Here is a 144179-nt window from a genome sequence, read left to right on the forward strand (position 1 = left end):
ATGAAATCCAGCATGCACGAAGCTGGTCTTTCCTAACAGAGGTGTACAAGCAGCAGGTGATAACTGCCCAGTGATCTCCTGAGTGAAAAGCCCTCCTTATTCTCAAATCCAGAACAAAACCAAAACCTGTTGGATCTCCTGCACAGTGAACCTGTTCTTGCTTACACAGAGAGCAAGACTAACTAGAAAGCAACTTGATGGGAGGGCACTGATCTTTTGTTCAGATAAACAGTTTTTTCTGAGTATAGGACTAAGCATGAAAGAGCTGCATGATTATCTTGCCATCTGATAAGTGCCTAAAAAGTGAAGCTATTTTTATTCTCACAGAAGCTATTGGTAGTGGACATCATCAGCCTGGTAACTGGAAATCTGGAATTCTATACTTGAGTTAAAAGTGCTTGCCAAGGCACCCAAGCAACAGCTTTCCTGGTCTATTAGAATAGACCACCTTACTTTATTTTGGGAGGCCTCCACTGATAGAAATAGGATTTGATGCTTGAACAGGAAATGTCAGTTTACTGTCTCATACACAGTAAAGATTTTCAATCCTATGAAAACTATAGTTGGAGGGTTGCAAGAACGCTTGCTTCTTAAATTTCCTAAAGAACAAGGATGGAGACAGGTACTCTACTGAGGTATCCATTTACAGTGGGTCAAATATGGAGCTGTTGCCATTTGTTTGTTGTTGCTTGACCATGAAACCAGAGGTCTTAATCATGTGGAACACTTGTGGATAAAGTCATCAATTCTCAGAAACAAAGGAGGATACCTGATGGATGGATGAATCAGTGAGACAGAAAATGTATGTGCCTCATAATCAGAAACAGTCTTTAAATCCAGGACCTGTACCAGAAACTAAAATGACAGCCCCTAAGGTAGGTGACAACTGAACTTTTATGCAGATGCAGCCTGCTAGCAAGTATGAATTAGTGTTGCTCAACCAAGAGTAGGAACTATGTGGTGAAAAGATTGCAAAACTCACAGGACATGAACCAGGCCAGAACTGCCACAGGAATTAGGTCTGTGCAGTTTGGAAATATTTCAGAAATGCTTTGCAAAAACTTGCACAAACACAGCCCTTCTCTGCTATTCAAAAGCACTCATGTCACACAAGCCTAAAGCTGTGGCTGTTTTAGGAATTGTTTTAACAATCTACCTACTTCACTGAATCAACTCATTAAAGCAGCTGTATCTTCTTCTGGGCTAATGTGTAAACCTGGCTGTTTTAATGAATAGCATAAGTATTGTGTTATCACAAGTCACAGAACAGTTCTTCCAATATTTTTAAAGTATGTTCAGCCTGAATAGGACTCATAGTGATGATACTGAGTTTATAGCAGCCAACTGTATCATCTTCAGTCTGGCAGGGAGCAGGAATGAAAGTATTGAGAAGAATGCCATTCCTCTGTACACTACTAATCAGTGATTGGAAGGCTAGAATCATGTGAAGCTAAGACAGTCCCGTAACATTGCATTGAGAGAAATGCAAGTAACAGCATTAGGATAAGTTGCAATGAATTACAAGGCAGACTTGGGGTCACTGGTCTAGCCCTGTCAACCCTGGTCATACATACCTTCTGGTCAGCCTCTGTGGCTCCAGTGGTTATGAAGCTGAATGTTGTTATATAGCTTCTTCCCATAATGTCCCAAATGGTCTTGTCTTGGGAGCACTTTGACTTGTGCTCTTTAGACACTGGCGCTGGAGTGAAAGTGATACCAGAAGTCAGTGGCTTTGTAGTTAAGGTGGCAAATGGTTAACTGTGAAACTGATACTGTACCTACCTCAATCTATGAAGTCTGGCATCAAGTGTTTTGTGACGCACAATGAAGGCTACACCGATATCAGATAGAGTTGAGAGTCTTTTGAAGCCAAACATTATCAATTCCAATGCAACTATAGCAGGAAGTTTTGGCTATGGGCACATGAGCCCATTCAATGCCCTTTGCCTAAGCAAAAGACACACTTAGGATATCTGTGGGAGAGATTTTGATCACACCACTGGAGCAATTTAAGAAAATTTGCTATAGTTCAGTGGCTATAGGCTTGTGAAATATGAGCACTTGTAGCAAAAGCATTAAGAGAAGCCCTTCAACTGGAGAAAAGCTTACAGAAAAACACTCTATATTTGCTGTACATCAGTAGAAGAGGAACTGAGAAACTGATGAGCTAAAACTATGTAAGTTGGAGTGGGAAGGGCTTCTAGTAGTCCAGGTCAGCTAAGGAAAGGTTCTAGAGTAGTGAACTGTGAAAATCCATACCATCCTTCCCAAACAGTGTGATGCACAGAGACCAGAAAGAATAGCCAACCAAACCAAGAGAATTGGAAAATATAAAGGAAGAAGGGGAAGCAAGACACATATGAAAAAAAGTGTTTGCAGAGCTTAGAGTAAATATGGAAAAGATAACAAAAAAAAAAAAGCCAGTGATGATTGATAAGGAAAAGGTAAGGAATGAGCCAATTCCATTGTAAGGATCTGTTTTTAGAGCAGAGGTAAATGATTTGAACACAGAAGATGCTGTTGCCCTCTCTCATCAAATACTTGAGAAATCATTCAATAGATTACTACCTAAGAGGTTATTATCCTTCTGAATCAATGGGAGGTAACGCTTCCATTGTTTTGTTTAACTGAGGTTGGATGACTCAAAATCTAAATACCTGTGAATAATCAGCTGTTGGGTCAAAGGATAAGACCTTTAAGGGAAAATTTGATGGAAGTCCCTTAAGTAAGCCCCCTCAACTAGCTGGACATATGATCCTATCTTCTTTACTATGTGCAGTCTTGTGGGATAAAATGTTAATGTTAATTATATTACAAATTCCATTGATAGTTCTGACATGTGCTTTCTTTATTGATGGACTGCCATCATGAGATCCTAATAAGGCAAATGAGAGATTTAAAAAATCAGCCTTCATTGCTGCAAGCTGCATTTTTTTTTTTATGATTACATTCCTCGAAGTCACAGGACAGAATCTGTTATCAAGCTCATGAAATAATTAAGTATAGAATGTATTTTAAAAAATAAATGCAAAAGGTTTTTTTTAACCTTAGGATCATTTTTACTCATGACAATATTTGTTAAAAATATTACATCTGCCTTTGAGAAGACAGAGTATCAATTTTTTATATTATGGAAAAATAAACTCTACAGACATCTCAAATTGGCACACAGCATTTGAAAATAATATCCTTTCCCAATCATCTTTCTAAAAGTCTCCTTTACCACCTCCCTTTTCCCAATTATTCTTAACACACTGGGCTGTATGAATGGGTATAAGACAAGAATACCTAAAAACAGTAAAATGTTTATTTTCTTAAAAAAAAAGAGAGAGAGAGAGAGGGATTCAAACTGATTGTGATCACAATTTCCATCTGCGGTCAGCAAAGCCAATACTGCAAGTATATTCCTTGATTGAAATGGTTAATAAAATAAACTGTTGGTTTTTTTTTAAAAAAAAAATACAGATTTCTGCTCCTGTATCACCATATCCAGTATTTGTATGACAACATGCTTTTTAATTGATAACTTCTTCCTAGCAGAAAACAAGGTTGATCATGGCAAAGCATCCCATTTCCAAAGCTCTATACTGTCAGTATTAACAAGAACTCCATGCCCCACTTGGGTGTGGGCTGATGCAATACGGTGAACTGGAAGATTTAACTGCTTAGTTATGGAAGATTTTGTACACCACCACCTCAGCCAATAGAAAACAGGCTAACAGCCCAAGTGAAATCTACCGTGTCTTTTAGATGTTTAGGTCAAAAGTCTGTGGTGTTCCTGGACACAAGGAAATGAAAACTCGCAACAGGTTTCAGTTAGCAGCAGCAAAGGCAGTTCCATAGAAGCTGTTCTTCTTTCTTTTAACAACGTTCATTGTATGGTCATTAAGAAAACACTGTAACTGAATGGAGCATACAATGTGGAAATAACTGTTTGTTATGTAGTGCTGTTCACTTGAGAAGACTCCCCCAAAAGATCTGGATTGAACTGTAATCTATTTACACAGGAGCATTCCTGTTTCGATTGGCAGAACTGGCACTATGTGATATCCTCCTCTTCTGAACAGTAATCACGGCCCTTTAGAAGAAAATAAAGAGATTTTTTTAAAAAAAATTACACTAAAATCATACAAGAAGACTATACACAGAGAGAATATCAAAGACATAGAGTGACAGCCCCCACTATCGTTTTGATGTATAGACATTTGATTAATACTTTGTTTTAGAATACTTCACAAAATTCAAGGCAGGAAACATTAGCCACCTCCCACTTCTACAAAAACATTGTAAACTGGGTACTTCTTGCTGTGAATCCCTCTATAATCTTTCAGTAATAGGCAATCATCTCCTGTTGTTCAAGAAAACTGAATGGTCAGGTACCACTTATCATGCTAATACTGCACTCCCTAATGAGGAAATAATTAAAAAATGCAGTATGTAACTTTTACTTGCAGCAACTTAGAAATGCAACAGTATGTTTCTTTGTACTTGCAGTAATACATCAAGGGACATACTGCATCAGCATGTCTTCCAATGTCTTATAGTGTAATGCCCTGCTGATGTGCTGGTTCCCAAATAAAGGAAAAGCCCAACATCACAGAACAGGACAGAAGTTGCTGGAGGGCCATCACTTTGTACATCCCTTGTCTGGACCTCAGTTCTTTTGCAAATTAAAAATGAAGCTTTGGAAAAATACAAAGTGTCATAGAATAGATAAATGTTTTCTACAATGTGTGTGTGTGTGTTGGGTGTACATGCAGACATAGTATTCCAGTATCTTATCCTATTATATGCATGTACATATCTATGTATACTTAGTATTTCTTAACTGCATATACAGTAGTGTTGTAAATAAATAGGCTGATAAATAAAAGCCACCCTGTAGACTGGTTTACCTTCTGGATTTTTGCTCCTTATGTTTGTGTTTTCAGCTATCCCATTTACGTCTCATAATGCCAATTTGTAAAAGTGGATATGTGCTATGTGCTGAATTTAGACACCATATATTACATATGTATGCCTTTTGATAAACCAGATTGTTGCACATCAGACTGAACTCTATATGATTGCATAAACTTCTTTGGAAAGCTCTTATTTCCTACTTAATCCAAGCTTAACTTCATAAACTTAATGGGTTCAAAATTACTGTAAATTTGCATGACAGCTCCTGTAACTTAAAGGTTAGGAGTATATAATTACAGTACTTACATAATTGTTATCTCACAACCCCATCCCACATTTGATTATATGAGGATAATATAAGAGAATTTGAGTAATCTTCTAAAGCAATTCCATAGGCAATGTGTTACAAGAATCTATGTGTAAGTAACCATGGCATAACGATCTCATGTTAAAGCGGGATCACAGCAGGATCATCCAAACTGGAAGAAGGTAAACAGTTGGGTCTCCATAATCGCAAGATTTATGTTGGTGGATTTGTGTTTTCATGGTGGCGGTTGTGAAAGTTGTTATACTAAAAATATGGCTGCTGCTTGCTGCATTCACTCTGAGTGATGGTGGGACACACACATCTTTAGTCTCACATTAAGTGTCATCTGAGTAGGATGGTTTGTGACCTTTGTGTGATGTTTGTGTATGTCTTAGGTTACTCCAACTTGATTTTAGGCATATGTGTAAGTGTTTATGCATATGTAGAAAACATCTGGGGCTATTTGGATGAGAGTACATATTTTCATGGAATTTCACATTTTCAAAGTATTGACATGTAATCCCCATAAATATGGACCTTCAACTGTAATCTGTTCTGGAAAATTTTTTAAAATTTATTTTTATCCCTTTATTATTTTTGTAAATAACTCAAGGTGGCAAACATACCTAATACTCCTCCCTCCTCCTCTTTTCCCCACAACAACAACCCTGTGAAGTGAGTTGGGCTGAGAGAGAGTGACTGGCCCAAGGTCACCCAGCTGGCTTTCATGCCTAAGGCAGGACTAGAATTCTCAGTCTCCTGGTTTCTAGCCCAGCACCTTAACCGCAAGACCAAACTGGTTCTATTTAGATCTCCAAAGAGAAAGTAAGATATAAGAGCACCCTTCAAGCAGAAAACACAATCTACTCTAACCAGAAAACTCTAACATTACCTCCTAAGTCAGTCACGGTACTCATCATCAACATGTTTTGCTTTGTCCAGATTAAACTGCAATTTATATGCTTGAGCCAACCATTTCTGGTTTCATCAGACTCACATGAAAAGCAGAAATTGAGTACGTTATTAATTTATTGATGACTCATTTCAAATTTTCATGACTTTACTTGGTTGCCTGTATGCATTAAGAAAAATGGCAGTGGGGATAAGATAGAGCTCTATTGCACAACATAGTATAAGATATAGAGCAATAGTCCCATGTTACTGGAAACATTCACTGAAGTAGCTCCTTTCCTATCAAAGGCTAACTAATCCAGAAAGGATTAATTAGGACAGTGGGCATGGCCCAGAAGACTTATTTAGATACCTTCTTCTTGCTTATCCTCAGCCTAGATCACCCTTCAAGGCACCAAAGCTATTTTGGTGTCAATCCCAAACTGAAATTACTGATGCATATATGGTTAAGAAACATCATATACTTATTTCCTTCAAGGATTAGAGAAATAAATATTCTCAAACTTTCCCAAAGGACTATTACATTTCATTATTTCATTAAAGTCCATTATTCCTAACTAAGATGGCAACTAGGACATCTATGTTGAGGTTTTCCTACTAACAGATTAAGCTACTTTTATACCTAATCATTTGGCCAGGTGAAGGGGTTGCATTTGATTGTCTCCTCTCACGTGCTTCATGCAAAATAGCCTGGGGGGAGGACCTGCCCGGACTTGTTTTCTCACTTCCTTTTTTTTCTCACTGCCGATATGTAGCGAGTAAGGCTTGCTCCAAAGGGGGTTAAGTCCTTTAAATGTTTTGCTTTTGTTTTTGCTTTCTGTAAATACATTATTTTTATAGAAATGCTTGGTGTGTGACTTTTTTGACCTCTCCTGGGCTAAAGGCTTTCCCAGCATCTGCAACAATCTAGACAACATCATTTGGAATGGAAATCTGCAGGAAAAGGAAGCAATATCCAGATCCCACTGGCTTTAGGGCCAGGATGTTAGTAGAGCCCAGACTGTGTGTTTTGCTCTGAGCTGTTATTATTGGAGTTGATTATTTGTGTATGTGTGTGTTTATGCACTGTTAGCTGCCCAGAATTATTTGATTAAGATGGGTGGCCATATGCAATTGCTAAATCAATCAATCAATCAATCAATCCTATGAGCTAGCAGCTCAGGTGGGAGGATGAGAACCCTGCCTTCTTCAGCCAATCACTAAAGGGTTTTTGCACCTTAGATAATAGTTAACTTGAAATTCAGCTCAACCTCTTGCTCTAGTTTTTAAGCATCTTGTCAGCTTTCTGATGACTCTGTGTAGGCAGCAACAGACTTGAAAAAGGGAAAGGAATGAAAGAGAACATGCAAACATTGGTTAAGAAACCAGGGATACAGCCCACGTCTTCCTGAAGAATGGCAGGCAGCTCTTCAGCACAGCTCCTTTCTCAAAGCAATGAGAAAAAGAGATCATGATTGAACAAATTAACTCAAGTAAAAAGCCTGCATTTGAATATAGGTCACTGCCATATAGGCTTTAATACTGGTGTGTTTAAATTACACATTATCCATGTGGCAATTTGAATTCAGTCTTAGCCTTTAATTCACAGTATAAGCAAGAGAATAAAAAAATATTTTAATCAAATTGCCAGACAGGGAGAAGAGGAAAAAAAATCTGGACAGCAAATTACCATTCTATGTGGATAGGTTTGCACTTTGAAATAAGTAAAATCACTATTCCTTGCACTTTGAAGCAAGTAAAATCTTCCTTTGGAGAATGCAGAAATTGGGGGTAGGAGGGAGGGGAGATAAGGACATTTGTGAGAAAATCTATCTAGGTCTAGGCAAAAAGGTTTCTACTTCTATAAGATATGAACAGGGAATACAGAACCTAATACTGTTGTATGCCATGTGAATAATCATCCCTGCTAAAACTCAGTACTTCTTTTAGCTTCAAAATTCAGCTTAAGTTCATGCTGTGTGTTTTAATCAACTTGATGATTTTTACTTCGGCAGGGTAGCATTATATTCCTTAGTGTTAGAACCCTAACTATAATTGCAAGAGGAAAAGATGTAATCAACACAAGAGAATGAAATGATGGTGGCAGAAGTGGTGGAGATTCTTATTAATAACAGGAAAACAATGCAGTATGTGGCCAAATGCAACTCATTTCATGCTTCTTTCTTTGAAATAAAGACTATTTAAGGATTGGGGCTTCTTTGTCATTGAATCACATTAGGATAGGAACATTGTAGACTAAATTATAGATGAGTCATGAAATATTTCTAAATTCTGGCCAGGTCTATGGAAGTGATGTGCACATTCTGTCAATTGTTTTAGACTGAAATGCAAATTAGATTAAGCTTTGTAGTTGGAGGCAAGTCATGGTATATTTTCTAAGTGGCGTGACTAATATGGTGGAACTCACAGTATTAGACACCTTTGAGACTACTGCTCTGTTGAGTTTTATATATATAAACTCCTATAATAACAGTGAATAAATACTATCTATTTAATATTTCAACATTAGTCCAACCTTTAATACTTGATTCTCCCTGTTGACTTATTGACTATCTCTCAGCTTAACCTATCTTATACCGCTGATACAAAAATAAAATGGAAGAGAATACTATGTGTATGCAACCTGAACTCTTTCAAAGATGGGTATAACTAACTTTATTTATTTGTTATTTTATACAAATAAATCAAGTAAGTAAATCCAAATTCTTCTGAACCAGTGGTTCTCAAAGTTGGTCCAGAGACCCCTGGAGGTCCCCAAGACCTTTTCAGGGGGTCTGCGAAGTCAAATATTTTAAAATTTCTTAGTTTTAATTTCTAATATAGTAAATATTGATAGATATAACTCACATAGACCAAAGCTCTTTGGGGTCCTTAATAATTTTTAAGAATGTAAAGGGTTCTAAACCATCAGAATTTAGAGATTCTAATGCTTCCCTCCCTGTTGCTTGAGGCACTAAATATATATTTTAAAATTATTTTTAAAGAACCGAAAATCCAGGCAATTTCTGACACAGATATTCTGATTCCCGTCATCTTTAACCATTTCTATTTCTGAATTATGCCTCTTAAAATACAAATAAACAAAGGTTATGTGCATGTAAACAGAAGCATGATTACACCAAATATGTCCCCACAACAGAATACAGAGAAGGATGAATTTGAGTTTAACCCAGCATGCTGCCTGTTTTGCTTCCGCTCTTCTTTCTCATTTTTAACGATTAATGATGATCATGCTCATATTCCGGCAACATTCTGTCTGTTCTGCACAATATCCTTTTATTAGCTGCTTTATTGTTTTAAAATGATGCATTCATAAACAAACTGACACCACAGGAATACAGAAAATTTGTAAGATAAATTATTCTCCTACATGGCTGTATCATAGCTCCGCAGGGTGAAGTTCAGACAGCAGAAAAGCACAGTGCCTTCTGCTGCTCCAGCCTTTAACAATGTGATTCCTTTTTCTGACTGCCATTCAAAGGAAGCAACCGAAGAGGCTCGGTGGCCTGGTGTGGTGAAACTAATTGTGTCAAACATTTTCACTTTAATAATAGCAAAGGGAACTGCAAAGACACAGTAGCTTTTTTGATGAACGGTTACCCAAGGGATTAAAGTGGCTCCCTACCACAGAAACTCTTGACTTCAGTTGGTCTTCTGTTTTCATGATGCCCTTTAGAAGAATGTAGGTGAAAGCATATGCAAGCACATACTCAGACGATCAATTTTCATTTCTTGAAAAGAAATGAACAGAGACATGAAGAGTCCACCCACATGAGTAAAAATGGCTTTGCAGCCTACCGGAACTAAGCCCCGGCATCACAAAGAAAGCCATGGGGGAAGGGCAAAAAATTATTCCAAGCCCCCATCTCCACAAAATGCTGTTTTAATCTCCCAAACTCCATTCTTTATAGGTGATCAGTAGAATCCAGGAGGGTTGTACCACTTTCACATCCAGTTACACAATCATTTGGAGTCATGATTAACACCTGGAAGTTTTGGAGCCAACTCTGCCCCCAGATCTTCCTCCCAGGATACCCCTCCACCATACTTATTATACCTCACACCAGGATTTTCTCTGAAACGGAGATACAAGGAGTGGCTGCTAATGCTGTCTTCTGCAGTGTAACTGGGTTAGGCTTTGACAAAATCTCCTCATCACGTGCTTCAGCAGATCATTGTTGTCCTGACATTTTAGCCCTCAGGAAGCCTGGGAATTGTAGTTCTAATGCAGCTAGGTGACACCTGAAGAAAACTGGGCTCAACAGCTCTGCCAAACCCTCTTCCACTATTCATACAAGGGAAAATACAGAGGCTTTGTTCTGTCATTCAGCTCTGGGTGGGTATACAGGAGTCAATCTGGCCCTTCTGCTAAACCTAAAATGTGACTCCCCCAACATTTGAATTGGATTTCAAACATCCCACTATTCAACTTATATCTTTTCTGAAATATTTTAATGGAATATGGAGATGGAAAATCCATGTATCGTCTTCATGATTAACATGGAGTACAATTGACTTGAAGTTTATTAATTTAAACTGGAAGGAGGATTCCTGACAATCAGGTTTGCTTCCTACTTTGCTCCCCTTAGTAGCACTCAACTTTTATTATCTGACTTTGCCACACAGTGGAGTAGCCTGTCTTCTGTATCAAACCGCAAGCTACAATGTTGCTTTTTGGGGATCTAATTTATTCACTTTAGGGAATTATTGCCTATGGTGACTCTCCAAGGATCCTCAATATTTTTGTCTCTTTGTTTGCATGTATCTCATATCCATTGTTTAAGATAATACTCATGCATTGATTTCTAAGGTCAAGCTAATTACTTGCCTGTCTGCCACATGTCCCTTAATTTTCTCCCAGGACTTATTCCTTAGCCCTGGTTGATGTCATGATAAATTCTCAATTCTCTACCACAAATCTGCTTTTATAAATTTGGGCATGCTTGATACGTCCTATTTAAATAAACCTTTAAGCTTGGAAAATGTTCCCTAATACCTTACCAATTTCCTTGATTATTGTGGCTTCTCTCATTTCCTTCTTAACTATTTAGCCCATTACTTAGTTTATATATTACCAGAAGGATCACATGAAAGTTCAGGATGCCAATATTCTGCCACAATACTGTGTCCCACTTCCTTTGCCACAGAAAAGGGAAAAGCAAAGGAATCTGAAGAATTAACTAAATCTGACAGGAGCCAAACGCAATAAAAAAAAAGTTAATGAACTGAGTAGTGAAATTAGAGACAGACCGTGTAAGCCTGAGACTTGTAAAGTGCATGCTGTCACCGCCCTTGCACATTGATTCCCTTCATCATACTCTGGTTAGGCAGTTCTCACAAGCAGCACTGTATCTCATATGCCTGCTTCTTTTCCATACACATACATTGTTTTCAAGCCTAATATGACATATCACCTATCAGGATGTTAACAAGTATCTCCAGCTAGGCATTGAAATCTGAATTCAGATCATTCAAAAGCAGCTAGTCTGTTTAAGTGTAGGACTGGAGAAGTTTATTATATTTTTATGGAAGCTAACTCAATGCCATTTTGTCTGAGCATATGAAACACAGTGCCAGCTGTGCCTATATTCTTATAGCATGAGAAACAAAAGTTACAACATTAAGCTGCATCGCAAGATAGTGTTGATTTATAGTAGAACAAACCCATAGCACCTTCTGTGGCTTATTCAGGAATTAAGTGCTCCAAATATTTTGAACATGCTTTGACTTCATCAGGAGCAGGATCTAAACAATCTCTCATAATATTTTATTGAAGAGACATTCCACAGGAGCTATAGAACCCTTTTTACAAAAGCAACTAAGTTGGCTAAATAGGCTTTGTCTGAATAGTGTTCACTGACACCAGCATGACTTTCCTCATTGCAAAACCTCATTATGTGGTTCTGAAGAAGCATTAGCAATAACCAATATTAAGCCAACATTTTAACATTCCTGTCTTACAGTTCCAATTGTGAATCAGCTCTTCAGGCGAAGAAGCCCAATTTTGTGGCTCTATCCTACACACATTATTGCTACTTCAAATTCTTAAGGAACTCCAACTACTCTGTTCTATTGACAGATTTTAGGAAAATGAAAGAATTGTGGACAAAAACAAGCACCACCTTTGAACTAAGATTGAAGGGTCTGGCGCTTTTCTAAGGAAACAAACAACAGAATGGAGTCAGTTACAAATTGTCCTCTACTAATCTCTTCGGGTCAGCACAATTTGAAATGTAGGAGACAGGTATCCTGGTTTGTGGCAGATTAAATGGAAAAATCATGCCTTGAGAAGTGAATTCTTAACCCTGGGGAGGAAATAATTTTAAATGTACTAGAAATGACCAGCATGGTTATATTCGGCCAAGAAGTGAAAGCAAAAGGTTGGGCTCCTTCTATGATTCCTCTGCTAATAAACTACTTCTTTGAAACAATTCAAGGAAATGGATAGCACTCTCATTTACTTTGTTAATATAAAGGATGGTTTATATACTGTGCCAAGAAAAAGTCACTCCCTGCTTTCAATAGGTACATATATACTGATACAGAGACTCACAGTAAAGTCTAGAAATTCCAGTAGCACATGCATTTTATTGTTCAAGCAAGGGCAATTTTAATTTATATAGGGAATTTTTATTAGTAGTTATTAATTTGTGTGCATGCACAAAGAAAATTATAATTTGATCCTGATACATTAGAGTAACAGGGAATGAAAGAGAAAGTATTTACCATGGACCTTTTCTCCTAATGGAGAGTAAACAGCTTTTCTCATTCTCATTCCTCCTTTAACATACTGAAAAAACAGAGGAAGTTGATTCCTACATTTTTTTGCCATTTGCATTACAGTTTTTGAAAATGTAAGGAGGGCAGCTATAATCAGCTAAACATCGTAATCTCAACCTAACAGGATTAGGTCATTTAAGACTACTGAAATCAGAGACCATACACAAAGACCGATGTGCTGTTCCTATGTAGCCAATGCCTTTCAAAAAATGTTATATCAAATATTAACTTGAACATGCTTGCTTATTCCATTTGTATCCCATCCTCCCTAATAATATACTGGAGCACATGATGCAATTTACTGCAGATTTGCCACCAATAGAGGTCTAGAGCAAAAGGTTGGCAGCTTTTTTTTTTTTTTAAAGTGTGCATCTTCAAGCTAGGTAAAAACCTTTCGTTTTCCCACATCAATTTTCCTGCATTTTTTTCAAGCCCTCGTACTCCTCTTCCCCCGTCCAGGCTGTGTGCCTGACTACTACTGATACAGTTCACCAAATTCTTTCCACCGTCTATTCTTCTTGTGTTGTCTAGACAAGTTAAGCAATCACTGCTTGGGGAATCACTACCATTACAAAAACCTTCAATGTATTACAGTTCAAATGTTACAGTTACAATATACGCGAAATAAAAGCAGTGTGTCCAGATGTTTCATTTAACCAATGTGTTTATTAATAGTACAGGCATCTGCAATAAAATTGTTTGGGTTAATAGAAGGATCCACTGAAATCTGTGACTAGTTATTCAGTGTTGACATAAACCTATAGAAACTCTGCTTTTAACTGCATACATTTTATTCCTCCGTTAGAAGACTCTTGGTGTTGAATTTTGCTACTATTTATTCCAAAGCAGGGAGAAAAAAAGCTGAAATTTGTCTTCATTAACTACAGCCAGGATATACCTCAACTGAGGAGTCAAACTATATGTTAAAATATACTTAATCTAAAAAGAGAAACATGTTCCCAAACTCCTTGTGCAGTTTTGCTGGAGGAAGGATCATGCAGAAACCTACATTTAAATTCAAAGAGCTGAACTATGATTTATTCATATGACTGAATATATCGACTGTGTTAATGGAGAAACATATAACATCTATAAAGAGTGCTTCCTTAAGTTTCTTGAATGACCAAATTTCCCACCTCCCCCTTGTGCATTTAATCAAACATTTCAGTTTTGAAGATAAAAGTTAATTTGTACCTGCTGATGTCAAAGAATAATTTTCAGTTATTTTCTTATGGAGAGCAGTAATTTTGTTACCTAAGGTAAGGATAATACTTCTATCTGGGATGAAGGTTAAGTGTTCTCAGACTTTTTTTTTTAAAAAAATACTCATTTCAGTTAAAAACCAAAAATCATCAAAAGGAAAAAAAGAGACAAAACTGCACTTGCTGAGCCATTTGGCAGGACTCTGACCAAAAGAGATAACTACAAGATGAACTATCACAGCAATCAAAAAAGCTTCTATACACCATTATGTCAAGGCAGGGTAAATAATAATTCTTAAAATTCCTGTAAAAGCTCTTGGGTCATCAGACTAGCTTACTGTTCTAGGCCATGGGTTTTCAAACTTTTTCAGGCAGTGGAATTTGTTTAAAAAAAAAAATCCAGAACACCTGATCAAGAGGGTGGGGCTTCTGAATGTCATTTGACAAGCCCCACTCTTTCTGCTGTACCTTAGTAACTAAGGGGAAAAAACCCACTCTGCAAGGGACTAGGCCTCCCTCCCTCCACTCAGTCCTTTGCAGAGTTCTTTTCCCCCTTAGGAAATCCATTTAAGTCCTTGCGTAACCCAGTCTGAAAAACCCCATTCTTGACACCTGAGAAATCTGTCCATGCTACCTACAGATTGCCTTTGTATTGTCTTGGCTTTCAGAGTTGCCTCTAGTCAATATGGACAGTCTCCTCAAAGGAAGTTTTTTTAAGGTTAAGTTTTCACATTCCATTTATATGACAGCCACTGATAGAAGATTGATTCAGCAGCCATACATTTGTTCTCCTTGCAACAAACTACTAAGACTGATCTAACTTCAGTGAGTGAAACTATAGAACCTACAGTATTACAAAATGGAAACTTGCTAGATCAGTGATAAATCCCAGATGGATCCTCAACTTTTAACAGATTCCACAGTTGTTACATTTATATATTTTATATATTTTGATGTCACCACCATTCTATTTTGCACTTCAGGATGATATACAAACAACTGTATTACAGTCCAAGTACAATAATATATTAACTATTTTCTTAGTTCCTCTTACCTTTTCAATTTTCTCATCCAGCATTCTGAAGAATTCTTGTTGGCTTTCAGAAATGTGCATGCTGAAAACAGAAAGAACCATTTCAGAGGGGTTTTCAAGTGATGTAGTTTACTGGGACAGTGTGGCTCCTGTCTCAATCTCTAACCTGCCATTTTCAGAAAAAGAGCAGACATCATCAGCTCTGATCAAACATCATTTCTGTATCAAAGCTTCCAAAAGATTGGGAAGAGGGAAAATTATTTGAGTGGGGATGCCTTTGTATGTTTCAGCATATGCAAAAAGCTGCAATATGCAGACCTGGAAACAGAGTATGCATCTCACTAACATGACAAGAACGGGGGAATGACCCCCAATAGAAAAGTGCCCAATATTTGAATTATAGGAGGTCAGAGGTAGTTTTGTTTCTTGACCTGCTTTTTAGAAAGCAAGCAATCAGGAAAGTCTTAATTTCAATGAATCAAGAGCTGGGAACTATGGATTTCAGTAAGAACTGCCTCTCCCAATTCAGAATAATTTAGTCATTATAAGTGCCTGTGCTGAAAACAAAATTTTCACAAAGTAAGGCACAGAACCAACTGCAGGTATGCAGAGCAAAGTTGGCATGATTTAGTTTTACCCTCAAAGGTCCTTCTATGGAGTTAGATGTAGCACAATAACTCTTTACATTAAACTCATCAGAAGCCTCTAATTTATACTCTAATATATACTGACATTTCCAGACCAAGGTTCTTTGCCACCACCCACAGTTCTCTCCAGACAAAGTCAAATAATACGCTTCCACTAACAACCCAGTGCTGAAAGGCCCAAATTGGTGAGACTTTGTTTCACAGAAGTAGGCAGGGCTGGAAATCTAGCATTAATAGTCTGTAAAGAATTTTACTGTTATAGTGTTGTCAGTGCATTTGAAAGGTTCAGGACGTAAGACATCATAAAAATGGAACATACAGAATAAGGCCAGATAATTTTACAAAGCCAGGATCCACAGGAGACTCAGAGGCTGTGTTCTGAACATCGCGTGTATACATACATTGTTAAATTACAGAAACTTTTAGATGTGTTTTTTTAAAATAGAATATTGGGATCTGGGAAAAAATGAACTCTAGATTAAAATATTCAAATGTAGATTGCAGAGGACCACTCAGAAAGTAGAAGTGGCCTACTTCTATTTTGCGTCTGTTTCCCCCCCACCCGCTTTTTTTTTGCCTCTAATATTTCTTATTCCTCTGTGGCTTTCATTTTTACTACAATTCTGTTGGCATGCATCAACTGAGATTGCTAATGGAAATACTAGTAATACAGAATAAAATAATAGAAAACTTGGTAATTCTTTATCTCCAGAACCCATTTCCTAAAGGTGTCTTCTCTTGATGTACAAGCATTCAGAGTGAGATTGTGTACTGTCAAAATACAGAATGGGAATACCAAGGTTTTTTAAACAGGGAAACCTCATGTTAAATACATTGGAAATCAAGCTTTTTTAAAACCAGGGAATTACATGTTTAAAAAAACGTAAGTGGGAAACAACTATTGCCAGCTATGTAGAAAAGAGTGAAGGATGCTTTTTTAAAAAAAATAGGGGAAAAAACTATATGTGATGCCAAGGCTTGCTTGCCTATTTTTACTTATTCTTGTTTTTTTAATCAAAAGTTAGAACTACACATTTCAGAATTTTATGTAGTGGCATGGTAGAGAACACATTTCAAAAGCAAAAGACAAGACTTCATTTTCAAGACCATCCAGGAAGAAAGGTGGTTGATCACAGAAGTTAAACCAACTTGAGCTTCCTTCTCAAAATATAATGTACATCTGTAATGATTTCTATGGAGAACAGTTAGTGTAAATGAGGCCATTAGCCAGTTACACAAAGGGTGGAATACAGAGGTGGTGGTGGTGTTGGGAGTGGGAAAGTAAAGAAATATGGAAGTTCAGACAACACCGAGGAAGAGGCATCCACAAGAATGATCAAAAAGGGGAGAGGGTGTGAAATGCCTCTTCAAACATTCACAGGGATTAAGAGGAGCTCTATCTTTCACCAAAAATCTCAGCTAGAAAACATTCTGAATTATCATTTTTTTGAGTAATGCAGAGAGATCACAATGGAGTACTGTGAATGAGGCTGACAGCCAGCAGCTTTTCTGTCATCTCCACAGTATCTCTGCCATTTGCTTTCCAGGTTTCTCCATGTGGGATCAATGCAAAAAAGTTCAGCAGTATTTTGAATTAGTTCTGAGGTTATTTATCTTTTTCAAGAAGCAGACATGTTTCAGGAACATAACAACTTAGGTAACCAATTCAGTCATGCAGACACATGCCCTAACTTCTCTCCTTGTATGTCTGATAAAGCCACATACAAATGTGGAGAAATGATTATGTTATGCCATTTATAAAAGGGGATGTGGCAATTTCAACAGCTGATGCCCTGTTTGACATACCGAGTATGAGAGATGCAGCCAGAATGCTGATGAGACAGCTTGCTCATCCTCCGTTGTCATTCGAGGCAACATCAACCTAGCATTTGAAATTCAAAACTGCTGCTGAACACTCTAGGTGCCAATCCCAATCAAGATTTCTATACAAAGCAAAGGCTTTAATTTAGGAAGATTAATTATGTAATCACTAACAAGGGTTATATGTCTAAAAAAGTTAAGCAATAAATTTATGATGCTAAATATTTACTCAATGCTGCTACTAGGAGTTCATTATATTTTCACCATTAAATAATTCCATTTTACAATTTGAAGGGAAAAGTTATATGAAGAAATAAATAAAATAAATATTAAAAATAAAATTCTGAAATAACAAAGGCTATACAGAAATAACATTTCACCACTTACAGACTGAAGTTCTATTTGTGGCTGGCTTTTTTTAGATAAGGCTGAGTGGGTCAGAGAAGATGTTGTCACTTCCAGGCACATGGATTGCTAGGATGAAGATGGAATGAGAGATATACCAACGCCAAATCTATAACAGTACAAAAGAGGGGCAGACTTCATGCCACCTTCTTCATGTACTAGACTACTGTAGAACTGCCCCATATAACCTGAACAGGCTATGAAGACAACCTTGGTAGGCTGTGCGTGCCTTCCAAATTGTGAAGAGTTCATGAATGTTTCATGATGCTTCATACCAGACCAAACACCTTGGATGAAAAGGGACTATCTAGACACAGAGGAACTGGTAGTAAGGGCATGCACATGCATTGGGAAAGAAGGCATAAATGGAGCACCTCCAATGAGTTTGTCTGAAATCAGTTTCCAGTGGATGAATTGATACAGGGTGGAATTTTGTAGGAGGAGGTCACTAGGGAAAGTAGTGCAGAGGCACCATCCTGTTGGGGACACCTCCAAAGAAAGACAAAGCAAACAACTGAAGTTGCAGCCACTGCATGGAGAATGATGAAGGCTCTGAGTTTTGCTATGAAGGAAATTTTGCATACAAAGCCCTGAAGCACATACAGCCATTGCAAGAATAGCAAAGTGACTCCACTGATCAAAAGGACTTAAGCTATGTGGTAAGATAGCTCAGAACACAAGTACATAACTAGGAATCAGTTGTTTAGGTAAAGGAACAAAATGGTACTTTGAAGCCAGAAGAATGCAACAAGAAATGTTATCAATTTAGACAAAAAATAAACTCTTGGGATTGTAGAGAGGCCAAATGGAACACATAGTATAATGAAAGGAGAGATGATAGGAGATTATGGATACGTGAAAATATACACACCTCTTTCCTTTTTGCAAGAGAGGAAGAAATAGTATTATCTTAAAAAAACATGAAAAGGCAAAAGTCTAAGCCTGTCATCCTCCTCAGGTACACTACAGTACTTAAGAAAAGCAGCAAGAAAGTAGTCCACTGGAGATACTGGTGTTTGGTTGAACCAAGATCAGTAATGGGAGGGGAAGAAGTAGGGTTGATGCTGCCTGCATCTGTGGGATAGTTTACAGAGCTTTGGCACTGCATTCAGGGTCTTGTAAATCTGGTTACTGAATATTCTATTTTTATTGAAGGGAAGACCCACAGTGTAAGACTTAGCCTCCAGTGTCAGTCCAGTGGAGATGAGCCAGTTATGGCAATGCTGAATGATGAATACAGTGTAACTAAGGCTGCCAAGTGTTTAATTCCTGCTTTGCAAAATGTGCTGCTTCTGTTTGAAAAAAATGGAAGTGTCTACCTCTGGTCCTCTGGCAAATGAGATAGGAATGTGTTACCTTTGGCCACAAAAAATGAGACATTGTCATGCAAGGTTGAAAGTTGGCAACATGGAGGGAAAGTGTCCTCACAGAGAATAACCTGTGCCCATGACAATCCAATTTTCTGCCTCATCTGTGGGTACAGAATATTGTTGATCATGGGAGCCTGACTGTGATGCCTCCACTATTACAGAACTAGGCAGAGGATGTTAAAATAAGAAATGGAATCTTTCCTTCTCTATCTATAAATATCCTCAATGTGGTAAGTTGAAGGCATAGGAGCTGGCTTGACTCAGGAGAACTTGCTGTCTCAAACATTTCAATACCTGAGGAGCAGTAGTATTTTGAAGTAACCGATATACTTAGTCCTCTACTGCCTGTGAAAACTGTTGAAGTCAAGAGCAGGACTCTCTGCTATCCTATAAATCTGCTCACTGTAGGAATGGATGTCTTCTAAAGGAGAAATTGTACATGGACTCCAACCTAGGCATCATATGGTAATGTCAAACATACCGAGGAAGCATCATGGGCATAACCATCAGGTTCAGAGAATTATTACAAGCTCCAGCAAAATGACGGAGCAGCTCCTGTAGCAAAGCAGAAGTGGAAAAAGTCTGAATGTAAATGGTCTCAACTGAGAGGGGATGATGGTCACGGCAGGCTGGAACTTGAATGTGACATTTGCCTTGAAGAAACTTCTTGGAGAATGAATTAATCCAGAGGACAAGAAAACCATGTTTGCAAAGGTTTTCTGCCACGTGGCATGATTAAGCAGCAGAATTCAAGAACAATATGGAGTGGAAGGCCAATGCATGTAATACTTTGCCTCAATATTATCTTGGGGTGTTCCAAGGAGGGGTACAGATCTTGTTCTTTGGACCATGATCCATCCTTGAAGAACAGGATGGCACAGAAGTAACCAAAATCAGGAAAGACGGGTCCTTCAAAAACAGAATGGGTAGGACTTCCGGTGGGAACATGGCCAACTGAGCAGCTGTGTCCACAGGCTCCGCGGGCAGAACTGACAACGCGCACTTTTTTGGCGGGCTCGGTCAGGCTTTTTCCTGGAGCCCAGAGCTTTTTGATGAGTAAAGAAAAAGCTCGGAATCACCCCATCTGCTCTCCTGAACGCCATCTTGCAGCCAGAGAATTGCAAACAGTTCGCAATGATCTGGTAAGACACAATGGGAGGCAGGGACGTCACCGTTTCCAAGCCACGTTTGTAGCCTTAAAGGAACATTAGGTTGACCCACCCCATTTCTAAACCACCCAATTTATATTTTTTTTAAGTACCCCAAGAAAGGCTTTCTACAGTAAGAAGAAGCAGAGTCTCTTGGTGCTTATCGTTATTTCTGGATTTAATTTCTAAATTTTTTCAAAGTTTTGGCTTGTTTTCCCATTTAAAGATTAAGGAGAACTGAGAATAAATAATTGCCTTCCTGCTATCATTTTTGTACTGAATTTGAAAGATTGAATATTTCTCTACATGTTGGATTTGCCATTTTGAATCTTCACCTTTCTGTTCACTTTCTCTGGGACCTGCTTGTGAGTGCACTTTCTCTTGTGCCAATTTCATTTGCAACTTTTCGATTAACTAATTAACTCCTATCTGTGGTAGTCAAGTATCTAGTGGGCGCCATAATCGACTGCCTGAAATATGGAGGATTTCACAGAAGATTTACATAGTTTCGTTGTGAGCTTAACCAGACTTTCAAAGAGATCTTTTCAGAGTGCTGTCAAGCTATCCTGCAGAATATTTGGGACACTGGGGAAGATATCTCTAAAGTGCGTCATCTGGCTGAAGATGTTACGGAGGAAGATGAAGATTTTGGCAAAGATGGAGCTGTTTCAACTGTCAGTGAGATTGAAATAATGTCAGGTGAAGACTACATTTTGGTGCTGAAGGGGTTAAAGCGACAGTCTGAGCTGCAGATTACAGATAGAGTTGTTTTTCCTGGGGGATTGTTATGGCTTTCTGAAGGAATGTTATGGGAGAGAAGAGAATTTGTTTTGTGGGAGGTTTTTTGCTGAGAAGTCTGAGTTGTTAAGGGGGGCAGTTGGGCTGTTTGATTTTTGCAAGAAAAATGCCTTATGTGTAATAGGGAGATATGTTAATACCTTGCTATACTTTGAAGTGGGGTAAAAAATTAAGAATCTGTAATTGGATTGATAATGTTGATAATGAGGTTATTATGATTTCATTTCTGTTTAATGATTTGGATTAAAATTTACTGGACTTCTTTTAAGGTTTGTTTGATTTGCAAGATTTATAAGGTATCTATAAGGTATAATAATAAATTGCTTGGTTTTTAGGTTTAATAGGGTTAAGACTGTAGTAGTCTTATTAATTATAAAAGTAGACAATTTATATGTTTTTGTAACTTGATTTTTATTAGAGTGGACAGAAATATATAGAATAGTGGTAGGAAGGAGACAAATGTTTTTTGGGGGAGGGAAGTTGATACACACACACACACACACATCCATTCTTTTTTTATATAAGGGGAAGGAGCAATTACATTAGTGATTTGTATATGTGCTAATGGAAGGATTTATAGAAATAATGTGATTTTTGTTTGATATAGAGTAAGGGATTGATTATGGAAATTGCTGTATATTCTTGTTGAAAGTTAGAAGTCACTTCTTTAAGTAATCCACAAAACTCTTTTTTCTTGTGTTTCACACTTTTTAAAGTTTTTTTAGTTTTTAGTTTTTTTGTAGTTCTTATCTTTGTTTCAAACGTAATAAAATTCTTTATAAAAAAAACAGAATGGGCAGGATGTACCTGACTGTGATTTCAGAAAACTCAAGGGAGTTGAAAGGAAGGTCTCTGTTTTGACTACTGCTTTGGATAACAGGGCAGTTCACATGAATAGGTCTGAAGGGGAATCTTCCAAATCTTGACAAAAACTTTTCTGAAATGCATTGGGTTTTTATGCAATAAAAGTTTTTCTCACTGGCACTTGAGACGTTCTCCCCCATTTTTGTTCCTCCTGTCTTTCTACAAGAGTTTTCTCTTATATAATCATGTTTTGAATCAGAGATAAGCACACCTAAGAAAATCCATTCAGGTGCAGACAAAAACTATAAATTTGGAGTGTACAAAAATCACCAAATCAAACTGCTAAGGGCAAAAGCTCCAAACTTTTTCGAAGTGATGGAACTAAACAAGGATTCTATATAGTACAAACACCTTTAAAAAGGATAAACACACTTTTTCAGTCTAGGGGCTTCACTATAACTTCCTGCCCTATAAAACCAATCTCATTGGGACTTCAGGGTGGGCAGTACTGATATTTCTGGCTTAAGACACCAATTTTGCCCCTTAATTCCCTTAAAAGCTAGGAATATTGGCCTAGTTTTGTTTTAATTTTTGAGGAGGTGGGATTTTTAAAGGGTTTGGTGATATTCTTCACTCACCCCCACCTTTCTCAAAATGCAAAACAAGAAGTCTACAAATTTCACCCCTACTCATTTTGGTCTGCAGCAAGGATGCATGAGTTTTTAAAACATATATTTTATCATCCACCTGTTAAAGTGAAGGACTAATTGGTTCAGATTAGCTTTTCTCCCAATCAGGTCTTCTGACATCTATTTGCAGGCATAAAGACTACACAGGGCCCCCATGTCCCAAACAAATTATATATAGATTATTAAACATGCAACAACTTTTTCCTTTATACGCTCCTCTGAGTCACTGGGAGTAGAGTGCCCTAGAAATTTTAGCAACAAATAAATATATAAATTGTGATCTGAATTGAAGCATGCTGGAAGCTTATGCATGGAAGCAAAATACAAGCATCATATACCAATGCAAATGTCTGGCAGTCCCCAAAGCAGGATAGATATATCTAGTGATACATCTACCATTGTCTGTATTTATACATACTTGTAACTAGCTATGCTATTCTGTTCTTTTCTTTAAAGAACAAAATCTGAGAAGGAGAAAGGGTATATGCTGATTTTTCAGCTCATTTTATTCTTCTTTAGGACTGGAGATCATCCAAAATAATCCTCCCAAAATTTAAGATCAGTGAATTTTAATAATATACTTTGCACACAGAAAATCTGAATATCCTAAAGTCACAAATCATAAGCAAAGCAAGCTTCTTAGAAAGTTACACCAACTGTCCAGTTACAGTTTAAGTATTAAGTGTTGGCCCCTCTAAAACCTTTGACTTCTACTGTAATAGAAAGCATGCCTTAGATATGGTGGTGACCATCGGCACCATTACAAGTAATAGTAACAGGCGATATAAACACCTGATTGAGGTAGAGGTTTTTTAAACATTAATTAATTTAAAGAGAGTCTAAAGACTGCTGACTTGAGTCATCTTCATAGATAAAACTTTTCTCATGAAATACAGCCTTCTCCAAATTAGTATTTTGCAAATGTGTGAAATCTGAATTCCCATAATTCCCAGGCTTTGGTCATGTAGACTATAAATTATGGAAGTCCAATATATCCATATGGACAATAGTCAAGATTATCTTTCTGATGACAGCCTAGGAACTTCATTATCTAGGGCCTAGTCTTTTATAAGTATGTAAACCAGTATCTGAGCAGAGCAGTAGGATTTGCTGGAAATGTGAACACACGTAAGAGGTAGAACACCTCTCTAATCATCCTAAAAACACTGGAATGTCCTTTGAGGTTTCTAGAAGCTGTGACAAATTATTTAATCCACCAAGCTTCTGACCCTGATACTATATTTAATACCTAGAATTTGAAAAGCCACCTTTTCAAGCAGATTGTAAGTCCTAACACTATGGTTTAACTCAGCTTTAGCATGAACTATTATGAATCATAGTTTAGAATACAAACCATGGTCTAAGCTTACTAACATAAACCTGGATTTAGAGCTGATTCCATCATGTTTTCCACCTCTTCTGCACCTCTAGTTATAATATCTTCTAAAGCTGAATCAATGAAAATAAGCATCACTTATTAAATACAGTTCACCGTATCTCTATCCAGGTTAATTTTCCCCCTTTCCCTTACTTTTCTGGCACAGTAACACATTCCCCTTTTCTCAGTGCCATCCTATTTATTATTTTTCTTCATCTTCTTTGCTCTTTTTCATGGAGTATGTGTGTACTTGCATGTGTGAGAGTGTGAGTTGTGTGAGAGAGAGAATGGTAAAGATAATTGGAGTAATCAATTTTATAAACAGGGCATCTTATTTTACAGCCATTTTAAACTTAAGTAGATATTAATTCAATTAACCTACATTTATTTTTTGTCATGGCCTACCCTTTTTTGAAGTGTGGCTTCTGCAGGTTTGTATATCAATTCACCTACCTACATACCTATCCATATCCATATACAAGTATGTCACCTTCACAGATTTGGTTTTTTTTAGGGGGGAATCTCCAGGATTAGTTTCAGCTGGAACTGGCAATCCTAGATTCATATGGTAAGGAAGCTGAATATTACATAAGATGTTTGGTAGTGCATATATATACACATACACATAACACACATTCATTGATTCATTCCTTTCTTCATCCTCTACTCCTTTTTTGTAAGGATCATCTTACATACAGAGTAATCTTCCTTTTGGATAAGTACAATGTTCCCAATCCACAGTGACCAGAAACCACAATTTATATCCATTTTAAACCATGGCTTTGGGTTTGCCAATTATGGATCTCAAATACTATTTTTTGTTTTTGTCTTTTAACTTTTTATAAAAGTGGCCACTATAAATTATAGAATGACAATAAAACAAAATAATCATTCCAAGCATCGAAAGGCCAACCTTAAAATAATATAAAATAATTTGGTTAGCAGGCATAACATTCTACTATTAAAGCCAATAATCAAGAATATAAAAAAATAGCTCATATTTAGGAAAAGGGCCAAGGAAAGGAAATTAAATTTAACAAAACAGAAGAGGACTTACTTTGCTCTAGGTTGATGTACTAATCCGGGAAGCTCTTTATTAGCCTTAAGTTTTACATGCGAACTGGCACTTTTTTCCTGGGGAAAAAAACAGACACATATTCACAAATCGATGAGTTTTCTTTTCCAATAAGGTATCTTTATTTGCCATCAGATGTCAACTGAATAATGAAGAGTTCATGTGTAAATATAACAGTTTAAAAATGAAAGAGTGCACGTTTTACAATGCTAAGCTGTGACAAACCAGTCACAGATCAACATACTGTTTGAACACCCTTTTCAAAGTATTGTGTTAAGCTTATTCTCTCTTTCACAGAATCTAAAAAAAGTTTGAATAGTACATGCTTGTACAATAACACACCTATCACACATATACACAGTGGTGTGAACCCTTAAAAGTTTGTGAACCCTTTTGAATTTTCAATATTCCTGCATAAATATGCAGAAAAACAAGATCTGTTCTCCACACAAATCCTAAAACTAGATAAAAGAGAACCCAATTCAACAAATGATTCAAAAACATTATATTGGTTCATTTATTTATTGAGGAACATGATCCAAAACTACACAGGAGCTTGAATAATGGAGTGCTCCCTCATGAAGACAAAAGCACAGTATTGCATAAAAAGACCTAGGGTATCTAGAAGCCATGTTGACTGGAACTCTTACTTCCATAATTTAATGTTTTAATATCAAGACACATCTGTCCTTTCTGCTGTGGCATCGAGTCAATGAATCTCTACCATACTAATGATTTACCACTCAGTGAGAACCAGCTGGAATCTCAACCATTTGGATCACTTAAGTTCTTACTACTTTTCATCCCACAAACACTCTCCACCCCCAAAGCTTCTTGACTACCTGGAGTTAGAAGCTGAATAGGGAAGCCATAAAGGAATAATTCTGCAGCCAGTGAGATAATTCTAATGGTAAGCTCTCTGTTAATGCCTGACATTTCTTAGGGCTGCAAAATCATATGTTGCAAATAAGAGACTAAGGGACAGATAAGCAACAATATGAATGGACTTTCATTCAAAGCTATCAGTCTTGCCAGACCTTTCCACTCATTCTTCAGCAGCACAATATAAAGCCTCAGAATAAATGGTGCCAAGTGCAACCCATCTGTTAGGTTCTCTTGATCCCAGGGCACTTGGGATAGTCCTTTCTGGGCTTTTTTTTTTGCCTGCAAACATGAGAAGTAGACAGTATTGTCAAGTGAACAGAGGTGGGAAGTGAGTGGTAATGATATTGAAAGAGGCACTATGACAGGAATCTGCAAAGCGAGCGTTTTAAAATCAGCATCTAGTTCCACACAGCCATAATACTTGTTTTGTTCTTTGTTATCTCCTTTGATCCATACCATCTCTCTGAAATGCATACTCCACCATTCTCATGTGGACTTACAGTTGTTGGGAACAAACAAAAGGGAAAAGTATGTGTAAATTTGGCCGTGATTTTATTGGCATTGTTCCCCAACTGGGAGAGCACTGCTAGACTGATACTAAAGAACTAAGGATGGAGGATGCAATTTCCCACCCGCAGCCAATAACTGGGACAGTAAATGCTTGTAAGAATTTACTCCTTTAAAATTAGACCATGATTTCAAATCTTGAGTTAAACAGAAAATCTGGTTAGATCTAACCACATTTAATATCAGTGCAGCTACAAATCATGATTAGATCCAGGAGGCAGAAAATCTAGCTGTATACAGTTCACTTGTCTTGCATTCCACTCAAGCCAAACCATGGTTAATAATAATCAACAACAATGACATTGTTTGTCACTAATTCAGAAATCTGAATCGGAACAAAAATCTAGTTTCAAAAGAGACTGCAATGCATGGGTTCTGCCGTGAATTCATGCAACGTCTGAATTGACATACAATTTCTTCTCAGGTGCTTTTATGAGACAGAAATTCATGGTTTACATTCTAAACTATGATTAGCATGGTCTAGTGTGATGTTTGAATTAAATCTTTGTGTTTATAACTACCACATGCAGTCACTTATTCAGAGGATTCGACAGACAGGCTTAACAAAAGTACATTAGTAACTAAGTGGAACTAAATTTAAACTGCGGGCTTAGCAGCAAACAGCCAAGACTTTATTTTCCATCTTGAATTCAGTAGGATTAATAATAATCAGGAAAGAACAGCATGAATAAAAATGAGTCCACAAGTGGGTGCTCCCCAGACACACTGTAAATCCAGGAGTTACAAAATCAACCGATCTGGAGTCTGACAGTCTAGAAAAGGCTTAAACGGTTTATTGTACCTTTACAAAAGAGAGAGAAGAGAATGTGAATGTATAGGACCGTACCAAAGTTTCTGGATGAGGCCAGGTCAGTGAGGTTCAGAACTGGCATCTTAACAGATATGAGCCCCACTGGCCTGACTTGACCTGATCAGCTTAATTTGATAACTCTAAGCCACATTTGAAATACTGGGTATGCTAGGCACGTATGCATTAAGTGTACTCCTCTCAGTACTGAGGGCTTTTCCTTTCTGAACAGACTTAATGAACTAACAGAGATTGACACTACAGGGTTTTTCTCTCAAGCCATAATAACATATCCTTTCCTGATCTGACTTTTTAAGTTCTTTCTTTGCAGGCTCACTGGGTTTTTGCCAACTATCTATTGTTCTACACTACCACAGGAATAACAACCTTTGGCCAATATTTTCTGGAAAAAAAATCATGGGACTTGAGTTTTCAAGCAAGTTCATTTTCCTCTTTTCCTAGTAAAAGACTTTTCCTGATACTTTGGTAAAGTACACAGATTGCCTGGAACCAGCCCAGAGGTCAGGTAATCTGCAACATATTCTATAATATATTTTGAAATCCTCTAAAATGGCTTGAAACAAGTGATTCTTTGAACAACTCCAACTTCTGCCTTGAGGCTTTGCTTACAGCTAGCATAGCTAACCTTCGCTTTTCTTTAACAACCAAAGCATTGGACAATCTGAATAAAAAGAAATAGAAGAAGTTTCTGATTTTCTCTGCAGCAAATACAAGTATGATTACAAAATTATCTCTTACTCTATGAGTACAAAAAAAAAAGCTCAGTTTGTTCTATTATCCATTTTTTTTCTAATCATCGAAACCACAAGTCATAAGTGCATTTTTTTCCTCATGCAAAAAGTCCATAAGGGGTCTACAGTAGTATATCTATCCTATCTACAAGGCATAAAAGCCAATGTTGTGTTAACTAGGGGGACAAAATGTCTTTTCAAGCTGCCTGGTTGTCATGTTCACTGTTTCAATGTGCACTGTACATCGTAACATTTCACATGCCATGGCGCTGACGCGCATTTCTGTTTGGGAGGGAGCTGCTGTGAAACCTTGTGCCAAGCTCTGTATCTATGTTCATTTCAATGGAATGTGTTTGGGTTAGGTGCTTTGTTCAAGGACTTTTCCCGTGGACCATCAGAAGCCGTTAGGAGCACCTGGGATTGTGAGCTTGGGAAGATTCTACGGGGTGAGGGATCTCATTGTACCGAGGGTTTTTAGTTTGCATTTGGCGTGCTTTTTTCATTCTCAGCTTTCTTTGTGATCCTGCATACTATTCTTTAATAAATCAGATATCTTTGTGATCCTGCTCATGAGTCTGATGGTGTTCTAGAATAGGCAATCATTACATAAAGCTGAGAATCACCAAAGTTGTACCGTTAGCTCCTACCAAGATTGGTTTCTTGTGAGGGAAAAGAGTTAACGATGGCCGAGTCCAAGCTCACGACCAGGGGACTTGAGGAACCGACTGGCTTGATGCCTGAGTCAACGGTCAAGAGCGGGGAACTGAGCCTCACCCCAGAACCTTCAGGTTTCTGGCAGGATTTGAGTTCCAGCCCTGAGGTGGAGGAATCTGACGATGAGAGAGAACCAGAGCAACCAGCACACAGTGAATCGCCCGCAGAGTTGATCACCTGGGATGAAATGGGAGAACCCCAGCCAGGGACGTCCCAGGCGTCCTGGAAGTATCGGTTCCCGCTGACCCCAAACGTAGAATCTACCACGGTATCAACAGGGAGACAGCCTAACACGCGAGGGAGGGAGGAATCTCAAACCCCTGAAAGGCTAAGAGTGGTGGAGGCCAAAATAGAATCGACCGAGTACATATTAAGAAACCTGTCTCTATCATGGGGGGGGGGGCAGCCGAGGCGCGAAGGAGATTCCAGCTCCACGCAATCATCCCCCATCCCCCCACCTGGACCGCCAGTGAAGCGGGGCCGGAGACAGCGCCGGGATGAATCTCCACCCCGCAGAGTTCGACCACGAGTGTCCTCACCCCGAGGAGGGAGAACTACTGTAACCTGGGGCCCAACCACTCAAGCAGCCGCTGATTCAGCTCCAACAGGAGTGGGGGTGAAAGACTTTTCTGTCAAGTTTGATGGGGATCCAACCAAGTTATCTTTCTTTCTAACCAATGCTAAAAGTTACATGAGGCAGTTTGGAGCATACTTCCCTTCTGAAGATGCTAAAATAACTGCCATTGCCACCAAGTTGAAGGGATGAGCGGCTGACTGGTATGTTCAATTAAGTGATGCTGACTCCCCTGCACTTGATTATTTCAATGAATTCATGTGGGTGTTAAAGCTGCATTATGAGGATCCTCTGGCCAAGGCAAGAGCTAAAAAGGCGCTGAAGGATCTTACCCAGGACCAACTGTCTGTAGCTGATTACGCCCTGGAGTTTAAGGCTTTAGCTGGGAAAATCCTGGACTGGTCTCAGTCAACCTTAATAGAACGGTTTAAAGAGGGACTCAACCGGGACGTCCTGCGGTGGGCGTTGTGTAGCGATGACCCAGAGACATTGTACGAATGGATCTGTCTGGCAGGCAAGGCTGAGCACGCCCAGCATACCTTCATGCAAACCAAACGACCTGAAAAACAACCAACCACCATGAGGGGACGCCGAAGTGCTGCAACTGCTGCCCGGCCAAGCTATAGAGCCTGGGAAGAGGAGAGAGATCGGCGCTATCCGAGGGGTCAGTGTCTACAATGTGGAAAGGAAGGGCATCGAGCAGCTGATTGCCCAAAAGCCAAGGCTGGAGATCGAGCGGGCAAGCTGCCGGCCAAATCGCCGCCCCCCTCGCGGCAGATGACAGCAGCCAAGGGGGCAGCCGATGCTGAGGAAGTATTCTACTTCTCAGGAGAGGCTGAAGATGACCCTAAGGAGCCAGTGGGAAATGCCAGCCACCTGCCATGAAGAGCGCCTGCGGGCAGGTGGAGGAGGATGGGCGCGAAGATGCTATGGTGAGTGCTGACTGTCCCACTTTAGCAGTAAAAGTGAAATTGGGCTCCCGCACAAAGACTACAGAGGTCTGGGCTTTAGTTGACTCTGGGTGTTCCAGGTGTCTGATTCACCCTGATCTGGTTGCTGCTTTGGATCTGCCTAGCTTCCCCCTCCAGCAGCCTTTGATCTTCACACAGTTGGATGGTTCAATGGTGGGGCGGGGGGCGGTGGCAACCCATTTCACTGGAACTGTTGCAATGCAAATGGGCAGCCACCGTGAGACTTTGAAATTTGTAGTGGCACCTGTTGGCAACCCCTTGGTCATTCTGGGGATTCCCTGGTTGACCTATCGAAGCCCACATATAAATTGGGAACACAGAACTTTGACTTTTAAGGATGGGTTTTACCAAGCCCCTACCGCGAAGAGAGCTTCAAGTGCGGGGGTTGGAAGGGCTGCAATTGCCATGCCACGCCCTAGTTTGGCACGTTTAGAAGGCTTGCCCAATCGATACCAAGACTTTGCAGACGTCTTTGGGGAAATGGAAGATCAGCTACCCCCCCATCGGAAAACTGATTGTGCCATAGAGTTGGTTCCCAAGGCTCAATTGCCCAAGCCAAAAATTTATCCAATGACTCAGAAGGAGCTTGAGGCATTACGGGACTTTATTGACAAAAATCTGTCAAGGGGGTTTATTGAACCTGCAAATTCCCCAGTTGGGGCACCTGTGCTCTTCCGGGAAAAGAAAGATGGCACGCTTCGACTCTGTACAGACTATCAGGGGTTAAATTCCATCTCAATTCGCAACAAATACCCTCTGCCACTCATGAAGGACATGTTAGCTCACTTGTCTAAGGGCAAGATTTTCTCCAAGCTCGATCTTTGTGAAGCCTATTTCCACATCCGCATACGAGCTGGAGATGAGTGGAAAACCGCTTTTAATTGTCCACTGGGTTCATTTCAGTACAAAGTCCTCCCTTTTGGGTTAGCAGGGGCGCCCGAAGTTTTCATGCAATTGATTAATGAAGTATTACATGATCATTTGTTTAAAGGGGTCCTGGTTTATTTGGACGATGTGCTCATTTACACTGAAACCAAGGAGGAACACGAAAGCCTTCTCAAACAGGTGTTAAGTAAGCTTAGAGGTGCCAAGCTTTATGCCAAGCTTTCCAAATGTGAGTTTCACAAGACCCAACTTGACTATCTAGGCTATAGGGTATCTGACAAGGGCATTGAAATGGACCCTGCAAAAATTCAGGCGATTTTAAGTTGGGAACATCCCCGCACCCGGAGGCAATTGCAAAGTTTCCTCAGGTTCAGTAATTACTATCGCCAATTTATCCAGGGGTTCTCTGAGATTGCTTTGCCCCTTACTGATTTACTCCGTACCAAGGGTTTGGGGGAGACACACAAAGTAAAAAACCCTGGGGCAGTGCTGAATTGGACGCCTGACTGCCAGGCAGCATTCGAGAAGTTAAAAACCCTCTTCACTGCTGAGCCTATTTTACAGCACCCCGATCCTGAACGCCCCTTTGTGGTCCAAGTTGATGCTTCTGACTCCTCAGTTGGGGCTATATTGTTACAGAGAGATTCTGAAAATCACTTGAAACCCTGTGCTTATTTGTCCAGAAAATTTTCTGAAACTGAATGCCGGTGGCATGTTTGGGAAAAAGAGGCTTTTGCTGTAAAAGCCGCTTTGGAAGCCTGGCGTCACCTCCTGGAAGGCGCTAAATACCCTTTTGAGGTTTGGACCGATCACAGGAATTTGGAAGCCCTCCGCACCCCCCGGCGTCTCAGTCCTAAACAAATTCACTGGGCTCAATTTTTCAGTCGCTTTAACTTCCAGTTAAAATTTATTCTGGGAAAGAAAAACTTTCTGGGTGATGCTTTGTCATGTTTGCCCCAGGACTCTGACCACGTAGCAGAAGTTGGGACTGTTCTCACTGAACCACAACTGGGCTTGGTTGCCATCACTCGGAGCCAGACCCGTGCGCAGGCAACCCTGCCCCCAGCCCAGTCTGGGAAGCGGAAAGTGCAAGTTCCTTGTCAGTTACAGAAGGACTTTCTCCAGGCACTGAAATCTGACACTTGGTTGCTAGCTAATAAAGACAATGTTTCTTTTGAAAACGTTCTGGCATGGGTGGAACACCGCCTTTATGTACCTGAAACTTTAAGAGCTGATGTTTTGCAGGGTTCCCATGATGATAAACTTGCTGGACACTTTGGTTTTGTCAAAACCTTGCATTTGGTTCGCTGTCAATTTTGGTGGCCAACCTTAAGGCGTGATGTGAAAGACTATGTTGCTTTGTGTCCTGTTTGTGCCATGTCAAAGCGAAAAGGAGGGAAACCACAGGGGCTTCTACAGCCAGTGGCCAGCCCGTCCCGTCCCTGGGATGAGATTTCTATGGATTTTATTGTGGACCTACCTCCCAGTCAGAAAAAAACTGTCATTTGGGTTGTAAAAGATTTTTTCTCCAAACAAGCCCATTTCATTCCATGTGCGTCCATCCCGTCGGCCCTGCAATTGGCCCGCCTATTTCTCATTCACATCTACCGTCTCCACGGTAGCCCCTCCTGTTTGGTCAGCGACCGCGGGACACAGTTTACTTCCCAATTTTGGAAATCATTTTTAAAATTGATTGTCACCAAACAGGCGCTGTCCACGTTGTCCCATCCTGAGACTGACGGATCTACTGAGATTTTGAACTCCGCCCTTGAACAATTCCTCAGAGCATACATTAACTACCATCAGGACAATTGGGTGGACTTGCTGCCTTTTGCTGAAGTGGCTTACAACAATGCTGTCCATCAGAGTACCGGGCAAACCCCTTTTCGTGTGGTTTCTGGTCACAATTTTGTTCCCATCCCTGAGCTGCCACAACCCCCTCCACAATCTTGTTCTGCCTCTGACTGGGCTGTTAAGCTTGCTGATTCCTGGCCGGTGATTCAACAGGCTTTGGCTGATGCCCAGGCTGCTTACAAGTTTCAAGCCGATAAACATCGTTCTTTGCAACACGATTTCAAAATTGGGGATCAAGTATATCTATCTACCAAATTCATCAAGTCCCCACAACCCTCTAAAAAACTTGCTCCCAAGTTCATTGGTCCTTTCCCTATTGTTGATCTTATCAATCCAGTTACTGTTAAGTTGGACCTGCCTCACAATTTGAAATGTTTGCACCCTGTTTTCCATTGCAGCCTGCTCAAGCCCGTCCATCACTCTTCTCGCTGGCATCCCCAACCTCCTCCTCCTGCCCCGATCATGATTGATGGCCAACAGCACTTTGAAGTCAAGGAGGTCGTTGATTCTTGCAAGCTTCGAGGTACCCTCCAGTATCTGATCCGCTGGAAACACTTTCCTCATCCTGAATGGGTGCCTGCTCGCCACGTTAATGCTCCTGATTTCCACTTGGCTTACCCTTTGAAGTCTGCTGCTTAGTGTTTTCTTTCTTTTGGGGGGCACTATGTCATGTTCACTGTTTCAATATGCACTGTACATCGTAACGTTTCACATGCCATGGTGCTGACGCGCGTTTCTGTTTGGGAGGGAGCTGCTGTGAAACCTTGTGCCAAGCTCTGTATCTATGTTCATTTCAATGGAATGTGTTTGGGTTATGTGCTTTGTTCAAGGAATTTTCCCATGGACCATCAGAAGCTGTTAGGAGCACCTAGGATTGTGAGCTTGGGAAGATTCTACGGGGCGAGGGATCTCATTTGTACTGAGGGTTTTTAGTTTGCATTTGGCACGCTTTTTTCATTCTCAGCTTTGTGATCCTGCATACTATTCTTTAATACATCAGATATCTTTGTGATCGTGCTCATGAGTCTGATGGTAAAGATGGGAAGGTATACTTCAACTCCCAGAATTCCCCACCCAGGGGAAGGGTTAAGGTTAGCAAGTCTGGCTGGGGAATTCTCAGAGTTGAAGTCTACACATCTTAAAGTTGCCAAGGTTGAGAAACACTGTTCTAAAATAATGTCATTTTCCTTTTAATTACAATATTATTACAATACTGCAGAGTGGGATTCATTGATCAGTTTCTCCATTCCTTTCCTTTGTGCCTGTGAGCAGATGTTATGGATCCTCCTCCATAATGACTGTGGGATGGCTTTCTCATTCACCAAGGGAAGCCATGAGGAACACAACTAGTTATAAATAATGGACTTCACAGAATGCTTTTTATCATCTTCTCGAGCTCCCCACCCTCTCCTTACCCTTGTTCTTTTTCTGAACAGGTAGGTATATTTGCAAACAAAGCAGTATGTTGTAGCTACCAATTATTTTTATTTTCTGAGAAACGATTATGAGCCCGATGTGGGTCCCAAAGGCAGCCTTGGAAATAAAGATAATGCAGAAGGCTGCCACTTTGCTTCAACATTTTTTTAAAAAATTCAAACCAGGAGCAGGGAGGTTCTGCAAGGATAGTGGTGTCCCTGGGTATCATGTTGGGGAGTCTAGTTCTTAAGACTGCTTATGCTATAGTGGATGGAGGAATAATCTTATAGGGGAATTAAGAAAGAAGGTACCTTTACTCTGAGAGGCAGTTTGGTGTAGTGGTTAAGGCACTGGGCTAGAAACTGGGAGACTGTGAGTTCTTGTCCTGCCTTAAGCACAATCCAGCTGGGTGGCCTTGGGCCAGTCATTTTCTCTCAGCCCTAGGAAGGAGGTGATGGCAAGCCACTTCTGAAAAACCTTGCCAAGAAAACTGCAGGGCCTTGTCCAGGCAGTCTCTGAGAACTGGACATGACTGAACAGATTAAAAAAAACACTTTACTCTGGAGAAGTTCCCTTTCTGCTCTGACACAAGCTGCCCCATCACACATCCCAGACATTCCACAAGATTCTTGTACTCTAAGTCTACTCTACATAATTATTGAAACAAAAGAGATAATTCAATTTGAAGAAATTGAGGCATCAAAGTTGATGTCCACACAAATCTAGTGGAGGCAATAAAACTTGCAGTTTTGTAGAGTTTTGAATGTTGTAGGGGAACTGCTGAGGAATAACATAGGCTATTTAAAAAAAAAAAATCAACCTTGTTTAGCCTCAGGCCTTACTCTATGGTAACTCCCAACAATAAAATGTCTAAAATTTAAGGTAAGTGTATGTGTTTTGCAAATATCCCCTAGCCATTTTTCCAGCTTGGCACAGACTACTGTATATTATGTGCTGACTTCAGCCCTAAATAACTGTCTTGCATTGGTTGCAATAAATTGTGTAGTTTATTAGTAATGGACACAAGAGACCCAAGATAAACTCTTGTTCCAGTTAAAGATTATTAGATGGCACTAGACAAGTTGCAATTTCTCATCCCAATGTACTTCACAGATTATGAAGTGATATCAATTTATGTTCTTTAAGTAGATGGGGAGCGGTGGGGAGGACAGAAGAAAATGGGTACAGCTAATCACCAAGGATAATATCCAGTTTTCAGCAGCCAGGATACCATCTTGTTCTGCACTGTTAGTTTTAAAACAGCAAAAACTGTCTACAAGAAAGACGTATCATATGATGAATAAGAGTGGCATTTTGCCTGCAATTCTATTTCACTGAAACATGTGTGTGTGTATGTGTGTAATGATTATGTGCCATCAAATCGGTGTTAACTCTTAGCAACCACATAGATACTCTTTCAAGGATGATCTGTCTCCAGCCTGGCCTTTTATTCTCTCAGTGGTGCATTCATTGCTGTTGTTACTGAATCCATCCACCTTGCTGTTGGTTGTCCTCTTCCTCTCTTTCCTTCCATTTTTCCAAGCATTATGGACTTCTCAAAGGAGCTAGGTCTTTGCATAATGTGTCCAAAATACTATAATTTGAGACTGGTTATTTGTGTCTTCATTGAGAACTCTGTACTGATTTGTTCTATGGTCCATTTGTTTTCTTGGTTATTCATGGTATTCTCAGGAGTCTTCTCCAACACCAAAATTAAAAAACATCAATATTATTTCTATCCTCCTTCTTCAAAATCCAACTTTTGCTTCCATAGAATTTTGTAGGGAAAGTCATTGCCCACGTGATTCTGACCTCTGTAGATATAGATACATCCTGGAATCTTAATACCATTTCCAAGGCCTTCATTGCTACTCTACCAAGTGTTACTCCAGGGTGTATTTCTTGACTGCTGGTTTCTTTACTATTGATAGTCAATCCTAAAAGACAGAAGTTATCTACCATGCCAATATCCTCCATTTAGTTCTAAGGCTTGTTGCTGTATCTGCTGAATGCATGAGCAGCCTTTCTCAACTTTTTGACCCTGGAGGAAGCCTTGAAATATTTTTCAGGTCTCAGGGAACCCCTGCACATTCAGGCTCAAATTTAGGCCAGAAGTTACAAAATTATTATATTTGTTTCATGTGTAGGTCTGTATATATGAATTAACAGTGTTCTTAAACTAAAAATAAATAATGAAACTAACCTCTTTAATGTAAAATTGCCCAAATTTGAAATAATTTCTAAAATAAATTGTGATCTCCCAGGGAACTCCTAGTGACCTCTCACGGAACCCTAGCTGAGAAACCCTGATCCACAGACTGCAATTATTCAGAGTCTCCCATAAAACATAACAGCAAAGGTTCAAGGACTACTTAACCTGTTGGATATATCCTGGGGACTTCTTGATTATCTTCTTTTGAAGAGCTGTTCAACGTCTCCCTAGATATTCCAGCAACTGCATTTGAGATGGTAGCTTTAAACAGATGAATTAGAATTCCACATGGTTTACTTTAAAAAACATGTATAAATGTAAAAAAACTGAATTTTGAAAAAGTGTAGAAGAACGTTGAACATGGCAGGTTCTTCCATCACTAACTGTGAAATGGTAGCTTAATTCTCAAAAAGTATAGGTTTAAACTAACGAAGTATTTGGCTTGTGACATTTGAAAAGTGACACTGGATAGAATGAGAACAAAAATATTTTCCAGAACAACTCAAATCCCAGAATCCCAAAAATGACGTCTTCTGCTGCAGTTTCTGTATTTTTATTTTGTTACTGTATCTTTTTTTTTCTGACCTGGAGTTACCAACAAAGACCCCAATAAAATCAGGCATCACAATGAACTGGAAGATATCACAGTTTGATACAGTCATCAACATTCGCTATAAGAATTGCCCCCCCAGACCGCCCCCCCCCCCAGCAACAATTGAAGCAAAGCCAGTATTTCTTACCTGTCCCACTGAGAAGATGATTTCAAGATCACATTGTCTGGGCAACTATTCAGAAGCTGTTTGCCATGACCTTATTTTCTGGGATGTTTTTCCCATTTCAGCTCACAACTGGTGATCTACAATCCAAGTACTAGCCCTCCTTAATTTTTCAAGATCAGCCAGGGTCAGTTAGGTGAGGTCATCTGTTCCAGGATATCACATAAATAACCAGAGCCCCAAACTGCAACCACCCAGTAAGAACACTGATGTAAGATACCATACAGTCAACCAGATTTAGCTACATTCCAATATCCCTGAAAGCAACTGAAATCTGTTTGGAGCGGGTAGAATGCTTGCTACAGAAGGGAGCATTTTTAAAACAAGCACTGATTAATTGCTAAACTGACATTTGACACTGCTGAAAATATATGTAAAAAAGAGGAGGCTGGGTTCAGTCCCACTACTGATGGAATAATAGTTCCATAATAAACCATAGTGCTGAATTTCATAAACTGATAGCCTGTTCTTATCCCACCAACAATCAACTTCACATGATAATGCAAGATTCTTCAGAGCAAGTATCTCTGATTTCTCCTAATAAAGGCGGGATAGAAAATAAATAAATAAATAAGTAAGTAAGTAAGTAAGTAAGTAAGTAAGTAAGTAAGTTGACAGTGCAATTTAAAAAAACTTAGATAAATTCAGATAGCATGCCTTATTCCTGTAGCCATTATCAAAGCTAAACTAATTAATAGATGTATTTTTTGTTATATTAGGGCAGCTTTACCATGTGAAAGTTTCAGGAATATCAGGACACAGCAGCAACTGGGCAGCCAGATGCTATTAGCAGAACGATTTCCTTAACATTACTGTAATTAAGTGCCTCCTAATGTTTTTACTTTTTAAAAAAATGTATCATTTATGCTTTGAGCAACTCTTTCTCTAGCTACCTCGGAATTTGCATTATCTTATTTTTCTCTGCTCTGACTTCACCACAGTGGATCCATTCATTCTTAATAGCATTGTCTGAATGAACCATACTCACTTCACCAGTTTTCTACAATAGTAAGAGTTTTCTTAATATTAGAGGAAGCTCTTCTTTAAATTGTCAGCTTTTAAATGCCGCACAGAGTCCCCCGATGGGAGGAGATGGGTGGGGATGGATAAATAAAATAAAATAAAATAAATAAATAAAATGATACTATGGGAGCTCTTCAGTTGTATGGTATATCTTTCCAGCTTTTGTTATGCTGGCTGGGGAGAAACAGAAGTTGAAGACCAACCCATATGGAGGGGGCCAAAACTGGACAAACAGATATATTGTAAAAACCAGAGTGAAATGTCATCATATCTCACATTATACATGGGAAGTTCACGTGCAAAGCATTCCTAGGTTTCCTTTATTGCATCCAAAACTAGCCCTAGGAAGTCTGAGGAAAGTGAAGCTACTTCCTACACATCTCTTCCTTATGTCCCAACAATTATATTGACACTGGATACATTTTAGATATCTGACAAATCTGGATCACAATGCCAAGACTCAACCCAATACATCAGACTCACTTATATTCCCACTAGTCTTCTCACAAGAGTGATGATCTGTCAAATGTCTTATAAATATTTCAACAGCTATACAATTATTGTTAGTAACTTACACATATACTGCAGAAGGATTCTTCAAACAAACATTACACTAGGGGATGCTAAGCCATACAGAGAACACAGCATTGTTTAGCAATTTGAGTTAATTCTCTTCACATTTCATTTGCAAAGGTCAGCTACTGGTTGAAAGGTATTGCCATGCTCCCCGATCAAATGTTCACAGAATATCTCATCGTACACACATTCATTTTGCTGTGACACATGTCAACCTGTGAGTCGACCAGCAGGGAGGGGGAGCATGGTTGGAGTGTGAATTATCTTGTTTGGACTATCTTTCAGCACCAAGGTCATCCACAGAGAACCATGACAACCATCTGCTGGCACGAGGAGGAGGGGTCACATACATAAGGGAGCAGTGGGGGGAATTTGACTTTGCTGATACTTTCTATTGTAGAAATGCATGGGAATTTTCATTCGCAACTTCTTCCCTGTATTGGTGGCTTTGCACCATTAAAATAGTTTTCTAAGCAAAAGCTTATGAATTGTAATTAATGGGAAGATGAGTGTTCCAGTCATCACAGGCATACAAAGTCATCTTATACTGAGTCAGTTGTTTACCCTGCTCAGTACAGTCTGCATCAACTAAGATCAGCTCTCTCAATGCTCAAGCAAGGTTTGTTCCCTCTGAAGACTGGAGACTAAGTTGGTATCCTTCTGCTGATAAAGCTCATGCTACTTTGTTGAATCCTTTCACTCACACAGAATAGAAAAATTATTCTCAAACTCCAGTCTTATAGTCTTTTTCTTTGCAACTTTGTTCTTACATAAAAACTTGTGATAACAGGATGATCTAAATATAAATCTGTACTCTTATTAGATTCCATTCCTACTTCCTTCTCTTAGTGTTTACATGAGCAATTATTTTGCTCTAGTAATTAAGGTGTCAGCCTGCCAGAAACATATTCATGTTATACAGGGCCACATCCTTCATTTCCTACAATCACAGGCAGCTCAAAACAGCTGGAGGGCATTATGTTGTAAGGCTACAACAAAGTGGTATTTAGAGCCTTATGGGGAGTGGGAGAATATATTTGGGTTATCACATGGTGCCATAGTTTAGTACCAGAATTACACATCATTTCCGAAATTGGCAGGCAAAGCACAGAGATGCCCAGGATCATAAACGGAACCAAGATTTAAAATATTTGAATGTCCTTTTGTCAACAAAGCCACTGAAAAACTCCAGCATTCTAGAAAGAGACCATTAGTTGTTTCCCATGCAATCAACCCAAGTAATGATTATTTTATGGTACAGATGGCGTCATGTCGACGCCTGTATACACAACCATGACATGAGTTGATAGACCCTGGCATAGTTCCATTATTGATGTACATTTTGCCTTGGGCTCTTAGAAAATACGCTTCACAATCTGCTGTTACACTGAGTCTTTATTTAAAGAAAAAAGGATACCTCATAACTGAGGCACTTCAGGCAAAAATGAAGTCTCTTCATTTTACAGTAGTAGATTTTGTACAGCTATTGCCAGGAGCATCTCAGCCCAGCAACACAAAAAGCACTTTAAAATATAGTTTATGGTTCCCTTTTATACTTTGGAGAAACAAATAATCCCCCAGCTCCCCTTCCCTTTGCACCAGACTAAGTGTTCCATTACAAGCCAAACAAAGAGCTGCTTATAGATTTCAAAAACAGGAAACAGATTGGTAATCTGTGCAACTGGAGTCTTGTGCCTCTATTACGCACCTAAAACATCAGAATGCCTGAAAGTATGAAAGGGAAACCATAGCAAAAATAGAAATGTGTCTAAAAATTTGGAAAAACCCTGGAATATCCTCCCCCCCTTTTTAAAAAGAAAAGGGATACTTGCTATTGTTTGCAGCTTGCAACGCTTTATTTAAAACTTACATCTTCCATATGCACTTTTAAAGCCACTTAAGATTTATTAGAAACTTTGGATAAATAATAGATGATAGAAGGCCAAGGTATTTGTACTCTTGGATCAGGGGGTCAAATCATTTGTTTCCTTGGATCATTTTTTCCTTCAGGGGAAAAAATATCTGAAAAAATGATGAGAGTCTCCACAGGGCATTCCCTTGAACAAGAAATGAACTGTTTGTGTTCCACAACACTTATGCAGCACATTTCATTACCACATGTTCTTTCAGTAGTCTCAGAGGAATTTACGAACAGTAATGAATTAAGCTTTTAAATTGGAGAAAGGTTTAAGTTCTAATTATTCATCAGTGAGAGTGAACACTAATGGAAATTCTGAGCTGTTTGTAAGTTCAGAACCATCTTCTGTAATAGCACAGTAGGAATCTAGCAAATTGTGATATTTCTGAGATACAAGAAAGAGCTAGAATACCAAGCAATATATCCTACTTAGATTCTCTTTGCTATGGATTTATTGCAACAAGATCTCTTGGGGTATTTCATACATTCTTTTATTCCTAAAATTTTATAATTTGTGATGCTTTATAATGTACATCTGGAAGCATAACCAAACTTGTGACTCATGAATGCCATAGTTGGGTTTGTACCTCACACTACGCCACGCCGAAGCCATAACGGTCTGATTCATGCTTAATATTAGATCAGCAACTGGGTTTTACAAACCCAATAGCTTGGTTCTCATGTTATGCAAAATCAAAACCAAATAAACCACATTGAGAGCTGAATTGGCTGTGGCTCCTTGCTTCATTTTTCACACTCCCAAAAAATGCAAAACAAGTATTTCCTCTTTCACATCCTGACTGGACGATTAAGAGAGAATCAGACGTCTTTTCATGGATCTGCCCCAAACTTAAAAGGCAGTTGGAATTTGTTAGCTTCTTGAGGACAACAGGCAGGCATGACAGACAAACAGAGATAGATCCTATATAAGAAGATAGAAAAAACGGAGAGAACTCCAGTAAATGTTTATTTTGTGTATCTGCTCTTGGCACTGAACGTTAAAATGAATTCCTAAGGGTTACATTTGCATCATGTTTTAATTTCCAACCTTGCCATGTGGATATACCTATGCGTATATATCATTAGATGACATACAAGCCTTTCCTTTCCAAACTGCAGTTCACATTTAATACATTTTGTTTCTTATTTATAAATCTTAATAAGCTGCCATCTCAACAGATCACATGCAAACTGTTGAGCACAGGTTTGAGATCTTTTCATTAGCAGGACACCCTTTATACCTACCAACATTTCACAGCTGAACATAGGCAGATATGAATGCAAAACAGTCTCACACCAAGGATCATTCATTACCTGGAGAATTTCTTCTGGAGAGTTCAGAAAAATTAGCCATCCAATGTCTATGCCCACAAATTTGGTGGAAAATTTTTGACAGGCATTTGCCAGCTCTAGTTTGAACGCTGTGCTAATTCAAATTTCCTGATTCAAAGTGACTGGAGGAAACCACTAAAACACAAGTTTAAACTAACAGCATATTTACGAGCTTTTAAATTATGCCTTAGAAGACTTCTGCAATTAAACAACTATAAAAAGACATATTAGCAGATGTAAGATTCATAAAAATAAGAAAAATAGTTTTGTACAACCTAAAATAATATTAAACATTGGAAAAATGGCTTACAAACAGTTTAAATAAATAAATACAATTCACAACACGATGTAGCAGAAGGCAGTAAAAAGGAATTTACAAATTCATGGCACATCTCTTGGGGGAGATGGGCGGTAATTAAATTTGAATAAACAAACAAACAAACAAATATAGGTTCAACTCTTCACCCAGGCCTTTGGTGAAGATGACAAGCCTCCTTTTAACCTTGATTTTTTTGTTTGTTTGTTTCCATCTAGTCTGTTACCCTGCCATCTCTATCTTTTTGTTCCTTGTCATTTTATTGCCTTGTTTTTCATTTTTTAAAATCATTTGTAAACTGCTCAGAGTTGCTAGGAGTGGCATATAAATTGTCATCATCATCATCATCATCATCATCAAAATGATAAAATGGCATACAACAAGATATTAAGAATAACAGAAATAATAGCTTTCACTTTCTTCACACCTGCTTGTATATGCAGACTACAATCAGATTGCCTAACTGTACATAAAAATTTCATTTTACTGTTTATCCTAATAAATTCTCCCCCCTCCCCCAATTATAGTTCTAAGAATAAACAAAGAAAACATTTTAAAGACTCACATATGGAACAATGTAGAGTGTAAAAAAAAAAAGAGGGAGGGAACATAAGGAAATGTCAATATTTTAAGTAGAGGCACTGGTAAATAAATTAAGTCCAATGTAGAAAGATCCATCCATCCATCCATCCATCCATCCATCCGATTTTTATAACCGCCCATCTCCCCCACATGGGGGATCCTGGGCAGTTCACAATAAAAACAGTTTAAAATTCAGTAAAACCATAAATAATACCAATAAGCAATAAATACCAATATAAAATACAATAAAATCTGAGTGACGGCAGATCTAATTCAACCCATAGGGGGATAAGACTGGTCCCGGCAGGACTAGGGAACCAACCAACCCCAGGAATGGCTCTTCCTCTCCCCACTCCAAGCATGGTGACAAAACCAGGTTTTCAGCTGTTTTCTGAAGTCCAGAAGAGAGGAGGCTAACCGCACTTCCGGGGGAAGGATGTTCCAAAGGGCAGGAGCTGCTGCAGAGAAGGCCCACCTCCTGGACCCCGCCAGATGGAATTCTCTTGCAGACGGGGTCCGTAGCATGCCCTCTCTGCATGACCGGGTAGGGCGGGCTGATGTAACAGGGATGAGATGGTCCTTTAGGTAACCTGGACCCATGCCATGTAGGGCTTTAAAGGTGATAACCAACACCTCTTGACTTGGACCTGGAAGCAAACTGGCACCCAGTTTGGGGTACCTGAGTGGGGGCCTGTCTTACCTCCAGGGGTAAGCTGTTCCACAGGGAGGCTGCCACAGCACAGAAGGCCCTCCTCTTGGACCCTGCCAACTGGCAATCCCTCATGGACAGGGTCTGTAGCATGCCATCTCTACCTGACCGGGTGGGACGGGTCAATGTAGTGGGGTGAGGCAGTTCCTCAGGTAGCCTGGCCCCATGCCATGTAGGGATTTAAAGGTGATAACCAACACCTTGACTTGGACCTGGAAGCAAACTGGCACCCAATGCAGCTTGCGCAGCAAGGGTGTTATATGTGCCCTCCTTGGGGCTCCCAAGACTGCCCGCGCAGCCGCATTCTGGATCAGCTGCAGCTTCCAGATACTCTTCAAAGGTAGCCCCATGTAGAGTGCATTACAGTAGTCTATATGGGAGATGACAAGGACATGAGTGACTGTTCGGAGGGCCTCTTGCTCCAGAAAGAAAGAATTACCTCTTTTCAAGATAAGTATGCCTTTCTTTGCATCCCATTTTTCTTTACTCTCTTTGGTTAGAGTCTGCCTTGGTGCAACGTGAAGGAATACTGCTAGAGGAAAACAGATCTAAACACCACTGGAGCTCATTGCTGAAAGGCTGAATTATTAGCAGAAAGCTACCATTATTACTGAGGCATACCTTACAGTAGTAAAAATAAATGTACAATCTAACAACAACAACAAAGATTCTGTGTTGAATAAATGGAAATCACAACTGCATCTCATTCTTACTCAGCTGAAATATTTATACCCTTTGTTTTGGTTCATAAGACATCCCTTCCTGTGTTTTGCCAAGCAGCCCAAGAGGGATACCGTGCCTCTCTTCTGAAAATGGTAACTGCTAATTCAAAAGAAGCAATTATCTTTTGCCCTGAGGATGTTTGGAAAGATTGCTAGGTGTTCAGTCAGGTTTTTTTTTTTAAGTACAAAAATGAGCCTGTCCTTCTGCTTTGGATCTTGGTTTCCTAGTTCTTGAGGTCCCAATCCCTATGAGTAACTCCAGATGACTTCCGACCTGGAGGGTGCCTGGAAAAAAGGCAGCTACATAAATGAAGCACATGGATTTAGAAATGTCATACCGAATATAGATCAAAGCACAGCTGCTATTATGAGTTTTGCTTGAGAAAAACATAACCATAAAAGGGACAGAGACAGTCTGAAGAAGCTGACTGTGTTTTATACATAAGCATAAATTCAGTTAGGCTCCTAAAGGTTTGGGTTGTTAAATACTGGCGGCCTAAAAATCAAATGTGCTAAATCAATGGCATTAACATAATGATGCAAGAAAGATCCAAGCAGGACATGCTATTCCAAGCTGAGAATTATCTCAAATATGTCATGGTTCTAAAATATTTTATCCATGAGAATTTTTTTTCAACAAGTAGAATGTAATTCCCTAACAGTCATTTCCTCTTTACTCATTTTTCCAACTAGTAGCAAAATGGAGAAATATTTATCAAAGCACCACAGTGGCTATTTAGGAATAGCTTTACTTTAGATTACTTTTCCCTAGTTTGGTTCCCACTAGTTATGTTGGACCACCACTCCAAGAATTTCAAGGCAGTACCCAGCATCTAGTGATTTTAGCTTTAGGAAGCCTGATCTAGATTAGTCTAGATTAGTCTTTAAATTCACATTAGGCTTCAGCTACCTAAATTCAATTCTGTTTCATCCATCTTCCAAAGGTGATACCACTGAGGTTATAGAAATGAACACAGTTTACAGAGATGAATGGTTTCTTCTCCCAAGTGCAAATACTGCTATTGGTAGCTAATGGATATAGGAAATGAAGGACCTATATATTACTGGAACTTTGACACTAATGTTCAGGAAATGTGTGGGACAAGTTTTTGCTCTCTTTATAGTTATGACCAGATTGTACTTTCTTACTTCCATTTAATACAATGCAAGTCACTGAAAACTGATCTCAATACAGTATTCTAATTCTTGGTCTTGCTACAGTTTGATAAAACGAATGAATTTAGAAAATTACTGTCTAGAATCATGTTCATTTGATGTTAACACTTGCTGGTTTATGTTTAGACTTTTGCATAGTTAGACAGAAAGTGACTGAGTGCAATGTAGGAAACTATTACAAGCATGCAATTAAGTGTATAGTGAAGATATGTAAGATTCCAAGATGGAAAAAAAAAAGAACTTTGTCCATCATACCTCAACTATATAGTGGGAGTGATATTCAATGATCCAATGCCATTTTTTAAAAAAGCATATTTTAAGATATAAAATATAAAAATATAAAGATTCTGATTTTTCCCATTTTTCACAGACCATTCTAAATATCAGAAACACACACACACAGAACGTAAGATTATGAAGTAATTCCTAATATTTTATTTTACAAATATATGTAATAGTTAAGGTATTAAAGAGAATGGTCTCAAAAAATATCCACACCAAACCAATAAATATATTTTGGTTTTATTTATAGCAAGGATTTGGTTTCAAAAAAGATAGTATCAGTAAGTGGACAAGGAAAGTTACTGAAGTTATACAATTAGTGCTCAGTATAACCTTAATAAAAAATAAATTATACCAAAGTACATCAACTTGTTTTTATGTTATGAAAAAGTATAAATCTTTAAGCTTCATGCCAAAATGCCACTATATTATTTATGAATACTAAAAAAAGAAAAAGAAAAATAGTACAGATAAGTATTTAATTTCTGATGTTCTCCTTTGTGTTCCAACCAATTTATAGTATTTTTAACATACACTAGAAATACGTTAAATTGTAAAATAAAAACTTTTCTCAGCATACACAGAGCTTTGGTTTCCAGATTTTCGTGGAAACGATGAAATTATAAAAAGAAAGGATTAGAAGAAGCAGAAATTGTTGAGAGTAATGAAATTAATAATAAAATGCTCATGTGACAAAAGCCTTCTTTTTTTCCCTGCAATTTAGTGATTTGGGTATCTGTCCAGAATATATAATTTTCTTTCTTCTAATACAGTATAGATGGTTTCTTCTGTTTTCACAGTTAACTTTTTGTCACTCTGCATTTCCTAAAGAGGCAAAAATGAAGAGATGCTAAAGTTCACCAGCTTGTAGCTCCATTTATAATGAAGATAATCATTTAAAATAAATTCAAACAAGGCATTTATTGTTGTGTAAATAAGCTATACATTTCAATTTTATACTTTAAGCATGTTTTTATAAGAACATAAGGTATAAATAATACGTTTGTAAAAATAAAAATGATTATGTATTTATTCATATGTATATTTGCAAATCTTCAGCAAAGGATCATTACCTTGTTGTGGTGCTGGAGCTTGAGCACCTCAATGATGCCATGAGCTAAACCGTGAAGGGGCACCCAAGACGGGAAGGTCATGACAGAGAGGTCAGACTAAATGCGATCCCTGGGGAAGGTAATGGCAACCCACCCCAGTATTCTTGCCGTGAAAACTAAATGGATCAGTACAACCAGAGATATGTCGGTATACCATGGGAAGATGAGACCCCCAGGTCGGAAGATGGTCAAAATGCTACTGGGGAGGAACAGAGGATGAGTTCAACTAGCCCCAGACGTGATGACGCAGCTAGCTCAAAGCCGAAAGGACGGCTAGCAGCCGACGGTGCTGGTGGTGAACGGCGAATCCGATGTTCTAAGGATCAACGAACCATTGGAACCTGGAATGTAAGATCTATGAGCCAGGGCAAATTGGATGTGGTTATTGGTGAGATGTCAAGATTAAAGATAGACATTTTGGGCATCAGTGAACTGAAATGGACTGGAATGGGCCACTTCACATCAAATGACCACCAGATCTACTACTGTGGACAAGAGGACCACAGAAGAAATGGAGTAGCCTTCATAATTAATAGTCAAGTGGCTAAAGCAGTGCTTGGATACAATCCCAAAAAACGATAGAATGATCTCAATTCAAATTCAGGGCAAGCCATCTAACATCACAGTGATCCAAATATACGCCCCAACCACAGATGCCGAAGAAGCTGAAGTAGAGCGGTTCTATGAGGATCTGCAGCACCCACTGGACAACACGCCTAAAAGAGATGTTATTTTCATCACAGGAGACTGGAATGCTAAGGTGGGCAATCAAATGACACCTGGAATTACAGGTAAGCATGGTCTGGGAGAACAAAACGAAGCAGGACATAGGCTGATAGAATTTTGCCAAGACAACTCACTCTGCATAACGAACACTCTCTTCCAACAACCTAAGAGACGGCTTTATACATGGACTTCACCAGATGGACAACATCGAAATCAGTTTGACTACATCCTTTGCAGCCAAAGGTGGCGGACATCTATACAGTCGGTAAAAACAAGACCTGGAGCTGACTGTAGTTCCAATCACGAACTTCTTCTTACACAATTTAGGATCAGACTCAAGAGATTAGGGAAGACCCACAGATCAGCTAGATATGAGCTCACGAATATTCCTAAGGAATATGCAGTGGAGGTGAAGAATAGATTTAAGGGACTGGACTTAGTAGATAGGGTCCCGGAAGAACTATGGACAGAAGTCCGCAACATTGTTCAGGAGGCGGCAACAAAATACATCCCAAAGAAAGAGAAAACCAAGAAGGCAAAATGGCTGTCTGCTGAGACACTAGAAGTAGCCCAAGAAAGAAGGAAAGCAAAAGGCAACAGTGATAGGGGGAGATATGACCGATTAAATGCAAAATTCAGAGGTTAGCCAGAAGAGATAAGGAATTATTTTTAAACAAGCAATGTGCGGCAGTGGAAGGAGACAATAGAATAGGAAGGACAAGAGACCTCTTCCAGAAAATTAGAAACATCGGAGGTAAATTCCAGGCCAAAATGGGTATGATCAAAAACAAAGATGGCAAGGACCTAACAGAAGAAGAAGAGATCAAGAAAAGGTGGCAAGAATATACAGAAGACCAGTATAGCAAGGATAAGAATATTGGGGATAGCTTTGACGGTGTGGTCAATGAGCTAGAGCCAGACATCCTGAAGAGTGAGGTTGAATGAGCCTTAAGAAGCATTGCCAATAACAAGGCAGTAGGAGATGATGGCATCCCAGCTGAACTGTTCAAAATCTTGCAACATGATGCTGTCAAGGTAATGCATGCTATATGCCAGCAAATTTGGAAAACACAAGAATGGCCATCAAGACTGGAAAAAATCAACTTATATCCCCATACCAAAAAAGGGAAACACTAAAGAAAGTTCCAGCTATCGAACAGAGGTACTCATTTCACATGCCAGTAAGGTAATGCTCAAGATCCTGCAAGGTAGACTTCAGCAATTCATGGAGCGAGAATTGCCAGATGTACAAGCTGGGTTTAGAAAAGGCAGAGGAACTAGGGACCAAATTGCCAATATCTGCAATGGGATAGTGGAAAAAGCCAGGGAGTTTCAGAAAAACATCTATTTCTGTTTTATTGACTATTCTGAAGCCTTTGACTGTGTGGACCATAACAAATTGTGGCAAGTTCTTAGCGGTATGGGGATACCAAGTCATCTTGTCTGCCTCCTGAGGAATCTGTATAACGACCAAGTAGCAACAGTAAGAACAGACCACGGAACAACAGACTGATTTAAGATTGGGAAAGGAGTACGGCAGGGCTGTATACTCTCACCCTACCTATTCAACTTGTACGCAGAACACATCATGCGACATGCTGGGCTTGAGGAATCCAAGGCTGGAGTTAAAATTGCTGAAAGAAACATTAACAATCTCAGATATGCTGATGATACCACTTTGATGGCCGAAAGCGAAGAGGAACTGAGGAGCCTTATGACGAAGGTGAAAGAAGAAAGTGCAAAAGCTGGCTTGCAGCTAAACCTGAAAAAAACAAAGATTATGGCAACCAGCTTGACTGATAACTGGCAAATAGAGGGAGAAAACATAGAAGCAGTGAAAGACTTTGTATTTCTAGGTGCGAAGATTACTGCAGATGCTGACTGCAGTCAGGAAATCAGAAGACATTTGGGAGAAAAGCAATGACAAATCTTGATAAAATAGTTAAGAGCAGAGACATCACACTGACAACAAAGGTCTGCATAGTTAAAGCAATGGTATTCCCAGTAGTAACATATGGCTGCGAGAGCTGGACCATAAGAAAGGCTGAGAGAAGGAAGAGAGATGCTTTGGAACTGTGGTGTTGGAGGAAAATTCTGAGAGTGCCTTGGACTGCAAGAAGATCAAACCAGTCCATACTCCAGGAAATAAAGCCAGACTGCTCACTTGAGGGAATGATATTAAAGGCAAAGCTGAAATACTTTGGCCACATCATGAGAAGACAGGACACCCTGGAGAAGATGCTGATGCTAAGGAGAGTGGAAGGCAAAAGGAAGAGGGGCCGACCAAGGTCAAGATGGATAGATGATATTCTAGAGGTGACAGACTCGTCCCTGGGGGAGCTGGGGTTGTTGACGACCAACAGGAGGCTCTGGCGTGAGCTGGTCCATGAAGTCACGAAGAGTCAGAAGTGACTGAATGAATAAACAACAAAACATTTGCAAATAAATATTTATTTATTTATATTTCAAATTCCTGTCACTGCCCATCTCCTCCCAAAGGGAGACTCCTTTGTATATAAGTATTGCAGATACAGGTAGTCCTCACTTAACAACCATTTGTTTAGTGATAGTTTGGACTTACGACAATGCCAAAAAAAAAAGACAATTGGTCCTCACACTTACAACTATAGCAGCATCCCCAAGGCCACATGATCATGATTTGGGTGCTTGGCGACTGGTTCACATTTATGACTGTCGCAGCGTCCCATGGTCATATGATTGCCATTTTTGACCTTCCTGGACGGCTTCTGGCAAGCAAAATCAATGGAGAACCGTGTGATTTGCTTAATGGCCACGTGGTTTGCTTAACGCCCCCTTAACGCCCACTGCAAAAAATATTGTAAAATTGCATCAGATTTGCTTAATGACTGCCTTAGTTAGCAACTAAACTTCTGGTCCCAATTTTGTTCCTTAAGCAAGGCCTACCTGTATTTCTATTTTCCCCCAAATTTCAATTTTAAATTTATTTCCTGAAAAAATGGGGAAAATGTTTTTGCTATTGTTTCTGCAACTTCTTTTTAGAAATTTTACATCTCTAATCAAAGATTAATTTGAAGCCTGGATAGATAGCAAAAGACTTGTAAAAGAAAGAAATTGTGGGAGAAGGAAAAGGGCTTGAACCTGAGAGACTCTCTAACTTGAAACAATTCCCAGGAGGGGAGGGAAATACCCTACAAATGTATCCCTGATTCAGACTTCCATTCCACATATAATAAAAATAAAAGTGTTGCTAAAAAAAGTCCTGGTCTGCTACTATTAATGCAGAAAACAAGGGAAGTACTTAAAGGCTTATCATCCACTGGGAATGGATCCAATTCAAAAAGGAACATCATGTGATTGAATCCAAAAAGATGATGGGATTATCAGCAAAACTGAAATTACCCTGAGGCTTATAATTAAATACCTGAAAATGCAAGTTGCTTCTGATTGGTGTGTATCTATGTGTGTAGTTTTCCCATCCAAGGCACACCCTTGAATATTGTGCTCTGCATCTGATACAAAAGAACCAAATTAAGACAGGCAGGGTTAAGGCCAGAAGAGGGCCACTGTTCTGATCATCCAGTACCTGCCTGTTCATGTTTCTGCCTTCCAGAAATAAAGTTTTTTCTCCCATGAAAAGTAAGTGTCTGTACTTGCCACATACCATGAACCATTGCTAACCATCAAGGCTATCTGTAAAAAGAAAGATTGTAGATGTTGCAGTTAAAAATAATTCAAGCTTTTTACTAAGAAAAGAAATTTTGAGTAAAATAGTTGTGACATTACATTGGGAATCATGAAAAATTGCAAGTTTCACATGTGGCAGAGTTGAGAAGATGGTGCTTCTAAGCAATTTCAGTCCCAGCTTATTCAGGGATTCATCACCTTTAGCCAAGGGCTGAAATCCATTATCTTGATGCTATCTTGGGTTGACAACATGCAGTGGTCTTCCAATTACTATGACTAGAAGCTTTTTAAAATTACACACCAAGAAAGCCCATGCATTTTGCATAAGCTAAGAAAAATTGAAATAAGTTATGCAATATCCTTTATGAGATCTAGAATACTCTATAGGCACATCCAGACTTTTCTGTCACAGACAACTTCCTTCTCTCTTTCATATATGGAGCAAAATTGGTATAGAATTATACGTATAGTAATAGGTAAGTTAACCATAGTGGACTCACAATGCAGGAACTAACTTCTAACGTAACATACGAATTGGGTGTAGAGTTAACAAGGCTTAGTGAAAATAATCAATATATGGTTTATCTTTGAAAGTAGGGAAGAGGAAGAAATTTGCATTTAAGAAGAAGCACATAAAGCTGTTTGACACTCCCAAGCAGATTCAATAGCCAAATCAGTGTGGGAATGAAATTGTACTCTTGATTCATTAATATTAGTATTTTAACACAGTATTGTTAAATAACAAATAATGAATTGTGTAAAAAAGTAAAATAACTTGAATATATATATCCAACAGCAAACACTTCTGTAACAAGATAAAAATGAGACACCATGGTTCCAAGTCCCCCTCTGCTACTGTTCTTAAGAAGTTGTAGCACCTAATGCCTATCTCCATGCCAGGTCCATGCTTCAGACCCTACGTATAAAGATTTACTGTGATCTTAGGTGCACCCTTTTCCAGTTATGGAAGAGATAAAACATTTTTTTAAAAAGAGCAGTGCTGTCTTACCCTTATTTTACTAAAAAGAACATTAAAATGTGGGCTATTTATACAGAACTTTTCTACCTGAATCATTCTAAAGGGCTGTTCTGATCACTCCATGAAATACAATCTGTTTGTTGTTTCCTAAAGCCACAGACATTTCTCTAGAAGTAAAACTCACATCTGATCTCTTGCTTTTTATCTCCTTCCTTATAGGTAAAATTACTGAATTTCAGACAACTTACAAATATTTGAGTAAAGACCAGTTTTATAGGTGCCCAGAACAAAACTGGCACTTTGAACCAAATGTTTATCATCCTGAAGCACACTGAGTGAGCTCGCTTTCTTTCAAATTCAATTTTTCACCTGCACAAATGAAAGCACTACTCAAGAGGCAATTAGTTATTAACCAAAGAATTCAAAGGTAGGATACGGTATAGACATAAACTTGCCCACTGTTATGAGGACCACCCTCTCCTTGTTGGGCTTCTGAGAAGCACTGAAGAGACAGATGTTCAGGACAGCATGGGAGGGGACAAGTAGGATTGCTCTATGTCCATTGGGTGATGCAACTAGATAATACAGTTTTGATTATTGCGGTTCTATTTTAAATATATAAAACTAGATAATACAGTTTTGATTATTGTGGTTCTATTTAAAAATATATTTTTCTTGCCTGATATAAGCCTCTTACAGCTGGAGGAATTAAGCAGCATACAAGCCATTGCATAAAACAAATACCAAATATACTCATGTATAAGCCCATCCATGGATAAGCTGACCCTTGAAATCTTTTACGTTTTAATTTTCACAATTGGCTTATCCACTGGTGGCGCATTTTTCATGGTATTTTGGTTTAAAATTCGAGAGTCTCCTTATACACAGATGGGTATATCCGTGAGTATATAGGGGATATATGGGTACTTTAAAAAAGTATTACCATATATACTCAACAGATAAGCCAAACCCAATTTTGGTGGTGTCTTTTGGCACCTAAAATTCTCAGCTTATCCACGAGCATATACACTAAATAAGCTTCCTCAGGTCAACTCCTGATGATTTTAGTTTTCTCGGCAACAGTACCTAATGGTTTGCCAATGTCTTATTCTGGGATGTTTTTCCAACTTTCCAGTCTAGCCTACAGGTCTGGGATTTTCTGATAGTCTCTTATGCAAGCAGCAACACTACTTAGCTTTTTAAAGATCAGCCAAGGTTGGCTAAGTACTGCTGCTAGCTTGGTAATATATTATACATTCCAATTAATTAGTGATACCACATGATTCACAAAAAGTTGTAGATTTAGGTTGAGATGGAAATAATATCTACTACAAATCTTTCATAATTTCCTGCTTCTATTCTTGGAAACCACAGCCTATTACTCCATTTGCAACACGTTCCAGCTACAACAAGTATTTTGCAGTTCTCTGCATAAAATAAGTTATCAAATCTCTGAAAAATTGTTGAACGCTCACGAAAAGTTACAATAACTACTTTTTATGACACTTAAATTCTGCAGAAGACTGAAGGATTCATTGTAAACAATCATGAAAAGCCACTGTCATCAAATGATAGTTCATCTTGGGGATGGCTATTATAGATCTCTCCCCAGCAAACAAGATCTACGCTGCTGGATTTTATATTTTTTACTCTATATTTATTTTATTTTTATAGAGTATTTATATTGTAATTTATGTGTTTTAATTTTGATTGTAAACCGCCCAGAGTCCCCCTTTTCGGGGGAGATGGGTGGTGATGGAAATTTGAAATAAATAAATAAATAAATAAATAAAAATAGTCTCTTGAACATCATTCCCTAGTTACACAGACAAGACTAGAAGTTGATGATTTTATGTCCCACGTTTATCTTATACAACCCCAGATGGCATACATGCTGTTCTCACATGTTTTCCCCACAAAAGCAACCCTGTGAAGTGGACTGGGCTAGAGAGAGTAACTGGCCCAAAGTCACCAGCCAGCTTTCATGACTAAGGAAGGACTAAAACTCACGGTCTCCCATTTTTTAGTCCAGATTGTCACACTGTCCATAATTGCAAAGCAACAAGTGGAGGTAACCATTTGGTTACAAGTGGGTTACAGTGGATTTCTGAGAATATAAATTTTCCACTTAATTCATTTTAAATTTAATATTCTTCAGGCTTGGTATGCATTGTTTCCCTTAAAATAAATATAGATATATGATAGAAAGGCCAAGTATCAATGACCAGCAATTACTCTCTCATCCTTTTTATTCAGCATAGGCCTGGGATTGGTCCTGGTTAGCCAATCTGCTAATAATGTAGGGTTTTTTTTCCCAGAGCAGCTAATCTTCAAACCTTGTCCATGAATACTACACTGTGTCTCTCCTGTTTGGTGATTAGCTCAGCTGGGTGATCTTACTAAAACAAGGCTTCTACCCTTGAGGAAAATAAAAGTTACTGATTCAATTCCCTTTTCAATTTTCCTTTCATTGCTACACTACTAGGGGGAAAAAAGAGCACTAACTCTGTGGAGCCCCCATTTAATTTTTGTAAATGTTCTGCCTCGTTTTATAGTATGGCTACTATATACTTAAGAGTGATCATGTGTTTCCAGCATTGCTTCTCCACCCATTGCTTTTTTAGTAGTTATGCAGAGTATATGATGGGTAAACCCATGTAATCTTCAGCCAGAAAAAAAATGGGCCATGCTACGTTACAGGGAGCCCACTTAACTCTTAGCCAGCTCTGAATTGCCCTGACTCTATGTCTGGCCAGCAAGAAATGGGCACTTGTTCCTTAATACCAGTCTCAGTGGGGAACAGTGATCTAATGAGCATCTAAGAAGAGTGGAAAATGAGCTGCTTGCAGTGGGAGAGCGAGAGGAACTGTTTGCTTCTCCCTTTTCTGTGGGGACCTGTTCAAGATTTCCGAGGGACGGAACATGAGTGAGAGAGTAATATGCATAATGTTTACACCCCTGAAGAAAGTCCTTGGTCGCTCAACCTGGCAATTAAGGCTACAAAGATATTAAAGATGCTCGTATGTAGGAACAAAGACAGCTGAAAACAAAACTTCAAAACACGAAATAAAATTATATAGAGTGCGCCTCTTTCACTGAACTGAGAAATACACAGGTCCTGACTTTTCAAATCTATACACTCTTTATGTGGATCTGAATAGCATAAGACCAGTCAAGGCTATGTCACAGAATTTTTCGATATGAATTTTAAATGACATGAAAATGCTGAGTTCCAAAGTATGACATTTTATATCCCATCCTTATTTTATACAACTCAAGGTGCCATACATAATGTCCTTGGATCTTCACAAGCCTCCACAGATCCTTCATAATGAACATTCAAGCTAACAATTAGAAGTAAGGTACTCTCTGAGGTGGCTGTTGCCAAAAGAAAAAGGAAAAGAACAGCAGCAAAATAATTTGTTAGGTAGAATGTGATGACTGCAAGGGGAGACAAAAGCAAGCATCTCCTTCCCTATATGTCTTCATTTCCCATTCCCAGTTTTCATATCTCTAATTTCAGCAGAGTAGAACAGAGAGGTGAAGTCAGAGTGGCATACCAATTAATTTTCTTGTAAATACCCATTTGCAAAGCAAACTGTATGTCCTCACCTGCCTCAACTCAGCAGGTGGCAGCACCTAGCCAATGTGTGCTGTTTTTAGAAGCTAAGCAGGGTCAGGCCAATTTTTAGAAGAGAATTCTAGAGCTGGGGGATTATTTTAAAACATCCTTGAATTAGGCAATGGCAAACCACTTTTGTAACACTGCCTAGGAAATTGCACAGATGCAGTCCCTAGGAATCAAGTTGACTTTAATTTGTTTTTTGTCTTTTTAATTTTTCAGAACTGTTTGCCTTCTTCCTCTTAGGAAAAGTGGTTCTAATTGTTAGGATTGCTCCCCCAAAGAATTAAAAGTCTTTTGTCACTAATACGTTTCATTGTGTACTGAAGTCTTAGATGATGATCTTGCACCATTTTTATACGTCTCAACCTAAGTTATGGCTTTTTTTTTTAACCTGTTCAATCATGTCTGATTCTCGGAGAGTGCCTGGACAAGTCCCTGCACTTTTCTTGGCAAGGTTTTTCAGAAGTGGTTTGCCATTGCCTCCTTCCTAGCACCGAGAGAAAGTGACTGGCCCAAGGTCAAAGTTATGACTAACTGCTCCAAATACAGTGCCAGCTGCCAATAATGATAAGGATAGTCCTATTTGTTACTAACTGGTCAGCGCCCCAGTTGGAACTGGATCAATGAATGTGGACAAGTAGCCACATTTCCATTCTTTGACAGCTCACTGTGAAATATTTAATATATTAATATTTATTTTAAATGTTTCTAGGCTATTTTCCCTCTAAATAGATATTTAAATAATACATTAAATTATATATAATTATTAAATTATATACATAAATGTCTTTGAGAAATTCAAATCAATATAGTACAAAAGTTACAATAACATTAAAAAAAAAAGTAAAACCAACCCCAGTTCCAATTGGGGCCCTGTGTAGGGCAGTAAGACTTGATTCAAGGAAAAGTACAGGTAAACAAATAAAGCTTCAAAGCTTCCTGAAAAGCTGGCAGTAATGAGGCCTGAGAGACACCAGATGGCAAGGCATTGCAGATAAAATTATAAGGATACAAAGATGCATGGGGTGCTGTCTTAAGAGTCACTGGAAATGGGAAGGCTTCATTCCCAACGTATCAGCACTGTCAGAAGCTCTCTCAGAACTATGGAGCCAAAGCCCATGAAGCAATACTGAGGACCAATCTGGAGTATTTTCAAGTCTACAGATGCCTAGGCATAAAGAAGGCGCAGGACTGCAGCCACCCACACAACTTATCAATGCGCACAGTGTAAACATTTACATATGAGTCATGCACACACAGCTCAACATATATAGGCTGAAATGCACAGTAATTATCCTACACAGAACTGAGAACAAAAATGCAGCTTGGACCACTGTGCATTCAATTCATGCATGGGTTTTATGCAAAATAAAATATTTTGCCAGTCTCAGTGGCAACACAGCATAAGAGAGGCAGCCACAGCCCAATTCCTACATTACTGACCTCAAAAGAGAAGTATTAAACAATTGGTGGACTGATTGTTTATAGCATGGGAGGAAAAAAGACAATATACTTAAGAATGATCAGTGTCCCACCTCCTTTTTTAAAAATAAAAAATGACGTGCTATTATCACTAAAGGCAACTTATCTATGCATCACTACCTACAGGCTTGCCAAAAACTTATCTCAATAAGGTTTACCTAGTCAAGAACAAACACTGTGCTTCAAATAACATTTTTGAATAAAATGCTGTGTTTACTCATCTGGAAAACAGAGTGGAGATCAAGTAATACAAATACATTGCCTTTTTTTTTTAGAAGGAAGAGAAAGTAGATTAGCACTAGAGAAAAAAACTCAGTCTTAAAACCTCCCTGTGAATGTTGGGCTTACTGAAGCCCTGATTCATTGTGTATTCGATATCTGTTTTTGATGCAAAAGGTTGTCAAAATTTATCTTTATTTGACAGCTGTTGTGTTATTCTTTAAGCTTATGCTTCAAATGGCCAAGGATGAACGGCTTTCTTGACGTTATGAAGGGTTTGATTCCAGAATCATCTTTGGAAGTATTGAAATCTGGACAGAAAGAGCTGCTTCCAAACATGAAATTTCCTCATAGAGCTAATCTTGTTGGGGAATGTTCTTTGCAAGCGTGTAGTTTTGGGCTTTTTCCTAGGTAGATTTCATAAAACTTGCCCAAAATGTGTTTTCTACAGGTTTTGTTTTGTTTTGGATGGCTGCATCAGTTTAATTAGGAAACTTTATAGGGTGGTGGTTTCATTAGCACTATTATTGTAACTGAACTGTGTGGATTCTATTGTCATGTATTTTACAAATGGTTTGTTGGAGTACTTTGGTTCATTTATAAGCAACTTTGGGTAGCATGATAAATGTATGTACGTATTTATCATATGAAATACTGATGATAAATACACATGATAAATACTTAAGTAAAATACATATTTTTTCTAGCATGCGCTTGCCATAGTAAGGCACTTTTTACATATAGTTTATCAACTTCATTTTGGATTCATCTATTCACTGTCGGCAAGTTCACAGAATAACTTCATTAAATCCTACAGAAAAGAACTAAAATGTTTCAAATCAATGTTTTGCTGCTTATTTTTAAATACTTCCCTAAAGCAGGAAATATCTGGCAAGCAGATGTTGGCATGAAATTAGTAAGATAAAGAATGCATTCTCATGCACTGACAATCCTGTTGATAGACAGTCTTCTTTTAATAGCTGGGCATTCATAACAGAACTCACACCTACACAAAGATTTCTGACTTTAATAAACATGACTTAGAAAATAATTTTTCAAAAACAGGCTGCCTGTTGGCACCCAAAACTGCAACCCTATGAAATGTTTCTCCTTCTCTTCCTATACTGAATAGCTAAGAAAAAAGAAGTTTTAACATTATGCATGAATTAGATGTCACATAAGCTTAATGACATTGTAGAAGGATAGGAAAAGAAACATGATACAAGGTTGCTGTTTCTGACAGTAGCAAAATCTTAAATTAATGGGTTTTGCAAGACCTGCCATATGTATGATGAAAAGGTAGAGGCAGCCTTAAGTTAAACTCAACCTACATAGACTCAACCATGCAATTTACTTGGTGCAGTACCTAAGTGGTATTTTTTTCAGCTTCTAAGTCCAGCCCAACTAGGCCAGACCTTGCTTAACTTCAAGCCCAGATAAGTTTGTCTAGCAGCTGCTACTGCCTGAACATACCCATGACTGCACATCACTAAAGGCAGAATCTTTATTCTAGCCATATTACATTTTTACCTAAAAATCAATTCCAAGAAAAATTTACACCTATTGCTCATTCTGTACGAGAGCACAGCTATTTTTTTCGTAGCTAGGAATCACACACTGGGGGTTGGAAGACAGCATTGAATGGGGCAGTGACAAATAAGTGGCCAGGGGCACATAACATACATTAGCAGAATCAGATATCTGGTGTCCCCCCCACTCCAGTTCTGCTCTTTGATAAAACCTGACTTGCCCAAGACTACAATAGCTCTCATGGCATGGCTTTCTCTAAAAGACATTAACATCTGAAGAAGTCTATAAGCAGACAATCTACACTGGGCATCCATATTAATCAGCTAAATCAAATAAATATTAAATGACTTCATGTGTGTTCCTGGCTGAACACTAAATGATCATACTGCAGTTTCATGACCACATTAGCTCAATCAATCCTTAAGATAGCAGTTTTTAGTACTAAAAGGAAACCTTACATATTTATTTTCATTTTTGTCAAGAACAATAAAATGGGTTATAAATACCAAGACATTTATACAATGCTTACATAATGTATTGAGGTTTCCAAACTTGCTGGACAATTAAGTGTCTGATAGCAACAGTAATTGTAATTTGACAATTCTGTTAGATAGACTTGTCAACCAAGAATAGGGGAGTATTCTCCTTCCCTGAGTTGCCATGAGAATGGGATTGGATAGGAATTATTGATCAACTTGTCACGCCATGCAGAAAAGTAGCATAAAACTGTATCAGGCTGTTTCTATTTCTTCCAACAAACAGGGTCAGAGCCTCCTCTGTGCAGGGACATTATTAAATCTACATTCTAACAGTACTGATGGCAAATTTATAGCAGGTGAGGCATACAACAGATGAAGAATATTTGCCAAACACTTAGAATGGGAGAACAGCTTCCCAAAACAGGCCCGCTACATGTTTCTGTGGTGCTCTACTTAGCTTATTGCTGATATCAATATTAAGAGCCCTTTTTTCAGCTTAGACCAGGCTCTCCCAAGACCAAACAAGTGAGAAATGGGCTGGTAGCCTTTAATACTTAGATCTGTAAAGATACCAGTCTTCCATGAGAACTTAATTTAGCTGAAATGTTAAGACATCCTGAACCAGACTTCCCACCTGATTCTTCCCAGAAGTTTTGGACCCATGATAGCGAATCTGCATTTGACATTAATTTTTTTAGAATAGTGAACTTGGAAAACTTATGTACATGAAAGACTGCAAGGCCATGGCATTATTCTCTATTGCATTTACCTCTTAGGATCATGAGTTAGAACTCGCACACTTGAATAGTTTATGTTTATCAAGAAATATAAAAACTATTCAAGTGTGCAAGTTCTAGGTCATGACTCTAAGAGGTAAATGTAATGGATAATAGTGCCTTATGATATAAACAATGAAGTTTATATCGTAAAATTTAAAGAGCGCTTCTGAACCATTACTACTCTAGTTCAGTTAATGGAAATCTGTCTATATAAGAAGGACCTATTCAAGCCCCAGACTTTCTATTTCTTTTATCCATGTTAACCACGCACAAAGTTTAATTTAACAAATTAATTTGCCAAATTTGATAGACAGACAGACAGACAGACAGACATAGATAGATAGATAAATAGATAGATAGACAGATAAATCTAGAGTGTTTTGAGTCAGCATTCCCAAACCTAGTTTCTTTCACAATTTCCAGGCAGTATGGGACTGATTGATCAAAACAGATATACATTTTCTATCTTCACTGATCAGCCACATCCAATTTTTGTGTTTGGCATGCTTACACATACAGGGACATCACAAACACAATGTTAAGTAAGTATAGTAGGCTGAAGAATACTTCCATTTCTTATATTTTCTGAACTCTCTCCTTCTCCTTCTACCCTGCCATATCTACCTACCTACCATCTATGTGGCAAACATACCTAATAATTGTACCTCCTACTTTCCCCGCAACAACCACCCTTGGTAGGTTGGGCTGAGAAAGAGGGTCTGGCCTAAAGTCACCCATTACGACTGAACATCAGGTCCAACTTAAATACAGTTGAACGCTAAATACATTTGTGTTTGGAAGCTGTAAGGGTCTGGTTGAGGAGAAACAAGCTCAGATTAAATCCAAACCAAGATGAATTTGCTCTTTATTAGTGGTGGCTTTTGACAAGGTCATGCTTCCTTTGAAGCAGCTGGTCCATGACCTGGACTACCCTGGATTCATAGCTCCTGCTTGGAACAACAGATGGAGGTCATGGCCAGGGGGCCTTCACACTGCAGCTGGTGTCCCAATTACCACCCTACTGGGACCAGGACACTCTGACAACAGTAGTGTAAGCCCTGATCACTATATGACTAGACTATTCCAATACATTCTACATTCTAGAATGTATTGGAATATTCAATACATTCTAGATATATTGAATCTAGAAGATTCAGAAGCTACCACTTCAGCTGCTACCATCGTCTGGAAATACTGTTCCCAGATGTACAGCCAGCATTACTTCGTTGTTTTTAATTGGTTAATACTGGGGGAGGACTGCATAGTTAACCATGGGTAAGAAAGGAAGGGGAAATTCATTCCAAAGACAAGAAAAGTTTAAGAAAAGGAATATATAAAATGGTTTACCATGTGTCTGGCTTTGATAATGATTTCACAGCTGGATGTTGTTATTTCAGTTTTAATATGGGGGAAAATTAAAATAATTCTTAATCCTCATGGTGCAACCTTCCTTCCAGACCCAGCAAATTGAGCCAAATGTCCATCTCTCTCATTTGAGGAATAGCAGCAGAGACTGATTGTGCTAAAAGTCCAGCAGCTCTGAATATTCTAGTGGTGAACATGAGAATCCAGGGAATGCATATGGAAAGTAGGATTTTGTCAAGAATAACTGAGTGATATATTATTATTTGATGGATGACTGATAGGGGCCTGCTTCACAAACAATGGTAAAAATTAAACATTGGTTGGTGGGCCTCAAAGGCTGAATACATACATTAAAGGTAAAGGAAAAGGTTTCCCTTGACATTAAGTCCAGACGTATCTGAGTTTAAGGGGCAGTGTTCATCTCCGTTTCAAAGCTGAAGAGCCGGCGTTTGTCCGTAGACACTTCCGTGGTCATGTGGCCAGCATGACTACACGGAATGCCGTTACCTGCCCGCCGAAGCGGTACCTATTAATCTACTCACATTTGCATGTTTTAACTAAACAAGCATACTATGCAGTGTAATTTGTGAATCTAGTGTGTAAAATCCGTTATCGCCTCTAATAACACATGATTTTGAAATCCTGATTAAAAATTAAGTATTTCATCAGCTAGCAAGATTGCTCATATTTGTTCTGTATGTATAAAGGAAAAGAAATGACTGTTCACTGACTTTACTTTAAACCAGTTGAACTTATTAAAATATTTATCTTAAAATAAACCTGTCTGTATAATGAAGCCAGAGAAATTTCCCTTAATGGATTCTTCTCTTACTTTACAGTACAAATGATTCTCTGTTAAACATGACTATTTACAGTTTTTTCCACTGTTGGGCCTGTTTGGGAAAGTAACTACGATATATGGAGGTGGTAAAATATGTTTATAATACTTGCAAATGTAGCTTGCTTAGATCAATAAGAAATTCAATGACTAGGAACTCTAAAGTATTGTTTACATAAAGCCAACTTTTGACATTACTGATTATTATTAAAGGCCTTCACATTTCACTTGGGAGCCCTACAGTCATGCAACTGCAATGAAAATAAAAAATAAATAATTACAATATAAAGAAGAAAGAAACCAATTCAACCCAACATCATGACAAAAATATACCATCAAGTCCAAAAGGCTATACTATCTGCTATAAAAAATTGCCCAAGAACAGAGTGGGGGAAAAGATTCGGACAATTTCTGTCAACATTTGTTAATTCAATACACTTTTTATCTATGATATACAAGCACTTAGCTATTACTATCCAAAGCTTTTCATCCCTAATTATTTCCTAACAACCTTTTACTCTTGAAACACTTTTTTTTTTTTTGCCTTCCCACTACAGTTCCAGGCAGGGAAGAAGCAAAGTGCTTTGCTAAATAGTAAAAATTAAATAGTTAAAAGTTTACACAGTAAATTATCCTGATATAACAATCCCTAAATCAACTCAAAGCAACCTGCTCCTATGTCCCACATAGCAAACAGGAACAGATACAAAAATATATAAAACGAACATTATCTTGTAAGAGCTTCAATATGTAACAGATTATAAATTATGCTTATAAATAACAGAGATCCATAAATTATGCCTAGACATTTCTTGTAAATATCCATTTAACCAAGGTGAGACAAACTAGCAGTTCATTGGATATTGTTCTTAGGTTCTTTCTGACTTCCCAGACAGGTTGGAGTTCTTTTGACAGGACAACTACTCTTGGGAAGATTTATTACTGTCTAAAATCTTCTCTATTTCAAGACTATGTCTGTGGCTGTGGATTGGTGAAGCCCGTAACTTAGAAACTGTTTTGTAACATTTTTCAGACTAACAGGCATTAATGACTTTTTACAGAGACCTTTAAAAATTTATTTTGAGTGGAACATGACTTCTGCTGTGCTGAGCACTTCACTTTGATGAAGGGAGTCAAGGTTTGTAAGCTTTATATAAGACAGAGTCAACTGTTAACTATTCATGCAATTGACCTTAATTACCCCTTTAATTAAATTGACTGAACTGGGAGGAGTGGTTACATTTTCACACTGCCAAACTACAAGCTGTTTATGAAATAAGTGACACAAACACCAAAGTTTAGTGTTATTTGTTCACTCAGACTCCCTTTTATATATCACTGGTGCTCACAAAAAGCTCTGATAATATTCAGTATCAAAATATGCAAAACTTCGGAAAAAACAAAAGGAAGTCAACAGTTTTTCAGATAATTGAATGTTAACTAAACCCCAAGGACATTATGGGGTTCTTTATTTTATAGAAAAATACAAAATGAAATGGGGTTCAAATGCTGGAGTTTGAGGGCACTGCATGGATCCAACTCTGCAATCTACATGAGTAGCATCTCTATACTGACTTGAAGACCTTTTTTTCCTTTTACCATGTCTTTTGATACTTAAGACATCTCATTTTTCTATCTCTGAATCAGCTAGTCAAAGAAGGAAGTAGGAGGAGTGAGAAGCTCCCTTCTACAGTTTTAATCGCTAGCATGATAGTATTGGTGACTACAGTCTTAAATGTCTGCTTCTTGACAAATGTCTCTGATGCCAGCAGAATCCTGCCCTTGAACCTGCCCTGTCTCCATTCACAAACTTCACCCACAACCCTCTGGAGGATTTTGAGAAGGTTAGAAAGCCCACTTCCAAATGATGGCTTCAGGAGGACAACTCTGTATTCCTGTGACCAATAATGTGTTATGAAAATGCAATTAAATTCTTATTCTGAAAGAAGTGCTATTAGCACTTGACAAGCATAAGACCTCTCACTATTGTGCAAATTTTTATAACTTGAGTAATTTCACTATTCCAGAACTATCCACAGCATATGAAGAAATGACCAGTTCTGAACCCATTAGGTCTCATTCTGTGAAGTGCAGGGGTTCAACTTACAAATGCTTGACTATGAGCAGAACAGCTACCTAGCTCATACTGCTATCCCACATATTACCTCCTCCTGCCCTGGATGCATGCAGCTATATAAGAGTAGTAGGATCCAGCAAAAACAGCAAGAGCTCTTGTGAAGGAAATCCTTCTATAACTTTTCATCTCTCTCTCTTTCTCTGTTTGTGTGTTCTGTGTGTGTGTGTGTGTGTATCACAATACTGTCAGTTTATGACAAACATCATAGGGAAAAAACAGACATCCAAATCTTAGAGAATATTGAATATTAAACCAGATGCCTTAAGTCAAAGGTCAATTTAAAAAAAAGCCTGTAGCAGGAACTATGTGATATCTTATTTGATACCATCAAGCCATTAATCCTAAATGCCTCTTTGAGAGCTTTTCCCTTCAGCCACTGAGGACCCTTGAAAAAAAAAAGGCAACCTCGTAGCTTAGGATATAATATGGCTGCATCTTTTCATCAAAGGAAAACAGTCTCCAGTCAAGACAGTCCTTACCTCTCTAGCATTTGTGTCTTTGCAGCAATATCATCTTCGGTATTTTTTGGGGCATTAAGGGTATATGAATATCAAATCTCATGAGAATGGGGAACAGTGTACCCCTTGCTCAAAACACACAGTCCTTTTCTTTTCCCCAATAGGGGTGTAAAGGTTCATTTGACTACATCTGTTACCATTAGGCTAAATGAACTTACCATATGCCAAGTTGGTTTCTGGGTGTAATTCAGGGTGCCAGGGTCACCTTAAAAACCTTCATAATTCAGGGACTTCCGAGGGGGATATGGCGGACTGAGAAGCTATGCTTGCAGGCTTAGCAGGTGGAACTGACAACACGGCAATTTTTTTCGGGCTCAGGCAGGTTTTCCTGAAGCCCAGAAGTGTTCTCCGGACAAAGGAAAACACTTGGAATCACCCCATCTGTTCTCCAGATGGCTGCTTGCAGCCAGAAGATCACAAACAGCATTCCATGTTTGACTGGTAAGAGCAGCAAGAGGCTGGGACATCACCATTTCCAAGCCGCGCTGTAGCCTTAAAGGGACACTAAGACCAGCCACCCCATTTCTAACTCACTAAATTTATATATATATTTAAAGTATGCGTACCCTATGAGAGAAGCTGGCTCTCTCGGTGCTTATCATTATTTTTGGAATTACTTTTCAAATAATTCTTTTTTAAATTTTGGAATTTGTTTTCCTTCCAAATATAAAGGAAGATTGAGAGTAAACAATTGTCTTCCTGTTATTATTTTGGTATTATATTTGAAGATATTAGCATTTTCCTATACACTGAATTGGCTAATTTAAACCTTTAGCTTTCTGTTTCTACTTTTCCCTGAGAACTGTCTGCTTATCTCACTTTCACTTTATGTAAACATACTTCAGAACTTTTCCATATCTTCGACGTTCACTGGTTAAGCTCCTAGGGAGCACCATAATCTACTGTGTGAGACATGGAGGATTTTAAACAGATTTTTTCTGACTTCCATCAAGATTTTAAACAGATCTTTTCTGACTCCTATCAAGTTTTTACACAAGACATTCAGGACATTGTGGAAAATATGAGCTCTAACATGGGTCATCTGGTTGGGGATGCAGTGGATGAAATCGAGGAATTCAACAGTGATAGAAATGTTTCTTCTAAGAATGAGATTGGGATTTCTGTTGAGATGCTGGATGAAGATTGGATAGTGGAGCTGGAGAAATTCAGTGGAGAGAGGAATCTGCAAGCAATAAATAAAATTGTCTTTTTGGTGAAATGCCATGAAAAAGAGGGGATCATTATATATGGGAGGTTTTCTGAAGGGAAGTTGGAATTTTTGAGGGGGGCAGTTGGGTTGCTTGATTTTTTTCAAGAGAAAAGCTCTGTGCACATTGTGGGGATATCTAAATGCTTTGGTTTATTTTGAAGTGGGATAAGGGTTAACAAATGTTTATCCAGATTGCTTTTAGGGTTTGACTGATGTTCTTTGTTTTTAAGGATATTATTAGGGTATTAAATTTTTTTTATTTGGATGGTTTCAAGAATTTGATTTAAGGTTATTGTTTTAAATTGCTTTCCTTTTTGTGGTTTATTAAGATTAAGATTATTAAAACTGTTGTATTATCTAGTATAATGGCAGACAATTTATGTGCTTTTTAGTTTGATTTTTATTATAGTAGACAGAAATGTATAGAATAGTAGTAGGAAGAGAAAAATAAGTGTTATTTTGAGGGGGGTTGTTTAGAAGGTTTATATGAATTCTTTTTTCTTTATTTTAATATAAGTGGAGAGAGTAACTGTACTTAGTGATTTTTATAATGTGCTAAAGGGGAATGATTTATAGAAATAATGTGATTTTGGTTTAATTTAGAGTAAAGAGATTGATTATGGAAAATTTTTGTATATCCTTGCTGTTAAAAGTTGGAAGTCACATCTTTCTGTAATGTTGAAAAAAAAATTATTTTAGGTTTTCACACCTTTTTAGTTTTTCTTCTCTTGTTTTGGAGTTTTTTGTTTTGTGGCTTTTATCTTTCTCTTCAAATGTAATAAAATTCATAATAATAATAGTAATAATAATAATAATTTAAAAAGCCTTCATAATTCAGGCCTGGGTATCTGTGGGATCACTCTCTCTCTCTCTGTAATATTTGCCTGTCTGGTGAGGTCTAGAACAGCAATATCTTTATATGTCTCCTCAACAGAGACTGCCACTTCCAGGAACCACTAAACATACTTTTTTATCACTGCCCCTACCTATGGAATAGTATCGCCCTGGGCATTCAGATGGCGCCCTCCCTCCTGACCTTTAGAAAGTCTCTGAAGACTTGGCTATTTCAGCAAGTCTTAGGCACAGGACTGCTATGATTATCCCTCTTGATAAGTAATTAATTTGAATTGAATTTTTGGAATGTTTGATTCCTGGCATATACAACATATGTTCTTAGTTTTAGTTTTTGATTATTTTATATTTATTTTAATCCAAAAGACAGATTTGGAGAGTTGTATGCTGCTCAGAGCATTTGATTGGAACCTTATAAATGCAAAGAAATAAAATAAAATAAAAATCGTTATATCAAACACAATTATACTCCAGAATTCGATTTTCAAACAAAGCCTAATCACTGATACTATTAAAAACATTGCATTTTCTTATAGATTAAAAAAAACAAAGAGTACACAACCAACAAAAACTGCCCCAGTGAGACTAATGCCGAATGACAGGAATATACTATCAATCTCATTTTACCTTCCTCAAAGGTAACATTTTACAGAGAAGTACTCCAATTATGCCAATGCTATTTTGAATGTTAAATAGGATGTTATAATGGCATTTTTGTGAACTTAAGGCACTGTTGTTCAGATAAAACAGTGAGTTCTTTCAAAAGGAAAGATAAATGCACCTCTTTAACTGGAGCATCACCTTATTTACATTGATCTCACACGTATATATTTATAAACAGAAAACACATCTTCAGCCAGAATTTCCAAGCTCTTCTTTAAAGTTACTTTATCTATTACTGGAATACTTTTGCTATCTTTTTCATATATAATCAAAATAGCTTGCAAATATTAACGCAATCTTCCCTATTTTGGTCTCCTCCAAAAGTTTTGCTCTGTGAAACTCAGAACTCCCAGATCACATGGTTCAGCTAGATGGACATTCTGAAAGCCAAAACCCAAAACATCTGGAAGATACCAGGATGAGGAAAACTGCTATTACCAGAGGTCAACAGATCTTAAACTTTCTTGTTAACCAACCAAAATATGTTTTCCAGAAAACCTTGCGTCCTTTCTCCAGAGGAAGGGGGAAGTCTGTATGATATTAGATTAAGACTGATCCAACACAACTGGAGATGAGTCTCTGGTCTCCTTTCATGGAAAGGGTGAAACCTTTCCATTGTCCTAAGCCCCAAATGCTTCCAAAAGCATACCTTTATGGAACCCTCACTATGGAATTTCCTACCCTTGGCAATGCATTTGGAATCACCATTAGTTCAGTTTAGCTGATTGCTTAAGATGCATCTCTTCTTGCCTCAGGCTTTTGAATCCTCTTAATGTGCTTGTTCCTGCTGTTTTGAATTTAAATGCTGCTTTTAATGTTTTGTAATCAGCTCTGATGCTTTATTTTGTCAACTATGATCCTCTGATAAAAAGTAATCTATAAATAAAGATTATGTACTAATAATATGAATAGTTACAGCTTCCAAATGCTCTCAAGGCTTAGTACACTTGTGCCATCCACAACTGCTTCTTCAGACACCATGCTATCAGAAATAATTCTTAGGCTTCTCCAGGCATAATAGCAGAAGTTTTCTATCTTGTGCTCCAAAGAGAATAAAAAGCACTTTACAACAGTGAGCACAATTTCTTTAATATAACAGAAAAGCAGAGACTTAAACTTCAAATATAGAAACAGTCTCCTTTTCAAAAGTAGTGCTTCCCACCTCACCCCATTCCCAATCCAAAGGGCCAGTGAAATAACAACTTTGCTGCTGGCCTTAAAGAGAGTATAAATGATATTCCAAGTAAATTCAGATCTTTCTCAATTTTGTTGTTGGTATTGTTCTAGTTATGTTCTCTTATAAACTTATGCATTAATGCTACTTCCTTCCCCAGCTAGGACCCAATTTTCAAATAATATGGTCAGAATTTCTATAGAGAAATTTTAAAAATACTTGTGCAAGAAACAATCTGAACCACCTTTAAAATAAGTTTTAAAAATCTCAAAAGCAAAATATTCCTCAGCATGGCAATTGCTGAGAATTCTGGGAACTGAAACCCATAAATCTGGAGAATATTCAGACTGTGAATATCTAGTTTATATATAGCACAAAACAATGCTATCAGGTACTAATTTGACAGAGAGGATATACTTCAATTTAAACAGAATTATACTTGTAGGTTGAATAATCAGTATTTACTTCTCACTAACCTTGTTTTTACATTTAAAAATTAATGAGGAATTATAAGGTAAGTTTTCAGAGAATTCTGGTATTGTAAATGCATTGGATTCTATTTATTCTTTCCTTATTTGCTCCTCCTTGCTAGTGATCCTTAAGTAGACCTAGAAAATTTCATCTAGCATGTTGCCAGATAAGTGATTTTCACTTGCTTTTCATTAAAAAAAAACAAGATTCTCAATAACCTTTTTTTCAACAAATTATTAAGTAATACCCCATAAAACAAAACCAACTGTTTTAGTAAGAAAAATAAATAAACTGAGTTTTAATATATGTATTACAGTCACTCACAAAGAAGTGGAAGTAGCAAACTTCTGTTGATATCTCAAACCTTTCAGGCAGTTGTTACATTTGCTTCAGCTTGAAAACCACTAACTTATTTTATCATCAGAGTTAAAAAATGAAAGCAAAAACATTTTTAATAATGCCTAAATCTTATTATACTTGTTAATACAAACAGCTATAATATTTGTCAAGCAAGAAAGTATCTGATTGAATATCTTTTACCTGGAAATCACAAATGAATACTTGATGAAGTATACAAATGAAAAAGAATACTCATTTTCCCAATTTTTTGATAGCAAAGACACACAAGAAAATAGTATTCCCTTTCCCTTAAAAATAGTTTGCAATTCTTCCAGCAATGCAGCATGGCATTAAAGCTGAAAGCACAATCTCAAGCTCCTCTGCAACTTGCAGGGTTTCTCTAGAAGAAAAAGTTGACAGAAATAGCTTTCCAAAAGCAGAGTATATGAAAAATACATGTTTAACAGATCAAAAGTAAGATGGTAAGGACTTCATATCGTTTACTCTGATATATAGGATGTCAAGAGTTCTTCAAATACTGGGAATTCGTAAGTCCAATCTAAAAAAGTCAGTTCTCCCAACATCCTCCTCTTCGTATCCTCATTCTAATTAAGAACCAGGAGCTCAGAATAAAAGATTTGTAATCCTGTTCTTTTTCCATTCCCCCAAGTCACTTGCCAACCAATCAATTTCAATTATTGATTTCTGTGATTTCAAAGAGCACATACTACATACTTCCAAGCAAATTTCTGATGCTATAAAGACTAGATTTTTAAAATATCACTCAGGAAGTTTAAGTTCTGCTTACCCACAGAACTGCAGGACACACAGAGCCCTGGTAATATGCAACTGGGGATAAAGCAAGAATATAACAAAATTACAAAGCTGGAAAGAAGAGAATAAATTATACCATATTACTAAAAAAATATTCTTGTAAATTCCATTATGAGCACATTATATGTATTTACATGTCCAACTCTGCACTCTCTAAAATTCAGGGTGGGATCACAGAGAGTAAATAATGACAGACATCATCTTAAGAATAGGTAGCTTCCTTCTTCAATAGGCAGTAAATTCTGTCTTGGTAACAGCTCCTTCTCATGCAAACACATTTATCATGAGCCAAGCAGCATTGCCTATTGCAAAGGATTGAATACAAATGCCTACTTTACTGGAGCACACTTCACAGTATTAAGAATGGGATAATTCATAAAGACAAGCAGGGAAGGTAGCATTTCACACTTTGCCTCTAAGCTATAAATAGTTACTGTATGGCATTTTCAAGAAAGCTCTTCTTCTGTGTATTAAGTGTTCTACATACTTCATCTTTCATTGCAGACACAGAACAGCATCCAACTTGTTAAATAAGTAATGATATTCAGCACTTACCAAGTTTTCCTGGTTTCTGGCAGCTACTTTCTGATCATCTTCTCCCCCATTTTTCATGTATTTGACTTCTTCCACAGGTTTGATCCTATACTCATCTGGAAATTGAGAGAAGAAAAAAGTCACACGTAAGAAGTAGTAATAGAAACTGTACAGCTTACAGCAAATGAAAATATAAATGGCTTTCAGAGAACGATCTATGTATTTTTCATAATGTCAAATAGCAGCTTAACAAAAAACTTGTCTGTACTTTCCTTAAGGATTTGAAATAGTACTCAGAACGAACAATTAAAAAGAACCCTTTAAAGTATGTCAGTAAGTTAAGAGTACTTTGATATTTCCTCAATGATCCCAGTTCAAAATATAATTCAATGGGCAAGTGTGTACCTATAATATCATTCTGAGCACATATACCTATGTTTGTGGAATTGAAAAGCACACCAGAGAGTTGGGCCAAGTATACTTCCCAACACATATCCATGCTATACGCTGGGGTACGGGAGAGGTAATGAGTTAAAGGAAACAAAACTGGGGTTAATGGATAGTTTTCACAAAGGAAGGACAGGGAATAGTGGGTCCCTCAAGAGTCAGTATAGAGAATGATGCTTTTAAATTTTACTTTTAAATAACCTGAAGTACAAAGTAAAAATAAGCAGCAAACTTGTAAGTTTATGGATAATGCTAAATAATCAAAGGAGATAAAAACAAGAAGAAAATGCAAACAGCTAAAAAGAAAAAAAGCCCTCACCAACCAAATGGGCTGGGAGAGAAATAGCAAATGCAATTTAATTTAAGCAAAGTTAATTCAGGCTGAGGAAATAGATCCTAAATAGATAACAATGACTGACCACTGACTCTTTTTCTCACAGAACTAAATCCCAGTGTTATTAATGAAGCTGTACAGGAGGAGATTCAGAACTCATAAAAGGAAATACTTCACACATTTACAAAACATTCATGATGTCATCTATGGTACTACTAATGGAACAACGTGAGAAGTCCAAGATGGCTGTGACTGCCCAGGGGCCCTGGCCTTGCCACGTGTGACTGACCCCAATATTTGATAGCTGCATATTCCAGCAAGTACAAATATGAAGTACATCAGATCCACCCTAAGACAAAATATAGTCTTATTCCTTCTATTAAATTCACATTACATAATCAGGAAATTCCAAATTAAAATGCACAAAAATTTCAAGTTGTTCAATCTCTTAGTAGGCTGCCTTTTATAGGCTCTTAAATTATTACTAAAGGCTGCTAATTTTTATTTTCTCATGGTGGACTACTGTATCTCTGTAAAACAGCCTTCCTCCATCTAGTGCCTTCCAAATTCAATCTCAAAAGAGAGCCAGTTTGGTCTAGTGGTTAAGGTGCTGGGCTAGAAACCAGGAAACTGAGAGTTCTGGTCCTGCCTTAGGCATGAAAGCTGGCTGGGTGACCTTGGGCCAGTCACTCTCTCTCAGCCCAACTTACCTCACAGGGTTGTTGTGGAGAAAATAGGAGGAAGGAGTATTAGGTATGCTCACCTCCTTGAGTTATTTATAAAAACAATAAAGGCGGGAGGGTAAATAAATAAAAAATAAAAAATAATCGGTAACATTCCCAGTTCTAGAATTCCCAGTCAGCATGCAGAATAGCAGTACTAGTGTCTTCGTACCTCCTAGGACATTAAAAAACGATGTCATCTTATACGTTCAAGAGATTTCTCTTACTTTAGAAAGATTTGTTTCTTCCCCACCAAGAAAAATACAATTAAAATGTATGTTGTCAAAATGAAGAATCACTGCCAAAGGTAATTTGAAAAATCTTAGTTCCTTGCTGAGAAAATGAAAGTGTCTCCTAGGTAACTTGACTGTCAGCATTAAGAGAAATATCTGACTAATTATTACCTACAGCAGTATAACATGAATCATAGAAAGTATAAATATCTGTCCTGGAATCGGCCCAATGCACTTTAGATTCAAGAACTGGACTTCCACGAGGCTGATAAGCATTATTTTAGTTCAAATGTCAACATTCACAATTGGTAACAGTTGCAATAATTCAGTTTCACACATAATTTCCCCTGACTTTTATTAATCAAAATGCAATCCATATAGGAATATATATGAAAAGGCTATATTTGTTTCTGCCCCAGTATTTGGAAGTGATTTGTACAACACATAGTAGGAATTGTTACCAGAATGAGAGTTGGGATACCAGTCAAACTATGTTAAGCAAAGCCATCATACAACTTATCAGTGTTTTACAAGAAGATTTGAAACTAGGTTATCTCTAGGGATTTAGGACCAGACTTTCTTTTTATAACAGTCCTATAAAATCAAAGTTGCTATATTTTTATCTAGTGGTTTCAAATAATTTATAACTTTTGGAAAATATCTGGCCAATAAACTAATCAGTAGGAGCAGAGAAGACAATGGAATGGCAACGTTAGTTGGTGTTTTATACTTTAAAACTCTTAACATCCACTGTGACCTTTTACTGATTATTTCTATGACCTTTAGCTTTTTTAAAAACATAAATACAAATCCCATTTTTGACATTGTTCCAACTTTGATCAATAACTTGGATTGCTGTTTTTTTCATCTCTCTCTCTCCCAATTATATAAAAAAGAAATTCCCATATTTTCAATCAGTTCAAAAGTGCATAATACATATACATTTTTATTTCTTCTAAAAATTCAAATACCGTCAAAAGTTTGAACTCCCCTTTTTTTAATTAACTCCCCTTTTTTAATTAAATTCTTAATATTAAATTAAATTAAATTCTTAATCTCTAATGTGAAAATATTGAAACCAGAACAAATACTCATAATTCACCTTCAAAGTAATATGTACTCAGGGGTTCTCCCAGAACCTGCCGCGTCCTCCCTGTGGCAGGGGAATGTTCCTGAGAGACATGAGTGAAGAACGGCAGGAGTGTATGCCAAGAGTATAAATTTCCAGCATGGCCAACCAAGGTGTGAAGGCCATCCCAGCTAACCAGCTAAACCAAGCAGGCACTTATGTAGGGCAGCAGCTATATGGGAAGATGCTGGAGGCAGATGATGACTTTAGTAACAATGGCAAAGGCATCAATTCATAACTGTGCGGGAGAAGGCAATGATAAATCATTCCTACAGTTTGGTCAAGAAAACCACATGGGTAGAAAATGTAAAATGATTGATAATATAGTGCCAGATGATGGGCCACTCAGGCTGGATGGCACTCAACATGCTACTGAGGAAGAGCTGAGGATCTTTCAGGATACTAATGGTGTTTATGATGTGGCTAGATTAAAGCCTTTGGGACATCTAGTTGCTGATGTTGCCATACAGGAAAAAATACCTGAAGCTACAAATACAGAATTACAGTGAGAATATGGAACATAAGAAGCATAAACATAGGAAAGCTTAACACAGTGAAAGATGAAATGAAACAACTAGAAATTGACATCTTAATCATCAGTGAATTGAGGTGAACTGGGATTGGATACTTTCAGTCAGAAGATCATACTCAGGACCTGAAAAACAAAGAAGGAATGGTGCTGTTTTATAGTTAGGAAGAGTATAACAAAAACAGTACTTAGCTACAATACAATCAATGACTGAATAACAACAATCAGACCTTGTGGACAACCCTTTAATATGATTATCCAAGTTTATGCTTCAACCACTGATGCAGAACAAGAGGAGGCTGGTGAGTTTTATGATCAAGTTCAATTTGAAATCAACAGAACACGCAAGAAAGATTTGCTGCTTGTGATTGGAAACTAGAACGCCAAAGCTGGAAACATTAAAGAGGAAAACATAGCTGGATTGTGTGGCTTTGGAAATAAAAATGAAGCAGAGCAATGACTTACCATTTTCTTCCACTCCAATGATTTCTTCATTGCTAACCCTGTCTTCAAACAACCAGAATGATGCCTATATACATGTATATCATCAGATGGAGTGCACAGAAATCAAACTGACTATGTGTATTATTGGAAAAAGGAGGCAGAGGAGCTCCATTTCAGCATCGAAGACATGGCTACCTGCTGACTGCAGAACAGATCACTGAACTGCTAAAGAACAAGTTCCAAGTTAAGCAAAAGAAGAAGAAAACCAAACAGTTTACCCAATATGACCTTGACCTACCATTTTCAATGAGAACACTGGGAATCACCCTGAAATCTTGAACCTCATTAACAGAGGACCAGAAGAACTCTGGAATGAATTTAAAGATGTTGTTAAGGATCAATGTGAAAAGAGACTGCTGAAGATGAAGAAACAGAAGAAAGCAAACTGGATGTCAGAACAAACCATGAACATTTCCAAGAAGAGAAAAGAAGCCAAAGCCAAAAATCTCAGGAAGGAACTTAACAAAGTATTTCAGAGAGCTGTTAGAAGAGACAAGAAGCAGTATTACAATAACATAAAGACATTGAAAATGGAAGCAGACATGGAAAAAGAAGGGAAGTCTTTCAGTGCAGAAGAAGGTTCCAACCTGGAATTGGTATGCTAAAGGATGCCAAAGGACAGATAGTAACTGATTCAAAGAAGATCAAAAAAAGATGGCAGGAGTATACTAAAATACTTATGCAGTAGAGATGTTAACATCCATCATACCTTAGAAGTTATTCCCTACTTACAAAAACCTCTTGCACTAGATAATGAAGAAAGGTCAGCACACTGGTCATTACCAAGCTGGAAGGCTATAGGAACTCATGGAATACCCACAGAAACATGGCAAGCGATAGAAGAAGAATCAGTAAAGGTTCTAATCAAGCTATGCCAGCAAATCTGAAGAATGATACAAAGGTCAACAGATTGAAAGAGGTCAATCTACATTCCAATATATGAAAGAAGAGAGAGAGAGAGAGAGAGAGAGAGAGAGAGAGAGAGAGTTTGAGACTTACTTACTTAACAGGGTGTGCAAACTACCATACAATATCCTTAATTTCACATACTAGCAAAAAAATGTTTAGGATCATTCAATGCAGATTGGAGCTCTATATGGAAAAAGAAACACCAGATGTTCAATCTGGTTTTAGAAAAGGCCAAGAAATATGAGATGTTATTGCTGATGCATGTTGGATAATTGAGAAAGCCAAAGAATATCAAAAATAGATCAGTATGTGCTTCACAGATTATAGAAAGTGTGGGGCACAAACAATATTTTATCCTTACATATATGATTCTGAACTGCATGATAGAGCAAGAAAACTGAAACTGCCTAATGATCCTGAAAGGGAAGGAGACAGATAACAAAAACCAGAGTCAATGTATGGGTATAATAAAGGACATTATTTAAAGTAGAAGGTGTAGTATCAATAGAAATGGTGGGCTTGGAGCCTCATTAGAAGATCAGAATGTAGAGACACTGAGTCAGCCCATATACAAGGTCAACCCATGTTATTAGATTCTACATTCCTTCTGTAAAGGTCATGCTATAATTTACACTGCTTTTTTAAGCCCTATGTATCATTTCAGAGGGCATATAATCAGTAACCTTGTGGGCTTTGGGGCTCTTCTGTGTTCCTTTGGTGACAAGCTCAGTAGTTGTGCACTCCAATAAAAGATACTTTGTTGCATCTATTTCCAAATGCTTTGGTTCTTTATTTATGTGGGTATTTTATCCACAACAAAAGGCCTTTGATTGTTTGGATTATGTCAAGCTGTGGAATGTGCTTGGAAAAATTATGGAAAAATGGGAATCCCAGAACGTCTCACTGTCCTTACGCAAAACTTATATACAGGTCAGGAACCCACAGTACAGACAACCCCTAGGTTCGCCCATATTACACCCCTATTGTGCAAGCTGCACTGGCTCCCAGTTTCCTTCCAGGTGCAATTCAAGATGCTGGTTATCACCTTTAAAGCCCCACATGTTACGGGACCAGGTTATCTGCAGGACTGCCTCTCCCTGAGGGTATCTACCTATCCCATCAGAGGAGATAGGGTAGACATACTCCAGGTCCCTTCCCCTAAACACTGCCATCTTGTGGATCCTCAGAAGCCTGCCTTCTCCATTGCAGCCCCTACCCCATAGAACACCCTCTTGAGATCTGACAGGCTCCCGCCCTTTTAACCTTCAGGAAAGCACTTAAGACCTGGCTCTTCCCCCAAGTGTGACAGGGTGAGGTCAGAGTGGGATGAGAATGTTGGGACCTCATCAGGTGTGGTTGTGGTGCCTGGTTGATTAGTATTTAGTTTTATCATTTCTTGTGTTTTTATTGCTGCATATATTGCTTTATTTGTGGGTTGTAAGCCTCCCAGAGTTTGACTTTAAGATGGGTGGCTATACAAATGTTTTAAATAAATAAATAAATAAATAAATAAATAAATAAATAAATAAATAAATAAATAAATAAATAAATAAATAAATAAATAAGCAAGCTGAAAAAGCATGTCACTTTAATGAGCAAATCAATATAAGGATAATCTATTTTTCTGCTCTACTTAAATGAAACTGATGGGGAAATGGAGATGGGTACTCAAAATGTTTTAACAGAAATGTGAAAACAGGACACTAAGGCTACCTTTTCACTTTTGTGGAATATATTTTGACAACAGATGAAACAGAAATAGTTTTGAAGATACAGAATGGATAAAAGGACAACATTGTAGGAAAAAGCTAGGCTTACTGCAATTGCATGCATAGCACAGCATTCTCCAGCCCAGCACTCTCCAGAAGTGTGGGAACTACAATCTTCTGAATTCCCATCCAACATGCTCAATTATCATGCCGTCTGGATATTCTGGGAGTTACAGTGCCAAAGCATTTGAAAGGCAGCAATCTCGGGAAGATTGGCATATACAAGCATTTCTCTAAATAAACTAACCCTAACCCTAAAACAAACAAAAATGCAGATTTTGCCTGATCTTAAAAGCTTAACAGGGTCCGCTACAGTTACTTCTTGGATGGGAAATCATCTAGGAATTTAAGGGCTTCAGGCTAAACTGGGAGCTCGAAAAAGCATTCCGGAAAAAGGTTACGACAAACCACTTCCGCAACACTGCCAAGGAACCTGCATATTCAATTCAAAGCCACTTTACTTTTTAAATGAAACAATTACTTTAAAAAAGTGAAATTCGAACACTAACAATATGACATAAAGATAAAATAAATGCAAATAAATAAAAATGAGTGTTTAGAGAAATAGTCGCATTTACTTGTAGTATAATTATTTGTATACAAATAACTAAAGAATTCCATCTGGACGCACACACACACACACAAATCTACCACACAATGCTACCATAGCAACATAATGAAGTAGCATGACATCCATTAATATCAGTCTCACTGATAAATGAGTACATCACCAAGTACTACTGAACCAATTAAAAGGTAAGGAAAAAAATGATAAATGAAGCAATATGAGAAACAGCCCCAACACAAAGAGGAATTCTAACAGAGATGTGTCAGACAGAAAATAATGAAAACCACACCTCACAAACCAGATCAAATGTATCTAAATGCAGCACAGTTCTCACAAATTCAGACTTTATCAGTTAGATACTACTAGTCCAGATGGCTCCAGAACTTTTAGAGATGCTTCACAAGGTGGAGAACCTGTGAACTACACAACAGAGAAATCTTTAAAATCATTGAAAAACATAAGTATTGTTTTCTCTTGTTCAGAAATATGTGTGCGTACAATGAGTTTCAACAGAAGAGTTTGAAAACATTGAGTTACTTTATGGGTTTCAGCATCATATGCTACCCCCAACTCACCATCTGGTTTGCAAAAATGAGGTGACAGAAAGAGATGACCTCCTCTGTAAGTAGACCATAGGGTGCTTCAGTGTGAGGAGAAGTACAAGCAGACAACGTATCAAAGTGATATGAAGAAAAATGAGTTAAGCACCCTTGTGGGAAGAAGGGAAGTACTCATTTAGAACAATTATTAGCAGGTGAAAATGAAGCTAGGAAATAGCATAGGGAGATAAATCCCACGAAGGGAGTCCTTTTACATATTTAATCTAAGGGAGGAAAATCCTGAAAAAAAATCAACTATTCTTTCAACTGTACTATAGCAGTGAACCCTTAAGCAGTTGTAACGAAACTTCAAATATCTACACTTAGCTTATATTTTGAAACTTATTAAATTGGCAAGGGTCACAAGACAGACTGGGATAGTAGAAAATTTGCAGAGTGAGTGAGTGCCTGGTTGTAAATAAAGCTTTTTGTTCAAGTTTATTCTGGCTCATTTTTAACTGCACCTCATAGGCTGAAACTCATGTATAAACCTCAGCTCAATATAATAATTTAGTTTTTATTTTCAGCAGATCTAGAAAGCACACACTGACCAAGACATATTCAGAGTTTCCATGCAGATTCTGTGCTCCTCAGACTTTGCAATAAAGTTCTCAACCCAAAAACTCCATATAAACATACGTATCTCAGGCCAAATTACTTATCAGTGTATATATACAGTATATTAGGGAAACATGTCTTTAAAAAGTATGCATTAGTGGAATTTGCACTAGACAGAACATGCAAAACTAAGTATGCACAGTCTAATTTGAAGCATCTCCAGCCACTATCTGGATTTGGACAGATACTAAATACAGTAGTGGCTGGTTAAAATGAAAGCAAATATATCTGATCTCCTCATGGCCTGTCCAGAAAATAGCATACATAAAAATCTGGAACTTGTGAAAATAAGCATAATGATACAGAGCAGGAACACCTGCCTTAAATCAACTGTATCTACTTGTGTACAATCCTAACACTTGCAAGACAGAAAAGTGAGGAGCTCTCTTCTATCAAATGAATCTAATTTGAAAGGTGATTTGTCAATTATATACCTGATTGTTCAACATTATGGAATATCTGAGAAATTTGACCCATCTTACCTAATAATATTTCACTGATCCACTGATAACAAATACACTGAAGTTTAGCGATTTGCTGGCATCTTTAACGACAATTTCCTTTATTGGTTTTAAAGAACTAAGAATTCCCCTTCACCATAAAACAAACAAACCAACAAAAAACTTGTGTTATGGCAATGGGCTACCATTTCAAATAATATATGGGGGTACTCTGCTTGACAGTACACATCTAAAATTTAAATACATGCTTTGTGTAGCAACTTACATTGTTTTTCTTAGTACCGAATAAATGCAACTTTGGTGTTGCTTCATTAGTTCTTACTATAAAAAGCAAAACAAACTGTTGCGCACATTGACATTTTAGTCATGTACAAAATAATGAAAGATGTGATACATGATTAGCTTTGCTCTCTATATTCAGCCATGCATTTTACAAAAATTTACCAAAAGCAAAGAAGCTCCACTACACAATTATAGCAGCCTTTGGCAAGCAATGCCCCCAAATATTGAACATCCTATATTTAGGAGTTTACCATATCACGCTACCTCTTTTTTATGCCAGTACAAACCTAAGCCCAGTATGAGACAAGTCATAACATTTGTACTGTTATTATTTATGCAGCTAAATAAAAACAACAGTGTTCTCTGATTCAGAACAGTGGAAGAATGTCTATTTTAGCTGATGGTGCTGGCTTCTGGGATAAGCTGCACTGATGCCACATATCTGAAAATGAACAGAGCTTAAAAACAGGCTTCACTGTTGATGCAACTCCTCTGGTTTCTAAGCTGCAGTGGTCGCCAGTAAGCTTCCAGATATACTTTAAGGTGCTGGTTATTACCTCTAATGTCATACACGGCATAGGGATAGCCATACACAGTTACCTGAGGGACCACTTGTCTCCTATAGCATCTGCCTGACTTGTGTGAACAGAAAGAGTTGGCTTGTTTTTGGTCCCATTGATCAAGCAATGTCATCTAGTCAGACTAGGAAGCCTTGTCTGTCACAGCATCCCCACAGAGATTTATATTGGCCTCCACTCTACCCACCTTCAAGCGAACCCTAAAATCTTGGCTCTTTCTCCAGGTCTTCGGTTAGGTTGGGAGTGATATGGGAGAGTGCCTTTTTATTTGTTTCCCTAGGATGACTGTCCTCTTTTCTTAAATAATGTTTTGTTTTTCCTTTTAATCTCATGATTAAACAACCCAAAGCATTGTTTTGGACAGATTTAAAAATTTGATAAATAAAAGGGAACAGAGAGAGAGAGAGAGAGAGAGAGAAGTAGTTATCATCTTTGAATAGAGTAGCCTTATCTCACTTAGATACTTTTTTCAACTGAAAGATAACATTGTATATAACCACTGGGATATGTAGAACAGAAATTTTAATGGTTAAAGAGCTTGTTATAAATTAATGAAATCCCCCTTTTTGCAAAAAGGATATAGACATCTGGCTTTTTTTTTAAATCTAGCCAGCAAAGATGAAAATGAAACTAAAAAATAAATAGGCTTTCCATTTTAAATTAATGATTTTCTGAGATCAACCAGATGGTTCAGGTCATTGTAATGCCTGAAAATCCCAAATCAGCATGGTTTGCTTAATGACATATCTCAACAAGAACAGTGGTCCTCTCTTCATGCTGTGATTCAGGCAAACCTAAAGATCTCTATGCTTGTAATAATTACTTTTGGAGAGCTTTACACACCTATCATTCCAATTTTTATTGTAACTGGATACTTTTCAAGGCTAAATTGCTATAAACTTAAGAGAAGACCGGCAGTTATGGTTACATAGTATTGTAGGGTTCTCCGCCAGATGTAACCGAAGAACAGTTGGGACCTTACGTAGTTGTCCTCATATCACCTTTGCTACATCTCATTTTGAGAGATACGTTTGGACCCCAGAAAAGTGCTCTAATGAAAACAAGTCAACATAGGAATTGTTTCTTCAGTTGTAAGGAGATCGAATGGTTTTCCAGTCCTCTAGTCATAATGTTTCCCTGTGCTACAGACAATTTCCTTTTCATTTGGATATTCAGTGTTGTTCTCACAGAAAATTTCTTCTCCCTGGATTATATCAATTCAATTCCTTAAAACATCTCTAGAATGTTGTTGCTAATTTTTAAAAGGAAAAAGGATGGGGCATTTAATTTATTTGCTCTCTTTCCACCGACAATATTCTTTAATGTTCATGTCTTGCACTGTTTGGATCTGGTTTAACAGGACAATATGGTTTAACTGAAATGATTCGAAGCCCCCATAGTTAAGTAAAACTGTTACACACACAGAGAGCTCTGAACATTTTTCAGAGAAAGAACCTTGCATTATGTTGTACCCAGAGATATTTCCCAAGGGAGGCAAACTCCCTTTGCTAAAAGGTAGCTGATATTAATAAAGTAGTAATTATTTTTTGTCCAATGTTGTACAGACATTATATAAAAATATAAAATTCTATTTGAACTAAAGTCAGAATGTGATTTTAATAGAATGTGAAACAATAAATTTCAGGCTACATTCTCCATTTCTCAGAACGAGTATATTTTCTTTCAAGAAATATGCCTATGCTTGTAGTCTATCTGCCTGTCATTCCTATCTGATTGATTCCAGGAAGCTTGGAATTTTTATGAATCAGAGGGCAGACATCAACCATGATATTCCAGCAGGCACCAAAAAGCTTGTGAACAAACATTAAATATAAATATTGCTAATTTACACATAGTTAAATATTAATACCAAACAAATAGATGATTGGGTTAAAAAAAAAAGTAGACATACATTCCAAGGAAGTAAAAACTTTCCATGGCTTTGCCCAAAGTGCCTCAGTCCATAGATCTCAATCAGAATGAGTGGCGGTACAAACTGGGGATTTTAGACAGAAAGTTCAATAGTTTGGAAGATACCAGATTATGTCTCACACTTTCTGAAATTAAAAAGATGACTATGGTCTGCTATAACTAGGTTATAGAATATCTCTTAATCACAATTATATGAGAAATAGCATCAATTATTTATTCAGCTTAACTATATCAGTAGCACATATAGATTCAAGTCCTGTAAGTGCTACTTTGGAGGAGAATGCAGCCTCAGTTGGACACTAATATGATATTTTATGGAGATACATTCAATTTTTCATGATTTTTTCTGAATATTTTTAATGCCTGAGATTAAATGTACTTTAAATAGGTGAAACACTTAGCATTTTAAAATTCTACTTGAGAAGATCAAACTGAACCGTATCCATTTCCTTGCATAAAAATAAAAAATGTTTCCACCCTCCACACTTACCATCAGAAGTGTTTACAGTATGTTTTATATTTTCTTTTTTATAGAATATTTTATAGATTAATAGACAATACTTTGTAGATTTAAAAACTCCAAGTTATATTTCATGGAAACGTGCAAACTGATTATCTATTACACATTTCTTTATGCTTGAAAACAAAACTTTGTAGATGTTTCACCTTCAAAAATATTGACTGTTAAGAACAGAAAACTATCCACATTTAAACTTAAGTTTCAAATTGTCCCCTTTGGGCAACAATAACTAACATCTCACTTATATTTTTAACAGCAGTTAAAAATCACCAATGTCCAAAGAAAGAATATTTAATAGGTGAGTAGAGGGTGAGGGCCATTGGCATGGTTTAAACAGTATATTCAAACAAATACATATTTTATTTGAACATTTTTTCTGAAATATTTAGGGATATAAGGTATTAATAACTGTTAATGTAATATTTGTAACATGCCTGCCTAGCCATGTGATTCTCAGAGACAGTCATTTAAAAACATTATTTACCACTTGGATTTCAGATTCAATGATATGGAATCTATGAATGAAATATACCTGTATAGCATTCACTATTGTTGAGAATATTTAGCAGGAAAAAAGCCTATGCCATTTACTAATTCCTTTATAAATTGTGGCTTCATTTTCCAAGGGAGGTGATGGTTATGGGGGAGTTGGGAAAACATCTATTGGTTATTGCATATACTTAAGTAGCTGGGAATCTAGCAGCATATAAATTTATTATTATTAACAACATAAAATAATGCTTAAATTCTGAGGGATGTAGGAAAGAAGGGATTAGGCTTGTTTTTCAAAATCTGATTTTTGGTTTGCAGACAGTAAGGCATTAAGAATTTCGGACAATACAGACATTCTGGGGTGATCCAGCAGTTTTCTGAACAAAAATCTGTTCCAGGAGACCTACTTGCAGAAAATTGCTGGATCACTCCCAGAATATCTGGATTTAAGGCTAATCTGCAGTCAGGCTGAAGAATGGAATGCTCCAGAGTCCCCCTTTTTTGGAACAGCATATTTCCTAAACCAAGATTAGGTCCCACCCTGTAAACTTTTAAGAAAGCCATTGCCACATGGCTTTGCAAGAAAGTCTTGGGAGTTTTTTTTAAAGCAAGGGCTGAAAACTGTTATTAAATGATCTACTAAGGCAATATCCCATACTATGTCCAAAAATAGTCTGTAATAGAACTGCACGTTGTTCCTGGCATAGCTGCAGAAATAATAAAAATCTTTTAAATAGATAATTTCTTGAAGGATGTCTTAAAATCTAAGATTTTGTTACTAGTTCCCTGATAGGAGGAGATGGGCAGTAAAAAATTAAATAAATTAAATAAAACAAAATAAAATAAAACAAATAAATAGTATTCTCCAAAATCTTATAAGATTTTATTATGAAATTATCAAAATTTTGTAAGATTTGATGATCTCATAAGACTTTGGTCATTAAAATCCTGCAAGCATGTGGACTTGCTAAGCCCTGGTTTATGTGTTAGTCCTTAATATTTGATACAATATAGTGATATGTATAAAGGAAAAGCTTCAGCAAAGGATCGTTACCTTGTCATGGTGCTGGAGCTTGAGCACCTCAGTGATGCCATGAGCTAAACCGTGAAGGGCCACCCAAGACAGGAAGGTCATGACAGAGAGGTCAGACTAAATGTGATCCCTGGGGAAGGTAATGGCAACCCACCCCAGTATTCTTGCCGTGAAAACTCAGTGGATCAGTACAACCAGAGATATCTCGGTATACCATCGGAAGATGAGACCCCCCAGGTTGGAAGATGGTCAAAATGCTATTGGGGAGGAACAGAGGATGAGTTCAATTAGCCCCAGACATGATGACGCAGCTAGCTCAAAGCCGAAAGGACGGCTAGCGGCCAACGGTGCTGGTGGTGAATGGCAAATCCGATGTTCTAAGGATCAACACACCATTGGAACCTGGAATGTAAGATCTATGAGCCAGGGCAAACTGGATGTGGTTATTGGTGAGATGTCAAGATTAAAGATAGACACTTTAGGCATCAGTAAACTGCAATGGACTGGAATGGGCCACTTCACATCAAATGACCACCAGATCTACTACCGTGGACAAGAGGACCACAGAAGAAATGGAGTAGCCTTCATAATTAATAGTAAAGTGGCTAAAGCAGTGCTTGGATACAATCCAAAAAACGATAGAATGATCTCAATTCAAATTCAGGGCAAGCCATCTAACAGCACAGTGATCCAAATATACGCCCCAACCACAGATCCTGAAGAAGCTGAAGTAGAGCGGTTCTATGAGGATCTGCAGCACCTACTGGACAACACGCCTAAAAGAGATGTTATTTTCATCACAGGAGACTGGAATGCTAAGGTGGGCAGTCAAATGACACCTGGAATTACAGGTAAGCATGGCCTGGGAGAACGAAACGAAGCAGGACATAGGCTGATAGAATTTTGCCAAGACAACTCACTCTGCATAACAAACACTCTCTTCCAACAACCTAAGAGACGGCTTTATACATGGACTTCACCAGACGGACAACACCGAAATCAGATTGACTACATCCTTTGCAGCCAAAGGTGGCGGACATCTATACAGTCGGTAAAAACAAGACCTGGAGCTGACTGTAGTTCAGATCATGAACTTCTTATTGCACAATTTAGGATCAGACTCAAGAGATTAGGGAAGATCCACAGATCAGCTAGATATGAGCTCACTAATATTCCTAAGGAATATGCAGTGGAGGTGAAGAACAGATTTAAGGGACTGGACTTAGTAGATAGGGTCCCGGAAGAACTATGGACAGAAGTTCGCAACACTGTTCAGAAGGCGGCAACAAAATACATCCCAAAGAAAGAGAAAACCAAGAAGGCAACATGGCTGTCTGCTGAGACACTAGGTAAAGGTAAAGGTAAAGGTTTCCCTTGACGTAAAGTCCAGTCGAATCCGACTCTAGGGGGCGGTGCTCATCTCCGTTTCTGAGCCTTGGAGCCGGCGTTGTCATAGACACTTCCGGGTCATGTGGCCAGCATGACGACTCGGAACGCCGTTACCTTCCCGCCGAAGCGGTACCTATTGATCTACTCACATTTGCATGTTTTCGAACTGCTAGGTGAGCAGGAGCTGGAATTAACAACGGGAGCTCACCCCGCCGCGCGGTTTCGAACCGCCGACCTTCCGATCGACAGCTCAGCGGTTTAACCCGCAGCGCCACCACGTCCCTATGAGACACTAGAAGTAGCCCAAGAAAGAAGGAAAGCAAAAGGCAACAGCGATAGGGGGAGATATGCCCAATTAAATGCAAAATTCCAGAGGTTAGCCAGAAGACATAAGGAATTATTTTTAAACAAGCAATGCGCGGAAGTGGAAGAAGACAATAGAATAGGAAGGACAAGAGACCTCTTCTAGAAAATTAGAAACATCGGAGGTAAATTCCAGCCAAAATGGGTATGATCAAAAACAAAGATGGCAAGGACCTAACAGAAGAAGAAGAGATCAAGAAATGTGGCAAGAATATACAGAAGACCTGTATAGGAAGGATGACAATATCGGGGATAGCTTAATGAGCTAGAGCCAGACATCCTGAAGAGTGAGGTTGAATGGGCCTTTAGAAGCATCGCTAATAACAAGGCAGCAGGAGATGACGGCATTCCAGCTGAATTGTTCAAAATCTTGCAAGATGATGCTGTCAAGGTAATGCATGCTATATGCCAGCAAATTTGGAAAACACAAGAATGGCCATCAGATTGGAAAAAATCAACTTATATCCCCATACCAAAAAAGGGAAACACTAAAGAATGTTCAAACTATCGAACAGTGGCACTCATTTCACATGCCAGTAAGGTAATGCTCAAGATCCTGCAGGGTAGACTTCAGCAATTCATGGAGTGAGAATTGCCAGACACAAGCTGGGTTTAGAAAAGGCAGAGGAACTAGGGACCAAATTGCCAATATCTGCTGGATAGTGGAAAAAGCCAGGGAGTTTCAGAAAAACATCTATTTCTGTTTTATTGACTATTCTAAAGCCTTTGACTGTGTGGACCAGAACAAATTGTGGCAAGTTCTCAGTGGTATGGAGATACCAAGTCATCTTGTCTGCCTCCTGAAGAATCTGTATAACGACCAAGTAGCAACAGTAAGAACAGACCACGGAACAACGGACTGGTTTAAGATTGGGAAAGGAGTACAGCAGGACTGTATACTCTCACCCTACCTATTCAACTTGTATGCAGTACACATCATGCGACATGCTGGGCTTGAGGAATCCAAGGCTGGAGTTAAAATTGCTGGAAGAAACATTAACAATCTCAGATATGCAGATGATACCACTTTGATGGTTGAAAGCAAAGAGGAACTGAGGAGCCTTATGATGAAGGTGAAAGAAGAAAGTGCAAAAGCTGGCTTGCAGCTAAACCTCAAAAAAACCAAGATTATGGCAACCAGCTTGATTGAGAACTGGCAAATAGAGGGAGAAAATGTAGAAGCAGTGAAAGACTTTGTATTCCTAGGTGCAAAGATTACTGCAGATGCTGACTGCAGTCAGGAAATCAGAAGACACTTAATCCTTGGGAGAAGAGCAACGACAAATCTCGATAAAATAGTTAAGAGCAGAGACATCACACTGACAACAAAGGTCCGCATAGTTAAAGCAATGGTGTTCCCCGTAGTAACATATGGCTGCGAGAGCTGGACCATAAGGAAGGCTGAGAGAAGGAAGATCGATGCTTTGGGACTGTGGTGTTGGAGGAAAATTCTGAGAGTGCCTTGGACTGCAAGAAGATCAAACCAGTCCATCCTCCTGGAAATAAAGCCAGACTGCTCACTTGAGGGAATGATATTAAAGGCAAAACCGAAATACTTTGGCCACATAATGAGAAGACAGGACACCCTGGAGAAGATGCTGATGCTAGGGAGAGTGGAAGGCAAAAGGAAGAGGGGCCGACAAAGGGCAAGATGGATGGATGATATTCTAGAGGTGATGGATTCGTCCCTGGGGGAGCTGGGGGTGTTGACGACCGACAGGAAGCTCTGGCATGGGCTGGTCCATGAAGTCACAAAGAGTCGGAAGCGACTAAATGAATAAACAACAAATAAAGGAAAAGATTGGTAATTGTTAAACTAAGATTCCATAGAGTCAGTATTAAATAGAGATGGGAAGAGTATGGAGAAAACAAACAAAAGCAAATTGTGTTTTCCCATTTTCTTTTCCCTACTGCAGAAAAATGTGTTTTTTTTCTTCCTGGAACACTGGCATTTTCACATTACAAGGAGAGACTAAGTACTTTTTGTACATAGTCTTGCTTCTTCTTTGTTGACTTTTGATTTAGTAGTTGATGCATTTGTTCCCATCCTGTATTAGGTCTTAGTAAAGGTAAAGGTTTCCCTTGACGTAAAGTCCAGTCGTGTCCGACTCTAGGGAGCGGTGCTCATCTCCGTTTCTAAGCCTTAGAGCCGGCGTTGTCCGTAGACACTTCCGGGTCATGTGGCCAGCATGACGACACGGAACGCCGTTACCTTCCTGCCGAAGCGGTACCTATTGATCTACTCACATTTGCATGTTTTCGAACTGCTAGGTGAGCAGGAGCTGGGACTAGCAACGGGAGCTCACCCCGCCACGCAGTTTCGAACCGCCGACCTTCCGATCGGCAGCTCAGCGGTTTAACCCGCAGCGCCACCGCGTCCCCGTATTAGGCCTTAAAGCAGTATTAATGTGGTAGTACATTATTATTGTCAATAATCAGTGTTTATATAATTTTTGTAAGAAGTTACAAAGCTCAGATTAAGATAAAAATGTTCTAGAAGATCAATGCAAATAAATAAAATTATTTAATCTGCTTTTAATTTAAATTTAATTAAATTTAAAATCTAAATGTTTACTTTAAATTTAATTAAATCACTATTGACAGAAATAGAATACTAAAAATCTAAATGTTAAAAACCACCCAGATTAAATAACTACTTTATGATTAAAGTATTGAAATACTAACATACTAAGGACTAAACTGTTGAGAGTGTGTTTCTTTTTGAGATCAGTAACAAATAAGACATAGCCAAAAACATAAAACAGCATAGAATGTGTCAAAATGTATGTTTATGAGGTCTAAAATAGGAGACCAATGTCCGTAACAAAGCAATGACAGCTGAAAGAAATTTTGCAACTGTCCTAGAGATGGTAGGGATCCAGTCTGAAAACAAAAAGCAAATGAGACTACCTTCAGAACAGACTGAACTTCTGTTAGAAGTGAGGTTATAAGGGTAAAGCTCATGTTCTTGTAGAAAGGACACTGAAGGAATATGTAGGCTAGCATCTTAGGTTTCTCCATGTCACAGTCTGCTTTGCAAAATAAATACTGTTATACTTTTCCTCCAATATCACAGAGGGCAAGACAATAAAGTGTGTTAAGGAAAAAGCTTTACAATACCCTGGGCAGATAATATTGAATAGGTAATTTGGTGAGGTTAAGGTTTTCCTGATTATATCCTGCCAGTATTGAGTACCTAATTTGTTCTGCTTCATCTGGAGAACTATGTCATACACCTGCTGCCCTAGAGATTGCTGCTGCAGCTTTTGATAACTCTGTGGCCAGCAGGAATGTGGTAAACATCAGCAGGAGTGTCCATTTATTTACTTCTAAATAAAGGGTTCTAAAAATGAGTATTGCATACACATGTTCCTGGAACAGGATTCTTTTTCCATTGCTTCATATTTCCCAGAATGTTTTTATACTGCTATTGGTGATCAATTTCAATGAATAAGAACAATGTTTAATATCCCCTGAATACAGACTATATACATGTTGAGGTTACTCTTAGTAATAGTTACTTTTAGTAACAATCATATCTTCCCTTCAGTAGGTGACAGGCACTCTGTTTATGAAGTCTTCACACATTATACAAGCAAGTCTCCTGAATATCTCTAAACAGTATATATACTGAGATTTTGAAAATACATATTCTTATTAATATAGAATTAATCATTAATCACTATTTGGAATATTTATTCCTTTTTCATTTAACTTTAAGAAAGTCCAACAATTTCAACAATTTCATTGAAAATATATCTTATTCTTTAACTTAAATATTTGCAATTCAACAAGATCCTAAGGAACAATTCATCAAAAATGTGTATGTTCTACACTGTACACATAAAACACACACAGACACAGACACAGAAATGATTGTGGGCCAAAATAATGTACATTTTACAAGGAAAAAAGAAGATTTCTACTGTCTAGAAAAAATATGAAAACATTACATGAACAGCCTTATTTTTGCATTATTATTCTACTTCTGGAAAAGGCCTATACATTGCAATAAAAGCCCCAACATGAATAACAAGAAATATCTCAAAAGAGAAAAGGATTGCTAAAATAGATATCAGCATATACTGTTCATATACCACCTAATATAATGAACGTTTGTAACACATATCCTTAAATATGGCATTTTAGGACATCTGAGGATGGAATAGAGGAGAATCAGTGTGGCATAATAATTGATCATGAAGCTCACTATGTGACTCTTGGCCATAATACTCACCCCAATCTTCCTCACAGATTTGTTATTTTTATTTTATTTATTTATTTTCTATTCTGCCTTTATTATTTTTATAAATAGCTCAAGGTGGTGAACATACCTAATACTCTTTCCTCCTCCTATTTTCCCACAACAACCACCCTGTGAGGTGAGTTGGGCTGGGACAGAATGACTGGCCCAAGGTCACCCAGCCAGCTTTCATGCCTGAGGCAGGACTAGAACTCACAGTCTCCCAGTTTCTAGCCTGTTGCCTTAACCACTAGACCAAACTGGCTCTCTTTTTAATGGTATATAACTGGAGATGCCCACATGTACCATTCTAAGTTGCTGGAGAGTGGGTGAAATTAAATGTAAAACCAAGCACACACACACACTTGGGGGAATTCACATGTTTGTTCACCACGCCCACCTTTGAAATGATTATTCCAGACCATCTCTAGTTGCATTAAAGGAAAATTAACACAGGGTGGCTACTTGGTATCATGTCACAAAGTGCATATTAAGTAAAGTATTTTGAGAAAACCGTATGTTTGCTCATGAATAAATATTGACTTCTAAACTTTTGATTAGAAGAAGCTCTCCTACATAAATTTATATAGCTCTAGAAAAATCAGTTCTATGGATTGCAAACAGTGCTTTGCAATTGCATAGGAATTTTTTTTCCTGAGGACTAGCACGATGTTTACTTTTGTAAACAATGAAAATTAGGGAAGGATCCAGTTGTGACAAGTTGGATACTGATTCGCATTTTACTGGTGGAAGGGATTCATCCTGCTGTTCCATTCCAAAAATATGTCAAATCTTTTGAAATAAAATGTTGAGAAACAATGAACAAATAGATTTTAGACAGGAAAGTAAGAAGGGTGCAGTAACAATATTGACCCATGATAAATAAAACTCACCACCAAATACATCTCCATTCTGGTAGTTTTTCCCCTTCTGAGCTTCCTCTTCATTTTGTACAGCAGAAACATGCTTGGCTGATGCACAGCCCATAGTTTCATTTAGTCAACTCCAGCTTGACTGAGCCGCAAACCATTTCTACAGGTGTGCACACATGGTCTTTGTGTTTTTTAGAAAAATAATCCACGTTCCAGCTTTGTAGTCAAGACACTTTTTAAAAAATCTGTTGGTATAAAAAAAGAGAAAAAAAAATAAAAATTCAGTAGGAGTTAAGAGCTAAATGGCTAATGTTTTCCACAGTGAAATATCTAAAAAGAAGGATGTTCCTTAGTGGTCTAAAACCACATTGCATAAATTCTTTCCTACAGAAAGAGTCATCTATATTCTTTAACCTCTATAAAATTATCAAAAAGAAATACTTTTTTTATGGCTAAAGCTTTCTTTTGATCAGCAAACTTAGTCACAACACACAAAATAAAGGAATCATTTAACTTAAAGAATTCCCATGTACTTTCCTACAAGCCATGTGTCTGTTTCAAGGAGATAAATCTGCAGAATTTTCATACAAACAATGCCTTTAGTGACAAAGTACTTCAATTTCTAACACACAGTTATCACATATGTCAGCTTTAGGAAAAGGGTCAGTTATCGATGAAGACTATTGAGTAAATACTTGCTCTGTAGCTTCATGAGTAATTGAATACTATCAATTCCATACAGCTCTATCAATCAGACCATAGCATCAAATCTACTCTATCACCATCTTGCTGAATCAGCGTAAATTCATACAAGGGTCTGAACTTCAGCTAATCATAACTAGTATATGGACACTATTTTAAGTTGCATGGGCTTTCTGAAGAATCCCTTAGATGCAAATTCATGTGATACGTCTCCTTCCAGAGAACACCTATGCTTGCATAATGTAAAGTAGCACATAGACCTCTAAGTACTGTCATTCATTCACAAACTAGATTTTCATGTTCTTTACTGAGGGGTTTAGTCACTCAACAAATCCTACTTTTCGTAAATTTTGCACTTATCTACACACACTCATCAGATGTTTACTTGGTCTGCTGTTCCAGTATCTCTGTTTCTATGAAAGTCTGAAGGAAAAAGCTTGGTCTATTTCTACAAAATAACTTGCCATTATGATCAATATTGGTTATATTGGAATACAGTGAACATTATATATCATTAAAGAGAAAGCTTTCCTTCTCCAGAGTAGCCACAAAGAAATCAAAAGTGTTCACTTTTATTTAAGCACCCTTAAAAGATGGTAATCTTGTAAACACAAGAAGCCTCATAAAGCAAGGTCTGACATTGGTTCATTATAGAAACAGTGTTTAAGATTAAGCACACTGTCTGGATTTGACGAAAAGCTGCAGCTTCTAATCTCCTTGCAGCCATACTTGGGTGAGATGGGTGACACCAATCCCATAGCTCACTGTGACTAAATACTATACTAAGTTATAATATAAAATGTATAAATGAAATCATGATGCACTAATTATGTTTATTTGCATAACAGTAAAAATGGGACTAAGATTAAACATAAAGAAGACCAAACTAATGACAAGCACAGCAACCAGCCTTAGAATTGATAATGAAAATACTGAAGTGGTGGATAGCTTTTGCCATTTAGGATCAATTATTAACACAAAAAATATGCTGCCCACCAGCACTTGGTAGAATTAGCTATGAAGGCCTTGAAAAAGATATACAAATGCCAGGATGTGTCTATACCTACAAGGGACAGAATTGTGCAGGCAATTTCCTGCAACACTCTATGGAAGTGAAAGCTGGATTTTGAAGAAGTAGGATAGGAATAGTATTCATGCTTTTGAACTCTGGAGTTGGAAAAGACAGTAAGTTCATTAAGCATCTATGTTGACATTAACTGTGATTTCAATGAGTTTTTTGCATCTTTTTTACCTTCATTTAGCGAAGTAGGGTCATCAGCACTTCTTCCAATCTGCCACTCTTATAATACATTCAATGAAGAAAACAGATATGGGGACAAAATGCATCTTTGTTTCACTTTCTTTTCCATATCAAATCACTGCAAATTCATTTTTAATTGTCATTTGTAGTTTATTGTAAAGATTCTTCAGATGTATAATCATATATTCCAGTACTCCCATTAATCTCGGAATTTTCAACATTCAGACCTGATATACAAAGTTAAAGGTCTACCTGTAGCCAAGGAAGCGAAGTTCAACTTCTTTATATATTCTTGCTTTCCCCATATCCATCCTATGTTAGTTATTTGACTTCATGCATCTCGGCCTTTTCAAAAACCTCCTTTTTTAGCAGCATTTGTCTCTGCAAACATGATCTTAAGCAAAATTTTGCTTATGTGAGGAAGTATTGTGTAATTTATATCTTCTCTTGATTCTCTCTTCTTCAGTACAAGTATATACAGCAATCTTTCCCAATCCCTCTTGTTCCATATTTGTTGACTTGCTGCTATTATTGCTTGAACTGCCTCTTCTCCTGCAGCTTTACATAGTTTGGTGAGTATTTCATCTGCGTTTGGCTCTGTCCTATCTGCAGCTGATCTACTGCCTTTATTCCTCATTTTCTGCAAGGGCTAATTCTGAAATGTACTTTTTTTTTCTGCAAATGTTTCACTCTATAATCCCATTTGTAAAAGTTCTCAGCATGGTCTTTTCATCTTCCTTTAACCTCATCAAATCTCTTCCATAATATTTTAGGTATTCCTCTTAGGCTTAAATTTTCTTGCGATTCCTTTGATTTTGAATGGATGAATGTTTTTCGCAATGTTCATTTCCTGTATCTGTTGACATTTTTGACTGCTACATCTTTTCTTGTCTTTTCATACTTCATACTGAAAGTCTGTGTTCAGTCATTGTATGACCTTGTTGCCCAAGGTTTTTATTCTCTCTCTTTTCCTGGCTATTATGATAGTTTATTCTGAAAGCACTTGGATACTTTGTTCTTTGAAACTCTGAGAATACTTCAACTTTCATGATGTCTCTTATCTCTTCTCATAGCTCCCACATTGGCTTTTGCATGAGTTATTGTACTGAATCTGCTCCTTACATTGATCTTATATTCTGACTGACCTTCAAGTGAAATCTTGCTGGCACACCTGCTCACTTAAAGTTCTAAGTTTAATCTGTATATCTGACACCAATAATTTATGGTTTGTTCCACAATCTGCACCTAGCAGTGTCCTGGCTGACTAGATTACACTTCTCTAGCTTCTGTTTCTCATTATTTAGTCTATTTAATTCCAATGCTGTCCATCTGGTGATGTCTATGTCTAGAGTCTGTTTATATTGCTTGAAGCAAGTGTTGGCAATAAACAAAGAAATCTCTTTGCAAAATTCTACTGGCCTACCTCTCACATTTACCCAATCCAAATCTTTCTGATTCTAGATACCTGCAGATCTACTGTACAATGTTTGCATTCCAACCACCCATTAAGAGCACTACAACTTTTCTTGATGTCTTATCTAGTAATTTGCGACAGAATTCTTCAATGTGCCGGATTTCAATGTGGAGTTCCACATTCAGATCAGAAACACCATCTATTGTTTTGAGTGGCTTAATCCATCCTCCTTCCAAGCTGTTTCGGGTCATCTTGGAGAGAGTTTAAAAAAAAACAACCCACTTTCATTTGCATCCATTCAAAATCAAGTGCCTAAGAAAGGAAGATTTAAGTACTCAAATCCATATAATTGTGTTTATTTTTATTAAGATTAAATAAACAGAAGAATTAGCTCCCCATAACTGCCCAGAGTCACTCTCTGAGTGAGATGGGTGGTGACTAAATCTGAAATAGGGATGTATGTATGTATGTATGTATGCATGTATAAATAAATAACACAATTAATGTAATGTGTGATTTGATGCTGGTTTACACAAAGTGGTAAGAAACTCAGCATATATCCAGCAGGCACTGTCAAATCTACTGCAAGGTCTCTATGGCACATGTGCAAGATTTCTCTGGAAAACATCCATATGGAAATTATGTCCTCTAATTAATAAGTCCTGCAGAACATCTGGGTGGTAGGGGAAGCACAACAGTACTTGGAAGAGTTGAGAGAAAGAAATCTGTGATGATGGGTGACTGAAAAAGTGTTATATAGTAACAGAAGCACACTCTGCAAGGCAGACATTCTGGAAAGTAGTGGCACATTTTTTTTTCCAGTGGAGCAGAAACAGAAGCAATGTATTTGCTAACTAGGTCAATGTTGCAGTAATCAACTCTCCAAATCCTTGCTCACATCTCTCAGCTGTTCTGATGCATCATCTGATATCCAAGAGCCCATTTTAGCATCTAAGTAAAGTCTTAAGTGTGCTATTAAAAGTGCAAATAAATATCTAAGTAACCATGGATTTTATGGGAAGGAGTTACAAACCATAATAAAATACAACAAAATCACTATAATACTGATTTACACAGTAGAATACATTAATGAGCACTTTTATTAATTTTCCTATTTGTTACAACTTTTTTTAATTTGCTGAATGAATAAAAATCTAACAGAAATTAGAATTTATAGAAAACGCAATTCTATTTTTCATTAAATTTCTCATTCCCTAGATTCCTAACAAAACAGAGCATGCTTTAACTATTGGACAATGGCTGGGAGAAGATCACCACAATTACTTTTATTGGTTAAGAAGAATGTAAGGCTATCCCTGCTGGATTAGGACAAGACCCACATTGAACAAGGACTTTGTTCCTTACAGTGGCCTACCAAATGCCTCTATAATGCTTGCAAGCAGGAGATGGAGACATACCTCCCCCACCAAGTTGTTGTACTGCAGCTGATATTTGGAGGCAGGCCGCAACAAAAACTAACAGCCCTTCACAGACCTATCCCTAGTGAATTCATTCCGTTCTCCCTTAAAACCAACCAAGTTAATGGCCACCAGCATGTCTTATAATGAATTCTGTAAGTAAACATTATGCTATGTGAAGGAGTACTTTCTTTTGTTTGTTCTGGAACTTTTTCCAATCAACTTTATGTATAACCCTGGTCCTGATGCTTTGAAAAAGAGGGAAAAACTCCTTCCTGTTCATATTTCTCCATGCAAAGCATTATTGTAAGCACCTTAACCATGTGGTTATCATATTGCCTACTTTTTTTTTTCAAACTCTTAACATCAACAGAAATATGATTCCAATCTCAGAATGCTCAGAGTACTAGTCTTCCATCTGGACCGTACAATATCATTTGGGAAGGGCTAACATTCGTTTTTGACCTTTCAAGGCCTTCTGAAGGGCTCAGTCTCTCTCCCCACCACCTCCTCTATTTCTGAAAATAGATAGAAGCAATCATTAAGCTCTGCTAAGAGATACTATGCAGAAGTCCCCTCTTGGGATCTGTGCTCATTCTATTGTCTATGATGGCAGCACTGACAGCCTTCCTTTATTGAAGTCCCTTTGTTGGAGATATGCCAGAAAGCTACCTGGGCACAGCCTTCTACTTTTATCCCATACTACAGGCTAATTCTCTACTCTAAAAGATGCATTCTTTGGAAGAGCCGTTCTTGCTTCCACATTTGCAAAAGGTCGTAACAGCAAAGGGATAGGTATAGAAAAGGGCAATCACAGTGGGAATGGTGGCCATATGCTCATGTCTTTCACATGGAGAGAATGAAGGACCAACTCAAGACTGGAACAGCAGATATCTTGGTTGACAGAAATGAGCGAGGCCTTTTATGAAGTGCTTTATCAGTGTCTTAGGAAAAAAGTAAGTATTGCTCCTAAGGAGAGGAAGGCAGAGAAGACTGCAAAGGGAGCTCCAAGCCATGTTGTTTCAAATGCAACAGGAAGCTGACAATATGACAGATACTATTCTGCAAAGGTTTAAATTTTCTTTCTGAGTGAAATCATCAAGGGATTTCCGCTTTGCTGCTTAAGACACCCTAGTGCAGTGTTTCTTAACCTTAACAACTTTACGATGTGTGGACTTTAACTCCCAGAATTCTCTAGCCAGCATAATTTCCATTTGGCTGCATAAGACACGTTAGTGGATGGCTTCTGAGAAACTAAGTGAACTTCCTCTACTTTGAGGCAGCAGCACCAAATCCTCCAGGCAATACAGGGATCTAGGTCTGGGTAGAACACCTCCCCATGATGGAAGTAGGGCAGGTCTGCAGTGTTTGGAAGTCAAAGATATTTTCTGAGAGGAAGACATATTAGAGGAACAAATCATAGCTACTAAGGCCCCAGTGGTGTGATGAGGATGTAGTTGGTAGAATTCCCGCTAGTCTTCAGAAGAACTCAAGTCAGAAGGGAAACTGGCATAAAAGAAATGCTTTGAAGAGGCAGTGCCAGCATCCATAGGAGCCTTTGGATCCCAGGTGCAGTACATGTACTTTACTTTGAACGTTTGACAGAGTTAGAGGTAGGAAATAGAGGTAGAAGGGGACAGCTAGTTGTAATAGACAACAAAATAAGGTTCTTGTAGTCCCCATTTGCACATTGTTGTGCACAGCTTTTGAACCTTGTGTAGGATGTCATTGGTACTTGTATTCTATCTGTGGCTTCCAATGTCAGTCTAGGAGAGCAGAGCCAACAGAGGCAATGAAGGGCGATACAGAACACCACACCCTTGGCTTCTGAGCAGTCTCTGTGACAAGCTATACATAAATCTTGTTTAGTGAATATTGCTGCTTCTGCCCGAAAGACCTGATTATCTGTCTCTATCCTTTGGTAAATTAGATAAAAATGAGGTCATTTTCTCTTGCAAAAATGATAGCATTGTGCCACAGATGCTTGACAATCCTAGAACATTTAGCTTACAAAGACTGCACACGATCCTAACTATCAATTATTCATTTAAGGAAATAAAGCAGAACAGAGTTAGGACAAACTTGGGAATTAAAGGAATAAAATGAATAAAAAATAATTTAAAAAAATGTAGGATGATCAGGAGCTCAAGGATGAATGTGTTGATACTGTCACAGCTGAAGACAAGAGTCTCAGGAGAGCTATGCTTAGCTGGGTACTTTGCAAGGAGGCTGGGATTGCAGCCAAAACAATTCTTTAAGCTCTAGAACCTTCCAAAGAGGGTTCTGCACAGGCACAAAAATTATATCTGTGAATCTGAAACCACAATGAAAAGATAGGTTCTTTGCTTTAGGTGCCTCAAAAAATGATTGACTGCACATGGTGTCTGAACACACTGTGAAGCAAAAGGAGAAACCTATTTAGTTCATCTGGATTACATCCCACTACTACTTGCCACAAGTCACTGTTGACTGAGACTGAAATCCAAAGTAGCTGGAGAACACCAAGTTGCCCCCTTGTATTTATCTTGTTAATTAAGAGAAAGATATTCTGCAACATAAACACTGCAGTGGCATGTATTTATTTTGGTTCCTTGACTCAAATTCATCAATATTACCGAACAACTACCCCTTCCCTCCTCAATGTTTTGCAGATCATATTTAATTCAAATACACATATTTTGATGTGTATATAATTGAAGCATATTCCACAATAAGAGTTCATTAAAACAACACAGCAAAAACATCAATATGAAAAATGACATTCCAATTTATTTATGGTTTCTAAACATGTATAACACATCAATACATTCATACTGACAATCTTGAACTGAGGATTCTCTCATCCACAAAACCTGAACCTTTCCTTATGTGTTCTGATTTACTGTATGATTATACTCTTATCTTTGTGAAGATCTGCCTCAATCCATGTACAGGTAGTCCTCGTTTAGCAACAATTGCAATCGCCAACTTGTTCATTAAGTGAAGCGGATGCTAAGTGAAATCGCGACTGTGCTTATGATCTTACTTCAGCTTTCCTTTGCTTTACAGATCTGTGAAGGTCATAAATGCAAGAACTAGTTGCAAAGTTACTTTTTCATCACTGTCATAACTGCAAACGGTCGCTGTACAAGGCAATCGCTAAATGAGGACTACTTGTACAAAAGCAAGGGGTGTAATAATGGTGCAACTCCTACAGTAAAGGTAGTACGGAACAGACAGTATCACCATATATCCAAGGTAGCAGTAAAAAATGAACTTTAGAAGAGATAGTGAAGTTCATTTGCTGTATCAAATCCAGATAATGCAATGGAACTTTAAGAAAGCAGCAGTTGTCTTATGGCCACTTACACTTTATACTGTATTTCTATGTACATCCACCATGAAAGCACATTCTATAATTGGTTAACCTTCATAAGACTCTATGTAGTTTTTACACTTCAGATAAAATACATGGATCCAGAAGGAGTAAGAATTTACTGAAGTACTGTTTCATACTCAGGTATCTCCAAAGCAATGTTGTTTCAAAGGTCTATTTAAACCAGCTCCTTTGGCAGGTAGTAAATTGGCAGACATAAATGCCCATTAGCAGAATGGCTGACTTGATTTAAAACAACAAACCCTTCCAAATTCTAATTAGGTCTGATCCTGATTAATTTACTGAGATCAGTCAAGGTCAGCAAGATGCTGCCACTTAGCTGGGTGGGCATGGCTATCTAGCTGTGAATTTCATGAGTCAGTCAACATTTTCAGTTATTTATCTTATTTCTGAATGAAAATGTCACTGAACAGCACCAGTGATCAGGCAGCCAGTGCTATGCTACTCCTGCCCCATTGCCAGCCCGTAATATAATCTTATAAAGAAGTATTATGTTTATAAGAAGAGAAATAAGGAGCATCGTAAGTGAATTGCTCAGTGCCTGATTCTAACTTTCTCCAGTTCAATGTGCCCCGTAAAAGGTAAAAAGGGAAAAGGGAAAAAGGGAAAAGAAATATTGAGTAAAACCTACATGCCCCCAGACTATAAATCTTGCTTATGCATGGTCATTTATCAGCTATTTGGGGGAGGTGGGTTGCAATTTAAATTGCTTCTACCTGACAGGAGGTGTCTCTGATGCTCAAAATAAATGGAAATCAGACCAACAAATAGCTGAGTCAGAGACGGAGCAAAACTATGTATACAATTATACACTGTCATGGCTTACGCATAAACCTCACTTTTATTTTAAACTCCCATACAGGAAATGAACTGATGACAGTAATGCTCGCTCTAACTACCTATGAAATGGTATAGGTAGTATATTTTATAAGGGGCTTTTCAAACTTTGAGTTCAAAATTGTTTTCAATGTTACTTTTCACGAGGAACCCTAGATATGTATCTCATATCTCCTGCACACTGCCTATATTTGCAAAGCATAATTTTAAAGTAACAGAGGTTATATCTCCTTTCCTTCACCTTTATCTTATGTGAACTGAAAGTATGATCCATGGCTTCCAGAGAAGCTGAAATCATTAGTGCTCCTCTCCACTAAAATCGTCAAATTTGATTTATCCTTTTTTTCAACATTCACAAATAATAATAAGTAACAACACATTGGAGACCTTAATACTAAGTAATCAATTTAAGACAGAAACCTTTATTATACAACAAATATTTTGATGTAATTTGCAGCAGTTTTTAAATGTTATATTCAGTTTTGAATCAAAAAGCTAAATAATCTTAGGCCTACTGACATTTTAAATCATAGTTAATACTGATATAATACTTCTCTTTTTTTCTATCTTCAATGGTCTATGTTACCTAAACACTGGAGTGTTAATAATCTTTAGTCAACACTTTATGAATACCACTGTACCAAAGTAATATAATGTGCTATGTATGTTTTACAACAACATAATAATTAAAAAATCCCCAATAAGTTTCAAAGGAAGGCCAGGGTTCTTCAAAATAGTTGAAAATCCACCACCATGTTGTCAACCACTACTGACAGAAAACTGTTTTTAAACTTCCTGTGATAAAGAATTGATCAACAGATCTTGCTGCAAGTTTTTCAACTCTGGACTTCATTAAATTAATATCTACTTCCCAGATGCCATTACAGATTTGCAGAACCTGGTCTTGCTAGCTGAAACCTGCTTCTGGAGCTCTCACTTGGAATCTGCCACAAAAGCAGTTCCTTCAAGCCTAGTGTAACGGTTCATGGATTCATATGACCTGAACGGAACAGCACACCCTTTTCAACCACTTCCACCCTACCAGATTTCTTCAAGTCATGGTAATGTTCTTGGCTCAGATCCAGGGGGAGGTTCAATGAACGACTTCACACAGGAACCTGCCCCAATGTTATAACATCTATTCATGTTACCTTTTAACTTCAAGGGCTGAGTAAGATGGTGGCACAACTACAGTAAAACTCCCTAATTTATCCTTCCCCAATCTGGTGTCCTCCAAATGTATTGGACTGCAATCTGCATCATGACTCTGCCAACATAATCCTATGTCATGTTGATGGGGCCTGATAGAAGTAGACCCTTGGCAGAAAAATAAGATAAATATTGAATATATAGTAACAGTATATCCTGGTGGACAGTTATTATTTATTGTGTCATTTATTTGTAGGCAGGTAAACATGCTCTGGACAAATAATTTGTTGCCTGGTGCAGTTGAATTCACTAAATTAATGTCTATTGAAATCAGGGCTTTTGTACACAAGACATTATTTGATAGTTGGCCAACAGGTGCTCTGACAAAGTAAAATCATTGAATACTATATCAATTACTCAGGACTAACCATGTAACCAGTCTTTATTAGTATCTTCTGCAAGACCACTGTAATTTTCAAGCCCTAACACTGGTTTTAGAAGTGTGAGTATATGTGTACACACATCCCATTGCCTAATATTAGGTTGTTATTCTCTTCTCTTTCCCCTATCAACTGATATTCATGAAATACTAATATGTAGATAAGTGTCCCTAGTTCAACCCTGCCCTGCCCCACCTGATGGTCTCTCTATACAGGGAAGGAAAGAGAGGTGCATCTTTATATAGGCTTCATTAAATATATCGGCAATATCTTTCCCATCAAAGTTCATGCATATTTTTAGACAAAACTCATTCAACTCCATGGTTTTTCTTGAAGAATCAAGGCTAATGTCTGAGAAAGTTTTGATTATTCTTGCCTGCTCTAAGAAAATATGGTATTTGTGATGAAGTTAAAATGTCCCTAAAGGTAGTAAGAGAATTTTTATTAAATAGTAGACTTACATTCATTATACAAGGAAGATTCCACAACAGTGAAATACCACATACTATATAAACAGTTTTCTAATAAAACTTCAGTGTGTTTTTATAAAGCATTCCTCAATAATTTACCATAAAACAAGCTCTGGCTTGCAGAAAGCAAAGATACTAACATTTCATCAAGAAATTCCTGAAAATAGCATGACTAGCCAAAAACTATACACAAACACTTCAAATTACAATTGTCTCTACTTTAAAGGGGCTTTGTAGCTTCTCCACCTTGTCTCGAACTCTATTCTATTGACACAGCTGCTCATTTTCTCTCTAAAAATTAAAAAAAAATGTGAAAAAGGAACCCAACATTCTGTTAATTGTATTCATCAACTGCTGGATTAACTTCACTCAAAATGACAATCAAGAGGTGTGAAAATGTGTCACACTGATGAACCTTCTTCCTCCCTAAGAGATTCACCTTTGACATTTTATACATGGGGGGCAGGGGGTGGGAATACAGTCAAACCACATACAAATCTGTTTCAAGCTACCTGGTCTGTACTTAAGCAACTATTGCCATTACTGTTGATTTTACACACAAAACCCATAAGTGACTAGCCATTTTAATATACTATGAGAAAATCATACAACAATGTTTGCCTCTCCTCTTATTATTAAAAAAAACAAACTTTAATTTAAAACTTCACCAAGGAAACTCATGTTATCATGTAGGGGGGAAAAGAACTGAATCAGGGCCCTCTGTTACCCAGAGTTTGGGCTGCCATTTCCACTAGATTCCAGCAAGATAGCCTCTGTAAATAGTTTGAAGAATTGACCAGCTCTGCACCCATCTGCTTGCTTACAATGCATACACACTTCTTCCAGCATAGAGCTTGACAGAAGGAAAAAGATAACAATAGTTTCTTTCTTCCTCTCCTGAGAAAACCAGGTAAGCAAAGAAGTGACAATCATCTGGGCAGAGAAAGAACAGCTTCTAGCCTGACTCATTTTCTCCCTCTTGCCAGCAGTATGGATTGAGTTTACTTCAGCCCCACACATCTCTACTGCTGAGAGGGAAACAGGAGGAAAATCTGCAGACCTTTCAATTACCCCTCCCCAAATATATACTAGCACACTGTGCCAGAGGGAGAAAATGTCCCAGCTGGCCAAGACTAACAACAGAAGCAAGGAGGCTCTACTTCTCAATCCCTGCTAAATGACCAGTAATGGTGTCTCAGCTGAAACCAGAGACAGATGTAGAATAATTTGTTCCAATCTTATTTAGTGTATATATAATATATATTAAGATCTTGCACTTCAGCAAAGGATCGTTACCTTGTCGTGGTGCTGGAGCTTGAGCACCTCAATGATGCCATGAGCTAAACCGTGAAGGGCCACCCAAGACGGGAAGGTCATGACAGAGAGGTCAAACTAAATGCGATCCCTGGGGAAGGTAATGGCAACCCACCCCAGTATTCTTGCCGTGAACTAAATGGATCAATACAACCAGAGATATGTCGGTATACCATCGGAAGATGAGACCCCCAGGTCGGAAGATGGTCAAAATGCTACTGGGGAGGAACAGAGGATGAGTTCAACTAGCCCCAGACGTGATGACACGGCTAGCTCAAAGCCGAAAGGAAGGCTAGCAGCTGACGGTGCTGGTGGTGAACGGCGAATCCGATGTTCTAAGGATCAACACACCATTGGAACCTGGAATGTAAGATCTATGAGCCAGGGCAAACTGGATGTGGTTATTGGTGAGATGTCAAGATTAAAGATAGACACTTTAGGCATCAGTGAACTGAAATGGACTGGAATGGGCGACTTCACATCAAATGACCACCAGAACTACTACCGTGGACAAGAGGACCACAGAAGAAATGGAGTAGCCATAATTAATAGTAAAGTGGCTAAAGCAGTGCTTGGATACAATCCAAAAAACGATAGAATGATCTCAATTCAAATTCAGGGCAAGCCATCTAACAGCACAGTGATCCAAATATATGCCCCAACCACACATGCTGAAGAAGCTGAAGTAGAGCAGTTCTATGAGGATCTGCAGCACCTACTGGACAACACGCCTAAAAGAGATGTTATTTTCATCACGGGAGACTGGAATGCTCAGGTGAGCAGTCAAATGACACCTGGAATTACAGGTAAGCATGGCCTGGGAGAACAAAACAAAGCAGGACATAGGCTGATAGAATTTTGCCAAGACAATTCACTCTGCATAACAAACACTCTCTTCCAACAACCTAAGAGACGGCTTTATACATGGACTTCACCAGATGGACAACACCGAAATCAGATTGACTACATCCTTTGCAGCCAAAGGTGGCGGACATCTATACAGTCGGTAAAAACAAGACCTGGAGCTGACTGTAGTTCAGTTCATGAACTTCTTATTGCACAATTTAGGATCAGACTCAAGAGATTAAGGAAGACCCACAGATCAGCTAGATATGAGCTCACTAATATTCCTAAGGAATATGCAGTGGAGGTGAAGAATAGATTTAAGGGACTGGACTTAGTAGATAGGGTCCCAGAAGAACTATGGACAGAAGTTCACAACATTGTTCAGGAGGCGGCAACAAAATACATCCCAAAGAAAGAGAAAACCAAGAAGGCAAAATGGCTGTCTGCTGAGACACTAGAAGTAGCCCAAGAAAGAAGGAAAGCAAAAGGCAACAGTGATAGGGGGAGATATGCCCAATTAAATGCAAAATTCCAGAGGTTAGCTAGAAGAGATAAGGAATTATTTTTAAACAAGCAATGCACGGAAGTGGAAGAAGACAATAGAATAGGAAGGAGAGACCTCTTCCAGAAAATTAGAAACATCGGAGGTAAATTCCAGGCAAAAATGGGTATGATCAAAAACAAAGATGGCAAAGACCTAACAGAAGAAGAAGAGATCAAGAAGAGGTGGCAAGAATATACAGAAGACCTGTATAGGAAGGATAACAATATCGGGGATAGCTGGTGTGGTCAGTGAGCTAGAGCCAGATATCCTGAAGAGTGAGGTTGAATGGGCCTTAAGAAGCATTGCTAATAACAAGGCAGCAGGAGACGACGGCATCCCAGCTGAACTGTTCAAAATCTTGCAAGATGATGCTGTCAAGGTAATGCATGCTATATGCCAGCAAATTTGGAAAACACAAGAATGGCCATCAGATTGGAAAAAATCAATTTATATCCCCATACCAAAAAAGGGAAACCCTAAAGAATGTTCAAACTATTGAACAGTGGCACTCATTTCACATGCCAGTAAGGTAATCCTCAAGATCCTGCAAGGTAGACTTCAGCAATTCATGGAGCGAGAATTGCCAGATGTACAAGCTGGGTTTAGAAAAGGCAGAGGAACTAGGGACCAAATTGCCAATATCCGCTGGATAATGGAAAAAGCCAGGGAGTTTCAGAAAAACCTCTATTTCTGTTTTATTGACTATTCTGAAGCCTTTGACTGTATGGACCAGAACAAATTGTGGCAAGTTCTTAGTGGTATGGGGATACCAAGTCATCTTGTCTGCCTCCTGAAGAATCTGTAAAAACGACCAAGTAGCAACAGTAAGAACAGACCACGGAACAACAGACTGGTTTAAGATTGGGAAAGGAGTATGGCAGGGCTATATACTCTCACCCTACCTATTCAACTTGTATGCAGAACACATCATGCGACATGCTGGGCTTGAGGAATCCAAGGCTGGAGTTAAAATTGCTGGAAGAAACATTAACAATCTCAGATATGCAGATGATACCACTCTGATGGCTGAAAGCGAAGAGGAACTGAGGAGCCTTATGACGAAGGTGAAAGAAGAAAGTGCAAAAGCTGGCTTGCAGCTAAACCTCAAAAAAACCAAGATTATGGCAACCAGCTTGATTGAGAACTGGCAAATAGAGGGAGAAAATGTAGAAGCAGTGAAAGACGTTGTATTCCTAGGTGCAAAGATTACTGCAGATGCTGACTGCAGTCAGGAAATCAGAAGATACTTAATCCTTGGGAGAAGAGCAACGACAAATCTCGATAAAATAGTTAAGAGCAGAGACATCACACTGACAACAAAGGTCCACATAGTTAAAGCAATGGTGTTCCACGTAGTAACATATGGCTGCGAGAGCTGGACAATAAGGAAGGCTGAGAGAAGGAAGATCGATGCTTTGGAACTGTGGTGTTGGAGGAAAATTCTGAGAGTGCCTTGGACTGCAAGAAGATCAAACCAGTCCATCCTCCAGGAAATAAAGCCAGACTGCTCACTTGAGGGAACGATATTAAAGGCAAAACTGAAGTACTTTGGCCACATCATGAGAAGACAGGACACCCTGGAGAAGATGCTGATGCTAGGGAGAGTGGAGGGCAAAAGGAAGAGGGGCCGACCAAGGGCAAGATGGATGGATGATATTCTAGAGGTGACGGATTCGTCCCTGGGGGAGCTGGGGGTATTGACGACTGACAGAAAGCTCTGGCGTGGGCTGGTCTATGAAGTCACGAAGAGTCGCAAGTGACTAAATGAATAAACAACAAGATCTTGCAGCTACTATTGGAAACATAATAATCATACAGTACAAATAGGTTTGAACTTTTGATATTTTTGCCTCTTACCTGTGCTTAAAGCAAAATCTTCATCAATACAATTATATGAATATAGTACTGCTTAAAAGTTGCGAATCCTTTTGAATTTTCAATATTTCTGCATAAATATGACCTAACACGTGATCTCTTCTCCCAATAAGATTCCACATAAGTCCACATAAAAACTAGATAAAGAGAACACAGTTAAACAAATGAGTCAAAACATTGTAGTTGTTGATTGATTTATTGAGGAAAATGATCCAAAGCTACATATTGATGTGTGGCAAAAGTATGTGAGCCTCTAGGATTATCAATTCATTTGAAGGGGAAATTAGAGTCAGGTGTTTCAATCAATGGGATGTTAATCAGGGGTGAGTGTGGGAGCTCCTACCTTATTTAAAGAACAGAATTCTGGGTATACACTATCAATGTGTGATCTTCACAACACAGGTATGTGGAAGTGTGTCATGGTTCAAATAAAGGAGATTTCTGAGGACCTTTGAAAAACAGTTGTTGATGATCAACAGGCTGGAGAAGTTTACAAAATTCTTTCCAAGGAGTTTGGACTCCAGCAGTCTGCTATTAGGCAGACTGTGTATAAATGGAGGCAATTCAACACCATTTTTACCCTTCCCAGGAGTGCTTGAGCAACCAAGATCGCTCCAACAGCAAAGCATGTAATACACCAGGAAGTCTCAAAGAACCCCATGGTAACATCCAAGGAACTAAAGGTCTCTCTTGCATTGGTGAATGCCAGTGTTCATGAGATGACCATCAGGAGAACACGGAACAATGGTATACATGGCAGGGTTGCAAGAAGAAAGCCACTGCTTTCCAAAAAGAACATTGCTACCCATCTACAGTTTGTGAAAGACCATGCAGATAAGCCAGAAGGGTATTGGAAGAATATTCTGTAGATGGATGAGACCAAACTGGAACTTTTGGGCTTGAATGAATAGTGTTATGTTTGGTAAAAGGCAAACACTGCATTCCAGCATAAGAACCTTATCCCATCTGTGAAATGTGGTGGTGGTATCATGGTTTGGGCCTACTTTGCTGCTTCTGGACCAGGATGGCTTGCCATCAAATTCTATAGGAAATGTCAGGGTATCTGTCCATGAAACGAAGCTCAAGAGAAAGTGGGTCATGCAGCAAGACAACAACCCAAAACACACAAGTTGTACGACCAAAGAATGGTTAAAGCAAAAGAAAGTTAATGTTTTGGAATGGCCAAGTCAATCCTGATCTTAATCCTAGAGAAATATTATGGAAGGATATGAAGTGGGCAGTTCACGTGAGAAAGCCCACCAACATCCTTGAGTTGAAGCTGTTCTGTGTAAGGAGGAATGGGCTGAATTTTCTCCAAGCCAATGTGCAGGACTGATCAACAGTTATCAGAAATGTTTAGTTGCAGTTACTGCTGTCCATGGGGGGGCACACCAGGTACTGAAAGCAAAGGTTCACATACTTTTGCCACACACCAATATGTAGCTTTGGATCTTTTTCCTCAATAAATCAATGAACAAGTACAATGTTTTTGACTCATTTGTTCAGTTGGATTCTCTTCATCTAGTTTTAGGACTTGTGTGGAGAACAGATCATGTTTTAGGTCATATTTATGCAGAAATATTGAAAATTTAAAAACGTTTAAGCACCACTGTAGATAACAGAGATGATAGGAAATATAAGTTGTTTCTCTTTAAAGAGGTACACCAGCAAAACTATTCCTTTGTGCTTCATTATGGAATATCTCTTTAGCTAATACAAGGGCAACCAACCTCTTTTTTCTTGGAATACAGTATACAATTGTTAACACCTTTCCTTCCTTGTTTTTCCTCTGTCAACTGTCTCTCTTCTCTTAGTTCTCTTAGCTTTATAGCTGCCTTCCTTACAAGGAGAGTGTAATTAGCTTTTTATTCACATCCAAGCAGAACAATAAAATACCTTTTCATCAAAAGACTAAGTTCAGACACTGGCCTTGAGAGGCCTCAGATTATCCAGTTCCATCCATCCAGATGTGACCCCTCATTTCAAAGGTCTGTAAATGAATGATTTATGTCCACAATAACTGAATACAATCTCTCCTCAGAGGCAGTAAACATCTTTGTATCACATACTGGATCCAAACAAGGGCAGATTATACCCAATTTATAAACTCCCAGAGGCATTTCATTTGGCTGATGGCTGCTTGAGAAAGAGCATTGTACTAGATGGATTCAGTGGGCATCAGATTGATCCAAGAAGGCATTCTCATACATAATTCTGTATGCATTAGCTGTGCCAAGTGAATTCTGTTGTTAGTGGCATCATTTAACCCAGAGTGGAGAGCTTTGATGAGAACAGTCTAGACAGACTGCCCACCCTCCACAAAAGACTTTCAAGGCAAGCTGGGTAGAATTTTAATTTATAAAATTGAGTGACACAGATCCATTTAATCTAAGATGCTGCACATATATCACTAACCTACAGAAATTGATGACCAGACTTCCCTTCCAAATATTGTGTGAATGGCTAAATCAGATATAATTTGGCAGGGAGGGACAGGAAGGGTTTGTAGCCATGAAATCTGATCATGGCTCATATTGTTAATCAATCAAAGAGACACAGCATTTGGAGGAGTAGCACTGATTAATGAATACCTCAGCTGGGCAGTGATGCATGCAGACCAAATGCAGCCATTTCTCTCACATATTGTTCACCTTATATAATGTGTGCTTTTTGACTGTCTTTTCTTGGGAGGGTTAATTTTAAGGTTAGCTCAAACCAAATTATACAAACTATTTCTAAGCCAGGTTCATTGAAAAAAAAAAAGTAAAAATCAAATCAATTATATGATTTCACTCTTGTCTATTAAAGAGTTTTACAAAACCAACTGACCCAACGAAAAAGTAAATCACTGCCAAATTCTGCTACTCTAGTAAAACTGCAAGTTTCCATTCAATAAATTTGGCAAAAGTAAGTCTACTGACAATGTATTAAGTATCAGATAAGGAAAATTAAATAGGTAAGTAGACTCTAAAAGAAACCATAGGATAACAGAAAGAATTCAGATGTTTAGATACCCTATTGGGGGTAAGGGATGAGAAGGAAGTGACATGGGCTCAGATAGTTGAATTCCTCTTCTGCAAATTTAAAGTACTAAATTATCAACAAGCATGCTGTCTTACTACAACAATTGAAAATGACAGGCTTCCATTTCTGCAGAAATTCTGAAAATGTTTATTCAAAGTTTTTTTTAAAAAAATGTGTGTAATCTTGTTGTGTATCATTACAACACATCAAGCTAAGGTTTAATTTAGGTAAAGATATAGAAGTGTCTTATTTTAACCATCCTGCTGGCTTTTGAGACTTAAGAAGACATTGCCCACACACTTTCCAGCATTTCTCTCTGGAAACAAAAAGGCTAGAAAACATCCTTTTTAAAAGACGAACTGTATTTTAGCAACATATCCTCCAAAGTTCAGAATGTCATACAGAATTTCTCCTTCTCACAAAAATCCTGTAAGGGAGTTTATCTGAGATAGAAAAGGTCAGTCTGTGACTATGTAAATGCAACAGCCTCACCATTAAACAGTAATTTTTTTCCAAGTTCATTCCAATTCAAATACAGATCTTTAACTGTATACCAAGTTCAGAGATATTCTTAGTGATTACAGTTCTATCACAGCCCAACATACAGAAGGGGAGATTGTTGTCCAAAGTTACAACCTGAAAGTCAACATGGGGAGAACAAATAAAGGTTAAATATGTTTATTCCAGCTATACCTATGCAGGGTTAGTTAAAACATGGTATAGTACCTTTATTATCTATTTTCTTAGAAACAAAACACAATCTCTATCAGCCCAAGCAATTTCCTCTGACATTTACTTATTCAGCTCCATACATACTGTAGGTTTCTGACCATGTTATGAATTGTGCATAGGTCCTTCTCAGCTAGACAAAACTAACATACTCACTCAAGCATTAGACTGCTGGAATCATGTATGATCTAAATCTGTTCTTTCTATCCCTGATTATTACAATTCTTATGCAAATCAGTACAGTAAAACCTCAGTTTGACAGATTATTTGGGGGAAGGGAGAGTCTATTGCTTCCTAATGTCCATTAACTATGAAAGTACATAATTTGTGATGATTATGTCATTTATGTTATGTCATTATGTGAACGTTGTCAATTGATGTTGTAGCAGCAAGGCTCAGCCCATAGCTTTCAAGCCTCCTTTCTCAGAAAATGTCTGGATCTACACATCCTGGCCCTGCCTTCTTGCCTTGATGTAGCTGTTTGGTAATTAGTGCTGCCATCCTCATCCTAACAGTAGCATGTGAGAGAGACAGGACTATCACAAGCTGTGCACCTTGCTGGCAAGTGAACTTAAATTTAAAGTCCTTAACTCACATCTGATAATAACCTACAGAGTAACCAAAATGAGGCTGTAGGTGCTATGGGTCCACTGATACCATATAGCACAATCCTCCATTTTTGCCTGTCCATGGGGCATGATTTCCAGATCAACTGACAGGAAGTTGGTGTGGGACCATTCAGCTGTTGTGTCCATTTGATGCTTCTGAATTTCATCAGCTACCACAGATTGGTTGCAGCATCATTCTTTAGTTGTTTCATTTTGTATTTTGTCACATCATGAAATTCCTAATATTCGGTATAGGGAGCACATTTGGAAAATCTCAAGCTTTTTCAAACCATTTTGAAGCAGGTTCAAAGATTCTGCACCGTACAACAGCATCAGTCATATTAATGATTGATAGATGCACATTCTGGTAGCAATGCTCATACTGTTTTTGCCAGAGGCATGGCAGCTATTTTCTGTTCTTTGACAATGGAGTGGAGGTATTTAAACCATTTGCCTTGCTCAAGCTGATCTCCATCAAAGTGGATGGTTGCCTGCAAGCCATCAGCTGTGAATACCTTGATCTTACTGGCAAATAAAAGGAAAAGGGGGATAAAAATTATACAGCACTGCCTCCTGGCTCTGTAGCATAGAGGTGTGTGACCAGAGAAATCACCCCACTTCTTCTCTTAAGAGATGGATCAACCTCACTAGATGTTAAGTAGAATCAAATTTTATTTTTAAAAAAGTAAAGGAGAAAAGGTAAGGATTTCTTTTTAACTTTAAGTCATAACATACAAAACATTCAATGATGGAACAAATAAAAAATACAAAGTTGTTAAAATCATAGAATCCTGAAAGAACCTCCAGTAGAAAAACATATAGGAGAATATACCATTCTGGCAGACCACAAGGTAATGCTAGTTTGCTCCTAATTAGAGGCAACTTTTGAGTTAAAAATTTCCAAGTGTCTTGTTCAGACTATGAGGCGGCCAGACACAATTATTATCAAACTCTTTATTTAAACCAACTATTTACAACAGTAAAGTCCTGGTGAATAAATATAGCAAGCAAATCCAATCAAGACCACCCAGGCAATGACGGATGAACAGGCAAGGCTGCAGGATCAGACTGTGGCAGAACAGCAAGGCAGAATTCAGCTAACTCTCTGATCAAAGCTGTCAGGCTTGGTGAAGCTAGGGTGCAGGATGTGGAGGCAAGGTTCTGTGAGCTGGCATGCAGACAGGACCAGGCTGACACATGGAGGCTAGGCGAGACTGGACTGGAACCTCTAGGCAAGGCTTGGCTCTGGAGGCTAAGCTGGGCTGGGGTGGAGAGTCTAGGCAAAGCAGAGAACGGGAAGCACACCTGGATTGTGCTGGGGCAATGCAACGAGGCTTAGAGCTGGACACGAGACTGTGCTCAGCAGGGACGGCAAGGGGAGGCTCGACTGGAGCAACTTGTGCAGGAGGCGGGTCCTTGATGGCAGAAGGCACTGGTTCCATGCTGGCTACAGCAAGGCTTGTGATGCCAGTAAGGATGCTTCCACAAGTGCTGTCAGCTCGAAGGATCAGTTGTCTCTGGCAGCTTGCTCCTCATGCACCTACCCTTTAAAGCGATCCTTTCTGTGCCTTTTCTCTCCTGCAGCCAATCTGGTTGCCTTCTGCTTTGCGTGCTTCTCTGCTCTTCTGTCTTGAGCACTGATTGGAGGATTCAAATCCCCCTCCGGAGTTTGTCCAATCCATGTCTGCAAATTCTCCTGCTCTGCTGAGCCCTGTTCAGATTCTCCGAGCCCCTCCTGGTAAGTTTCGTTTTCCCCTTCTGACTCCGGATAGGTTTCGTTTTCAGAGTCAGAAGCGGGCACAAACCCCACACCAAGTTGCACAAAAAGGCACAATGAGGCTGTAGAGAGGCAATAAAGCTTAAATAACACAAAGGAAAAAAATAAACTTAACATAGTCCTAAGATAACTTTTTCCTATTCCTTTAGAAAATTGATGTCTCTTAGAATAGATGTTACCCCTGTGCCACTTTATTATCTGGAAAATCCTGCTTTTAACAAATCCCAATTTAAATCTGAGGCTGAGGAGAAGTGCTAAATGTCAATAGTTTCCAACTAGCTTGATTTTAAGAAGAGAAATATGTTTCCTAACTAACAGAAAAGGAGGGGTTTGGTGACATCTGTTTATTGTGCTCATGCCCAAATCTACAGTATGTTACTCAACTTGAGATGAAGAATATGTCTATTCCCTGTCTGGAAGCAACTGTCAATCCTATGAAATATAAGCAGCATCAGAACAGACAAAAATGACAAATATATCATAATGCAACATAAACTTATATGCCTTCTCCAGACTATTTCAGATGCAACAGATTATCCATTATTTTGGGAATATGACCAGGCAGAGATTTTGTTCTCCCAAAGTCTATTAAATGGGGGTCAGTAAAATTACAGAGTAGACCTGAGTGAGTCCTTTAAGATAAGTACTTTGAACCACATGGGAATACATATGTAGCACCCCTTTTTTAGTCATTAAAGCAGCCATAGAGTCTTCCAGGTTCACATGGATACTTCAAAGTCTTCTCCCAGCTGTCTCCACATGTGCAAGCATGCATGGCCATTTTGCTTCCAAGTATATATTTCAAAGAATTTGAGCAGCCCAATATAGAGTGTGCTGGCCAAATTAGTAGCTATAATTAGGAAGTGATTATAAACAGTTAACACGCAACAAGGAGTCAGAGAATATCAATTCTAGCTTAGCTTTTTCATAGCATCAAAGATTGAATCAAACCTGCACAATATTTGGAAGGGGAGGGGTGGCTTTGAAAATCTTATCTAGCAATTGTTTTACCCAGATACTGAAATTACTACAGCCATCGCTGATGGCTGAGACAGCCATCGCAGAATCAGAGCCAGCTCCTTCTGTCATTGTGGACCTGCTTCCTTCGCTTGTTGTTTATTCATTCAGTCGCTTCCGACTCTTCGTGACTTCATGGACCAGCCCACGCCAGAGCTTCCTGTCGGTCAACACCCCCAGCTCCCCCAGGGACAAGTCCGTCACCTCTAGAATATCATCCATCCACCTTGCCCTTGGTCGGCCCCTCTTCCTTTTGCCCTCCACTCTCCCTAGCATCAGCATCTTCTCCAGGGTGTCCTGTCTTCTCATTGTGTGGCCAAAGTATTTCAGTTTTGCCTTGAATATCATTCCCTCAAGTGAGCAGTCTGGCTTGATTTCCTGGAGGATGGACTGGTTTGATCTTCTTGCAGTCCAAGGCACTCTCAGAATTTTCCTCCAACACCACAGTTCAAAAGCATCGATCTTCCTTCTCTCAGCCTTCCTTATGGTCCAGCTCTCGCAGCCATATGTTACTACGGGGAACACCATTGCTTTAACAATGCGGACCTTTGTTGTCAGTGTGATGTCTCGGCTCTTAACTGCTTTATTGAGATTTGTCATTGCTGAAGTCTACCTTGCAGGATCTTGAGCATTACCTTACTGGCATGTGAAATGAGTGCCACTGTTCGATAGTTTGAACATTCTTTAGTGTTTCCCTTTTTTGGTATGGGGATATAAGTTGATTTTTTCCAGTCTGATGGCCATTCCTGTGTTTTCCAAATTTGCTGGCATATAGCATGCATTACCTTGACAGCATCATCTCGCAAGATTTTGAACAGTTCAGCTGGGATGCCGTCGTCTCCTGCTGCCTTGTTATTAGCAATTCTTCTTAAGGCCCATTCAACCTCTCTCTTCAGGATGTCTGGCTCTAGCTCACTGACCACACCAGCTATCCCCGATATTGTTATCCTTCCTATACAGATCTTCCGTATATTCTTGCCACCTTTTCTTGATCTCTTCTTCTTCTGTTAGGTCCTTGCCATCTTTGTTTTTGATCATACCCATTTTGGCCTGGAATTTACCTCCAATGTTTCTAATTTTCTGGAAGAGGTCTCTTGTCCTTCCTATTCTATTGTCTTCTTCCACTTCCACGCATTGCTTGTTTAAAAATAATTCCTGATCTCTTCTGGCTAACCTCTGGAATTTTCCATTTAATTGGGCATATCTCCCCCTATCACTGTTGCCTTTTACTTTCCTTCTTTCTTGGGCTACTTCTAGTGTCTCAGCAGACAGCCACTTTGCCTTCTTGGTTTTCTCTTTCTTTGGGATGTATTTTGTTGCCGCCTCCTGAACAATGTTGTGAACTTCTGTCCAGAGTTCTTCCGGGACCCTATCTACTAAGTCCAGTCCCTTAAATTGATTCTTTACCTCCACTGCATATTCCTGAGGGATATTAGTGAGCTCATATCTAGCTGATCTGTGGGTCTTCCCTAATCTCTTGAGTCTGATCCTAAATTGTGCAAGAAGAAGTTCATGGTCTGAACTACAGTCAGCTCCAGGTCTTGTTTTTATCGACTGTATAGATGTCCGCCACCTTTGGCTGCAAAGGATGTAGTCAATCTGATTTCGGTGTTGTCCATCTGGTGAAGTCCATGTATAAAGCCATCTCTTAGGTTGTTGGAAGAAAGTGTTCGTTATGCAGACTGAGTTGTCTTGGCAAAATTCTATCAGCCTATGTCCTGCTTCATTTTGTTCTCCCAGGCCATGCTTACCTGTAATTCCAGGTGTCATTTGACTGCCCACCTTAGCATTCCAGTCTCCCGTGATGAAAATAACATCTCTTTTAGGTGTGTTGTCCAGTAGGTGCTGCAGATCCTCATAGAACTGCTCTACTTCAGCTTCTTCAGCATCTGTGGTTGGGGCGTATATTTGGATCACTGTGATGTTAGATGGCTTGCCCTGAATTCGAATTGAGATCATTATATCGTTTTTTGGATTGTATCCAAGCACTGCTTTAGCCACTTTACTATTAATTATGAAGGCTACTCCATTTCTTCTGTGGTCCTCTTGTCCACAGTAGTAGATCTGGTGGTCATTTGATGTGAAGTCGCCCATTCCAGTCCATTTCAGTTTGCTGATGCCCAAAATGTCTATCTTTAATCTTGACATCTCACCAATAACCACATCCAGTTTGCCCTGGCTCATAGATCTTACATTCCAGGTTCCAATGGCGTGTTGATCCTTAGAACATCGGATTCGCCGTTCACCACCAGCACCGTCGGCTGCTAACCGTCCTTTCGGCTTTGAGCTAGCTGCGTCATCACGTCTGGGGCTAGTTGAACTCATCCTCTGTTCCTCCCCAGTAGCATTTTGACCATCTTCCGACCTGGGGGTCTCATCTTCCGATGGTATACTGACATATCCCTGGTTGTACTGATCCATTTAGTTTTCATGGCAAGAATACTGGGGTGGGTTGCCATTACCTTCCCCAGGGATCACATTTAGTCTGACCTCTCTGTCATGACCTTCCCGTCTTGGGTGGCCCTTCACGGTTTAGCTCATGGCATCATTGAGGTGCTCAAGCTCCAGCACCACGACAAGGTAACGATCCTTTGCTGAAGGCTTCCTTCGCACGTTACTCAATAGTATAAAACAGGTTTCATATATATAAAAAAGAACAAATAGTAAAATTAACTCGGAATAACAGTCAATCAGCTGCACATTTTGCATATGACATAGAATTTAGATACATTTAGAGTAATGGAGTCATGAATATCCATAAATAAACAGTTTAAGTAGAATTGATTAGAATGACCAGAAAAGTTGTTTAAATGTGGGCTTATCAACTCTGACCAGGTGCCAGCATAAAATGGGCAATTGTGAGGTTTGAGTCTGAGTCTGAAAACGAAACTTATCTTGAGCCAGAAGGGGAAAGCGAAACTTATCCAGAGGGAATTGGGGAAATAGAATCCAGGAGTGACTCAGCAGAGTGGGAGAAATTGCAGACGCTGATTGGACAAACTCCAGAGGGAGGTTTGAATCCTCCAATCACTGCTTGAGAGAGAAGAGCTTAGACACGCGCGAGACAAAAAGCAGCCTGATTGGCTGCTGAAAGAAAACGGCGTGAAAAGGATCGCATAAAAAGGCAACCACGCCAAGAGCAAGCTGCCAGAGGCAATGGATCCTTTGAGCTCACAGCCTCTGTGGAAGAGTCCTTACCAGAGTCAGAAGCCTTGTCTGTAGCCATCGCAGAATCAGAGCCAGCTCCTCCTGCCGTTGTGGACCTGCTTCCTTCGCACGTTGCTCCAATTGAGTCTAGTCTTGCTGATCCAGCTGAGCACAGCCTTGCTTCCAGCTCCAAGTCTAGTCTAGTTGCTCTAGCCAAGTCCAGTCTTGCTTCCAGTTCCAAGCCTTGTCCTGTTGTTCCAGCCGAGACCTGCCTCATCTCCAGATCCGGGCCTTGCCTTGATGTTCCAGTCGAACCTTGCCTAGGGTCCATGTCAAGCCCGACAACCACACCTCAAGCCTCCTCATTGCCACACGTTCTAGCCACACCAAGTCTTGCCGCCTGTAATGATTGCCTATCCTAAAACACCATCAGACTCATGAACAGGTTCATAAAGATATCTGATTTATCAAAGAATAGTATGCAGGAGCACAAAGAAAGCTGAGAATGGAAAAAGCGCGCCAAATGCAAGCTCCCTCCCAACAGAAACGCGCGTCAGCACCATGGCATGTGAAATGTTACGATGTACATTGCACATTGAAACAGTGAACATGACATACTGCCCCCACAAAAGAAAGAAAACATTAAGCGGAAGGTTTCAATGGGTAAGCCAAATGGAAACGGTTAACTAAATCAGGAGCATTAACGTGGTGAGCAGGCACCCATTCAGGATGAGGAAAGTGCTTCCAGCGGATCAGGTACTGGAGGGTGCCCCAAAGCTTGCGAGACTCAACGACCTCCTTGACTTCAAAGTGCTGTTGCCCATCAATCATGATCGGAGCAGGAGGAAGAGGTTGGGGATGCCAGCGGGAAGAGCGGTGGACAGGCTTGAGCAGGCTGCAATGGAAAACAGGGTGCAAGCGTTTCAAATTGTGAGGCAGGTCCAACTTAACAGTAACTGGATTGACAAGACCAACAATAGGGAAAGGACCAATGAACTTGGGAGCAAGCTTTTTCGAGGGCTGTGGGGACTTGATGAAATTGGTAGAAAGATAAACCTGATCCCCAATTTTGAAATCGTGTTGCAAAGAACGTTTATTGGCTTGGAACTTGTAAGCAGCCTGGCCAGGAATCAGCCAGCTTAACAGCCCGGTCAGAGGCAGAACAGGACTGGGGAGGGGTTTGTGGCAGCTCAGGGATGGGAACAAAGTCGTGACCAGAAACCACACGAAAAGGGGTCTGCCCAGTGCTCTGATGGACAGCATTGTTGTAAGCCACCTCACCAAAGGGCAACAAGTCCACCCAATTGTCCTGATGGTAATTTATGTATGCTCTAAGGAACTGTTCGAGGGCAGAGTTCAAAATCTCTGTAGATCCATCAGTCTCAGGATGCGACAATGTGAACAACGCCTGTTTGGTGCCAATCAATTTTAAAAATGATTTCCAAAACTGGGAAGTGAACTGTGTCCCGTGGTCGCTGACCAAGCGGGAGGGGCTACCGTGGAGATGGTAGATGTGGATGAGAAATAGGCGGGCCAATTGTGGGGCCGACGGGATGGACGCACATGGAATGAAATGGGCTTGTTTGGAGAAAAAATCTTTTACAACCCAAATGACAGTTTTCTTCTGACTGGGGGGTAAGTCCACAATAAAGTCCATAGAAATCTCGTCCCAGGGATGGGCTGGGCTGGCCACTGGCTGCAGAAGCCCCTGTGGTTTACCCCCTTTTTGCTTTGACATGGCACAAACAGGACAGGAAGCAACATAGTCCTTAACATCACGCCTTAAGGTTGGCCACCAAAATTGACGGCAAACCAAATGCAATGTTTTGACAAAACCAAAGTGTCCAGCAAGTTTATCATCATGGGAATGCTGCAAAACATCAGCCCTTAAAGTTTCAGGCACATAAAGGTGGTGTTCCACCCACGCTAGACTGTCTTCAGAAGAAACATTGTCTCTATTAGCTAGCAACCAAGTGTCAGATTTCAGTCCCTGGAGAAAGTCCTTCTGTAACTGAAAAGGAACTTGCATTTTTCACCTCCCAGACGGGGCTGGGGGCGGGGTTGCCTGTGCACGGGTCTGGCTCCAGGTGACGGCAACCAAGCCCAGTTGTGGTTCAGTAAGAACAGTTCCCACTATATCTGCCATGTGGTCAGAGTCCTGAAGTAAACGTGACAAAGCATCGGCCAGAACGTTTTTCTTTTCCAGAATAAATTTTAACTGGAAGTTAAAGCGACTGAAAAATTGAGCCCAGTGAATTTGTTTAGGACTGAGACGCCGGGGGGTGCGGAGGGCTTCCAAATTCCTGTGATCAGTCCAAACCTCGAAAGGGCATTTAGCGCCTTCCAGGAGGTGATGCCAGGCTTCCAAAGCGGCTTTTACAGCAAAAGCCTCTTTTTCCCAAACATGCTACCGGTGTTCAGTTTCAGAAAATTTTCTAGACAAATAAGCACAGGGTTTCAAGTGATTGTCAGAATCCCTCTGTAACAATATAGCCCCAATTGAGGAGTCAGAAGCATCAATTTGGACCACAAAGGGGTGTTCAGGATTGGGGTGCTGTAAAATAGGCTCAGCAGTGAAGAGGGCTTTTAACTTCTCAAATGCCGCCTGGCATTCAGGTGTCCAATTCAGCACCACCCCAGGGTTTTTCACCTTGCGTGTCTCTCCCAAACCCTTGGTACGTAGCAAGTCAGTAAGGGGCAAAGCAATCTCAGCAAATCCCTGGATAAACTGCCGATAATAATTACTGAATCCTAGAAAACTTTGTAGTTGCCTCCGGGTGCGTGGACGTTCCCAACTTAAAATCGTCTGAATTTTTTCAGGGTCCATCTCAATGCCTTTGTCAGATACCCTATAGCCTAGATAGTCAAGTTGGGTTTTGTGAAATTCACATTTGGAAAGCTTGGCATAAAGCTTGGCATTTCTAAGCTTGCTTAACACCTGTTTGAGAAGGCGTTCATGTTCCTCCCTGGATTCAGTGTAAATGAGCACATCATCCAAATAAACCAGAACCCCTTTAAACAAATGATAATGTAATACTTGATTAATCAATTGCATGAATACTCCAGGAGCCCCTGCTAACCCAAAAGGGAGGACTTTGTACTGAAATGAACCCAAAGGACAATTAAAAGCAGTTTTCCACTCATCTCCAGCTTGTATGCGGATGCGAAAATAGGCTTCACGAAGGTCGAGCTTGGAGAAAATCTTGCCCTTTGACAAATGGGCTAACGTGTCTTTCATTAGTGGTAGAGGATATTTGTTGCAGATCGAGACGGAATTTAACCCGATAGTCCGTACAGAATCGAAGCGTGCCATCTTTCTTTTCCCGGAATAGCACAGGGGCCCCAACTGGGGAATTTGCAGGTTCAATAAACCCCCTTGACAGATTTTTGTCAATAAAGTCCCGTAATGCCCCAAGCTCCTTCTGAGTCATTGGATAAATTTTTGGCTTGGGCAATTGAGCATTGGGAACCAACTCTATTGCACAATCAGTCTTCCAATGAGGGGGGTAGCTGATTTGCTTCCATTTCTCCAAAAATGTCTGCAAAATCTTGGTATTGATCGGGCAAGCCCTCTAAACGTGCCAAACTAGGGCGTGGCATGGCAATTGCAGCCCTTCCAACCCCCGCTCTTGAAGCCCTCTCTACGGCAGGGGCTTGGTAAAACCCATCCTTAAAAGTCAATTTATATGGGGGCTTCGGTAAGTCAACCTGGGAACTCCCAGAATCACTAAGGGGTTGCCAACGGGTGCTACTATAAGTTTTAAAGTCTCATGGTGGCTGCCCATTTGCATTGCGACAGTTCCAGTGAAATGGGTCGCCGCCCCCCCCCCCGCCGTTGAACCATCCAACTGTGTAAAGATCAAAGGCTGCTGGAGGGGAAAGCTAGGCAGGTCCAAAGCAGCAACCAGATCAGGGTGAATCAGACACCTGGAACACCCAGAGTCAACTAAAGCCCAGACCTCTGTAGTCTTTGTGCGGGAGCCCAATTTCACTTTTACTGCTAGAGTGGGACAGTAAGCACTCACCACAGCATCTTCGCGCCCATCCTCCTCCACCTGCCCGCAGGCGCTTTTCATGGCAGGTGGCTGGTGTTTCCCGCCGGTTTCCTTAGAGTCTTCAGCCTCTCTTGAGAAGTAGGGTACTTCTTCAGCGTTGGCCGCCCCCTTGGCTGCCGTCATCCGCCGCGATGAGGGCGGCGATTTGGCCGGCGGTTTGCCCGCTCGGTCTCCAGCCTTGGCTTTTGGGCAATCAACTGTTCAGTGCTCTTCCTTTCCACATCGGAGACACTGACCCTTCGCATAGCGCCGATCTCTCTCGTCTTCCCAGGCTCTATAGCCTGGCCGGGTAGCAGTTGCGGCACTTCAGGGTCCCCTCATGGTGGCTGGTTGCTTTTCAGGTCGTTTGGTTTGCATGTAGGTATGCTGGGCATGCTCAGCCTTATGTAATGATTGCCTATCCTAAAACACCATCAGACTCATGAACAGGTTCATAAAGATATCTGATTTATTAAAGAATAGTATGCAGGATCACAAAGAAAGCTGAGAATGGAAAAAGCGCACCAAATGCAAACTAAAAAACCCTCGGTACAAACGAGATCCCTCCCCGCATAGAATCTTCCCAGGCTCACAATCCCAGGTGCTCCTAACGGCTTCTGCTGCTCCGCGGGAAAAGTCCTTGAGCAGAGCACATAACCCAAACACATTCCATTGAAATGAACATAGATACAGAGCTTGGCACAAGGTTTCACAGCAGCTCCCTCCCAACAGAAACGCACATCAGCACCATGGCATGTGAAACGTTACAATGTACATTGCACATTGAAACAGTGAACATGACACTGCCTCATTGAGGGGTTTAACTGAGTTCTGCCTTGCTGTTTTGCCACAATCTCCTGCTACCTCTGATTCTGCAGTCATGTCTTGTTTCCCTCCACTGCCTGGGTGGACTTGATTGAACTGCACTGCTTAAACTATCCTAAGGACTTTCATTGTTGTAAATAGTTAATTGTAAATAAATAATTTAAGAGTGATTCTGCCTGGCCATCTCATAGTCGGAACAAGACAGCAATATAATAAAATGCATTTAACAGTTTTAATAGCCCCATTGCCATATGGGTAAAACCTTAGCTCAAATGAGATAACTTTGTATGTCCCTTCTAGGACTGCAGTAGGAAGGCCATCAAATTGAGTCAAGGAGAATATCTTCCTATATTTAGGGATTCTAATTTGACTTAGGCAACTAGCAGATCTAAGGAGGGTAAATGGTCAGGAGTACAGGTAGTCCTTGAGTTACAACAGTAACTGGGATCAGAATTTCCATCACTAAGCGACGCAGTTGTAAAGCTCAACTTAGCAACAGCAATCCCAACAGTCCCTGTCGCCGCTGTTAACTGAATCCCACCAGTGGTTAGGTGAGGGCCCACCCCAATACAAGCCACTTCTGGCTTGTTCCCTCCCAGCCCAGAGCTTCAGTAAGGTAAGGAACTGCCTCCTCTTCAACTCCCCCTCCAGAAGATGGGTAATCTTCTACCTCCACATTACTGTTGCACATTCATACCTGAATGGACAAAGTTGGGTTAATGAGAATCCAAGGAACTCCAATTTTTCACCTATTACTTTGGGCCAGGATGACACAAAGTTGTCATTAAGGATCTGAGATGTCAGACCTACAGAGCAAAGTATATTTTGACCCAATATATGAATATGTACACCTGGCATTGGTCAAAATCCTCTTGGGACTAGCCTCGTGGTGGAGAACTGTGTTTGAAACACAGCAGGGGACTTGAAATATAGTCCCAAGAAATTTGGTGTGAACTCTTTCTAGAAAACCAAAAGAACTATATAGGCCTAACTGGGCACCAAATAATAGCTGTGCACTCTAACTTTAGCTGATTACACTTGGAGTGCAGCTGGGATAAATAAAGCCCCTTTACTATAGAAAAATGACTGCAATGCTGCTGTAAGCTTTCTGGGTGTTTTGTGCTACATATTCTTTATGAATTCTGCATGAGGTTGTGGCATGGAAACTATGCCTAGGTAGTTAAAAGCTTTAACCTGCTAACAGGATAATTATTTAAAGTCCAAACACATATTTGCATTTTGCAAAGACCACCATTTTGGTCTTGATTTCCAGAGCTTCAGAAACACAATAATGGACCAATGCTCAGGCCAGGTGGAAAAATATTACTGTGTCATCCACATATAATAGGATTCAAATATGTTTCTCTTCTGGTTTCAGTGGCACTCGTGTCATCATGGCAACTAGTGGATTTGTATAGTAGTTAACCAACAACAGGGCATAATTGAATACTTATTTCTTGAGATCATGAAGGCTGATTAAAATTTCCTTAATCTCAAAATTAAAAAATTAAATCTTGTATGAGTTCTATATGAATATGAGACTGGTGCGTTCTGTTGAGCAGACTAGCCACAGACTAGCATTATAACTCAATTCCAAATTGAAAATGTTAGCTAAGGTATACAAAGGAGGAAAAAACTTTTCATTTTTTTCTCATTTGCTTCCACACCTCCTGGTACGTGCAAAACCTTAACACACAGTGTTAAGGAATTCTACTGAACAACAAATTCTGGTCAAAGCACTAAGAGGCCTCAGGTTTCTCAACTTTAAGCCTAAACCACATTCACCATAAGAAAGGATGTAAGATATATATATAGAGTGGCAAATACAGTGGTGCTTAGAAGTTTGTAAAGCCTTTTGAATTTTCAATATTTGTGCATAAATATGACCTCAAACCTGATCTGCTCTCTACACAAGTCCTAAAAGTAACGAGAACCCAATCAAGCAAAATGGGTCAAAAACATTATACCTGTTCATTGATTTATTGAGAAAAATGATCCAAAGCTACATGTTGGTGTATGGCAAAAGTATTAATTTTCAGGAAGATGGGACTAATTATCAAATTAACATTTACTACCTTGAAAATATCCTACCACATCAGCTGTAGGTTACCTTGGAGTAAGCATGCAGGTTAAGGAGTATGCTCAAAGCCAGTAGGAGTATGTTTAAAAGCCAATTAACTCTAAAACTCTGGGTTACCCACAAACACCTCCCTTGGTAGCTATCAGGATATCTGCTGTGCCTGACCTTAATTTTTTATCAGATTCTTTTAATTAAAAAAGGGAACCTGGCAACCTGCAAATCAGACCACCAGCTTTAAACGTCATTTTATTTATAAGCATTCTTCCAGTTCCTACATTGCCCACAGTGACATTCTTTAAAATATTCGTTACCTTGTCATGGTGCTGGAGCTTGAGCACCTCAATGATGCCATGAGCTAAACCGTGAAGGGCCACCCAAGACGGGAAGGTCATGACAGAGAGGTCAGACTAAATGCGATTCCTGGGGAAGGTAATGGCAACCCACCCCAGTATTCTTGCCGTGAAAACTAAATGGATCAGTACAACCAGAGATATGTCGGTATACCATCGGAAGATGAGACCCCCAGGTCGGAAGATGGTCAAAATGCTACTGGGGAGGAACAGAGGATGAGTTCAACTAGCCCCAGACGTGATGACGCAGCTAGCTCAAAGCCGAAAGGACGGCTAGCGGCCAACGGTGCTGGTGGTGAACGGCGAATCCGATGTTCTAAGGATCAACACACCATTGGAACCTGGAATGTAAGATCTATGAGCCAGGGCAAGTTGGATGTGGTTATTGGTGAGATGTCAAGATTAAAGATAGACATCCTGGGCGTCAGTGAACTGAAATGGACTGGAATGGGCGACTTCACATCAAATGACCACCAGATCTACTACCGTGGACAAGAGGACCACAGAAGAAATGGAGTAGCCTTCATAATTAATAGTAAAGTGGCTAAAGCAGTGCTTGGATACAATCCAAAAAACGATATAATGATCTCAATTCGAATTCAGGGCAAACCATCTAACATCACAGTGATCCAAATATACGCCCCAACCACAAATGCGGAAGAAGCTGAAGTAGAGCAGTTCTATGAGGATCTGCAGCACCTACTGGACAACACGCCTAAAAGAGATGTTATTTTCATCACGGGAGACTGGAATGCTAAGGTGGGCAGTCAAATGACACCTCGAATTACAGGTAAGTATGGCCTGGGAGAACAAAATGAAGCAGGACATAGGCTGATAGAATTTTGCCAAGACAATTCGCTCTGCATAACAAACACTCTCTTCCAACAACCTAAGAGACGGCTTTATACATGGACTTCACCAGATGAACAACACCGAAATCAGATTGATTACATCCTTTGCAGCCAAAGGTGGCGGACATCTGTACAGTTGGTAAAAACAAGGCCTGGAGCTGACTGTAGTTCAAATCACAAACTTCTTCTTGCACAATTTAGGATCAGACTCAAGAGATTACGGAAGACCCACAGATCAGCTAGATATGAGCTCACTAATATTCCTAAAGAATATGCAGTGGAGGTGAGGAATCGATTTAAGGGACTGGACTTAGTAGATAGGGTCCCGGAAGAATTATGGACAGAAGTTGGCAGCATTGTTCAGGAGGCGGCAACAAAATACATCCCAAAGAAAGAGAAAACCAAGAAGGCAAAATGGCTGTCTGCTGAGACACTAGAAGTAGCCCAAGAAAGAAGGAAAGCAAAAGGCAACAGTGATAGGGGGAGATATGCCCAATTAAATGCAAAATTCCAGAGGTTAGCCAGAAGAGATCAGGAATTATTTTTAAACAAGCAATGCACGGAAGTGGAAGAAGACAATAGAATAGGAAGGACAAGAGACCTCTTCCAGAAAATTAGAAACATTGGAGGTAAATTCCAGGCAAAAATGGGTATGATCAAAAACAAAGATGGCAAGGACCTAACAGAAGAAGAAGAGATCAAGAAAAGGTGGCAAGAATATACAGAAGACCTGTATAGGAAGGATAACAATATCGGGGATAGCTTTGACGGTGTGGTCAGTGAGCTAGAGCCAGACATCCTGAAGAGTGAGGTTGAGTGGGCCTTAAGAAGCATTGCTAATAACAAGGCAGCAGGAGACGACGGCATCCCAGCTGAACTGTTCAAAATCTTGCGAGATGATGCTGTCAAGGTAATGCATGCTATATGCCAGCAAATTTGGAAAACACAAGAATGGCCATCAGATTGGAAAAAATCAACTTATATCCCCATACCAAAAAAGGGAAACACTAAAGAATGTTCAAACTATCGAACAGTGGCACTCATTTCACATGCCAGTAAGGTAATGCTCAAGATCCTGCAAGGTAGACTTCAGCAATTCATGGAGCGAGAATTGCCAGATGTACAAGCTGGGTTTAGAAAAGGCAGAGGAACTAGGGACCAAATTGCCAATATCCGCTGGATCATGGAAAAAGCCAGGGAGTTTCAGAAAAACATCTATTTCTGTTTTATTGACTATTCTGAAGCCTTTGACTGTGTGGACCAGAACAAATTGTGGCAAGTTCTTAGCGGTGTGGGGATACCCAGTCATCTTGTCTGCCTCCTGAAGAATCTGTATAATGACCAAGTAGCAAGAGTAAGAACAGACCACGGAACAACGGACTGGTTTAAGATTGGGAAAGGAGTACGGCAGGGCTGTATACTCTCACCCTACCTATTCAACTTGTATGCAGAACACATCATGCGACAAGCTGGGCTTGAGGAATCCAAGGCTGGAGTTAAAATCTCTGGAAGAAACATTAACAATCTCAGATATGCAGATGATACCACTTTGATGGCTGAAAGCGAAGAGGAACTGAGGAGCCTTATGATGAAGGTGAAAGAAGAAAGTGCAAAAGCTGGCTTGCAGCTAAACCTCAAAAAAACCAAGTTTATGGCAACCAGCTTGATTGAGAACTGGCAAATAGAGGGAGAAAATGTAGAAGCAGTGAAAGACTTTGTATTCCTAGGTGCAAAGATTACTGCAGATGCTGATTGCAGTCAGGAAATCAGAAGACGCTTAATCCTTGGGAGAAGAGCAATGACAAATCTCGATAAAATAGTTAAGAGCAGAGACATCACACTGACAACAAAGGCCCGCATAGTTAAAGCAATGGTGTTCCCTGTAGTAACATATGGCTGTGAGAGCTGGACCATAAGGAAGGCTGAGCGAAGGAAGATCGATGCTTTTGAACTGTGGTGTTGGAGGAAAATTCTGAGAGTGCCCTGGACTGCAAGAAGATCCAACCAGTCCATCCTCCAGGAAATAAAGCCAGACTGCTCACTTGAGGGAATGATATTAAAGGCCAAACTGAAATACTTTGGCCACATAATGAGAAGACAGGACACCCTGGAGAAGATGCTGATGCTAGGGAGAGTGGAGGGCAAAAGGAAGAGGGGCCGACCAAGGGCAAGATGGATGGATGATATTCTAGAGGTGACGGACTCGTCCCTGGGGGAGCTGGGGGTGTTGACGACCGACAGGAAGCTCTGGCGTGGGCTGGTCCATGAAGTCACGAAGAGTCGGAAGCGACTAAACGAATAAACAACAAATTCTTCCAGTTCCTACATTGCCCACAGTGACATTCTTTAAAAATATTGAGTAGTTGCCCAGAAAAAAGTCTGAGTGACAGCCTGACTTCTGATAAACTGATGTTTTATAAGTAGCTACATCCATCATGGCAGCCATTTTGTGACTAAGACGCAAGCCTCATGATGGTTTCTAAACTTGCTCTAAAAAATCCAAATGTATCCACTCATCCCAAAAGGTTGCCTATTTCTAATATGTAAAAATATAAAGTTCCCACATTTTAAGAAAATCCCAGTATTCCCACTATCAAATAACTGATGCTTATGTATTGAGTTTGTTTGTGTCAACACTGTAAATGTAATCCACAGGAAGGAAACAACGTTTTGTGCTCCATTAGATAATGCTACTCCAACTTCTCTAGCAAATCTATTTCTATCAAAATCTGGGAACATTCTACTTTACTGTCTCTTGCTGAACAGTGAGAGAGGTAGCATGCTCCCAGATTAAACTATATTGTCTTTCTCTGCTACCTAAATTCATCCATGCTAATCAGAAGCAAATAAATATCTATTCTATGCTTTGGCCATGCTGGTTGATGAATTATGGTAACTGAAGACCAATATATCTAGAGGGTACCAGGGTGAGAGCTTCCAGATTCTACAACAAAGTCTTGGGGCCCTTTAAAAACTCCATTAATTGATCTGCCTTTTTTCCAAATTCATAACCAGCAAACAATCCACTTCGAAAAATAAATCTGGTTTAAACAGAATTGCCTGTTTAAATCAGGGCTTTGAGCCCATTTAGTTGACAGAAACCTTATCTAGCTTACTGCCAACAATATTTCTGCATTGCTCTTTCTCTAGAGTTGAATTATCTGCCTTGAATATTAAACTTATAGGCTTGCAGCCCTAAACATGCTTACAAGGAAGAAAGTTCAATTGATTCAAGGGGACTTAACCAATGAAAATAACCTGCTACCTCATCATTAGTACCTTGAATGGCATTGTTGGTGAACATCCAAAGTTTTAACATTTTAATTAAGATTTTTCTGAATATTTTAAAAGGACCTCATTTGTTACACCCAGGTAAGTAAAGTACATTAACTCCCAATACTACAGCAAAAGTAATTTGGGGTTTCCACACTAACCCAAAATGTGGTATGTTTGCTTTTGATGGGGTATGTGAACAGAGTCAGTAAATAAACTTATTTTAGAGAAATAAACTGTACTCTGAAACCATTTTGTTTGTTGGCTTACTGATTTTAAAGGCAGCTTTACATAGTTTATATGGGATGCATAGTTTGCCCACAATATCCTGTCTTATTTATTTGCTGTTGTGCCCAATCCAACATTTCAGCCAGAGATAGGCAACCTTTACTTGGCTGGAGTCTATATTGTTTCTAATGGCTCAGTTAACCATGGGTAAGTGTATTGTATATACATAAGAAATTATTCAATAACAAATGAGAAAGGTACAAAATTAAATCACATGAATTTGGAGTTATTATTCTTCAGACAGGAAACATTAAAAAATGAGACTATAATCAATAATGAGTGGAGCTACCATAAATGTAATACAATACTATGCAAATATTTTGATACATAATTTAGGGGACTGAGAATGTCCCCTTTATTTATTTATTTATTTATTTATTTATTTTCTGCCCTTATTATTTTTACAAATAACTCAAGGCGGCGAACATACCTTATACTTATTTATTGCCTTTATTATTTTACAAATAACTCAAGGCAGCGAACATACCTAATACTCCTTCCTCCTCCTATTTTCCCCACAACAACAACCCTGTGAGGTGAGTTGGGCTGAGAGAGAATGACTGGTCCAAGGTCACCTAGCCAGCTTTCATGCCTAAGGCAGGACTAGAACTCTCAGTCGCCTGATTTCTAGCCTGGTGCCTTAACCACTAGATAGAATTCAGTTCAGGTTTTTCAGAAAGTTGATAGCTATCCAAGTAAATGTTTTATTTCTTCAGTCTCCATGATTCCTGTGATATATCTGAAAGATTAGCCTAAACACATTTAAAAATTTGTTATTAGAAAGGTTATGCTACTAGAATTAATAAATTAAAATCAGGAGTCTTCACATCTTACTCTTGTACAGTCTGTGAAAGGTCCCCTGTGCAAGCACCGAGTCATGTCTGACCCTTTGGAGGGACGCTGCTTTCGCAACATTTTCTTGGCAGACTATGGTGGGATGGTTTGCCACTGCCTTCCCCAGTCATCACTGGGGTATAGTCTACTACTATTTTAAAAAGGCAAGCACATTAAAAATCTTAGTGTACAATGAAATGGGTTTTGAGTAGCTTAGAAATTTTTATCATATAAGGTTCTCCACAATAAACATAACATTCCCTAATTATGGAGAAATTGAATTAATGTAAGATAACTTAATCATAAAGACATTCTTGACTGTTGCATGAAAGATACATTATGTGGCAATACACAAATTATGAGCAGGAACATTCATTATGTTACATACAGTACAACTCAACATACTGTATTTTATTTTTGTTTTGTTTAGGGGTGGGTTGAAACATTCGAAGAAACAACCATCAGCGTTTCTGACATCAGTAAATTTCTAAAGAATTCAGTAACTCACAATTTCCAGTATGGCTCAAAAATTAAAACAAATATATTGATAGCACGGATTTTTAAGCAAATATTTCATAGGCATTTATGGCAAAAAGAAGTGAAAACTGGCAACCAAACAGGGAAATTCTTCAAAATAAAGATTACTCAAGAATTCGGTTCTTTGCATGCTAGTGTCTCCTTTTTTAATTAAAAGGTATGGGGCAGGGAATCTGGCTGGAACTCGGTTAATTGTCAAACAGAAAGGTGGGTATAAAGCCATGAATAAACATAATAAAAATAAAAACTAAAGAAGGGTATGTAGAGATGCTGTCAACTCTGATCCTGGTAACTAAATTACAGTGCTATCACATTTTCTGTTTCCCTACTAATTCAAATGGCAACAAATGAAGTGAAGTTAGCAATCCTATTGTACTGTAAACAACACTGTCATCTCAATTCTTAAAAAAGGGAATACAAACTATTACTTTCCTAGTAAGCATCATTTTCATTAATACCTAACTTGAACTTCAAAATGCCTAAAGAACATTGTAAAATGGGCAGGGGATATACAAGGCATTTTTTCAAACAACTCATTTCTTATATTACTATACTTTCAGAACCAGAAGAGCAAATTAGGAAAATGGCTCTAATATTGTCTGTTACTGTAGTAAAGTTTGAGCTGACCTAATCTCAATTACTTCAAACATTACTAAGTCTTCAAAATCAGTGTATTACCATACTTAAAGTGCTGAACATGAACTGGACAGAACCAGATTCAGTTCTAGCTACAAGCACATGATTTAGGATCAGTCATTGCCCCTCAGCCCAAATGATTCTACAGGGTTATTGTGGGAAAAAATTGGCAGGGTGGCCAGATATCAAAAGGGATGTGTAAAATAAGTACTTTCAAAAGCAGGAAAAGGAGGATATTGCTACTAGTGTTTGATGGCATAGCTGCAACAGGGTCAAAATGTCCTCTACAATTGTCACAGGGGACAGCTCACCCTACATAGATCTGAAAAGGGTTCCTTTCTATAGACATAAATGATTATAGGAAAATTTAGCAAAATACTTTTTCCTGACTCAATACCATAGGATAGCTCTTACCAGAGCAAGATTCTATGGTTAAATTTGGACAATTCCATCAATTACCATATTTTGAGATAACGTGTGTTTGTGGAGCACCTGAAGTAGAAGACATTGCGCATGTCCTATTTAACTGCCAATTATATGCCCCTGTAAGGGCTTAGTACCTTCAGATACTACTTGACAGAACCATATATCGGGACTATAACAAACGACTATGTTACTTCCCTCAGGGCACAAACACATATGTAGTCACTACAACTGCTAAGTTTATAGTCAGGGCTGTCCAACTGAGAACACATTTTATAGAACACATTGGGGTGGCATGCAAAGGTGATGAATTCACCTAAACACATATTGTTTTTGTATTTTATTAATCATTTTATTATAAGCCTCTGTATTATCTTCTATTCTTTTATCTTCCTCTTTTATCTCTATTTCACCTTACTGTATTTTATCTTATTTTATCTCACTTTAGCCTATTTTATCTTACCTTATTGTATTTTATATGCCTTATGCTACTGTATTTTATTGTGGCTGATGCCCAATTTTTTGATATGGTCAATCGACTAATCAATAAAGTTATACTACTATTTTTCTTCATGTAACTCAGAATCACAACCAGAATAGCCTCAAATAATTGGAAAAGAACTGCTCTTTAAGTAACCTAACAATTAAGACTTGTGGCTGTAGAAATTAGAGATTATGCTAAAACTGGAAGTTTGTATTTGTTCAAACAGAACAAAAGAATAATTTGTGATTTGTAAAGAAACTCATAATTTGTAAGCATTATATTTCTATTATTTTCAAGAAGAATTAAGAATGGAAACTTAATCCTTAATTAAAATAAAGCAGCTAGTTTTTTTTCCTTGCAAAAGAAAAAATACCCTGAAATATGTACTAAAACATAGCATATTATGTGTACACTTAAAATTATATCTTTTTTTACATTACAACTTTCATGCACCATATTGCTTCAACAATAGCATCTGTACACATAAAGCACAACCACAGCATAGTTACACTTCAGGAGGGAGATAAAAGACTAAACACTTCAGGAGGGAGATAAAAGACTAAATTTTTAGAGCCGCTATTAGAGCCTACCTCGTGGCGGTAAGGGTGGCGAAACGTGGTTATTTCTCTGCCCTTATTGCATCTGCAGATAGCCGTCCGGCAGCCCTATTTTGGGTGACTCGGTCCCTCCTCGGAGGGAATAATACCGAGCCTCACCTGCAGGGTCACTGTGAGGAATATGCTGTGCATCTAGCGGATAAAGTCGCTCACATTTGCTCTACGTTGGACTCCAGCTTTAAGACAGGGCCAGTGGAGGATATGGGGGTAAAGTCTGGCATGGTTATCTGGGGGGAGTTTGATCCGGTTGCACCTGAGGAAGTGGACAGGGCCCTCGCAGCTACTAGTTTGGCCACCTCTGTATTAGATGCGTGCCCTTCCTGGTTGGACAAGGCTGCCCAGGAGGCGGCACGGGATTGGGTCTGGGCAGTGGTTAATTCCTCTTTGAGAAAGGGGTTCTCCCGCTGGCTCTTAAGGAGGCAGTGGTTCGTCCTCTCCTCAAGGGGCCATCGCTTGACCCAACCAGCCTGGACAGTTTTCGTCCAGTCTCCAACCTCCCCTTTTTGGGGAAGGTTGTGGAGAGAGTGGTCACATGGCAGCTGCAGAGGACCCTGGATGAAGCGGATTATCTGGACCCTTTTCAGTCAGGGTTCAGGCCGGGATACGGGACTGAGATGGCATTGATCGCACTCTTGGATGACCTCTGGCGGGAGCGGGATGGGGGCAGTGCGACCGTCCTTGCTCTTCTTGACCTCTCAGCGGCCTTCGATACCATCGATCATGGTATCCTTCTGGACCAGCTTCGGGAGTTGGGGGTGGGCAGCACAGTATTGTGCTGGTTCTCCTCCTTCCTCCGGGCTTGGTTCCAGTCAGTGTTGATAGGGGGGAAAGGTCCAGCCCACATCCCCTACTTTGTGGGGTGCCTCAGGGCTCGGTTCTCTCCCCTCTCCTATTTAACATCTACATGAGACTGTTGGGGGAGGTGATCTGACGGTTTGGGGTAAGATACTGTCAATATGCTGATGATACTCAGCTTTATATCTCTACCCCAGACTGCCTGAGGGATGCTGTGGATGTCCTGACCCAGTGTCTGGAGGCTGCGAGGGCCTGGATGGGGTGCAATGGGCTTTGACTCAACCCAAGCAAGACTGAGTGGCTTTGGGTTTGTGGGCCTCCTGGTGCTAAGGTTTTTCCACCTCTGGTCTTGGATGGGATTGCACTGCCCCAGATGGACCCGGTGCACAATCTGGAGGTCCTCATAGACTCACGGCTCCTGCTCAAAGAGCAGGTGGCAGCCGCGGCTAGGAGGGCCTTTGCACACCTTCAGGTTGTGCGCCAGCTGCGCCCATTCCTAGACTGAGAGGCTTTGCTCACAGTCACTCATGCCCTCATGACCTCCTGTCTGGACTACTGTAATGCGCTCTACATGGGGCTGCCCTTGAAGAGCATTCAGAAGCTTCAACTGGTGCAGAATGCAGCTGCATGGATAGTAAATAGTGTTGGCTCCTCGGCACTTGTAACACCACTGCTACATGAGCTGCACTGGTTGCCAGTGTGCTTCCAGATGCAATTCAAGGTGCTGGTTGTCACCTTTAAAGCCCTTCATGGCTTGGGGCCGCGTTACCTAAGGGACTGCCTTCTCCCCGTTGTTTCTGCCCGTCCAATTCGATCTAGTAGGTTGGGTATGCTGCGGGTCCCGTCAGTCAGGGAGTGTCGGCTGGCGGGAACTAGAAGGTGTGCCTTCTCCTCCGTAGCGCCTGCCCTCTGGAACACCCTCCCTCCAGAAATTAGGATGTCCCCAATGCTGTTGGCCCTAAGGCCATAAAGACCTGGCGTTGTTTCCATGCCTGGGGCCTCGAGCGTGTGGATGGTCCTGTCTCTTGGCTGTATTAATATCTATGCATTGCTCACTTGGCAGCCATATATATTTATTTTGTATTTATTTTATATTTTAACTGTTTTAATTATAATTGTTTTAATTGTTTTATGGTTTTATTGTTGTAAGCCACCCAGAGTCACTTGTTGAGATGGGCAGCTATAGAAATCAAATAAGTAAATAAATTTTGTTTTTTTCTAAATTCATTCAATCACACATTACTGAGGTAAGATCAACACTATTTCACAACAAATGTTGAAGAACACTCAAACAAATCTGGGACAGAACATGTCACTGATTAAAAGGCAAGGCAGGACTAAACCTTGTCTGAAATGAACACAGCTGGGGTGAGAAAACTGTTTGGACATAATGCCAACTCCTCTTTAACCACGTAAAAGATAGTTAACCAACTCCAGGAATACCTGCTTATGGTATTGCCTTCTTCAGCCGGAATTACTATCAGAATCGAGATTCTTGTGTACCTCAGAAAAAGCTGATGATGGTCCTGCACCTGTGTGAAACCAGGGATGCTCTGCTCAGGAGGCAGCATTCTCCTTTATGGCCCTGTATTATGGAACAGCCTTTCCCTGGAAGTGAGATTTGCCCCAACTCCAACTACCTTCCAGAAGTTTCTGGGGGACTGTAAGATTTACATGGATTGACACTATCAGGTGGATCAACTGTTTTTGTATGTTGCTCTGCTGTTTTAGTAGTGATGCTGATTTTAATTTTGATAATTACTCAAAGTGTCATGAAAGTTTTATTATGTACTGTGGACTTTTATACATTGTTTGATTATGTTGTATACTGCCAAGTGTCTGTTGATTGCAGCAGCACAGAAATGTGGCTATACATATAAATAAGTGTTAATCTTGTCTCCAATTATGGGTTTGATAAAACATTTACTTTAGTTAAAAAGAAATTGGGTAGCATTTTAAATATAGTTTGGGTAATTCACTGTGCTGAGAATGAGATCCTTTTACCACTCTTTCTTTGGCATGGCTGAGAGGAGTTTTGAAGCTGATTGTGCAATTCTCATAAAATCCACATCAAGAAATCTTGGTCAGTATTAATTATGGAATGATACAAGCCAACTGGAATACATTTTATTTTGAACAAGACAATTTAATCATCTTGAAGTATGACTGCTTTGGTATACTGTCCTGAACTGTGGTCTGTTTAACTATAGTGTGCTTACTAAGCCATAACTGGCTGGGTTCACACAACTCACTAAGGGATGCATCCATGGTTTACAGCTCAAAACAGCTATGTTCATATACACTAAGCAGAAACCAAACGAATCACATTATGGCTTTGGGTGATATATAAACTCACCCTGTGATATGATGTAACATTAGAATGTGACCATTATTACAGCTCGATCAGCCTGAGGACAGTGAGAAACAAAACCTGAACATTTTCACTCCCAGTTTAGCTCCAAGGAAAGTCAGGATATTAAGAAGTTTCAGTCTGTGTATGTGGGAGGGAAGGGCTGCTTGGCTCCCTAATTACTCTCTTGATTGCTTTTTCCTCTAGTTAGACAATATTGTGATGGAGTATCAACAGCTGCCTATCCTAATGCCAAAGCCTGGTGGCTGGAATAAAAAAAGGAAAATCAGCCTAGTCTAGCCCTTGTCCACCTGCCAGAGCTACAACTACTGCCCATCATTGTCTCAAGCCAGCAAAACAAGTTTTTAAATTAACTAACAGGTGCTCTATAGGGTAGTGCCTACAAAATCTTGTTGAAACAATAAAAAAAATACAGTAGAATTACCCAAAACACCAGAAAAATACAAAGCATCAGCCAATTTCAGATTATTATACACAAAAGATGTCTTAAATATGAATGACATGAAATTAAAAATCTTCTGATCAAGTATGTTATTTCAACCAGCTGGAATATCTCTGAGCAAAAACAAGACAATCATTTACAAGCTGGGTTAACTTATTATACTAAACCATGACTTATTTTACCAGGTTTTTAAATAAAACACAATTGGGTAGGTTTTGAAATAGTCTACAGGCAAATTTATTGCTAGGAGATCCCAATTTCCCATGATGCTAACAGGTCATGTTCCAATGGCAGCCATTCTGTTAATCAGCAAGTCCCCATCTATCATCACTATGCAAGAAACATAATATATTCTTAATATTTCAAATGAATCCCTTCATTTATGATTATGGACCCCTGCTCCATTTCATTCCTCTTGCCACCTGGTTTCAATTTCTTTTCTCCAACTATCAGTCACTATTCTGAGGTCACTTAGCATACTCATTCCTCACTGATTCTTTTGCAACCTGCCTGTTAGACTTCAGCAAGACTGTTGATACTTCCCTACTCAACTGGTAGAGTACCATTTTGATTTCTTAAAAACTAGGACTAAGAAAACTGCATTGGTTATTGGTGTATTATGACAGCATCATACTGCACTGACCTACTTAGTCCAGACTGTGATTGTTCATTTTGTTTTTAATGTCTTTCAGACAACTGATGTGCTATATACATTTAGAAGTATTTTAAAAGTACTGATTTACCCTGAAGCAGGCTCTTTCATGTCCCCATCTCACACAGATTACCCTACATACATAGCTATATTTCTTCTTATAGGTATGAACAGAGCTAAACCAGTTATTCCAGGAATTAATGAAATTATCTAAGCCCAGCTGCTAAGGGTTCCTTCTAAACATACTTTAGAACAGTGTTTCTCAACCTCAGCCACTTTAAGATGGGTGGACTTCAACTCTCAGAAATCCCCAGCCAGCTATGTTGGCTGGGGAATTCTGAGAGTTGAAGTCCATCCATGGCTGAGGTTGAGAAACACTGCTTTAGAGGCTTAGCTACTGATATAGATGGCCTCTCACATCAGAAATTGAATAATCTCACTAATATCAGTATTGTCTAAAATTGTAATTTACTGTTTTGAAATTGAAGTTTTGCTTAAATTTTAAGTATAAACTTTGTTTCTGTGGGAAATTCTCCTATAGTTCACAGTATAAAATAAAAAACTGCAGATATAGTTAGCAAAAACAGGGAGAGGCACTTACGCAGCTACAGCAATATTTGAACAATCTGTCTTCAAAATGATTTACAGGCATAAGGAAAATATTGGACTTTAATGCAGTCTTAGTTAATTATCAAGTTAGTTAACCTTGATAACTAATAAAACAATCTGATAGTTGATACATTCTGATATAGCTCAACAACACTTCCTGGAACATTCTGTAGTTTAGAACTCTACTGAAAAATCTGAGCTTATATGCATCATGGTCTTTGTTTCCAAATCTAGGGTCTAATTTTATCCTAATAACATATCTATTTGAAATAGCCTTGCTTTTCTTATATGTAAATTTAGCATCTTTAAAAAGAGGTTGAGTCACTATGAAGTTCACCAATTTGCTGGTTAGATTATTTTATTCAGAAATCACACTATTGAAAAAACAAGATTTTGGTTTCTGATTGATTTCAGATTCCTGTAATTAAAACATAATTCTGTCTCTTGGAACCCATTCCTATCAAAGGTACACAAACTGTCATTCACAGACTGTCTTCTTTGGGAAGAACTCTGGATATGCTCTGAAACTCAAGAATCAGAAAGAATGTATAAAATTACTGATTTGGGTACAGAATGTCCTGAAAAATTCCAGATTGGTCCACTTTTCCTATGGACCATGCCATTCTGGGAAAGTTCAGGGGTCAAACTGGCAAGACCAGGACACCACAAGCTGCTTCCCAAGTGGAGTATTTACTTTTGAAAATGGTCAAACCATCCCTACAGAATCCAGACAGAGAATGGAGCATTGTGGAATTCTTCAGAAAGTTCCATTTCTGAATCAGTGAGTTTTCCTTAATTACAGATATCTACTATTCAGAAAATTAGTATATATTGCTAAGTTAGAATTCTAAACAGAAATTAATGTTTAGAATTTGTGTGCTGTCCTTATTCTTTTCCTGTGTAATTTTCCTCTTCTCTGAAAATAAAGTTCTATTTTATTTAATTCCTCTTCTTTGAAATAAATTGGGTATTTGATTATATGGCTAAATTGCAGTAAATTAGACTAAAATGGGGTTTGATAGTTTGTATTTCAGATTGTTGCGTGAAACACAGCCATTCTCTTAGCAGCCTGTGTGAACCAGGTCATCATTTTAAGCCATAATATGGTTTATGTGAGCATAACGGGCGATGGGAACATAAGAATTGTTTTTTTAACCCACGTTTAGGGTTAATTTAATGTGTTGTAAAAAAAAATCTCATGCTTGGGACTTCACAGTGACTAAGCTGTTTCACAATCATGTGTTAAATTATCTTTTACTTTATATATATACACACATATATATTCATCAATGAAGTCTGATATACTGAAAAGCTTATTAAAAACAATTAGATATACCTCATGCAGGAGACTATATACAAGCAAATATCTACATAGGATGCACATGTTACAATGTATCTCAAGGGAATGGGTCCTGAATTAAATTCTTGTAGCATTGCAAGTTGTTTTGTGACGGTTATTTTGCATGCCTATGTACATATGCACATAGGTGTTCCAAAATAAAATCTGTAAAGGCTTAGATAACAGATCTAGTACATCCAACTTTCTACTCTTCACCACTCTCATAGTGCTAAGACAGGTCTTGTACTTAGATGCCTTGCCAGTCATTCAAAAGATGACTGTACCTGATGTGTGGTATAATGATCACAAGCTGCAATGAAAAATATTCCAAGATATTTTTTGCTATGAAGCAATGCCAGAGAACAGAACACATGGTAGAGTAAGGAAAACAGACTTAACCTAAGTCATTTAAATGGTCTCAGTCATATAGGCAATTCCTCTTAGTAATCAAACAGTTCAATCAAAGGGAGTTGTAAAAAAAAAGGTTATATAAAAAGATATTAGCTCAAGGTGAACAGTTTTTGAAGGGCTGTAATTCATCACTCCACGGAATTCCACAAGGCTATCAATTCCAGTGATGCTACCAAATATTTTGTAGTCCTTTTGGTGGGTTGGGAGGTTAGAATGGGAATGGAGTAGAGGCTCCACCACCTTTAAAACAGCCTCAAAAATCCCCCCAAACAGCCTCCATTTATAATGCTGAAATTTAGCCATTTTATTGCCAAATTAAAGTGATATGGTCTGAGAGCAATGGGGGCTGTGAGTTGTCTACCCTTAAATTAATTCAGCTACCATCTGTTAAACTTCTGGTGATACATCAGCAGCCAAAAGAAGAACAACTTTGAAGCGAATTTTTATTCATGGGCAATTAAAGTTTATCTGAGAGGAACATTATAGACCACGGAGGGAAGAATGACCAACTGTTCCTCTGTGCCAGACCATCTAATAGCAGTCTGAGCAGTGGGATAGAGCAGCACACAACTTCCAATTGTCAACAATTTGAGATGAAAGAGTGGCAAGGAAACAGTTAATTTAATGACAGAGACTCATATTAAAACAGGTAATAGGTTATTTTCATAATGATGACTGCATTTTATTAAATCTACTGGCCAATCACCAGGAACACTGTTGGCACAAGAACTCAGGAAACCCCCAACGTTGACTAATAATGAGCAAGAACTTCCTTGGGGATTAAAAAAAAAAAGCAAGGCTTTCTTCAGTTCCAGCAATTGCTTAATCAGCACCTTGTTAAACATGCAAATCAAGTGGCACATCCACAAAAACTCTTGCACCATGGAGAGGGGCATCTTTTGGGGATGTTGTTTTAAATAGTGTACGGCTTAGCATTATCTGTGAATCAGACCACTAAGGTCTATTCAAACATTGGCTTAGCACAATGTGGAAACCTATATTACCATGCAGACTTCGACTCAATTAGTACTAGAAAAGAAAAGTGAGAAGGAAAACAACACAATCTGCAATTTCATGCCCTGGTTGAAACATTCCGAATTTAAACAATTTGCATGAATATTAAACATACTTTGGGCAAGGAAAAGTATCTGGGGGAGGGAGAAATTAAAAACAAAGCACAAGAATAGAGAAATTGTAACTGCAATGTAAATATTAAAATTCATCAAGAGAAACAGGAATTATCATAGTAGATTTAATCACTAAATACTTAGTACCTTAACTTAAAGCACATGTCATCCCTATAGAAATACTGTTACCTACTTAGCTTAAGTTTACAACAATTACTATAAGCAGACATTTGTACACCTACTTTACAGACTACTTTTACAGACTACTGAACTAAGGAAGAATAATATACTCACATACAGAACCCCCCAAAAGCCACAACTGTGTTGGAATTTGCAACCATCCATCTCAGATCCAGAAGAGACTTTACTCAAAGGCCACAAACTGCATGCAGCATAAGGGCTGCACATAAATGAGCAGAGCTCATGTATATCCTTTTACAGCTGGAATTTAATGGCTGAACCAAACCAGATTCTTAGAAACAGTCTGAGCATAAAAAATGAACTATATATATTAAGACCTTTCTGGTTCTTATATCATCTACCTTTCATTGCAGAAATACAATACAGTATTATGCATAATCAGAATTGTTCCACAACAATGGGGCATACTTGAAAGTAAAACAGCACAGGATTATCAGCCATATTTTGGAAGTGGACAGGGAAGAATTCTTTATTCTCTTCCCAACATTCATGAACTTTTCATGTTGCTATTTATCTTTTTCTTCTCTAGACTAAGGCCAGAAACCATAAGCCAATCGTACTAATGAAGTTGAGCCAATCCCTTATCATTTTTTTTCTTTTACATTCTTTTGTTTCAGAAGTGTTTAAAAATGACAGCACTCTTTATACCAAACAGGGATTGTAGCAGCATCTTTAAAGTAGTCCACTGGGCTAAGCCAATATTTTAATTATCAATTATTATTTGATCAAGAGATTAGCTTATTTAAATAATGCAATACCAAATGTGATGCTATTTTTTCCAACCTACAAAAAATGTGTCATTTCAAAACTGGAGGACCCACTTTATATTTGAGGAATCATAATGGAAAAACATATACCCATCCCCACACTCTATATGAATATTCAACAACATACACCAGCAGTGCTCTTTTTATACAGCTGAAAGCATTTCAAAGAAGCCACATCCTTCATAATATTTACTTATTGTTTACTTACTTACTTACTTAACTTACTGTTAACCCCCCAGATCAGAAATTAATTTGGCTAATGAAGACATTTGCCTGCTCTGCCCCCAAATGCTCATGCTTTTTTGTTTTGCTTTTTTGTTTTTTAGAGCTCTGTAACTGTTCCATTGATAGCTTAGTAATATAAACCATGGCTGCAGGGATCACATAAAAGATGAGCGAATGGCAATAATCCCCAAAGTGTGTGCCTGGACAAACTAATACGTTCCTACAGGCCTTGCAGCAAGGGAAAAATGAAATATAATACATGTGCCTGCAAGTCCAAAGAACCCACCCACAGTTAAGGTTACAAGTTTGTGCCAGAGGATCAGGATCTCTCTCAGCTTACATTTCTAGCCAATATGACAGAGGCACTCATCAAACTTCATTTATCTATATCTTCACTGCTGCTGAGCAATATGTTTCCATGGACAAGGAGCTTTTCAGTAGCTGAAACTCTAACCCCCCCCCCCAAATTCTTTCATTTCAGGAACTGCCACAATAATTATGTTTTATGGACTTTGGTCCTACATAGTGCTAGGGGAGGATTTTTTTTTAAATCACTGTTTGAACTAGCCATAGTGGCCTGGTTTTCACATAGTACTAAGTCATAATAGATGCATTTGCATGTCTAGTTGAACCAAACCCAATCCACATTGTAACTTATTAAAAAAGAGCCAGACCCTTCTCATTTTAGTTCCTCCTCTACAGCTTTACCTTTTAAAGAAGTGGTCCTTATATAATTAGCCTGAGCTCCACGTGAGATGCAGAAAGTCCTAGATTTAAGATATGTAGACAAATGTTCTATTCTCAAATGCTCAGGCTCTACCTGATGGTAGAAACAAGGGCTGAAGAATTATGGAGTACAAAGCCCCAAACCTTTCACAGTCAAAATCCAAAGAGATTTGATCATTAAAGCAGAAATTTGCAATACAGTATCCAGAGAGACAAGGCATCTGTAACACCAAAACCAGCACAAATTTCCATTAGTAAATTTAGAAGACATTTTCATTTTCCTTTAATTTTAATACATTGTTTGCGTCAAATTAATCTATAGCTCTGCAAGGAAAAAAAGAGAAACAATGAAGAAGTTCCTTTTCAATGAAGCCTATATGCCATTTTTTATTTGAAGATATTCTGATGAGCTTTTGAAGGATCTCAGGATTACAAGGAATAGCTTTGAGCACTATTTTTAATGAAAAAATACCACCTTTAATCATATATTTTACTACAAAGTTAAATCTTACATTCTACTACATGTACCGAATGTTACTACCTTTATTTATTTACCGATAGAAGAATGATTTGTAACAGTACTTCTGAATACATAAACCATAGTAGGTCTGAGGCAATAGAAAGCAAATACATCTTCTCATACACAATCTGGTCATTAGCCTAACAGTAGCCTTCACATCACTGCACTTGTTTCCAACAGTTTGTGTTGGATGCAACAGAAATATTCGACCCTAGCCTTCCCTATGATTTTAAGACCACGACTCCCAGATTTCCTAACTACCTTGGCTACTCGCTAAAAATTCTCCATGGCAGCCTGTTCTGAATGTATTTTCTGCAAAGTGAGTTTTATTAAACTACAGTTCAGAATAAGTGAATATAGAAGTTTTTACTCCCATTACAACAATTTGTGTAAGGGTTACTTACTTACCCCAGAGGCATTCTTTCTAACAATAAA

The 144179-nt window shown here is 38.8% G+C and overlaps 1 protein-coding gene across 1 annotated transcript; it reads right to left on the reverse strand.

The window, feature by feature from the left end:
- Positions 1-3285: 3285 nt before the first annotated feature.
- Positions 3286-92616, reverse strand: C3H1orf21 (chromosome 3 C1orf21 homolog). Its single transcript, XM_063298428.1, has 5 exons — positions 92401-92616; positions 71875-71969; positions 25254-25330; positions 15158-15218; positions 3286-4078 (listed from the first exon to the last, which is right to left on the reverse strand). The coding sequence occupies exons 1-5, from the start codon at positions 92492-92494 to the stop codon at positions 4040-4042; spliced, it is 366 nt and encodes a 121-aa protein (XP_063154498.1). The 5' UTR covers positions 92495-92616; the 3' UTR covers positions 3286-4039.
- Between the last annotated feature and the right edge of the window lie 51563 nt (positions 92617-144179).

This window comes from Candoia aspera, chromosome 3 (assembly GCF_035149785.1).
Source record: "Candoia aspera isolate rCanAsp1 chromosome 3, rCanAsp1.hap2, whole genome shotgun sequence".
In the NCBI taxonomy this organism is placed as follows: Eukaryota; Metazoa; Chordata; class Lepidosauria; order Squamata; family Boidae; genus Candoia; species Candoia aspera.

Excerpts from the sequence above, each read along its gene's own strand:
- C3H1orf21 (XM_063298428.1), bottom strand. The coding sequence starts at position 92,494 with ATGGGCTGTGCATCAGCCAAGCATGTTTCTGCTGTACAAAATGAAGAG. Across the intron at positions 25,331-71,874 it reads CCAGAAACCAGGAAAACTTG|GAAAAAAGTGCCAGTTCGCA; the intron begins GTAAGTGCTGAA and ends TTTTTTCCCCAG. Across the intron at positions 15,219-25,253 it reads GTACATCAACCTAGAGCAAA|CATGCACATTTCTGAAAGCC; the intron begins GTAAGTCCTCTT and ends TTCTGTTTTCAG.